Genomic DNA, 144,179 nt, shown 5'->3' with positions numbered 1-144,179 from the left:
AAAATGTGAATCTCCAGGTAACAATGAAGAGCACCAGTACTCATAACTATTTAGGTAAAAATAAATAAATATATATTTGTCTCTCAAGTTCTTTAAAAGGAAATTGAATGTTAAAAGGAAAATAATAGCATTATATTGGGTTTATAATATATATATATATATATATATGAAAGTAGAAAATATAGCAATAATAGTATAATTAAAAGGGTGGTTAGGTGGAATTATGTTATAATGTTTAACACAAAATAGTATAATATTAATTCTAAATAAATTGTGATTATCTATAGAGGCATTCTGTAGTCTCTCAAGCAACCATTAAAACTAATACAAAGGAAGGTTAGAAATTAAAAGTGTAAAAAATACCTAAAAAAAAAATAAAATGCTATCAAAGATTCATTCTTGAATATGCACATACTTAAATGTGTGTGTATCTCATAACAGAGCTTCAAAGCACATAAAGCAAAAAGTGAGAGTATTAAAGGGAAAAAATACAAAACTACAGTCATATTTGGAAATTTTAAAAGCCATTTCTCATAAATTGATAAAACAAGCAGAAGAAAATTAGCAATGTTAAAAAAACTTGGAACAACACTACCAACCAGCTTATACCCAACTGGCATTTACAGGGAACTATTGACTCCAACTACCACACACATATCCTTTTTTTGTTTGTTAAAGTTTTTTTAAAAAATTACTTATTTGAGTTAGAAAGAGAGAAAGAGCATGAGCAGGGGGAAAGAGAGAGGGAAATGGAGAAGCAGACTCTCTGCTGAGTGGGCTCAGTTCCAGGACCCTGAGATAATGACCCCAGCTGAAGGCAGACATTTAACCAACTGAGCCACCCAGGTGTCCCAAGCACACAAATCCCTTGCAAATGTGCATGGAGGTTCACCAAAATACACTACATACACAGCCATGAATAAGTCTCAGTACATTTCGAAAGACTGAAATCTTACAAAATTTTTTTTTTATAAAAATGGAATTAATTTTTTTTAAAGATTTTGTTTATTGAGAGAGAGCGAGAGAGCGAGAGAGAGCCTGCCAGTGGGGAGATGGGCAGAGGGAGAGAGAGAATCTCAAGTAGAGTCCACGCTGAGTGCAGAGCTAACCAGGGGCTCGATTTCAAGACCCTGAGATCATGACCTGAGTTAAAATCAAGAGTTGGACTCTTAACTGACTGAACCACCCAGATGCCCCCCACAAATAGAATTAATCTAAAAAAAAAAAAAACAAAAAAATCAATAGAGTATCTAGAATATCCTCAAATGTTTCCACATTTCAACAAAACAAATGAGTAAACAAACAAAAAGCAAGAAACAAAACCACAAACAACCCCTCCCCTTTGCCCCCTCCCCCTACATACACTTCTAAATAACCAGTGAGTTAGGGAAGACACAGTGGGTGAATTTGAAGTCATTTCAGAACAAATGATGATAAAAATTCAGTGAGGGGGTAAAAAGTCTTCAGACAGACCCTGCAGGTTCAGCTCCCAGCACTGCAACTTTCTGACTATATAACCTTTGTCAACTTCCTTAATATTTTTGTAATTTAGTTTCTTTTATTTGTAAGGTAGAGATTATATGATGACACTTTTCTGCTTTGATATTTGACTGTCATATGTGTTATTTAAAGTTTACTTCTTCAAATGCATAGTTTGATTTTTGTTATTTTTTTGTTACAGATTTCTAATTTACAGTTTAGACAAATAATATGTCCTATAAATGTTTTCTTAGAAATATGTTGAAATTTGCTTTTTTATATGTGTGACCAATCCTGTAGACGTCTCATGCGGGCTTGAGAAGTATATGTATTCTCCAATTATGGGGACATAATTCTGCATATTTTCATTGTGTTCAAACCAACTATATATATCCTATTTTTTTTTTTCGTCTGCTAAATCAACAAAGTAATTGATTTTGGGCTTTTGGATTTTTGAGACTAGTTTTGCTGGACTTTCCTTTTAATATTGCTTTTTGGTTTTTCTATTTTAAGATCCTACAATTCTATGCATAAAATTCAGATAAAAATCATCTTGATAAGTTAAACTTTTTGTAGTATATGTTGGCCTTACATTCCAAATAGTGCTTTTTGGCCTTACTTCCTATTTTGTCTGATAATAATACAGATGGACCATCTTTATGTTAGTAGTTCTTCATTTATATTTTTTTCATTTCCTTTTGATTTCTTTTACATTCTGTACTTTTAGATCTGCCATTTGTGAATAGCATGTTGAGTTTTTGCTATTTTATATACTACCTGAAAATCTGACCTCCAAGCATAGAATTTGGTCTACCAACATTTATTAGTCACCAGTGTATTTGAACATATCTCTTTCATTCTTATTTTTTGTTTTTTATATGCTCTGCTTCATTTATGCATTTTTTTAAAAAAACTCATTTCCTGCCTTCTATTACTGTGGTTGGTTTTTTAATCATTCTCCAAACATATTTATAATTTTAGAAGCTATACATTTTATTATTTTGTTTACCTGAATGATTTAATGTGCATGTTTAACTTAAGTCTTATCTAAACAGATTTCTTAGTATTATTTTTGTTGAGCAAGTGAATCATCCTCCTTCTGAACAATGTAAGATTACAGAATGCTTGAAGTACATACAGGCACCTTATCTGTCTTACCTATTACATATATGTAATATTTCAGTTCTGTCTCAAATTTTTTTTTAAAGATTTTATTTATTTATTTGACAGAGAGAGAGAGATCACAAGTAGGTATAGAGGCAGGCAGAGAGAGAGGGGGAAGCAGGCTCCCTGCTGAGCAAAGAGCCCGGGATAGGGGGCTCGATCCCAGGACCCTGAGATTGTGACCCGAGCCAAAGACAAAGGCTTTAACCCACTGAGTCACCCAGGTGCCCCTCTGTCTCAATTTTTAAAAAGATTTTATTTATTTATTTAAGTGAGAGAGAGCGCAAGCACCAGTAGAGGGAGGGATGGAAAGAGAAGCAGACTCCTCACCTAGAGGGGAATCCTCCTGGGGCTCCATCCCAGGACTGTGAAATCATGATCTGAGCTGAAGTCAGATGCTAATGGACCAAGCCACCCAGGCATCGTCCCTCTGTCTCAACTTTTTAATTCCTGTATTAGACTTAGTTTTGTTTTATGCAGTGTTCATTTAGATTTATTTATGTTTACCAGTTTCTTCACTAGCTATTAATTTTTAATATTTTGAACATTCCTATTGAGATTCATTTGCCTTCATCTTGATAGTATATTTTCCATGCTATTTGGACAATAATCTCTCAGTTCCTTTTTTTTTTTTTTTTTAATGCAAAAGCAATGACTTAGTTGGTATACAATGTTAGATTTATGGATATTTTGTTGTCACTGAAAATTCTGCATTTTAATTTCTTTTTTAATAACAAGGAATCACCTTTGTTTTTCTGGTTGCTTTAAAAACAAAGGTTTTAAAAAACCATTTTAAAAAAACATTTAAAAACGTTCTTTGAGGGGCACTTGGGTGGCGCAGAGGGTTAAGCCTTTGCCTTCCACTCAGGGTCCTGGGATGGAGCACTGCATGAGGCTTTCTGCTCAGCAGGAAGCCTGCTTCCTTCTTTCTCTCTCTGCCTGCTTCTCTGCTTACTTGTGATCTCTCTCTGTTGAATAAATAAATGAAATCCTTAAAACAAAACAAAACAAAAAACGGTTTTTGAGGTTGCATGAGTGGCTCAGTCAGTTAAGCATCTGCCTTCTGCCCGGGTCACCATCCCAGGGTCCTGGGATCCAGCCCTGCATTGTGCTCTTTGCTTTTTAGGGAGCCTGCTTCCCACTCTGCGTGCTGTTCCCTCTGCTTGCACATTCTCTCTCTGTGACAAAGAAATAAATAAAATCTTTAAAAAATATTTTTTAAAAAATAATTTCTTTATTCACGGCATTAAACAAACTTATTAAGAGGAGTTGAGGAGCTGATTTGTATTTATTTTTTCTGATGGGTGTTTTTTGTGCATCCCTGTTCTGATTTTCTAAATCATCTTCTTAAATTTTAATTTAATTTAAATTAATTTGATCTTTAATTTTAATTTATTAATTCTTAAAATTTCTCATCTGTGGTCCCTCTGGATATTATCTCTCTCATTCTTTCTATTCTGTCCTTTTGGAATTTCAATTGAATGCATGTCGGTTTTTCAATTATTCTTTCCTCTATCATTCTTTGTCTCTCCTCCACATATTTCATATCTCTACCTTTCCACATTGCATTCTCCAGTTCTCTAGTTTCTTTAGATGTGTCTTTCACTTCAGTAGTTCCTCAGCTATGTCAAAGCTTTTATTTAAGGTCTATATTAAGATTTAACTACAGTGTTGACATCTGTGATTTTTAGAAAAGTTATTTTTAAAATATGCCTTGTTATATTTTTACTCTTTTGTTTCTTACTCATATTTTGAATTCCATCTGTTATTTCTTTAAACATTTTAAGGGTGGTTGCTTATATTCTGGATCTGATAATTATACTATTTGGAATCCCAAGGGTCTATTTTCATGATTTGTTTTTCTACTCATGGTAACTTCTTTTCTTACGAATCTTTAAGTTTTAGGTTTTAAGTTTTAAGTTAATACATATCTGTGTGAATTGAATCCATAGAATCCTGTTTGGGTCTAGATTAAGGACAAACTCTTTCACTGAGAATGTGTACTTCTCTGTGGCTAGCAACTGGAGGTGTCTCTATGAAGTCATTTCTTGACATGGTTTTCTAGATCAAACCGTAGTGTAATAGTATTTGAGAGTGGATCTATGATTTTTAATTTTCCTTCCAGTGTCATTTTTTTAAACTTTCTTATGTCAAAGCCAATATAAAGAAGTGTGTTTGTCATTTCCTTTGTCAGTAGTACTCTTAGAAGTTCCAGACTGGTAAGGAGAGCTCCATTCTTTGACTTTTAATTTTTTATTTTTTATAAACATATATTTTTATCCCCAGGGGTACAGGTCTGTGAATCACCAGGTTTACACACTTCACAGCACTCACCAAAGCACATACCCTCCCCAATGTCCATAATCCCACCCCCTTCTCCCAAACCCCCTCCCCCCAGCAACCCTCAGTTTGTTTTGTGAGATTAAGAGTCACTTATGGTTTGTCTCCCTCCCAATCCCATCTTGTTTCATTTATTCTTCTCCCACCCACTTAAGCCCCCATGTTGCATCACCACTTCCTCATATCAGGGAGATCATATGATAGTTGTCTTTCGCTGCTTGACTTATTTCGCTAAGCATGATACACTCTAGTTCCATCCATGTTGTCGCAAATGGCAAGATTTCATTTCTTTTGATGGCTGCATAGAGCTCCATTCTAACTCTACTTTGCCAGGGTCAAAGTGCTCTCACAAGACATCAAACCACTAGGCTCTAGGATTCTGGAATCAGCCAGTACATCATGGTGGAATGTTGGTTACATCCTTCCTGTGCCATTCTTATCTCACTTTGTGGCTGTTTTTGATGCCTAGTCATTTCCTCAACTCTAACTCATTATGACTTTATTGTATGAGGTGTCTTCAAGGTAAGTCTGCCCCATATTCATTTTTAAGAAATAAATATTTGTATTTAATATAATTTTAAATGTTATCTTTTTTTATTATTTCCTTGTTTCACTTGATAATAGTATTTAAGCACTCTTCTAAGGACTGTGGAGGCTTTAAAGAAAAACATGGAGACCTTGTCCTTGAACAATGTATTGGAAGAATCCCAATGCACGGTAATGCAAAGTCGAAATCAAGTACCATGAAAGGAGTCCAAATGAAGTGGGAACAAGGGGACATGCCACTTGAGAAACGGGTCATGCAGAATTAGAAAAACTGTCACTACTTCCCTTAGAACCCTTAGAACAGTGAAACCTCTGCCCATGACATCTGCTCTCTTTTCATGGATGGTTGCTCCCTCTATTCCTTACCTAATTAAAACCATTCTGCCATCGGATCTTGGCTCCATCTTCACTTCCAAATGGAAGCCTTTTGTGACATCCTTGGAAGGTCCAAGTTTTTGTTGTACACTCCTAACACTATGTGTTTCTCACTCACAGACCCTAACAGAGTTATAATTTTCGATTCATTTACGTGGTTAATTTTGATTTCTCCTCTGCAGTGTGCATTCTAAGAGGGCAGTGATAAGATCTGATCTTTGCTCCTCATTGAGTCCCTAGCATATGGCATAAGCTTGGACAATATTCTCAATATGTATTTTTTGAGCGAGTGATTGAATCCCTTCTATTTTATGTCATTTGCTGATTATGTAGGCATTTTGCTTATGGCTTTATCTGATTCATTGCTTAACGTATTTATGAGCCAAGCATATAGCCTACTGGACAAAAGACAGCTTCAATGGTCACATTTCTGGTAGCTGTGGCAACTGAGTGATCCAAGTTCACGCAACCTTGTAGGTTGTAGAATTTATGGGGTTGGAATAGTCTAGGGCTTTCTCTCCTCCCTGGCTTGTACTAACCCAGCAATTCTTAGCTTCTGTGTCAGTTGAACTTAAGGATTAATAAAAACCATAGAAAATAATGCATACATTTTAGAGTTGAACTAGTGAGAGATTTAAAACGCTATTAACTTGTTCTGGAATACAAGGACCTCTTAGAAGTGCTCAGAAAATGAAATAATTTCTGGATTCTACTGTAAAGACATTATATCCGATTTCATTATATTTATACATTCCTTAGCTGTGGATATAGATGCTTGTGAGACAAAATGGGAAGTAAAAAACTAAAATAGATCAAGATTTAGAAATGAAGATAAGACTGTAAAAGTATGTTGTAAGATGGTAGACCAGAGATGACGTGGACTGGGTTAATTTTTATAGTTTCTCCAGACAAGTATATAAAAGGGGAACAATATTATCATGGGGAGAAGAGAAATAGTTTTTCTTAGGCTTGTGAGGCCCCTTAGTTAGGATATGCAGAATGAGAGTCAGCAAGGCTGGCCACAGGGCATAATCTGGCCATCAAGAGGATAGTGTCCAATCTGTGGCAGCATTCAGAGGTCTCCATTGAGTGTAAGACGAAACAGGGGAGCAAGTGGGGGGCTGTAACCATTGAAGCGATATGTTAAAAATGGCAGCCAGGAGAGCAATTCTAGAAGTATTAGGCTGAGCTTTTATCTCCAGGATAAGGGTCTTCCTGATTCTACTGGATCATTCACAAAGCCTTCTATTGACTTCCCACTGCTGCCGAGGCCATTGAAGACTGTGTCTGGGGAAGGAGGCTGAATACCAGGCACTTAGACAAACACTGAACTCTCCCTCCTGATGAGGCTGACTGTGCCAGGCTCTCAGAGGACATAACGTGCTTGTTAAGGTTTGGTGAATAGCACCAGTCTCCACGGAGGACGATTTCGGTTCCCATAGAGAAGTCATCAACACAGGGTAAGAATTCAGCCAATTATGCCTCACCTCATCAGTCCTATTTAGATGGTAACCCCATGGGGCATGGACCATGTCTTTCCCTGTGTATTGTACAGTGTTGAGGAAACATTTGGCACTCAATAAATACCAGTAGAGAGCTTGTTTCTTGTCCCCCTCAGCCTCCCACTGAGCTGATCTGAGGAAGGAATTCCCTTTGAAGTCCCTTGTCCCCATGCTTTTTTGATAAACAACAGAGAGGCACAGAGAGAGATGAGGCAACCAGACAGTGCTGGAGCTGTTTTGGTATCCATAGATGACAAATTCTATCTCTGTAGTGATACGGCTGGGGGGGGGAGGGGGGAGGGACGTATTTAGTGGGACCATACAGTGAAAGAAGCCCATCTTCCATAAACATTTTCTTGTTTCTAGTTTCTCACAGATTCATGATTCGTGCTTTTCAGCCTCTATTAACAACATCCCCGAGCTCTCTTGCTGAGCTGAGAGGTAGAGCCTTTATAGGTTTTTAGTTTACTTTAATTGTTCAGGAATTTTACCATATATAGAGAGAAAAGCAAGACATACGTGAGTAAGAAATTAGAAGAGAAAATAAGAAACAAATATTATAAGAATAAGAATTGATTTTTCAAAAAAGATAACCTGTAATAACTTGAATAAGCTTTGCCGAGGAGTTGCCTATGGCATTGATGTGTCTCCATTAAAAAATGGCTTTGTTTTTTGATATAACTTATATCAGGGGAAAATATTTAAAAATCATATATATATATATATATATTTTTTTTTTGGGTCAGGAAAGAAAGCACAGAACATAATACGTTATAAGTGAAATAAGGCATCTGAATTAACATGTGCATGTAATGTGCATATAAATGATCAAAGGAATGTACAATTTTCTTTACATATGGGAAAATCTCTCAAAGTGTTGTCTTAAACTACTAAGGTCAAGACATGTAATGTCATGAAAGGCAGGCCTAATGAGGTTAAATAATTCCTAGAAGATGAGGCCATGGGGTAGAATGATGACAGCTCTAACTTTTTCATATATTCATCGTTCCAGACCTCCCTCTCTCTCTCTCTTTGTCTTTCCTCCCCCTCTTCCCTTCCCTTCCTTTTTCCTTTCTCCCTCCATCTGAGTATTTTAATTATAAAAACTATCCTATCCAAAAACGTACAAAGATGAAGTGTTATCTTAGACTTTGATTTAGGAGGACAGTGTCTCTTATCTTGAATAATAAACAGAATGAGAATAAGGCGTGATGCCGCCAGGATTTCAAAAAGTGTCATGCCTACCCATGTATCCTATGAAGATAAAGCAAAACAGCTAAATTATGCCCTAAAAGGGGTTACAGGTCTAAAAAGGATGATAAAAATTAGGAACATCTTGACCTAAAGGTAATAGAGATTGGGAGATTTTCTTTACGAAAATTTCTCATTTTGTTTTTCGTTCCTTAATCCACCCCTAAAATGAGCCCAAAAGGTAGGCACTAAGAGGATTCACTTAGTGCACTGGGTATTTTGTCACCTTTGGACATGATAAAGAGTTCTGAGATTGAAGTCGTTTTGTGGTGCCTCGAATGAGGATGAGATTAGCCCTTTTCTGAGTGAGAGAATTATATCGTAGTCAGAGTACTGTTTTCAGTGTTCGATGCCATTAGATCTCAAGACAGTGACTGGCATGTAGAAAAGATTGAAGTCTAACATGTTATTCAGAGGTTGGAGAAGCTATGAAATCTTTATTTAGAACAGAGAAGTTTGAGAAAGTAAGTGTGTTGGAAAAATGGTATCCATTAAGTCATCTTAAGTTTTAAAACACATTTTTAAAACAACCACTTGGGTCCGGGGTGAGGTGGTGGTTATTTTTGGGGGTGATAATCTTTTCTGCTGTCACTGTTAATGTTTCGGTGATGACCGTGAACAGGATGTTCACATGCGAATGTCATTCTTTAGCTCAAGACCAAAGAGCCCTTAACGCCCCAAATCAGATCCATTCATTCACTTAGTTTTTCATTAAATAATTATTGATGTCATGTACTGGGTAAGACACTAAATAGCTGCTAGGAAACTGGGGGTTGAATGAAAATGGTATGCTACCTGAACCTATGGATTTTAATTTCTAGAAAGACAACTTAATCAATCAACTACAACTTTGGCACTTAACTATATTGTGGTGAGCACTAAGACAACTACACAATGCTAAGAGAGCATGTGACAGAGGGGATCTCAGCTTCCCTGGTGGTGGGTGGGGTGGTCATGAAAGTCTTCACAGAAGAAATGGTATTATTCTAAGATGTTACTGTAAGGAGAGCAAAGCAGAGAATGAGCCAGGTAGGCAGAAGAGCAAGTGTGAATAAGAACATGGGAAGAAGGTCCTAGCTGACAATTAAATGTTGTGTATATTTGGAGCACCTAGGTGGCTCAGTAGCTTAACCATTTGTCTTCAGCTCAGGTCATGATCCCAGGGTTCTGGGATAGAGCCCTGCATCAGACTCCCTGCTGTGGGGAATTTGCTTCTCCCTCGCTCTCTGACCCTACCCCCAGCTTATGCTTTCTCTCTCTCTCTTTCTCTCAAATTAAAAAAGAAAAATCTTTAAACATTGTGTATATTAAAGGTGTACAACTTGATGACTCGATATATGAATATATTGTTAAATATCACTGCAGTCAAGGTAATTAACATACCCATCACTTTACATAGTTACCATTATTTTGGAGGGGGGTGTGAGAACACTTCAGATTTACTCTCCTAGCAAATTTTAACTATATAATATAATATAATATTGTTAAGTATAGTTATATTGTTGCATATTAGTTCTCTAGAACTTATTTATCTTGCATAAGTGAAACTTTGTGCCCTTGATCAACATCTCCCCATTTCCTCCTCCCCACATCCCCTAATAACTACCACTCTGCTGTCCTTCTAGAAGTTGATTATTTTAGGCTCTACATGTAAGTGAGACCATGCATTATTTGCCTTTCTCTGGATGGCTTATTTCACCTAGTGAAGTGTACTCTAATTTCACCCATGTTATCACAAATGGCAGGATTTCCTTTTTTCCCTTTACGGCTGCATAATATTCTATTATAACAAATATAATATATAAAATAAGTATTATTATTGTATATAACTAATAAATATAAATAATACATTTCTCACCATTTTATTTTAGCTATTCATTCATTGATGGATATTTAGACTTTTTCCATAACATGGCTATTGTGAATAATACTGAAATGGAAATGGGAGTATAGATATCTCTTCCAGAGACTGATTTCACTTCCTTTGGATATATACCCAGAAGTGGGATTGCTGGATCAAATGGTAGATCTCTTTTCAGTTGAGGAACCTCCATATTGTTTTCTATAATGTCTGTACTAATTTCCACTTCTGCCAACAATGTACAAAAGTTCCATTTTCTCCACATCCTCACCAATATTTGCTATCCCTTGTCTTTTTTTAATAGCCATTCTCACGGATCTGGGGTGACACATCATTGTGGTCTCAATTTGCATTTCCTTGATACTACTGAAGTTGAGCACAGTTTCATATAGCTATTGTTTCTTTGTATACCTTCTTTTGAAAAATGTTTATTCAGATTCTTTGTCCATTTTTTAAGGAGGTTGTGTCTTTGTTTTTGCTTTTGAGTTGTATGAGTTCCTTATATATTTTGGAAATTAACTTTAGTTCTACTTATTCATTAATTAACAAAATATTACTATCAACTATATATTGTGTGTGTATCTGTGTGTGTGTGTAATGGGTGGTGGTAAAGAAAATGAACATCATTTCTGCCTGCATGAAATTTACTGGCATTAAACAGGTGTATGTTATCATTTAATGAATATTGTCTACCAACTATGTATGAACACTACATTAGGGACTGCATGTATAGGGCTAAACTACATTATCTCTGCCCTTGTGGAATTTGTGTAGACCAGTGGCAGAGAGAGATGATAAACAGTTAAGCAAACAAAAATATAAGTACAAGTTCAATTAATGCTTGGAGAGAATTTCATGGACCACGAGAGAGAATAATAAAGATTGGTGATTAAAGAAACCCGTTTGAGAAATGATGCTTAGTTGAGAGTTGAATAGTCAAAAGGGATTAGCCAGGCTCTATATTGACTATTTTATATTCACTCTACTACTTTATGTTTGCCTTTTAAGGTGTTCAAAGCACTTATGAGAATTTTACATTTTTGACTTGGATGAATATACCTGATGTGAATGTTGGGGGATATTTAACTCATTAAGTTATAGCATATAGTTTTGAGTTATGTAATAAGTGTTACTATTAAGAGAAATAGTAACCAGGGCACCTGGGTGGCTCAGTGGGTTGGGGCCTCTGCCTTCGGCTCAGGTCATGATCTCAGGGTCCTGGAATTGGGCCCCACATGGGGCTCTCTGTTCAACAGGGAGCCTGCTACCTCTCTCTCTGCCTGCTTCTCTGCCTACTTGTGATCTCTCTCTCTGCCAAATAAGTAAATAAAATCTTTTAAAAAAAGAGAAATAGTAACCATACAATAATAATAAACTGAACTTAGGAAAGAATAATAACTATTGCTCTTTACACCCTGAAGTCTCTTAGCACTCAAGTGAGAGTCATCTCCAAAAAGTTAACTAACAGAGTTTTTCCTCCTAGGAGCATGTTTTCTTTTCACGTGCCTACATTTAATAGTAAATACTGTCTTGTGTAGTTGTGCAATGAAGTATATCTATTAATTCATTACTCCCTTTTATGCATTCGTCCATTCATTCAACTCATTCATATATTCATTAAGCATTCACTGAGTGCTTACTTTTAAGCTAGGTACAATCATGGCACTGGGTATAGAAAATCAGTTAAGACAGGAGCCTTGCTATCAAGGAGCATTCAGACTAGAGGAACCCAGAGATAAAGTAATTTGTTATCACAGAAAGTGCAGCAACTTCTGTAACAGAGCTAACCTTGAAGGACACAGGAGCACAGTGGAGGGGTGCTTAGCCAAGAGGAAGAGGAAAGGCCTTCTGGAGGAGGGTGTGCTTGAATTGAATTTGTCCTTAAGAAAAACATTACTGAGTGAGGCAAAGGCATAGCCAAAAACCACGAACAGCATTGGCACAGATGATTCATGAAGTTACAAATAGGTTCGTTTTATTGGAGCAAAGGATTTATTCATTCCAAGTCATCAGCACCATCAGTTACGGTGGGCAATATCTTCTGGTAGGCATTGAAGGATACAGTGTGCACAAGAAAAACATTGACCCTGTTCTCTTGGAGTTACAGAGTTTTAGGGAATGGCAAAGATGAATTAGAAAATCAGGCAGGGATTAAATTATGAAGGACCTTATGTATTAAGCTGAAATATCTACATTTTATCCTATCTAAGTAAGAATATTACAAGGTCAGTTAAGTTTAATTTAAGAAAGATAAACCTGGTTGTAATATAGAAAATGGATTGGGGGAGGTGAAGGTATTAGAGATTTCACATGGAAAGACTACATAAGTAGTTGAGTCAAGAATGATTCAAAGAAGTAAAGCAAGAACTGATGGATTCCTGGTATGGTAGGAGGATATTGTGGAAGAGATTATTTTAGAGATATTAAGGAGGTAGGCTCTATAGCTAGTCAGGGGGAGTAAAAGAGATAAAGGAGTCAAGGGCGACTCCTGTTATTCTGCCTTGGGATGCTCTATGAATATTGTTATAATTCCTTAAGGCTTGGACTGCTAGAGCACAAGTGTTGGAATGAATCCATAAGGTTATATATTTGGGTATGTAAATTTGTTATCATGAAATTAGGAGCCCCTTGAAGATAGGAAGCTTTTCTTAGACCTTCCTTATAACTTTACTTCTTCCCACACTATACATCTTCCTATCCTTATGAGAAACTCTGATCATTTAATCAGTGAAGAATTAGATTTGTTCCCCTATAGAGAAGAACTTACATGTTCTTTTATACACTTTGAGTGAAGAAGGTGGTAAATTTTGGCAAGTGAAGACTTACCTTTTTCCAAGAAGAGGAAATCTAGAATATAAACTAGAAGCAGATAAAGTTCTTTATCTCTAAATTATGAATCATAGAAACGTATAAAAGAACCTTTCCTATCTCTATATAAATACTGCTTTATATGTTTTCTGAAGTACAAGTCTCAAAAGGTTCCTAATTAATTAATAAAAATAATGATATTCTATATCACAATCCATAATCTGCCCCTATTTTTAATGATCCACGAACTAGGCAGGCAATTCTTCACAACCACACAGACTTTCCTCTCAGGAAGTCACCTCTCAATAAAAGAAGAGAAGGTATGCCTCTGTCAGGTTGATGCAGTATCTAAGTAATCCATGGGAAATGCTATTGTGAATGTTGTACAGGAAACCATCAACAGAGATTATAAGAAGCTCTCTGATGGAAAGTCAAGGTGAGCAATGAATGCTTCACTCATGTCCAGTGTCCTTGATGGATTGCTTATGCTGAGTCCCCCACCTCCTCAAGACACACCCTCATTTGATTGAACTTATTCATCTTCCTCCAATACTCTTCCTCCATCTGGGAAAATAGAGGAGACACACACTCAAGTTGGAAGAACTGTAGTATGCTCAGCAGCAAACTAATGGAAGAACAAACTCTCAGGAAGCTTGAGGCTAAAGGGGAGTCATATCAACTAACTAGTATTCATTGAATATTAAATCTGAGTAGGCTATGCATTTGTGAAGATGAAGAAAACAGATATGAGACAGAGAAATTACCTTCAAGGCACTGACAGTCTACATGCTGAGCCCAAACAAATAAAAGGATAGTGAAATGTAGTTTTGGAATCATTCTTATGAAACCATGATATAGTAAACTTCTCTTGCACAGAGTTAAGATGCCTGCCCCAAAGGTGATGATTATTTTTATTTCTATTATATTTATTTCTGTAAAAGTTGGGAGGGAAAAGTCTAAGGAAATATAATCTCTAAACTATACTAAAGACACTGAAATCGGATTTCTTAAAGCTTTCATGTAGCATGACATCACAATGGTATAGCTTATACCACAGCCCATTTGATGTCACAGGGGAACTAAATTTGCTTTTTTTTTTTTTTTAACCATCTAGAAATGAGCGTCATGGCAACTACTACAATTGCAAGGATGCTTTTCTCTGAGAGGCTATTTTGCAGAGACAGCCACAGCTTGATTTGGGGGCTCCCAGGCAAGAGAAGATATCAGAAGGTCCCAAATCTGAATGTAGCTGGACACTTCCGCTGCTCTGCTCTGAGAGTTGACGATGCCTGCGGAAGTGCTCCAAGGGCGTTTCTGCACACAAGTCCAGCCTTTCCCCATTGAAGGTTTATGGGGCTTGTAATGTCAAGATTCATGAATTTCAGGGACTGTACTTGTCCTTGGATCAGATTTGGAAGCGGCTTTTGATCAGTGAAGTGAAACAATTAATTATAATAAATAATGCTACTAGGAGTCCTCACACAGTCAGCTGAAGGAAGAGGAGCCAGAGAAATAAAGCTCGTTTCTGGCAGAACCTCATCGTCTGGCTGTCTGGATCAGATCCTGTTTGGCTATGGCACCCATAGCTCACTGGCTGTTGGTGAAAGGCACAGTTGCTCTATCTTCTCAGCCAGTGGGTAATATCAGTTTCTGGTGGGTAGTGGGGGTAGTTAAAGGAGGTTAAAAGAAAATCAGAGATGAATGCAAAATTTCTTTGTATTCATCTCTATTTGATTGCTTTGTGCCCTGAAGCACATGATTTAATTATTTTCATCATTGCCTTGGCCTCCTCAGCTTCAATCTCATTGAAGGCAATAAAATTATTCAGCCTTTACAAAAAATGCAGCCATAATAATTTTTGACTCGATGAATAGTTAAGGCTATAAAATCAGCTCCTTGGAAGAACATGTCCAATTGAAAACACCAACCTAGGGTTTTCTCAACAGTTAAAGGAAAACATAAACTTATGTGAGACAGAAGTACTCTGCTTACGATTTTCGTAGTAGATGCTTGTCATTCATTGCCTACAACTTGTATTCAGCATCTCTAATCCACACAAGACTCCTCTGCAGGCATTCTTTTCTGCAGCCTAAAAATGAGGAAAGTAATGCTCAGACCTTGACATCAGTTGGCTTCCCCCAAGGAAATTTGGGAAAACCCTGAATTCTTTTGCTGAGCTGACACTGTAAGGTGTGGGGAAGGGGCAGGAGTGGAACTGGAGGGAGGCCGGAAATGAGTGCTTGAGGTCTAACAAGATCAAAGGATAAAGCAGGAGCAGGAAATGCTACCAATGCAGGGGAATGGGGGCTTCTACGCTTAGGCCAAAAACCATGAAGGCAAGGTGCGAGAGCTATCAGAAATGAACTGGAGGACCCTGGGCTTCCTCTCAAAGTGTAATTTCCATGGAAGGCCACAGCAGGAGATGCTGATTCTGTCTGGTACCCTGAGAGCCTTCCCTCTGGTTTGCATGTGCTTTTTAATATGTGGGTGTGTATACCTGTGCTTGTGTATGTTTGTGATTTCTTTATTCAAAGGGCTTACAAGATTCAAATCTTGGCTCATCGTAAACTTAACCAAGTTAGTTCAAAGGCTCACTTTTCTCATCTTAAACTGAGAACAATAAAAATACAATTCCACAGAGATGTTGCATGGAATAAATGGACATGCAGCACTTAACAAAATGCCTGTGTAAAGTAAGTATGTAGTAATTGTCAGTAGTTGCTTATTTGGTACTTTGCCTAGCCTCTTTCTCTTACACTTGCTCACTTATCTCCTTCCTTAACCTCACCATATTGCAAGGCTTTAGATGATGTGTCATTCTGTGTTACACAGGAACCATAATGTGGAAAAATTTGTCTTAGAGAAATAGAGAAAGGACAGTGTGTGTGTGTGTGTGTGTGTGTGTGTGTGTGTGTAGTGTGGGGCAAGTCTCATTAAAGATATGCTTACCGTATAGCAGCAAAGCTGTTCTAAAAAATGTAGTGTATATCTAGTGACATTTTACGACCCACATGAGGTGTATGAAGGTATATAGAGTGCTGGGTGGGTCACCAGCAAAAACTTAAAGGAATTAGTGTCCTTGTCCAAACTATGAAGGAGTTGATGTGGGGCTGCCTGGTTTTGCCCAAAGTCGCGGATGGACTAGGTTTTCCGTTAAACATCTGGCCAAAGGGGCATATTATACTTATTTGTGAAACTGGTAGCTGAGAGATTTTCAGTTCCTTTTGGAATTGTATGTTATTAGTACTTCCCAAGTGCTTATTTGCTTTAGTAGAAAATGCGTTCACATAACCCATCATGAAAGTGCTAACAATGGTTACCCCTATGGTTTCCCTGTCTTTCAGAGTTTGCAGAGTCTTGCTGGGAGGCACATCAATTCCTCAGTGTTGTTTGGCTGCTGACAGGGACTGATAAAGAGGACAGAGGTTTTCATGCTGGATAGTGTGGCTCTCAATCTTAATTTAACTACTCACCAGTTGTGTGACCTTGGGCAAATGACTTGATCTCACTGAGTCTGAGTTTCCTTATCTTATGAAATTAATACCTGTCTCCCAGAGGTGCCGTGAAGATTAAATGGGGTGAAGCACATTAAATGTCCATGACAGTATCTAGACCTGACTAACTGCATCATCACTGTGAACCCAATTGCCAAGTCCCTTGAGATACTAAGGGCAAATTCAAGCCTCAGTGAGGGGGGTTGGATCAAATGATCTTTAAGTAACTGTCCAACACTAAGATTTGTGACCCTAGGGTTACAAACCACACCGAGAAATAATGTCTTCAGTTGAGGTATGCTGACTCTCCCTGTCTTCTCCTGTAAATCATTGCATGGCTGGGAGGGCCAGTTACCTGACCTCTTAGGGCTTGACATTTTTCAAGTGTTAATGGGATATTCCCATTTATATGATAACAGTGAGAAATGGTTGCTTATATTTTAAAATAAAAGGTACTATATGTTCATAAGCAATTAGTCAGGATGTCTTTGCCACATGAGAATGCATTGAAACTATAGTTGGAAGATAGAATTCAGGACCCGAATGTTCAAATTCCAGTTCCTCCAAGGGGCCAGTGACAAAGAGTTTTAACTTATGCTTCTTTTATTAGTAAAATGGGGATGATAATCTCTACCCACTGGATCTTATGAGGATTAATTGAAATACAGCACATAAAATACCTCCAATGAAAAGATATATAATAAAAATAAAGAAAAGGAAAATAAAACATACAATGTTTCTGCCAATGAAAATGATTATGATACTAAAAGAATGGATTAATAAAATAATTGCTGTTAGTAGGCATAACATAACCACATTAGACACTGGAATTTCTCCTTCTGGGAAGTTTTCTAAAAATATCAGGATGGAAAGTACTCAATGTAAAATTTTGCTAATGTTTAAGTGTATTTCCTTCCTTTCCTTTTCTTTAGAGTAGGATTTCACAAACTTTGTCTATAAAGGGCCAAATAGTAAATATTTTAGGTTTTGCTGGCCATATGGTCTCTGTCCAAAATGCTGAGTTCTGTTGTTGTGTGAAAATAGCCATAACAATAGGTAATGAATGGGTGTGTCTGTCTGCCAATAAAACTATTCACAAAAGCAGACAACAGGCTGGATTTGGCTTGTGGGCGGTAGTTTGCCAATCCATACTTTAGAACACGGATTTAGCCAACAATATTTATTAAACAACTGCATTGTTTAAAATCCTGTCTTTGAATTGTTCAAGGTGCAAAGACAAGTCAGTATCTTACATATGTCTTACAAAACACAAATTTCAAATCAAATCCAAGAATTTTTATTACTAGAAAGTAACTGGTCAGAGTAGAGTTCTCCAACTCTCCCTGGTCTATCTTCATAAATTCCACTCATCTTTAAAGATTGTGAGTACACATCTCTTTCTTTGGGACAATTTCCTCACCTTCAGAATTGTTATAAAATGTTATCTATACCTGTATCATTTGACTCAATTTCCTGTCTCTTTTTAGGTATCATGATCCTGAGCTTCCCTTTGCAGAATTCGTTCCTGCCTTCTATAACTCTCTTACCACATTTTGTTCACTAGCATAGGGTAGCACACAGTTCTCAGCAGATGACTGCTCTGTTGAGGTCCAACTCTGTAAGACGTGTTGCATCAGTGTAGTCCTACTCTGTCACAATAATCTTTTGCCTATCAACTTCACAGTCTCTGTTGATACTGGTCTGTAATGGATGTTAGGATACAATTGATGGATGGTAATGTTCTTAATATATATCTGGGCTTCTTGTCAATAATACAAATTTATCAAATTAACCCTAAGTGTTTTACTCCCTATAATGAAGTTCTGTAACTTGTCTGCTCCTTATTTTGGTCAGCCTTTCAATTCTGCTACCTAAAACAAACACTGGTTTGCCTCCTCAGGCTCACTTATAATTGGAAACAAACTTTACTACCTCATTGCTATTAGGTTGAACCATAAAATTTTCCATTTTTTTTTGTAGGCCAATGATTGAATATTAATAATTTCACATGGATCAACCTTAGGCTGTTGTTGTCATTATTATTATATAGTGATAGCACTTTAAAAAATTACTTTAAAAAATATTTTATTTCTTTAGTTAGTTAGAGAGATCATAAAAGTGAAGAGGGGCAGGGGGAGAGAGAGAATCTCAAGCAAATGCCACACTCAACAGGGCTTGATCTCACAAGCTCAGATCATGAACTGAGCCAAAATCAAGAGTCAGAGGCTTAACCAACTGAGTCACCCAGGTGCCCTGTTATAGCACTTTTTATTAAAGTTTAAGCTGGAAATGAATTTCCATCATTGGGTAGAAAGGTTGATGGTACCATTCATTTTGTGTATCGCAATTAAGTATCTATCTTTTTGAGCTCTAGTTGCAACAACTTAATCACTGTTTCATCATTTACACTCAGTAATACATAGGTACTTTAAATACAACTATAATTAGTGTATTAATTTAACAGATACAGTATAATATCTATCATACACCTTCATGCATTAATGCCAAGCTAAACAAAGGAATATTATGTGTTCTTGGAAACACATAGTTGGTTAAAAAATATGGAAGGAGGGAGAGCAGGGGTAAATTCTATGAGAGCATATAGATTTAAGTCCACTAACTCATTCTAAAACAGTAAGGGTGCATTTTAACAGATTGATTACATAAATAGCTCTAACTTCTCACTCATTGGGGTCTTCATCCTTTGTGATATGACTTTGTAATTGCACCCAGCAAGGGGTGGAGTCTGTTCACCCCTTGATTTGGGGCTGGTCTTATAACGTGTTTTGGTCAAATGAAGGCAGCAGAAGTCATGTTGTGTCAGCTTTGGATCCAGGCTCTGAGTGGTCTTTCCCACGTCTACTTGGTTTTGTTGGGGCTCTGTACACACTGCCCCAAATTATGGCACCTTGGCGTATTGAATATTTCAAGCCAAAGACGTTTGAGAAAATGGCAGAAGCAAAAATCACAGGTCTAATTATTTCTTTGAGTCTTCATTTACTTATGAAGGCTCCTGTTCGATAAAAAACTAATATTAAATTAATCTCTAAGTTTTTTTTTTTCCTGTTAATTTGCCTTTGTCAATTTAATTGTCAGGCCTAGCCAAGGACCCTAAGAGTGTGGAGGAAAATGTTTTCCTCCCGACAATTTTACAGACTCTTGCTCAATTTCCCTTACAGCTCAGCCTGGCCTGCTGGAAGGTGAGAAATGACGAGGGGAGTGTAACTAAGCATCCCAGACCAGCTGCTTCCCACTGATCTGGTCTCACAGTCAACTGCAGACAGAATAATCCAGTCATCCAGGTTAGCCTCCCTTAAACTGCTGATCCACGGACCCTGAGCCCAATGGGCACTGAAGTTTTGGAGCAATTTGTTAAACAGAAGATCATTATTGAGTTACAGATTTCACAGAGGAAGTTAGATTTCAGCACATTCTTGAAGTCAAAAAAGAGATTGCCAGATTTAAGAAAAGGGGAAGAGAGAATATCACATTTAAAGCAGGGTAAACATTATACAGACAGGCTTAAACTCAAAAGGCTTCTTTTTTCTAAGGAAGTGAGAAATCCAGTAAATCAAGATCATACTGGTGATATAGAGTATAGAAGGTATGTGAATGTCAATGTGTGTGTGTGTGTACACACATACGCAAGCGTGGTTATACATGTTTGGGAAGTTGGTAGGGTTTGATGAGAAATGAATCTGGAAAAGCAGGTTGGGACAACTGGAAAACAACAACAACCACAACAACAAACCCTTGTAGAACAACTTTATGAAATGGGTTTTATCCCAAATGTTGTCCCTGCTTACACTTTGATGTGGGCTGGGGAAGAATTGTAGAATTAAGAGAGAGAGCTACTGGCAATTGGGAGACTCTGCATGCCAAATACTAGGATGGTAGACACTTTATATACCTGTCCTGTCCTAAAGCTTTCCCATCACTTTTAGGAGTGTTAGGCTAATTTATGGAAAGGGAAGACTTACAGGTCATGAGACCACATGCCCTGGATAGTCCTAATTTATACCTGGTGTTTCAGTGGACAACAGTGTCTCTTTCACTGTCAGAAAGTTGGCCTTTGGATGACATGTTATATTGTCCTACTTAGAGGGTTTATAAATTGCCTGGTTTTGCACAGTTGAGTAAGTGGTAGACCTAATGTTTTGAATCTGCAAGGTATAATAATGTTAATTTTTAAACTGACAATATTTGGTGCATCCAGGGTGTGTTAAATATTGGCTTAAAATTTTGTTTTTAATGTAAATTTGGCGATAAGTATTTTTATCCCGTGGGAAGTACCTCTGGCACAATAATTTGAGCTGGGAGAAAACTTGCCCTGATTTATAGATAATCAAATGGCTGTAAGAATGTATCTTTATTGGGCATGTGAGTGGCTCAGTCAGTTAAGTGACTAAGTCTTGATTTTGGCTCAGGCCATGATTTCGGGATCATGAGATTTTGGCTCAGGCCATGATTTCGGGATCATGAGATTGAGTTCCTCATTGGGCTCCATGCTGAGTGCAGAGCCTGCTTAAGATTCTCATTCCCTGGGGCGCCTGGGTGGCTCAGTGGGTTAAAGCCTCTGACTTCGGCTCAGGTCATGATCTCAGGGTCCTGGGATCGAGCCCCGCATTGGGCTCTCTGCTCAGCGGGGGACCTGCTCCCCCCAACCCCCGCTGCCACTTCTCTGCATACTTATGATCTCTCTCTCTCTGTCAAATAAATAAATAAAATCTTAAAAAAAAAAAAGATTCTCTTTCCCTCTCCCTCTGCCCTGCCCCCTGCTCATGCATGCAAGCACTCTCTCTTGCTCTGAAATTATATATATATATATATAAACAATATATATATCTTTTATACAAACTTATATTCATCTATATTGACAAAAAAGAGACTTTTAGAAATTATAGTACATGGAACATGACACTTCTATACAGGTAGTTGTGTTGTATGGGTAAAAGGGTTGAAAGGTCAACCATTTTCACCCATTCACATTTGAAGCCTTATGTTAAATCAGTAGATTTGGCATTATCCTTTTTTGAACAGGTATCATTATCATGTTTGCCTTTCTTTGCCAACCAGCATAATTACCAATCATATACAGTTTAGCTAAGTCAATCAAAGCACAATTCTGAGTCAGAGATTTAGAGAAGTGTCATGGTACCTGACTTAAGTTTTGAAAATAGATCATATTCTTTTTCCCCAGTTGGGCCCCATGTATACCTCTCAGCAAACTTGATGTTAATTGCTTTGTTGTAGTGTAGGTCAAGAGTGCTGTCAGTTCTTTCTGATTATATTTTTCCTGGAGCTTTTTAGTATCCAAACTTGTCTTGCTCTATCACACACAATTGATGTTAAACATGATCAGCAAATTAACATACTGCCCAAACAATTTCCTGTGGCTGTTAGGCAGTCTGATCAGAAGCTGTTCTGAGCTTCACCACAAATGAGTAAGTCTAATTTGGGAAGAAAAAAAAAAAAGTAGCAAAGCTTTCAGTTCTACGGTGTAGAATATAATGGTCCCTTTATCGTGAGGATATGTTGGACATGGCACAGGTGTATTTACACAAAGGATTGTGATTCTGGGGCTGTGACCCTTAATCACGTGTGTTCTAAAGGATTTGTACATAGAAGGGCTTCTGGATTGGGCTTACCAAATATCCACTGAGAATCTGCTGGAATGTCCATGCTGCAGGATGGATAAGAATCAGAAACGACTCTCATCTATATGCCAGTGAAAGCAGAACCAAATCCAAACTAATCTGGGTTCAAATCCTCTATTCCAAACTTTTCAAGGACAATTGACTGGTTATTGAAGAATAAATTTTTGTTTTTCGGATTATAAAAGAAAGACATTTAGAAACTTGAAAAATTTGGGGCATTGGGGTGGCTTAGTCTGTTAAGTGTCCGAGTCTTGATTTCAACTGAAGTCATGATCTCAAGGCCCTGGGATTGAGCCTTGCATGGGGCTGTGTGCTCAGTGGGGAGTCTGCTTGAGATTCTCTCTCTCCCTCTCCCTCTGCCCCTTTCCCCGCTTGCATCTGCATGTGTGCACTCTCTTTCTAAAATAAAAATAAATAAATCTTTAAAGAATTTTGAAAAATTTGCAATATTCAGAAAAGAATACAGAAAAAAATCAACTTGACAACCATTAATATGATAGCTATTCCCTTTCAATGTTTTCTTTGCACACATATGTATAATTATATCATATTTGTGTTTCCAGTAGATCTATATCATTTATGCCTTGCTTTTTACCCCATGGCATTAACAAACTATGTGAATTTTCGAAGCTATTAATGTTCTTGAAAACATTTTACTGGCTTCATGGTTTTCAAAGTTATGTATGTGCCCCCATGTATTTAATCCTTCTTTTATTTATGTGCATTTAGATTGTTTCCAATCTTTCTTGATTATTATTAACTCTCTGAGGAGCATCTTAATGCATTTGTGTTTGTCTGCATCTCTGATTATTTCTTTTGTCTAGGTCACAGAATTGCTACTTCTGGTTTTAAAGTTATGAACCTAAGTTCTTTTATATTTACATAGTATTACCTGTTCATGACTTAAATTTCAGTAAATCTGATGGCTTTGTGATTAAAATATTATTAGACTTTTTTAAAACCAGAAAGGAACCTGGCTTTCTTCTTCTTAGAGGGAGTAACTTTCAAAAGTTTTGTTGTTTCTTACAGTATTTAACACCCTATTATCTAATAACAAGTGTAGATTGCTGTGTCCTAACTTTTCAGAATTAGACATCATTTATTGTCCTTCAGCTGTGAAAGACATACATTTAGTTTTCTTAAATCGCTTTCCTTTCTCCTTACCATTTTCTCAAACACTTCTTTTCTTTTACTCACCCAATATAATTATGACAAATATTGGTTAATTACATCAGTATTCAGTGTTTATGGCATTATGATTGTGTAAATATTATTCTCAGGTGAGCCTAAGTATATATGCTGGAATTTATTTCTTGTGAAACTTAATTCTTCCTGGGGCTCATAATTGCCTTTACTTTTTATTGGTGGTTTTTCTATATACCTATTACCAATTCGTCTCCACATTCTTTAAGAAAATTATAGTAGCCAAGTATATCGACAAATATAAAAGAAAATCTGTAGCTTTTATATTTTATATCTGTATCCCTCCGGGAGTTCTCTGACAACCTATTTTAAATAGGTTGTTCCAAGGCAACTCCAGTTCCTGGCAACCACTAATCTTTTCTTCTCCATTTCAAGAATGCTATATAAGTAGAATCATACAATATATAACCTTTCCATTGTTTCTTTTTTCAATCAGAAGAATCCCCTTAAAACTATCTAAGTTGTGTGTGGATCCATACTTTGTTCCTTTTTATTAGTGAGTAGTATTCCGTGGTATGGATACACCACAGTTTATTAGACCATCTGCCCACGGAAGGACATGTGGGTTTTCTATTTTCAGCTAAGGGTCATTTATTTTCCACAAAATTTGGCTTGATTTTTATCTCCAAAAACAGTATCATAGTTAAATATGTGCCTCCTCCCTCACTTAAGAGTGGCTTTTATAACCTATGAATGTCTGTGTCCTAGGACTTTGCATAGTTCTGCCTTATGATAAATTCTAAGAATAAATTTGATTTCTGAACAACTGAGATTTGAGTAACAGAAGAACGAGTAACGACTGTAGGATTCTAGAGATCACTGGGTTTAGAAACTCTCTCCTGGCTTCACAGAATAAAAAGGACTTCTGATAATACTGTCTATTGAAGATCAGTATGATATTGTCAAGCAGCAGCATGCCATGGAAAAGTTGCCCCATTGCTTAATAAAAGCTGCCAGCAAAGAAAGTATATTAAAACAACTGAACGGATTGAGTTGGATGGAGTTGAGTTTGTGCAGACGAGTCAAGGGAAATAGGATGGAAGGGTACCTTGAGACCAGACTGAGCATGACCTGAATATCCAGCTAAAGATTTAGACTTTTTCTCACAGAGTTTCAAAGGCCACATCAGGCTTATGTTTATAGAAGGACTGATGAAAACTGCATTTTAGTAAGTGATTGGTGGCATTCGTCACAATACTGTGGTTATTTATGTTCAGATGATATGTATATCCTTCCCTGGGGTTGGATAGATCTCAAGTGCTATCCCATTTTTGAATAAGCAGTCACATGAAAGGTTTCTCTTACCAGTTAGGGGGAGGAGTGTTTACAAAGGGGGAGGAGTTCTAAAGGCAGTCATCAGAACGCTTATCAGACCGGGAAGAATAGGGACTGAGACATTTCAGTTCCCGAAACCTGTAGCCATTTTTGCCTTGCTTCCTGTCCTCACCGTCAAAGCCTCATAATGACAGTAAAGTATGTAGACCCCATGACTTTGGCTCCTTGCATGTAATTTACATATAATCTATCATTTAATCCTCACTGCAAATTTGTGTGGAAGGTATTTTTACTTACATTATAGAGATGAAGTACCTTGGTCCTATGGATATGTCTTGTGAGGCTACAAATAGGCCAAGAGTATACTACCTTTCCGAGGAAAAGTAGAAGAAAGAGAGCATGCCCATGAAAGAGTTTCGAGGATCTTCAAAAACCAAACTAGAGGACTTCTGGTACCATCATTAAATCAAAATGGGAGCAGTGATACTATGTGTGGAAGAAAACCAACTGGGCAGAGCACACAGAGAAAGGAAATTGGAGTGAAATAGAAGCAGATGACCCAGACAGTCCTGGGTAGGGACCCCTGAAAGCACTGCAGGGATGATGATTATATGCCTTATTGACTCCTGATATATGAGTCCTTTAGGGCAACTTAAAGAAATAGGATATATCGTATTTGTATTAATATTGATAGCAATATGGAGATTGAGAGAGATGTTATTTTAAGGAATTGCCACCTGCAATTGTAGGTGCTGGCCAATCTGAAATCTGCAAAGCAAGGCAGAAGGCTGGTGACTCAGAGAAGAGTTGATTTTGCAACCTTAAGACTGGAGGCCAGCCGGAGGACATCCAGAGGCTGTCCAGAGGCCATACAGAGGCAGTCTGGAGGCTGTCTGCAGGCCATATAGAGGCAAAATTCCTTCTTTATTGGGGAACCTCAGTCTGTTCTCTTAAGACTGTCAACTTCTCTTAAGACTGTCAACTGATTAAATGAAGTCCATTCACATCGTGGTGGATAATTTGCTTTACTTAAAGTCTACCCATTTCCCTTAGGCGTTCTGGGCCTGGAAAAGTCAACATCTTTCAGATGGTTGGTGAGAAAAGGGTATTTAAATTCATCTTTGTCCATATGCTGCCTCCACGGGAACAAGGCTCTCTAAAAACCTGGCCTTGCCCACTCCATTCTTTTGTCTTGTGTCCATTGTTAAAAGACACATTGGGAGTTTATTTGAAATCAGGCAGTGCCCCACCAGAAGGGGTTAGCAGCTTTCTACCAACAGAAGCTAGGGAGAGACTTTTCAGGAGAAAAGGCAGAGAAAAGTAAGGAAATTATTGATTGGCTGTAGCTTAATGCCTCGTTGGCTGCTAGGCTGATTGGTTGTCCCTAGTGTTTTGACTTCACACCCTTGAGGCAATTTGTAGGCTTAGATTTTGGTTTCTTACATAGGCAGCCAGGACATTAGTGCCACATCAGTACAATGGCTTCCTTGTTTAATGAATTTGACACCGCCTCTAACCACATACACTGACCACCCTGAGCTTTTCCTCTTCCTAATCACATTAAGATTCTTTGTAATCCTGACCTTCAATCTATATTATGTCTCCTTCCCAAGATACTCTCCTCCTAAGCATCTACTTCGGTAACTTCTGCTGATCCTTTCTGTGTAGATGAAGAGTTTCTCTTCCTATGAAATAACTTTTCTGACCTGTATTACTAGAGAGCTAACCGTTTGTACTGTGCATTAAATACGTGCTCTATCAGAGTGTCTGTTGACACAGGTCTGTTTGCCTATCCCGGTACCCAAACTCTTAAAGACAGGAAGTGTGTTATTTATTGTAGTATCCCCATGTTTGACATCTAGAAGGGACCCAAAATGCATTTGTTGAGTAAACAAGTGAATGAGTCTTTATTACTTGAAGGTAATATTTTAATATGCTAGAGCAATTATTTTTTCCCAGATGTGTTATTCTCCCTAATGAAGTAATTAGTCTCTCACCAATTTGTATAAGTTTTCTTTTAAATAGCAGATTTATGCAAATTAATTTTAGCACACAGTACTATGATTTTTAAAAAACGAAGCCAATGTTTATTTAGGAAACTCAAAAGAAAAGCTAAAGACTCAGTGAAATATAAAGATTTGCCAGAATAGTGGTACCTACCTCTGGGTTATTTTTTTCACAAGGGAAAACCAAAACCAAAAATGAAACAAAAAACAAACCATTTTTCACGAGGCATTGAAATTTGATCACCAGGCAAAGGAATAATTAACAAGAAAATAATGTAGAATTTGTTTTATAGATTGTGAGTAATTAAAAAGGTATTCATTAGATAAACAACAATACAAATTGCAAAAATGTTAGATAAACAAAAATATAATTAATGCTATGTATATTGAATAATAAAATATTGTTTTTGGAAGCCTAGTTATTTTGGTACTATTTAAAACACTACCATTAGCTAACTGTAAGTCTATGGGAAGTATCCTTCTACTCTCTCACTTCAGTTTCTCTACCCACAAAATCGTTCCAAAAATGCTCTAAATTCTGAACTCTAAAATGTCTTAAGATTTAACTTCACCTGTTTCTATGATAAAAAACAAAATAAAACAAAACAAAACAAAAAACTAAGATGTGATACCCAAAATATTCACTAGATGGCAGGGTTCCCATTTCAAAGGAAGAGCTACTTTTGTTGTTCCAAAGTGAGAGTCTGCAACAAACAGAATTTGAAATGTGTTTATTCGTACGGCTATAAAAATGGCACAACTGATCCACTTTTCCACTGGGTTCCATGTTTTTCAGTGATTTGCAGCCAGTTTTTTTTTTTTAAGGCAGATTGAGGAAGTTATTTGATATGCAGTCAAATTATTTCCAAATAATCACAGTTAATCCCTAGTTCTTCTTTTTAATCAGACATTACATGTCCACAGTGTCATTAGCTGATTTGAAAAAAAAAAAAAAAAAAATGGAACAATTCATTAAGTAGTTTGTGATTTCTGAGCACAGTTCCACAGAGCCCTCAGCAAGTGTAAGTGTGAACATCTCTGGAATTTCTTTTCAGTTACAGAAAGCCTAAACAACACCTGCTAAATTTCATTGAATTCCTGACAGGATGTTCATTGCAATTTAAAAACTATTCGTACCCTCGTCAGTTAGGACTGGCTGAGACCGAATACTGCAAAGGTAAATGGAACTGAATTTCTAGACAAGTAAAGGTGCTTTGATCAACTAAGTAAATGTATGTGGGTAATCTTTGCAAAAGAAATGGCATGCATACAAACAAAGATATGTTTACTATTACCAATTATTATGATTATTATTGTTGCTGACTTGTTTCTTCTAAAACCTTCCCAGCAGTGTTTACCAAGAAACTTAAGGAAAAGATATACATTTCTTCCAAGTCTCACATAGCAGACCAACTGTGTCTCAAACAAAATACATTTTTTCCACTTGCAAAGTTCATACTGAGTAACACTTTATTAAAAGAAAAAAAGGAATCATCAAGACTTCTCTCAACATTCCAGATTTTCTCATTCCCAATATTTTCCAGAAATTGCTAGACTCTCTAGTTTAAACAGATGAAAATTATCCCAAGGCAGAGTTATCTGAAGCATTTCTATTTGCCTTTCTATTTGCAAAACAACATAACACATTAAAAAGAATCCCTCTTAACATAAAACAAAGTGATATATTGTGTGGTCTTGAGGGTAAAATATGAAACAAATACACAAAAGAGCTACCTCCATCCATTTAAAAACAACAACAACAAAACCAAGTTATTCTTGATCATCCCCTCCTCCCCTTGTGATGGACAATAGGGTCTTTAAATCCTTCTCTGGCTCTGGGCAGTGTTTAGACACAAAGTATTTTCATATATCATGAGATCTCTGTCTTCCTGCCTAATCCTACTGTATCATAATGCCTCATAGCACAATGGAGGTGCATGCATGCCTAATTTCCATAAATTACACAGCCCGACGTTTTCATAAAGACAAATTCCAATTGTAAACTATTAAACCCAATTCAGCGTCCTTTGATGTCTCTGAGAAAAACGGGAAGTTTAAACATTCCCACATGGGAATGTGTCCCCTGGAGTAGGTGAATGCAAAGGAGGGAGGTGATATTTGCCCCTCGTCTCTCTTCATTGACGTGGGTGTGTTTCCCTCTAGAGAAACTTTTAAAAAATAAATCCTAAATGCTGGGGGCAAACTAACATATTATCACTTCTCCCAAAAGTTAATCTCTAGATCTGAATCCATAGAAAGTCTGTTTCTCTCTGACCCTCTGACTTGATTTCTCCCTCTCAGGTGGAAAGCCAGTCCAGCTTCCCCTAAGCAATAGTCTTACTTGTTAGATGATTTGGTGTTAATTATTTTTCTTTGTTTCTAGACTCTGTCCTTCCAAGCTCCTTTGTAACTGGGTCCTGAGATCAAAGCCAACACCAGCCAGGACTTTGTGTTCAGGTACCGTCAGTTTTCATCATTTAGTTGTGGAATTTCCTCGACAGAGCTTGTTCTCAGCACCCTGTTGACATGATTCCGCATGCAGGTTGTAAAGAATTCTGTGAACCTTCTCCCTTCCTGTTTACTTTCACTCCTCAATGGAACCTAGTGCTCAGAAGCGGCTCTTTTAAATCTGAAAGCTGGATCACCTCCCCCAAAGCAGGAAAGGTGTGAAAAGCAAACAGAGGAAAGCAAATACAGTGGCTTTCAACAGTTCCTCAGTGCTTGCTTTGGTCTGAGAGGTGATTCAGGGAGTGAGAATTCTGAGCAGGAGGCAGGATGGGGACCATGGATACATTTCTGGGTCCCGCTGAGTTAGTCCTTCACAGGGTGGCTTTGTTATGAGATGTGAAGTGTTATGAATTCCTGGCACCCCACACTGCACACTGGTGTGCAATATGCAAATGTAAGGGTTTTTAAACACAAGAGAGAGGTCACCAACTAGAACTGGTGAGCTGGAAGCTTCCTTCATCCTGTAATTACTCCTGATGGGATAATACCCGCGTACCTCTGAGAAGAGGCTCTTTTTCCCCCAACTGTGTTGTCAACACTGGCTGGAAACCATGAGGGCCGGGCCAGCGGTGTCCATGTGGGTAATGTCAGGTCCAAATAGGTTGAAATGTCATAACAGAGAAATAGCGCCAGAAGGTCCTTTAACAGCAACTTGAACTTTGGAAGCGCAATACAAAGCAGCTGTTGATAGCTCCAGGCTTGTGGAATGTGGTGGGTGTGAGCCTGAGGTGTTGGTGGGTAGATGGGTGTGGGTCCACTGCCAGGGTGGCACGGGGAGGCAGGCAGCCAAGAGACCAGGAGAGGAGGGGATCCTCTAGGCGCATGGCTGCAAGAGAAAGGTCACAATTTTAGAGTAGATAGGGCGACCCTATCAGTTCCTGGTGCACCATGAAGATTTCCTTAAGTCCGTTTTTGACAGGCTTGCAGCAAAAATGTAGGCATCTGAACCAAGAGAGGGCAGGGATGAGTCAGTACCCAGGGTGGATTTGGGGCGTCTGAAAAGGAGCTTACACAAACTGAGGTTTCATCAATTCAATTTGCGACTTCTTTATAAATTCCTTTTGTTTTTTACAATTAACTCTTGGGTGACATTTTTCTGAAATGATCAGCATCAAGTAAAACACGCTATGCAGACACTCTTCCAAGAAAACGGAAACTTTAATGTGGTTTGATTCTGCTACTTTCCACCAAATCTCAATTTTTGTTTTCATAATCTGGGACTTAAATTCCAGTCTGATAATAAGTGTGTATTTTCTTAATTGATTATAATGTTATGAACACTGTAAGTATATAAATATTTATATATTATTTTAATAGATATATTTATAATAGTTTGTGAAAAGTATTTTCTCATTTGCCTTAGGTATATAAACTTTAACAATAATAACAATAAGTTCAGACTAACTCTACATGTAATTTTATTTCTCATTACCAGTTGGTTATAATACCAGGATACCCCCATATCTTTATGCTTCTACTTTTATTCTTTACTCAGTCAAATGCCACAGAAATTTCATTTATGCTTTATTGAGCACCTACTATGTACCAGCCTCTCCTAGGTGCTGCAGAGAAGTGAAGCAAGACTACAAAGTCTTTGACATTTTTGAATTTGCCTTTATTGGAGGTTAAAAGACATCTTCTACTTCCTTTCTTCCTCTAGACCTTCTTTCTCTTCCTCTTATTTTGAGTACATGCAAATAAACGTTTTTCTCCTTTACTGTTGAAATTGAAAAATGTTTGAGTATAATACTGTGATGTGTAAAATGAGAGGATAAAATGAGACTGTGTCTCTTTTTACTAATTTTTCCTAGTCTTTGGAGTACCTTTCAAAATATGAATTAGTATGTTAAACATGCTTGCATCCTCTTTTTTTTTTTTTTTTTTTTTAAGATCTTATTTAATTATTTGAGAGAGAGTGAGCACAAACAGGGAGGAGTGGCAGAGGGAGAGGGAGAAGCAGTCTTCCCGCTGAGCAGGGAGCCCAGGACTTGATCTCTAGACCCTGAGATCATGACCTGAGCCAAAGGCAGATGCTTAACCAACTGAGCCACCCAGGTGCCCCACATCTTCATGTTTTATTTTAATCTTTTCTATTACTGTTTTTGTCTCCTTATCTTTTTATTCTGACATCTAGTATCATTTGTTAGGTTGGTTCTCTTCACTAATTTGTTCTTTGTATTCAGTTACAATCCACATTACAGTTTTTAGCTGAGCAATTATACATTTAATCTCTGAGTGTCCTTTCCTGATCTTATACCATGCCCTCTTCAGGACAGCCTGTTCTAGTGGTTTTGCTTCTTTGTGTAACTTCTCTAACTGAAGACCAAAATCCAGGTGTATTTCTTGCGGCAACTCTGTTCCACTGACATGAGTTTGCTTCTTCCTCAGACTGTTCTCCTTCTTTTGAACCATGGTCTCTTTTCTCTGTCTGAACGTTCCTTTTTGCTCTTCTTTTTGGAGAGAGGGCCCTGCTGGTTTTGTATGGATGGTGTAGGTTGAAATGCGTCCTGTCAGTGAGGTTTTCTGTTTGATTCTTACAGATCCAAAAGGAGGGATAAAGGAAAAGTTTATTTGATTCTATGTCCTCCTAACCATTGCTGAGATCTAGCAATGAGAAACAGCAGGTGGGTGGTGGGGATTAAAAAGGGAGCTAATGCCATGACTTTCACTGGGCCAAGTAATGCCATTTGGTCAAGACTTTCCAGGGGCCCTCCTACATGGTTCTCTTTTCCTGTCACCCCCAGATGCTATGATGGACTCTCTGGTCTCTGTGAGCTCTGGCATCAGAAGTGCTAGTACCCTTCCTGGGGGTCCTTGAGAGTTGTGCAATCCATTCCACCTTTTCTATTAGACCTGTTCCATTTTTTATCCTCTAGAAAACAATGCTACTCCTTCATACAAAAGGAATTTCTATCCACTTTTACATTAATTTGATGCTGTTCAAACTATTTTTGGCCCAGACTATCAGCTCTTCCCCCTCCAAAACTTCCTTCCTTTTTTTCTTCTATAGAGTTAGATGCTTTGGCTGGTTTCTTGGCTGATCAGCTAAAGATCATCTAACCAGCCTTTCTCCCAGTTGTTTTTGATCATGTGATTGAATCATGTGACTGGATAGGGGGCTTGATTTCAGACATGTGGCATGCCTTTTAAAGGAAAGGAACTCATGTTTTCCTTTTTCTTTCCTGTTCAGTGGAATGTGCATGTGGTGGAAGGAGCTAGAACAGTCACCTTAGGCCCGAGATACGAACTGCATATTAGGGACAACAGAACAACTAGATCGAATAAGCCTGGGTTCCAGAAAAACAAAACTGTGTATCACACCTGGAATATGTATACTGGGACTGTCATGCAAGTGAGAAATAAACCTCTCCATCATTTTAGTACTGTTATACTGGCCTCTGTCACATGTAATAGAAATCTCTCTGTACCACACTGTCTTGGTTTCTAGCAGCAAGGTAAGCTTTTCCTTATTTTCTTCTTATGTCAATCATTTTTGTGGAATCTGGGAGGAAGAGACGTTACCACCTGCTCCCATTCCTGAAATGATCTCGAAGACTGGTGGAATTCTATATTACAACAATATCTCTTGAGCTGTGATTGGTTTTTCCCTTCCCTACCTGCTTTTTGCCGTGCTGCTATTATAACGCCAAGAGGTCATGCTTTTACTCATAGATGAAACACTTTCATTTAGAACCTACTACTATCCAGCTCCACTAAGTACGAGAGATACTTTAGGACTTTTCCAGGACCTATCATGTAATAGAGAGAGATAGAAATGAAAAAAGTAAACACACTAAAGCTCATAGGGAAGAATGTACAGGGGACAACAAAAGCATGGAGGACTGGGTAGAAGATGACCTTTGACCCAACAGGGTCTCTGCCCCTCCCATTTATAGGCTTTTAAAGGATTTTTATCCCTTTAATATTTCATTTCTGTGAGACTCCCAGTCACATATACTGATTTATTTTTCTTTCTTTGTTGTGAAGAATGAGTGGTAATTAGTTAATGAGCTCGAGATAATTGTTAATTAAGTTGTAAACACTTGTGGTAGTACTAAGAAGTGACTTTATTATAGAATTCCAGAAATATTTAAGTATTAACATTATAGAATTCCCACCCTTCTACCTCCTAGAGCAGACATTTTCCTTGTGATAAAATTTGCTATAAATTATATGCTTAAGATAAGCATAGACCTTTCAGTGCTAAGCAAATTGTCAGACAAGAAATACGACCAGTGACCATTTGTTGAGGGAGGGCAGGAAAAAAAGAAAGAAGGAAGGATTAAATGAATACATTATGGCATAGCCTGTCTTGCTGACTAGATTATAAGAAACCACAACTTCTATTTATTATGCATGAGGCTTGTTAAATATGTCTGATGCATTATTTAAATTGTTATTATCAAAGAAAAAGTAACATTGGGAAAACATAGGTAGTCGGGTCATTCGTGTTGGTGTCAAGAGACTAAAGTTAACCTTGAAGCTTGACAACTTACTAACTTGGTTGTCCTTGGCACAGTAATTAACCTCTGTAATCTCAAGTTCCTCATCTGTTACTTGGGCATTTTATCTATTCTGTACTCCTTTAGTGTCAATGAGATGGGATAGCTACAAAGCCTATGTAGTAAAGATCCAAGGACATAGTAAATACCTAGTAAATGTTAATATAATGTGCATGTTAATAATAGTACTATTTTTTATTTGCAATGTTTAAAATAAACAGAAAAGTTTTATTCTATTTTATTTTTAAAATATTTTATTTATTTGAGAATAAGAGTGAGAGTGAGCGAGAGCAAGAGAGAGAGCATGAGCTGGGGGTGGGAGGCAGAGGGAGAGGGAGAACCAGGCTCCTCACTGAGCGGGGAGACAGATTTGGACTGGATCCCAGGACCCTGGGATCATAACCTGAGCTGAAGGCAGATGCTGAACCAACTAAACCACCAGGCACTCCCAAAAGTTTATATTTTAAATAATAAATATCCATTTTTATAAAGATATGCAAAAACTATCTGATTGGAAATAGGCATTTTTTTATCTCTTTGAAATTATTTTCCCATTACAATTTACCCATATATTATTCCAGTGTACTTTTATTTTGAAAGACTTTTATTGATTCACCATCTTGCATTGCTGTAACAAAAATATGTAAAAAAATTAGAAATTAAAATTATTTTTTGTGACCATAAAGCTCTAAGTATTTTGTAGTTTCTTCTGGATGAGATTCTCAATTAAAAAATTGATATGTAAAAGAACTTAGCAAACTCAACACCCAAAGAACAAATAATCCAATCAAGAAATGGGCAGAAGACATGAACAGACATTTCTGCAAAGAAGACATCCGGATGGCCAACTGACACATGAAAAAGTGCTCCATATCACTCGGCATCAGGGAAATACAAACCAAAACCACAATGAGATATCACCTCACACCAGTCAGAAAGGCTAAAATTAACAAGTCAGGAAATGACAGATGCTGGCGAGGATGTGGAGAAAGGGGAACCCTCCTACACTGTTGGTGGGAATGCAAGCTGGTGCAACCACTCTGGAAAAAAACATGGAGGTTCCTCAAAATGTTGAAAATAGAACTACCCTATGACCCAGCAATAGCACTACTGGGTATTTACCCTAAAGATACAAACGTAGTGATCCGAAGAGCACATGGACCCGAATGTTTATAGCAGCAATGTCTACAATAGCCAAACTATGGAAAGAACCTAGATGTCCATCAACAGATGAATGGATAAAGAAGACGTGGTATATATAGACAATGGAATACTATGCAGCCATCAAAAGAAATGAAATCTTGCCATTTGCGACAACGCGGATGGAACTAGAGGGTATCATGCTTACCGAAATAAGTCAAGCAGAGAAAGACAACTATCATGTGATCTCCCTGATATGAGGAAGTGGAGATGCAACATGGAGGGTTAAGAGGGTAGGAGAAGAATAAATGAAACAAGATGGGATTGGGAGGGAGACAAACTATAAGTGACTCTTAATCTCACAAAACAAACTGAGGGTTGCTGGGGGGAGGGGGGTTGGGAGAAGGGGGGTGGGGTTATGGACACTGGGGAGGGTATGTGCTATGGGGAATGCTGTGAAGTGTGAAAACCTGGCGATTCATAGACCTGTACCCCTGGGGATAAAAATATATTATATATTTATTTTAAAAAATTAAAAAATTTAAAAAAATTTGATATGTAATTGGCAAAAACAATATGAATATATCAAGATGTTGCTAATATTAGTTATTAAATGTAAAAGGTAAAATTTTGTTGGAAATTCACTTCTTGTTGAGATGGGTGGGACTGAATTTCAAGTTTTGACTAAGGAGGCTTCACTGACGTCCCTGTTTGAACTGTCCTGTTGTTAAGTAAATCAGAGGTTTCCCTTTAAAGCAACTCACCATAGTTACTTACATTAGGCATGAGGGTCTCTTCTTAGTTTTAAAGAAATCTAGGCTAAGTGGTTGTGAAACTAGAAGTGAAGAAAGAGAGCCGACCAGTTACTTTCTCAGCTAGTTTAACACCAGGAATTCTGACATATATTGAACATATGGAAAATGATTCCCAAAAAATGAACTGTGCAGATTTAACCTCGAGGTGGAGGCAGTTGCGAAGAGAAGCAAAGATAAGTGAGACAAATGGGAGTTAAAGTACACCACATTGCCTTGTATATTTTAAAAATACTTTTTGTTCCTTTCTCTAAGTATAAAACATGCTAGTGGTGGAAATTTCTACCATATAATAAATTTTAACGAACAATGAAGCTACAATCATTTACATAAAAAATCAAGGTTCTCTGTTAAACACTACGAGAAACACTATACTTTGAGTAGAACACTTTTTAAGGTATTTCTATGAATTTATTTGCATTTTAGGCATTTTTTACCATTTAATTTTATTTCTTTTCAGTGTTCCAGCGTTCATTGTTTATGCACCACACCAAAATACCCACCACCAAGCTCGCCCAACCCCCCACCTGTCCCCTCCAAAACCATCAGTTTGTTTCTCAGAGTCTACAGTCTCTCATAGTTTCTCTCGCTCTCTGATTTTCCCCCACTCACTTTTCTCCATCTCCCCATGTCCTCCGTGTTATTCCTTATGCTCCACAAGTAAGTGAAACCATATGACAATTGACTCTCTCTGCTTGACTTATTTCACTCAGCATAATTTCTTCCAGTCCTGTCCATGTTGATACAAAATTTGGGTCTTCATCCTTTCTGATGGAGGCATAATACTCCATTGTATATATGGACCATATCTTCTTTATCCATTCATCTGTTGAAGGGCATCTTGGTTCTTTGCACAGTTTGGTGACTGTGGCCATTGCTGCTATGAACATTGGGGTACAGATGGCCCTTCTTTTCACTACATCAGTATCTTTGGGGTAAATACCCAGTAGTGCAATTGCAGGGTCATAGGGAAGCTCTATTTTTAATTTCTTAAGGAATGTCCACACTGTTTTCCGAAGTAGCTGCACAAACTTGCATTCCCACCAACAGTGTAAGAGAGTTACCCTTTCTCCACAACCTCTCCAACATGTGGTGTTTACTATCTTGTTGACTTTGGCCATTCTAACTGGTGTAAGGTGGTATCTCAATGTGGTTTTGATTTGAATCTCCCTGGTGGCTAATGATGATGAACATTTTTTCATGTGTCTGTTAGCCATTGGTATATCTTCTTTGGAGAGGTGTCTGTTCATGTCTTCTGCCCATTTTTTGATGTGATTATCTGTTTTGTGTGGGTTGAGTTTGAGGAGTTCTTTATAAGTCTTGGCTATTAGCACTTTGTCTGTAGTGTCATTTGTGAATATCTTCTTTCATACTGTGGGTTCCCTCTTTGTTTTGTTGACTGTTTCCTTTCTGCTGTGCAGAAGCTTTTGATCTTGATGAAGTCCTAAAAGTTCATTTTGCTTTTGTTTCCTTTGCCTTTCAAAGAAGTTACTGTGGCCAGTGTCAAAGAGATTACTGCCCATGTTCTCCTCTAGGATTTTGATAGATTCCTGCCTCATGTTGAGGGTCTTTTATCAATTTTGAGTTTATCATTGTGTGTGGTATAAGAGAAAGGTCAAGTTTAATTCTTCTAGATGTAGCTGTCCAATTTCCCCAGCACCATTTATTGAAGAGACTCTTTTTTTCCACTGTGCATTTTTTCCTGCTTCATCAAAGATTATTTGACCATAGAGATGCAGGTCCATATCTGGGCTCTCTACTCTGTTCTGCTGGTCTATGTGTCTGTTTTTGTGCCAGTACCATGCTGTCTTGGTGATCACAGCTTTGTAGTAAAGCTTGAAATCAGGCAACGTGATGCCCCCACTTATGTTTTTCTTTTTCAACATTTCCTTAGCAATGTGGGGTCTCTTCTGGTTCCATGTAAATTTTAGGACCGTTTGTTCCAGCTCTTTGAAAAATGCTGAGCAATTTGGTCAGGATGGCATTGAAAGTATAGATTGCTCTAGGCACTATAGACATTTTAACAATGTTTATTCTTCCAATCCATGAGCATGAAATGGTCTTCCATCTTTTTGTGTCTTCTTCAATTTCTTTCCTAAGTGTTCTGTAGTTCCTCAAGTACAGATCCTTTACCCTTTTAGTTAGGTTTATTCCCAGGTATCTTATGGTTCTTGGTGCTCTAGTAAATGGAATCGATTCTCTAATTTCCCTTTCTATATTTTCATTGTTAGTGTATAAGAAAGCAACTGATTTCTGTACATTGATTTTGTATCCTGCCACATTAATGAATTGCTGTATGAGTTCTAGTAGTTTGCGGGTGGAGTCTTTTGGGTTTTCCATATAAAGTATCATGTCATCTGTGAAGAGAGAGTGTTTGACTTGTCCTTTGCCAATTTGAATACCTTTGATTTCTTTTTGTTGTCTGATTGCTGTTGCTAGGACTTCTAGTACTGTCGAGCAACAGTGGTGAGATAGAGCATTTTGTCTTGTTCCTGATCTCAAAGGGTAGACTGTCAGCTTTTCCCCATTGAGAATGATATTTGCTATGGGTTTTTCATAGGTAGATTTTATGAAGTTGAGGAATGTTCCCTGTATTCCTGTATTTTGAAGCATTTTAATCAGGAGCGGTTGCTGTATCTTGTCAAATGCTTTTTCTGCATCAATTGAGAGGACCATGTAGTTCTTCTCTCTTCTCTTACTGATTTGTTCTTTCACACTGATTGATTTGTGAATGTTGAGTCACCCTTGCATCCCAGGATAAATCCCATCTGGTCATGGTGGGTAATTTTTTTAATGTACTGTTGGATCCTACTAGCTAGGATCTTATTGAAAATGTTGGCATCCATATTCATCAGGAATATTGGTCTGAAATTCTCCTTTTTGGTTGGGTCTTTACCTGGTTTGGGGATCAGGGTAATGCTGGCTTCATAGAAAGTGGCTGGAAGTTTTCCTTCTGTTTCTATTTTTTGAAACAGCTTCAGGAGAATATGTTTTATTTCTTCTTTGAATGTTTGGTAGAATTCCCCAGGGAATTCATCAGGTCCTGGGCTCTTGTTTTTTGTTGATCACTGCTTCAATCTCGTTACTAGATATTGTTCTATTCAGGTTGTCAATTTCTTCCTGATTCGGTCTTGGAAGTTTATATGTTTCCAGGAATGCATCCATTTCTTTTAGGTTGCTTAACTTATTGGCATATAACTCTTGATAATAATTTTTGATGATTGTTTCTATTTCCTTGATGTTTGTCATGATCTCTCCCCTTTCACTCATAATTTTATTAATTTGAGTCCTCTCTGTTTTCTTTTGGATTAATTGGCCAGCGTTTTATCGATCTTATTGATTCTTTCAAAGAACCAGCATCTAGTTTTGTTGATGCGTCCTACTGTATCTCTAGTTTCTATCTCATTTATCTCTGCTCTAATCTTGATTATTTCCCTTCTTGTGCATGGGGTTGGTTTAATTTGTTGTGATTTTCCAGTTCTTTAAGGTGTAAAGAGAGCTGGTGTATTTTGGATTATTCAATTTTTTTGAGGGATGCTTGGATGGTTATTTATTTCTCTCTTAGGACCCCCTTTGGTATATCCCATAGGTTTTGGACCAAAGTGTCTTCATTCTCATTGGTTTCAATGATTGTTTAAGTTCTTTGATTTCCTGGTTGATCCAAATATTCTTAAACAAGGTGTTCTTTAGCTTCCAAGTGTTTGAATTCCTTCCAAGGTTTTTCTTGTGGTTGAGTTCCAGTTTCTAAGCATTGTGGTCTGAGAATATGTAGGGAATTATCTCAATCTTTTGATATTGGTTGAACCCTGATTTGTTGACCCAGTATGTGGTTATTCTGGAGAAAGTTCCATATGTGCTTGAGAAGAATGAGTATTCTGTTGTTTTAGGGTGGAATGTTCTGTATATATATATGAGATATATATATATATATATGTGTGTGTGTGTGTGTGTGTATACATGCATACAAATATATACATATATATGTGTATATATACATATATATCTGCATATGTACATACATATACATACATGTATGTGTGTGTGCATGTATATTTATATTATATATATATATGGATATATCCGTAGATAGCTGTGTGTATATATATACATGTATATGATATATCTGAATATGTATATACATATCATACATGTACACATATACATATGTGTACATACATGTATGTATATGTAGACATATATGCATATGTATACACAAATTTGTGTATACATATGCAGATATAGATATAGATATATCTATATATACATATATATGTATATATATACATATCTACAGATGCATATATCTTTAGATATCTATATATCTGTAGATATCTATATATATCATATATATCTGTAGATATCTTTATATAGGTACATGATATGTATATGTATATCTATATATCAGATATATATACATCTGTATATATATACATCGAATGTGTCATTCGATGCTCTTGTTTCTTTTTTGATTTTCTGCTTGGATGATCTGTCTATTATTAAGAGTGGCATGTTAAGATCCCCTACTATTAATGTATTCATATCAATATAATCATTTTTCTTGATTAATAATTGTCTTATATAGTTGGCTGCTCCCATATTGGGGGCATAAATATTTACAATTGTTAGATCTTCTTGGTGGATAGACCCTTTAAATACGATGTAATGTCCTTCTTTATCTCTGACTACAGTATTTAGTTTAAAATCTTACTTGTCCAATATGAGAATTGCTACCAGCTTTCTTTTGAGGCCCATTGGCATGAAAGATGCTTCTCTATCCCTTCACTTTCAGTCTGGATGTATCTTTAAGTTCCAAATGTGTCTCTTTTAGACAGCATATGGATGGGTCCTGTCGTTTTATCCAATCTGCTACCCTGTGCCATTTTATGAGAGTGTTTAGGCCATTTACATTGAGAGTGATTACTGAAAGATACATTTTTATTGACATCATGTTGCCTGTGAAGTCCTTGTTTCTATAGATTTTCTCTGTAAATTTCTGTTCTATGACTCTCTTGGGTTCTTTCTTCTTTTATGAACCCTCCCTTAATATTTCTTGTAGTGCCGGCTTGGTGGTCACATACTCTTATACCTTGCTTGTCTTGGAAGCTCTTTATCTCTCCATGCATTTTGGATGTCAGCCTTGCTGGATAAAGTATTCTTGGCTGCATGTTCTTCTCATTTAGTGCCCTGAATATGTCTTGCCTTGCCTTTCTGGTTTTCCAGGTTTCTGTGGACAGGTCTGATGGACTTCTTCTGTATGTAAGGAATCTCTTGCCCCTAGCTGTCATCAGGAGCTCCTGTATAAAATTATGATTCATCAGTTTCACAGTGAGGTGTCTCAAGGTCTTTCTAGATTCTATGATCTTGGGGGGGGGGCAGATCTTTCTGCCTCTAGGACAGGAACGCTTGTTCCATTCCCCAGATTGGGAAAATTTTCATGGAGATTTTGTTGAACTATATCTTCTAGTCTTCTTTCTTTCTCCTCCCCCTCAGGGATCCCAATAATTCTGACGTTGGAATGTTTCATGGCGTTATTTATTTCCCTAATTCTGTTTTCTTTTTTTTTTTTTTATTTTTTTTAAAGATTTTATTTATTTATTTGACAGAGAGAGAGATCACAAATAGGCAGAGAGACAGACAGAGAGAGAGATGAGGAGAAGCAGGCTCCCTGCTCCCTGCTGAGCAGAGAGCCCTATGCGGGACTGGATCCCAGGCCCCTGGGATCATGACCTGAGCTGAAGGTAGAGGCTTAACCCATTGAGCCACCCAGGCGCCCCTCCCTAATTCTGTTTTCATAGTTTGTATGCTGTTTGTTCCAGGTCTCCTCCCGATCCTTTTTCTCTATCATTTTGTCCTCTAGATCACTAATACTATCTTCTGCCTCAGTTACCCTAGCTTTTAGAGGTTTAGATTAGATTGGATCTCACTCATAGCATTTTTAACTTCCTCCTGGGTGACTTTCACTTCTGCCCTAATAAATTCCATGTTGTCATTAATGGTTTTCTCCAACTTAACCATTGCCTGGAAAATTGTTACTCTGAATTCCTTTCCAACATACTGTTTACGTCCATATCCAATAGCTCTGATGGAGAGGGCACAGTCTCTGAATTTTTCCTCTTTTGGGCATTCCTCCTCGTAGTCATTTTGGTGAGATGTGGTTGAGGGAATGTGTAGCTGAATATATTAACTGTGATCCAAGCAAGGTACACCCTGGAATACTTCTGAGCAACAGGAAGTCACCACCAAAAAGAAAGAAAAAAGAAAAAAAAGAGAGAGATTGAGAAGAGACAGGGGAAAAAAAAAAAAGAGAGAGAGAGAGAGAAGACTCAGCCAGAATGGGCCCTGAAGGTAAGGTTTATAAGGTATATGAACAGAAACGGACAAATGAAAAGACCTACAAAAGTAAATGACAAGAAAAAAAGAGCCCATCCAAAATAAAGCCCAAGTATAAGATTTATATAATCCCAGAACAAAAACAAATACACAGAAACACTGACAGAAGAAAAGATGGGAGGGCGGTTATGAATCCTCCTCAGTGTGGGCGAGGAAAGTTGTTTTGATTCTTCCTGAGTGATCTTGATATCTTTGTTAAAGGACTCAACTTTCCAGAGATAAAGGGAGATTAAAACTGGTTTATATATAGGGGTAGTATTGATTAGGGAAGGAGGATTACCTTGAAGCTTTTATCTATAGGTATATTAAAAAAATAGAAAAGCAAAAGAAAAACACAGATATATGTATGAAGAAAGTTCAAGTTAAAAGGTTATTATGGAATTTGTTGTATTGAACCTCTTGTTGTAATGGTAAATAGGTTAAAAAATTTAAAAAGAATGAGAATAGTGAAAATGAATTTAAAAATAAAAGTTGTATCTATGAAATATACAGGTTTTCGGGCAGTACCGGGAGCTTAATATCTTCTTTTCCCCTGATATTGGGGTTTTATAGTTTTATGGGGATCCTGTGGTAGTTGTCCTCTCTTTTTTTCAAGGGGCTTTCTGGGGGAGGGGCCTGCTGAGTTATTCTTCTGTCAGTCTTGCTTGGGTTGAGTCCTCCTGCTCCCTATCAAAGGGCTGGGCTCTGTTGAAACCAGTTTTTCAGGCTTTTGTTCTCTGGAGGTTTTTGTTCTTTGGCATTTTTTTGTGGCTTTTTGGAAGTTTAGTGGAAAGGGAACTGCACCCAGACCTCTGTCTCAGAGAGAAGCCTCAGTCTACTCCCCTCTGGATGGTCCCAAAAATCCCCTCTGCAAAATCTACTGAGCTGTCAACCTCCCACTGGCAGTGCGCACCCCCCAGTCACTGTCTCAGGAGTCACAGAAATCGCCCCTGCTTGTCTCTGTACCCCTGCTACTAAAACCGAGAGCGATATTGGTCCACGGAGCCCACTTCCAGTGGCTGCCTTTGCCGGGACTTCTGTAGACCAGAGACAGAACGCTAAGATTTTCAAGCCCGAGCTGGGAGTGTTCACTCTTGGCGGTTCTAGCACCCACAGGCTAGTGCCCCACACAGAGCACGCTCAGGCATGGGCGAGGAACACACTTCAGTTCAATTGTGCAGTGCGCATGAAGAGTGAAAAAGGCTCTGGTTCCAGAGAGCCCTGGCTGGCGCACTCATCAGACTCCCTCACACGCAGAGGGTGTCTGGCCCATCGCTGAAAAGCCCTCAGCTCAGGGGCAGGGCCTGGAGGCTTTGCTGCACTCTCTCTGGCAGGGGTGGTCTCCAGCAGTGGCTGTCCTGGGTCCACGTGCTTTGGTCTGTGCCTGTGACTGCCCTAGTCTACCAGTTGCCCCTTAAGACATTTTGCTCTTTTTGAGTGCTTTTAACCAGACTCCAAGTTAATGCTGGTCCCCAATCACAGGGCACTCTCGTATAACAGGTTGCTTCTGGTGGCTCCCTCCCCCTTCTGTTTATTCTCCGATATCAGTCGATTCCCACTCGCTTTACCTCTCCACTGGTATCTTCTGCCCCTGTAGAGATCCAGAAGTGTATAATCCTACATCTCAGGCTAACTCCATGGGTGTTCAGAGTGTTCTGGTAGATAATTAGCTCACTTTGGGGGCCAGTTGGAACAGGGTCTCTTACTTCTCCACCATCTTGCCCCGCGCCATTTTAAGCATTTTTTATTATGTACTGTATATTTGTCAACAGATCTTTCTTCCCAAGCTAAGCCTTTAAATTTCTATATTTCTGTCAAAGAACAAAAATTTATGTTTTTATTCATTATAATTCAGTTTAAAATGTAATCTAATTCCTTGTGTGATTTATTTGACCCATGAAATTTGTACAAATAGGTTATTTTATTTCCAAGTAAGTTAGGTTTCTTCTTAGTCAGCCCTTGGTATCTTTTTGTCTTCTCTCAAAACAGCAACCCGAATGATGCTATTAATATGTAAGTCGGATTACGAGTCCTCAAAGTTAAGTCAACATCGATTTTTACAAGACTCCATTATTTTATGTATGATTAAGTTGGAAAAAATTTACCACATAATACAGCACTGATTGCAAGACAAATCTTTACTGTATCTCTTGTTCAGTAAAATGTTAAAATGTGAAAAATGTGAAAAATAAAATGAAACCTATGCCTTAGAATTGATGAAATGGATTATTGTCTCCTCAACTCAAAACTCAGAACTTTGAACCTCTTAGCAGAATCCATAGTAATTACCACAGTCTACAGCACCCTCCTGTAATCTTCCAGTTCCCCTCCCTGCCTGCCTGCCGCTCTCTCCCACATCCTGCTACTTGTACCCCAGCTTATATACCACTGGTCACTCCAGCCTTTGTGAACTTTCTGTGCTCAGACTCCAGACATACTCCTGCCTCAGGGCCTTTCAAATATCCTATCTTTTTTGCTGCTTAATGTCAATTCCCTGCCTGTCAAATTATCACCTGGTTTATTCTCCCTTCTCTCAGGTGTCCACTCTCCCCTTCTCAGGGAAGGTAACCTTCCTCAGCCACCTGATTCAAATTTGGCAATACCCGTTTCCTCTACCATGTCCTCTGATCCTCCTGACCCTTTTTCTTTCTGTCCACCGCACTTATCAGAATTTAACCTGTTGCAGAAAAATCCTCACAATATCTCCCAGTTAATATTTTCTCAATGGAATGCCTCTTGGTTATTAAGGCCCAGACTTCCCAGGGTATTTTTGGATGCAACATTGTTTGGTCAGTGTTTAAAAAGGAAAAGAAAAAAAAAATGATGCCCACAGGTCTAAATACAAGTCTAAATTCAAAAACAAAAACAATGCACATTAAAAATCTTAACTTGTATTCCAAATACAATTGGTAGAGCATTAAAATTTTAGCACATGACAGTTGCATCATCAACTAAGGAGATGTCCAACCTGACACCACAGAGCCAGAAGCTATTTGTAAACAATATCTGTTGTTTGGTGAACAAAGACAGTGTTTTAGTATTTTACATCCTGAGGTAAAGATTTGTCATTAATATTTAGGTATTTGATTGTATTTTTTTTAATTCATTAAAAATGAATCTTTAAGAATTTATTTATTTATTTGTCAGAGAGAGCAAGAGAGCAAGAGGGGGAGAAGCAGCAGGCAGAGAGAGAAGCAGGTTCCCTGCTGAGCAGGGAGCCTGATGTGGGTCTGGATCCCTAGGACCCTGGGATTATGACCTGGGCTGAAGGCAGATGCTTAACAGACTAAGCCACCCAGGTGTCCCTGATTGTCCCTGACTTTAATTATGTTATAGTCTATTGGTTGGATTTGGGGGTTAACTATTTTCCTGATTTAAAGTCATAGGGATATAAAATCAGAATTTCCATGCAAACATACCTTGTTTTAAGGAATGGATGAGATGATTAGTGCTGTTACTTGTAAGTTTCTTGTATGTATTTTACTTATCGTTTTAGGATTGTTATTGCTAGTATCAGTACATTTTTCCTCCAACAAAAGCCCCATAGTGGAAGGTGTTTTGTTTTGTTTGTTTGTTTTTGTTTTTTGATCTGTTTTATTCACTGCTGTATTATTAGAGCTAGAATAGAGCCTGACACATGGTAAGAGTTTAAAAAAAATATTTACTGAGTAAATGATTATTTCTGGCCTTTTTGATTATTCTTGCTTTTTTATATTGCTTTGCAGATAGTCAACTTACTGAATTTTTTATTGCTTCTAAGAATTTTTCAGGTGATGCTTACATATTTTCTCAGTAGAATATAGAATTCTTTAGGAGTGATAATTTTGTTTTCCCTTTTCTTATTTCATTGCCTACAACTTTGAGAAGACATGCAATTTTGGTTTTTAGAGTGGGCTTAACAGCCTTAGTCTTAATTCTCATGGGTTATGTTTTAATGTCTCTGTTGGGGCATCTGGATTGCTCAGTTAGGAATCCAACTCTTGATTTCAGCGCAGGTCTTGATCTCAGGGTGGTGAGATCAAGCCCCACAACAGGCTCCATGCTGAGTTTGGAGCCTGCTTAAGATTCTCTCTCTTCCTCTTCCCCTCCTCCACCCTTCTCTCACATGCCTGCTCTCTTTCAAAGACAAAAACAAAAAGCCCAACCTCTTATCTTTAATATACAGAGAAGTTTATGTTTTTAATTGGCATGAGAAAGTTTTACTGGAATGCTTGCATAGTTTTAGTTTTGCTTCTGTGATGTTAAGATATTATACTTCTTGATATTGATGCACCCTTTCTTTCCTTGGCTAATTGGATTTCACATACTATTTTTTAAATATTCTGTGGATATTGATTGGTATATCTGTCATATAAGCTAGATTATTTCATGATTAAGAACAATCTCAAGGGGTACCTGGATGGTTCAGTTGGTTAAGTATCTGCCTTTGGCTCAGGTCGTGATCTCAGGGTCCTTGGACCTAGCCCTGAATAGGGTTCCCTGCTTCGTGGTAAATCTGCTTCTCCCTCTTCCTCTGTGAGCTCTCTTACTCTCACTCTCTCTCAAATAAATAGTCTTAAAAAAAATCTCAAAAGTCAGTGACTTAAAACAATAAAAACTAGTTCTTAGACTCACAACGTCTGTTTGGGTATGTATAAGTCTCTGGAGCAACTATTCTGCAAATGTTAGCATTACTTTATCTATGTCTGAATGCAACTCCCTCAGTCTCCAGTGCAGGGGAAGAGAGAGGTGAAGAATTGGGCACTGATCATTCAGTGATAGTACCCCCAAATTATATTAATTTCTCTTTTTTTTAAAAAAAGGTTTATTTATTTGAGAGAGAGAGAAAGAGAAAGAGCATGCACAAACTGTGGGGAGGGGCAGTGGGAGAGGAAGAGAGGCAATCCTGAGCAGGCTGCCTGCAGGGCATGGAGGCAGATACATGGCTGGATCTCACAACTCTGAAATCAGTACCTGAGCCAAAATCAGAGAGTCTGATGCTTAACCGACTGAGCCACCCAGGTGCCCCCAAATCATATTAATTTCTGCTCACATTTAATTGGCTATAGATACTCACATGGCCTTTTCTATATTCAAGAAGACGTGGAAGTAAAATCCTTCCATGTGCCAAGAAAGAGGGGAAAAAGAACATTGGTGAACAGTAGGAAATCTGCCACAGTAGGCTAGTATTTTATTGATGGTGTTTATGTGTGCATTCTTAAGTACAATTTTTATGTAACTTTATTTCTTTTGTCATCTTTGTAAAATTTAATTATTGGGGCTATGTTGGGATTCTAAAATGTGTCAGTGCCAGGCAGTGGTATTTGGATGGGGCCTTTGGGAGAGAGTTTGGTTTAGATGAGGTGAGGAGGGTGGGGCCTCATGATGGGATTAGAGTCTTTAGAAGAAGAGATGTCAGAGGGCTTGCTATCTTTCTCTCTCTCTTTCTGTGCTGTCTTCAAGATGGGAAGCGGGCTTGCCCCTGAACTCAATCATGCTTGGCACTCTGATCTCAGCTTTCCAGCCTTCAGAACTGAGAGACAATACAGCTTTAAGCTTCTAGGTTTTTAATACTTTGTTATGGCTACCCTAGGAAACTAAGACAGCATCCCTTTCCAAAAACTAAGGAGAAGCAGCATCTAGTATGCTTCTTTAGATATAAGTCTGCGTAGGTCGCTGTAAACAAAATATTATAGACTGGGCAGTTCAAACAATAGAAATTTCTCTCTCAACAGTTCTGGAGGCTGGATGTCTCAGATCAAGCTGCTGGCAAGGTGGATATCATTCTAAGGCTTCTTCTCTTGGCTTGTAGGTGCTGGCAGCTCACTGTGTGCTTACATGACTTATCTTTCCATATAATGCTATCACACTAAGATGTGGAGCACTACACATTTCATATCTATGAATATTGTTCCAGCCGTATGCTGAATGACACAGATACATTGTGTCACAGCTCTACTGGATGACAGTATACTAAATGACACAAACTTTGAGTGAGGCCTGGAGCAGGAAAGGGCCCTGTAGCAAATCTAGGCCAAAAGACAATCAGCTCTCCTGTTGAGTCATATGACCTTGCAGGCTTGGTGGTATTGGAGTTGTTTGTAGTGGGCAAGGATGCAGTGTGAAATTTTTGACAAGCTCAGTATGAGAATCAAAACTCACACCTCTGGGATTCTAGAATGAGGCTGTACCATTTACCACAGACAACTGTGCATCATTTGAGAGTTTGTGGTATGTTACTGGGTCTTACTAGAGATGGAGCATTTGACTGTTAGATACCAAATGACCCTACAGCCAGGGCTTCTCACTCTGATCTAGGTTCTGTCATAGCCACCAAGCCATAAAGTGGGACAAATCTAGCAGCTGTCCATCCTAAGGTGGAAGTAGTACATCCGGGTTGGACTATTAGAAGGACTGGAGGACATGTGTATGCCCATGTCACCCACCACAATTGCACAGCGCTCACTCCCTGGCCTTCACATATACCTGTTAAGGGGGTTCTATGCAAACATTTGAAGGAGCGGGATAGATAAGCTTGGTTTATGACTGGATTGGCTTGTGCATCAGTGAAAAAAGGTGTGAAGGGGCAGATATATGAGGCACCCAGGTGATTGACTTGGCTGCCTCCTGGTCACCCTTGTCCCATTGCGTGAGTGGATGTGTGCACCAATGGTGGTCTGAGAAGGCTGCGAACATTTGTGTATTAAGGTCTGGCCCACGCTGTCAGAGTAAATCGCCGAAATGTGCCAAGATGATAGCAGAGGGTAAGGGGAATTTAGGATGCCTGGTGGAAATGGGGGAAGTTGAGTGCGGTTGTGCTCCGAGATCAGCTGTGGCCCCGCGCAGGCTATAGTAGTTCCTGGAACTTTTTCCAAGTTCTCGCTTGGGCAGATGCTTCCCAGAGGCTGTAACAGGAGCTTCTCATGGGGTAAGTTACTGTCATTTCCAATCTGAGCTGTTCTTTCCAGAAGAGCCTTCTTCCAGAAGTTTACATTTTGTGGGAAAGGATAACTAATCTTTACTACCCAGTCTGTTGCAACGTCTGAATAGCACTTTCACGGTTACAGTCATGTAAGCATATTTAACCACGATGGGAAGTAGGTGGTAATAATAACTGTCTGTGAGACGGAGGACATGTGTGTGCATGAGTGTATGTGTGTGTACGTGTGTGTGTGTGCATGTGTGTTGGAGGCTGACAAAGGAAACAGAACTAACTCGTCATCTTCCATGGAGGAGTCTAGTAGTTTCCCACTGAAAGCCAAGAGGCAAGTAATAGTGGTAAAAGGCCAGTGAGAAGAAGTGAGTAAGACTATCACCTCAAAGAACGGAGAGTGGTTGCTCTGAGGAGAGGGAAATAGGTAAAGGTTGCTCTTTGTTTTAAAAGGGGAGATATCTGCTTTCTTAAATAGGTGCATTCTTATTTATGACCGAAAACAACAACAAAAAAGAGAAACGTCTGTTTGTCTACTGAGCAGTGTAAATACTTTCAGGGTGATTTTAGTTCTTAATTCCTCACCCCACTTCCTCTTTATAAAGAACAATTTAGGATTTTCTATTCAGTACTTTTAGTGTTAGTTAGTGTTAAGTTATACATTGTAATATCACTTATCTTCTGCTTCACCTTAAACTTTGTGAAGATTTTATATTTAATGATGTTTTAGATGTAGATTTCTGTTATTTCTCTCCTTTCTTCCTTCCCTCCCTTCTCCCCTTCTTTTTTTTTTTTTTTAAGATTTTTTTCATCTATTTGACAGAGAGACATCGAGAGAGAGAGAGAGAGAGAGAGCGCACAAGCAGGGGGAGGAGCAGAAGGAGAGACACAAGCAGGATTTGGGGTTCAATCCCAACTGAGCCAACTCAGCGCCCCTCCTCCCCTTTTCCTAAACTTAATTTTTCTATTCGTGGTTCTTTACTTTGGATTATCTCTATGTAAACCTTTGGATATTTTTGATAACACATTCGGGGAAACAGATGGACATGTGCATCCTGGGATAAAATTCCAGAGAGCACCCGACAAGGATGTTACAAGTGTTCAGGTGTTACAAGATGTTCAAGTGATAATGATGTGCTCTGAAACTTGTGTTCTGTGGTGATGTGGCTCTGATGTTGAATATGTATCTGAACAGTTAGAAAAGATAGATTCACAAAGTATGACTTGAAAAAGCAGTATTTTAGGGGAGCCTGGGTAACTCAGTTAAACGTCCGACTCTTGATTTCAGGTCAGGTCATGATCTCAGGGTCATGAGATTGAGCCCCATGTAGGCTCCATGCTTGGCATGAAGCCTACTTCTTCTTTCTTTTTTTAAATGAAGATTGCTTCTTAACATTCTCCTTCTCCCTCTCCCTCTGCCCTTCCTGCCCCCCGACCCCCACCCCCTGCCCTGGGACTCACTCTCTCTTTCAAAAAGAAAAGAGAAGAAAAGAAAAGAAAAGAAAAGAAAAGAAAAGAAAAGAAAAGAAAAGCAGTGGTTTTTATTTTATTATTTTATTTTTTATTATTTTTTATTTTTTCAGTATTCCAACATTTGTTGTTTATGTGCCACACCCAGTGCTCCATACAATACGTGCCCTCCTTAATACCCACCACCAGGCTCACCCAACCCCCACTTCCTCCCCTCCCAAATCCCCAGTTTGTATCTCAGAGTCCACAGTTTCTCATGGTTTGTCTCCACCTCTGATTTCCCCCAATTCACTTCTCCTCCCCATCTCCCAATGTCTTCCATGTTATCCCTTATGCTCCACAAGTAAATGAAACCATATGATAATTGACTCTCTCTGCTTGACTTATTTTACTCAGCATAATTTCTTCCAGTCCTGTCCATGTTGATACAAAAGTTGGGTCTTCATTCTTTCTGATGGAGGCATAATACTCCATTGTATATGGAATATCTTCTTTATCCATTCATCTGTTGAAGGGCATCTTGGTTCTTTGTGCAGTTTGGTGACTGTGGCCATTGCTTCTATGAACACTGAGCCATCTGTATGGCTCTTCTGTTCACTACATCTGTATCTTTGTGGTAAATAACCAATAGTGAAATTGCAAGGTCATAGGGAAGCTCTATTTTTAATTTTTTAAGGAATGTCCACACTGTTTTCCAAAGTGGCTGCACAAACTTGCATTCCCACCAACAGTGTAAGAGCATTCCCCTTTTTTTTTTTTTTTTAATATTTTATTTATTTATTTGACAGTGAGAGATCACAAGTAGGCAGAGAGGCGGGCAGAGAGAGAGGAAGGGAAGCAGGCTACCTGCTGAGCAGAAAGCCCGATGTGGGGCTTGATCCCAGGACCCTGAGATCATGACCTGAACCGAAGGCAGCGGCTTAACCCACTGAGCCACCCAGGCGCCCCGAGCATTCCCCTTTCTCCACATCCTTTCCAACTCTTGGTGTTTACTATCTTGTTGACTTTGGCCATTCTAACTGGTGTAAGGTGATATCTCAATGGGGTTTTGATTTGAATCTCCCTGATGGCTAATGATGATGATTATTTTTTCATGTGTCTGTTAGCCTTTGTATATCTTCTTTGGAGAAGTATCTATTGATACCTTCTGCCCATTTTTTGATGTGATTATCTGTTTTGTGTGTGTTGAGTTTGAGAAGTTCTTTATGGGTCTTGGCTATCAGTGCTTTGTCTGTAGTGTCATTTGTGAATATCTTCTCCCATACTGTGGGTTGCCTCTTTGTTTCATTGACTGTTTCCTTTCTGCTGTGCAGAAGCTTTTGATCTTGATGAAGTCCTAAAAGTTCATTTTACTTTTGTTTTCTTTGCCTTTGGAGACATGTCTTGAAAGAAGTTGCTGTGGCCTATATTCTTCTCTAGGATTTTGATAGATTCCTGCCTCATGTTGAGGGTCTTTTATCCATTGAGTTTATCTTTGTATACAGTGTAAGGGAATGGTCAGGTTTCATTCTTCTATACATAGCTGTCCAATTTTCCCAGCACCATTTATTGAAGAGACAAAAAGCAGTATTTTAAATTCAGACATTATTTACATAAAACATTATTTTATGTGAGTGCATAATATATAACTTAATTATTGGTATTGTGTATTTTAAGTATTTTAAGCATATCCATAAAAGTGTAAAAATATCAGGTTTGCCAAAATTTACCTTTAGATATTCTCTTTGAAGAAAATGTTCTCAGTCTTTATTTAGAGATACATGGTATTGAATACTCAACCTTCAAATAACCCATTGAGTTACAGTCTTTACTACCCAGATGAACAAATGGAAGCTCAAAAGTTAAATTTGTGCTCCATGTCACACAGTTAGTAGAGTGGAGAGATGGGATTTGAATCAGTCAAGAAACTCTTTAGACATCTTAGTATTGGGGCACCTGGGTGGCTCAGTTGGTTAAGCGACTGCCTTCGGCTCAGGTCATTATCCCAGAGTCCTGGGATCGAGTCCCACATCAGGTTCTCAGCTCCTTGGGGTGTCTGCTTCTCCCTCTGAACTCCCCTCTCATGTTCTCTCACTCTGTCTCTTTATCTCAAATAAATACATACAATAAAAAAAAAAAATATCGTAGTATTTTTTGTACCAATTCCTTTGTTTAGAGAAACCCATGTTGAAATTGGAGCTGAGGATGGGAAAGTCTGGGCAGTCAGGATTTCATGTACAGGACAGTCTTGGATGGAGGTTATAGAAGGGGATCTGGGAAAAAAGAGCATTATGCTGAGGAGGACAGCACTCAAGGGAGAAGGGCATATGATAGAATGCAAGATACCTGTGGACAGATGGCACTTAGCTTATCGTTTTCTCATAAAGCAGTCCTTGCCAGGGTTTTCACCTGTACGGTACCCCATCTTCTCTGTAACTGCCTAGAAGTTTCCTGCCCTTCCACAAAAGCCTTCTAAAGTTTCTGCTGTGCTGGAGTGCCTTCTCTGACCTACGTACCCCTTTCTTCTGAGCTCCCTTGTGCATACATCTGCCATCATTATTATCATCATCATCCAGTAACTTAATATGGTAATTATTTATTTGCATGTCTAGCTCCACATTGGATTGTAAGCTCCTTGAGGCAGTGTTTAAGTTCTTTGCATAGCTGAATATCTGTAACATAGCACGTGACTAGTAGTGGAGCTGGGGTTTGAACCCAGATGTGTTTGTTATCAGAAAGAACAAATGAATAATAAACAGGTTCCCTTGCATGTCTGTGTGGGCAGTGGAGTTTGGGAGTACATTTGAAATTACTTTTTCCTTGTTTTTGATATTTGATCCTGGAGGAAAAAAAAAAATGTACTCTTTCACAGAATGGTAGATTACGTTTCAAATCCCAGCATAATTTAATGCATGATCATCTATCATTCTGTAACTTGTTTCCAAAGCTAGTTATGTTTTTATCATTTTGAATATTTGGATGTTACTCTGAGAACATGAGGTACTGAGATATTAGGTTTGGCTATAAAGGAAGAGCAGCATATGGTCACGTGGGAGGGAGGGAGCACTCCTTCCTGTTACTCTCCCCATAAGACACAGAAATTTCTCCCATTCTTAATTTGTAAGCTTTTAAACTTACAGAACCAACTTTCCTATGAGACACCTTGACATAATTGAGTGAAAAAGAAGTAATTTAATTAAACTGATAGTAGAAAATGAGCCCCAGTCAATGACTCTATAGAGGAGCATATTTTGAATTGTCAAGAAGTCATAGTGCAACTAATAGTTCTTTGATCAATCAGTCTGAAAGAGAAGACACAAGGTTTACTTTGGAGACTGTTTCTTTCAGAAGAACTGACTGCTTAGTTGTTTGAGAACCAATGGAAGGGTAAGTTGTCGTCCCCTCCCACCCCCCACAGGATGTGCTGTTTGTCCCATGGGCAGCCATTTCTATTTATGTTACAGTTACAAAACCACTGACTGAAGAGTTTGTTCTAGGAAGTTAGTCCATTCTGTAGCAAACCAACATTTCTACGCTGTCCTGTAGAGACATCACAAATGTGCTTTACATCCCTCACACCTAATTTATACAAAGGATCTCCTGCCCTGGGGGCTGTTCTGTTCACTTTGATGACAAGTAAATGTGGCAGGTGTTTCAGGAAGCACACATAACAGTTCATCCAGGGATAGTTTAACTTTAAAATTCTTTTACATGTGTAATATCTCTGAGTCCAACATTTTGGTTGACATGTTTTGTTTCCTTTTTCATCTCTTTGCATCTGAGACATAGTCTTGCTAACTTATTGTGGACCTCATTGCTGGGCTGGAGGTGAGGAAAACTTCAGATTGCCTCTGCCAAAAAAATAGCCACTCGACCTGCTTATGTCACTGAGTAAACCCTGTACTCCAGATTTAAAATGTATAAAATGGGTTGGTAGCAGTGGGGAGGGAGGGTTGGGTGAGATGGTCTCTCCATGGCTTCAAATGTCTAAGGATTTAGACATTTGTGTGCTAATGTGTGTACAGACTTCTGTGCTAAGGATTTACACATTTAGATCTTCAGCCCAGTTTTTGAATCATAGATGGACATCTTCAATCAGATATTCCCAAACACCTCAAGGCCATGGGGCAAAAAAACAAAAAACAAAATCTAAACCAAACATCTTAGTGATTGTCCTGTTGTCCTCTGTGTTTGTGAATTTTGTCATTATCCCTTCAGTACCCAGAAAAGCAGTGACACATCATCCTTGACATTACAACTACATTATCTACCCACTGCAAGTCTGCATGAATGTTTGCTCTAAATTTCTCCTCATTCATGCCTCCTGTATGAGACTGGAGTTGATGAACCTGAATTTGAATCACTTTTCAATAAAAATATCTTTATAATACTTATAGCACAGATATATCTCCCCTCTGATATATCCCCTCAGATATATTTCCCCTTGCTGTTGAGATGAAATCATGAGACAGATATAAGACATGAGAGAGACATGAGGTTAGGAAACGGAAGAGAGAAATGGAGACAAAGAAGCTCTCTTGTGGGTTGGGTTTCAGAAAGAAAAAGGGGAATTGAAGGGCAAAAGGTGGGATGTCCATGTACTGCTCACCCCCTTTCAGAGGAGCATTATCCTCCAGTCTTTATGATACAGCCTAGAGAAATTCCAGCCCTTCATTTAGCAAGACATCAGTGTATTCTGATGCTGGGAAGTAGTTTACATATGACAAGAAGACATCTAAAGAGGTTTAATGGTATCCCAGCTAAGAGGAGGGCTGGAGTTGGGATGAAGTGGTCACAGGGACAGGGACTTTGGGACCCAAGCCTAGAAATTACAGCACAGATGCCAACAGTAAGTAGGATATAAACACAGGCAGAGGTCTCTTGTCTCATTTGCTTATTACTATTTGTCCTATTTCAATAAAATATTTATTAAATAAATAGGTATGACAAGATACCTAAAAGAATTAGATGTGATCTGCTAGACTTCTGTAGGCATTTTCACAGGATATCCAGAGACCAAGCAGGGTGATGGACACCTTTGGGTTATGGTAGAAGCCAATGATGCCAACACATGGGTCCAAAGCTGATGCCAGGTTGGTATATAAATTCCCTATTCCCACCTCAAAACTAGTTTTTATGTTAAGGGCAGAGGAAAGGGCAACAAACCCTGAATTTTTTGTGCTTATACTGATTAAAAAAAAAGATTAAAAAAAATAGAAGGACATGTATTGTTCTTAATTAACTATTTTAATATTTTGCTTCTATCTGTTGAGAGAACATGAAAATTTGTTATAGAGGAGTTAGTTGTAAGGTGTGACTTGGCCCTCACTGCAGATGCTGTCATTTCCTGCCATCCCTCTGCTGCCAGTTTTGTTCCTTTGCAAAACTCTTTAATGGCTACATAACACAGGAGAAAGCTGAGCATTCAGACTCTACGTGGCTTCACCATGTCTTCCATCTTATCTCCTCTGCTCTGTGTCTCTTCTGCATTCTGTGTTTCAACGCCACCACATTAGGGAGCTGGCGAGGGGAGAGTGAATGCAAATACTGGGTCCAGTCAGGGGCACTCTTTTCTGATTCACCTCAAGGTGCCATAATGGACTAGTGATGGGGAGTCTTCTGTTGCAGCACCTACCTGGAAACACATGCGCTCTCCCTCTCTCTCTCTCTGAGTTCACACCCACACTAAATCCCAGGTCATGTGGAACTATTTGTAGTTCCCTCCAAGGCCACCAAACCTGTAGTTATACCAGATTTCCACCCACCCACCACCTCTTCACTCCTCCCTTTCACTTTAATGAACATGTACACATTAAAAAAGTTGTAACTAAAATGTTAGCTTCCTCTGTGAATTCCTGTGCCCACTGGCAAAATTAGGTATTCTGCCCTTAGTATCTATTTCTACCTTGCACATAATTCTACCCCAGCACCACCATAAAACTTTGTTTTCTTTTGTTGTACAAATAATTAGCACTGCAATCCGTTATTTAGAGCCATAGGTCCTGCTTTCTTTGTCTTTGTAGCTCTAGGACCTAGCATGATCCCTGGTCCATAATTGGACAAAATAATGTTTCTTCAATGAATGTTTTCTTCAGTTTGTTTCAACTCTAAGGAGCTGAGATTAAATGAAAAATGGATTTCAAGATTAGAAACCCAATTGGATTGAGTTTCTAAAGAATCCCTTTGGACCTCAGTTTTACCTGATACTGATGAAACGTCTCTTAACATTTTCTAAGCCTGAAATAAGTCAACTTAAGTTCCAGTATAAAGAAGTGATACAATGGGCTGGGCATGACTAGATTTGAATTTTGGCTCTCATTTCAGGCACACTATAGCTATGCAACCTTGGGAAAGTCACCAGACATATCTGACTTCAATTTCTTCCTTCATTTAAGGAAAATGAAGAGCTGTCTTCAGATGGTGGTTATACCTTAAAAACTGTGCTAACGTACATGGCTGCTCTTAGGAGATTGTAAAGCTATATAGTTTCTCAGGATAATACCTTTCAGGAAGTTTTTTTGTCCCCTTTTCCCTCCTTCTTCAAATCAGAAGCAGGAAAGCAAGTCCTAGAATAGGAGTTGGAGGGTATTGATTGGGAGAATAAAATAAGAAACATTTTTATAATAACTAGTGCTGCAATCATTGCTAAGATTGGCTCTCATTTTATAATGAAACATGATTCTGTGAAATAGTAGTTAGCTAAATGTCAAATGAAGGTTATTCCATTAAAATGCTGTTTTAGTCCAATCAAGCAAAGACATGCTTCTATTACTATTACAGAGTATAGCTATTAGCGTTTTTTTGTGTTTATGCAATTTTCTTTGGCTGAAGGAGTTTCTGCTATTCTGTATTCAGCATTCCTGCAGTAGAACAATTTGGCTGGGAATCTTTGTGTTAATGAAAAATTACACATTTCAATATATAATATTTATTAAAATAACTGTAGTGTGCTATGTGTTTGTGCATATGTATGTGTCTATAATTCTAATCTGCTATTTCAAAGTGGGACTGTGTGTTAAGGAATAAAAACCTATGCAGTGCTTTGTCTTGATACTAAGTTTGGTGAAATGCAGCATGCACTACTGCAAGAAGAAACTAGCTTTAAAACCAGAAGCTATCAGTCTTTGGTACTACATTAATAAATGAGTCTGAGAAATAATGTAAACTTTCAGAGCCTCAGTTGCCTATCCATAAAATTAAAAATAGTGATAATGCCTCAACCTTATTATCTCTTACTTGTAAGGTGGAAAGGAATTGAGTAAGTTAAAAAAAGCATTTTAAAATTGAAATGTATAGTAGTTAGATGAAATAAAAGGTATTATGATGAAGCCAAGAGCAAAGACTTTGGGGCAGACATGTCAGGCTCATATTGTGTCTCTACCAATTATTAACTGGATGAACTTAGAACAGTCTTTTGTGGCCCCATTTGTTAAAATGAGAAAAAGGGTGTGTCTTATAAAGTTGTTATGAAGAATCCATTGGGTGCCATTTGTGAAAGGTCTTGCATATGATAGACTGATAGACATGCAAATATTTGCAATCCCAGGATTCTCTCCTTCAACTGTGACTCTAAATCCAAAGAAATCAAGGTTTTTTAGTTTTTTGGAAAAACTTGTTGAATTCATTCTCACTCGTAATGCTTAAAACCTGTTTCTGATCATAGCTGTGGGATTTCTTTTGTTTTTTATTATTTTTTGTTTGTTTGTTTTCTTTTTGAGAAATGAGGTACCTTTGCTCGAATCTTGATAATTTGTGAACTGCCTCTCCCACTCATTCTTTTGCCACATCGACTTGACAAATGAGTCAGTGCAGGTGAGTCAAGGCTCTCTTGAAGTCTCATGCTAGTGTACTTTCCCAGCATAGGCCTTTATGAAAAGTGAGGAAAAGGTCACTTTTACATCTTATTATTTATTTATTTATTTATTTTTAAAAAGATTTTATTTATTCATTTGACAGAGAGAGACACAGTGAGAAAGAGAACACAAGCGGGGGGGTGGGAGAGGGAGAAGCAGGCTTCCCACCGAGCAGGAAGCCCAATGCGGGGCTTGATCCTGGGACCCTGGGATCATGACCTGAAATGGAAGGGAGATGCTTAAAAGCTGAGCCACCCAGATGCCCCTTATTTTGTTTTATTTAGGAAGAATTTAGGGGCTAGAAGAACTCTGATAAAGTATATGAACAGTATACAAAACCTGTTCATTGCTAATCCATTAGATTTTAGCTCTGTTCTTTAGCTCTGTTCTCCTCTCCAGAACAATGGCTTCACCAATAATGATAAATATCTTAAAAGGGGCCAATTCCTTTGTATTTTCAGCACATAAAGGGAAAACCTGTTTTATTTCAACTGAATGGAGTTGGCTTCATTTCTACCACATCTCTTTGTTTTCTTTCTCATTTTTTTTTTGTTCCTTTAAAACTTCTATTTCTTGAATATTTCATAATACACATATATAAAAGTATGTATCCATATGCATATTTAAATATATTGAGTATATATGTGTGTGCATACATGAAATACACAAGTAGTTGTATACATGTGTATTACATATATGTGTATATACATGTATTACATATATGTGTATATACATGTGTATATACATGTGTATATACATGTGTATATATATATATACATATATATATACATATACACATGTGTAGATATTTGTGTGTGTATATACACACACATGTACATATTATATATATATACACATACATATTCATATGTATGGAGATTTCTATGTGTGTATCTCCTGAGAACCAATGCTCAATATAATTTAGGGTTTTTTACACACACACAATACTAGAATTTTAGACTTGGCAGAGAATATTGGTAGGTGATGTTTTCTTCTTTCATAAATATCTTTTCCAGAATTTTCTCTAATCCAGCCCACTGGTAGGTGTGAACTCTGCTTAATAACCAGCTACCATGGTGGATGACTGTTAATGTTGTGCCATGGAATTTCCTTCTTAATTTCTTCTTGTTTGAAGAAAAAATATATATTGTGTCCCCACTATCCATGGAAGGATGCAAGATAGACCTAGACACTTCCAGAGCCAGAGGAACATTTAGAGGATTTCTGTTTAACTTCACTTAAGAGTTCAGAGGAGGAAATAAAGGCACTGGAGACTTCTGTGGGTTTGAGCAATGTACAAGATGCTGTATCCCAGAGCTCCAGCCAGTGCTGCCAGCAACAATTACTTTTTATTTTATTTATTTATTTTTTTGTGTGTTTATTTTTTATTTTTATTTTTTTTTCAACTTTAAATTTTTTATTTTTTATAAACATATATTTTTATCCCCAGGGGTACAGGTCTGTGAATCACCAGGTTTACAGACTTCACAGCACTCACCAAAGCACATACCCTCCCCAATGTCCATAAACCCACCCCCTTCTCCGAAACCCCCTCCCCCAGCAACCCTCAGTTTGTTTTGTGAGATTAAGAGTCACTTATGGTTTGTCTCCCTCCCAATCCCATCTTGTTTCATTTATTCTTCTCCCACCCACTTAAGCCCCCATGTTGCGTCACCACTTCCTCATATCAGGGAGATCATATGATAGTTGTCTTTCTCCGCTTGACTTATTTCGCTAAGCATGATACGCTCTAGTTCCATCCATGTTGTCGCAAATGGCAAGATTTCATTTCTTTTGATGGCTGCATAGTATTCCATTGTGTATATATACCACATCTTCTTGATCCATTCATCTGTTGATGGACATCTAGGTTCTTTCCATAGTTTGGCTATTGTGGACATTGCTGCTATAAACATTCGGGTGCATGTGCCCCTTTGGATCACTACGTTTGTATCTTTAGGGTAAATACCCAATAGTGCAATTGCTGGGTCATAGGGCAGTTCTATTTTCAACATTTTGAGGAACCTCCATGCTGTTTTCCAGAGTGGCTGCACCAGCTTGCATTCCCACCAACAGTGTAGGAGGGTTCCCCTTTCTCCGCATCCTCGCCAGCATCTGTCATTTCCTGACTTGTTGATTTTAGCCATTCTGACTGGTGTGAGGTGATATCTCATTGTGGTTTTGATTTGTATTTCCCTGATGCCCAGTGATATGGAGCACTTTTTCATGTGTCTGTTGGCCATCTGGATGTCTTCTTTGCAGAAATGTCTGTTCATGTCCTCTGCCCATTTCTTGATTGGATTATTTGTTCTTTGGGTGTTGAGTTTGCTAAGTTCTTTATAGATTCTGGACACTAGTCCTTTATCTGATATGTCATTTGCAAATATTTTCTCCCATTCTGTCAGTTGTCTTTTGATTTTGTGAACTGTTTCCTTTGCTGTGCAAAAGCTTTTGATCTTGATGAAATCCCAATAGTTCATTTTTGCCCTTGCTTCCCTTGCCTTTGGCGTTGTTCCTAGGAAGATGTTGCTGCGGCTGAGGTCAAAGAGGTTGCTGCCTGTGTTCTCCTCAAGGATTTTGATGGATTCCTTTCACACATTGAGGTCCTTCATCCATTTTGAGTCTATTTTTGTGTGTGGTGTAAGGAAATGGTCCAAGACTCCACTCCAAAACTGCTAGAACTTATACAGGAATTCAGTAAAGTGTCAGGATATAAAATCAGTGCACAGAAATCAGTTGCATTTCTCTACACCAACAACAAGACAGAAGAAAGAGAAATTAAGGAGTCAATCCCATTTACAATTGCACCCCAAACCATAAGATACCTAGGAATAAACCTAACCAAAGAGGCACAGAATCTATACTCAGAAAACTATAAAGTACTCATGAAAGAAATTGAGGAAGACACAAAGAAATGGAAAAATGTTCCATGCTCCTGGATTGGAAGAATAAATATTGTGAAAATGTCTATGCTACCTAAAGCAATTTACACATTTAATGCAATTCCTATCAAAGTACCATCCATCTTTTTCAAAGAAATGGAATGAATAATTCTAAAATTTATATGGAACCAGAAAAGACCTCGAATAGCCAAAGGGATATTGAAAAAGAAAGCCAACGTTGGTGGCATCACAATTCCGGACTTCAAGCTCTATTACAAAGCTGTCATCATCAAGACAGTATGGTACTGGCACAAAAACAGACACATAGATCAATGGAACAGAATAGAGAGCCCAGAAATAGACCCTCAACTCTATGGTCAACTAATCTTCGACAAAGCAGGAAAGAATGTCCAATGGAAAAAAGACAGCCTTTCAATAAATGATGTTGCGAAAATTGGACAGCCACATGCAGAAAAATGAAATTGGACCATTTACTTTTTATTTTCAAAGCTTTTTTTTCTGTAATTTTGCTCATATTAGAAATTAAGAATATTTTCTAGAGTGAAAATATTTGTAGCTGATGACAACTGCTGATATGGATATTTTAATCATTCTCCTCCTAAATGTCATAAGACATTTGCCCTGTAGAAAGGAGATTAGTTTATTAGTCATGTGAGCCTGTGACCATCCATTCATCCATCCGACCACCTTCTAATAAACTTACCGAACATTTGTCGTGAGTTCAAATCTGTGCTAGGTTTGAGAATGAATAGAATGAAGACCTAGCCCATGCCCTGAAGGTGTTGACAACTTCCTGGAGGCTTAAGGACAATCTCAGAATGGGTAGTTCAGGATAAAATCCAGTTAGTGTCTTGAGAGTGGCATGGCAAATTACCATTTGGGTTGGAGAAGAAAATGTTACTTCTAGCTGGGGTTCAGCCTCAAGCGAGAAGTATGCCTTGAAACAAATAGGGAAAATAGTTAATTCTGAGAACAAACTGGATAAACATACAGAGATGGGACAAATAATGCAGAGTTAGGTGTGCTGAAGGGTTTCATGCACGAAGGAGATAGTGGGATGTAAAGCTAGAGAATTAGTATGGGATATGATCTTGCAGGGCATTGAATGCCAGGGCATAGAGTTTGATTATTAAGCAGCGGGGCATCATGGAATGTTCCATGCATAATGGCTTGGGAGAAAATGAGTCATTGAAACTACTGTCCAGAGGGGAAAAGTGTCATCATATATGAGCTGAGGGAGTAGAATTTTAAATAAAATGTAGTCGGCAAACCTTACAAATAAAACTGGCAGGGTGAACACACACACAGAAACATTGGAGTAAGTGACTAGAATGTAACATTTGTGAATGTAGTTAACTGAAGGGGTTTTGGTAGAAGCCACATTGAAATAAGTCAGGTTGTGTGAAACAGTGACTAAATGGTCCGTAAGTAGTTCATAAAGAAATTTTGAGAAATATTTTGAGAAATTTGCCAGTGTCTACCATGGTGACTACCATGTTGTAAGACTTCAGTCAATATTTGTGGAATGAACCAATAAAAAATAGATAAATCTTGATAAGCCACACATTTTCTCTTTGTGGAATTAGCTACAGCTACCTTTACCACATACATAAAACCAGCCATCTGGTTCATTAAGAACAACGCATCAGCATGTCTGACAATTTCAAAATGTGTATCTAAATTTGAAAATATGTATAGAAATTACAGAAAAATTAATGTAGTAAGGAGAAAAGTCAGGCTATCCGAGTTTCAATATTTGTTCTCTTTTAGGCAAGTTTTTTAAACCTCTCTGCCTCAGTATCCTCCATCGTATAGAATGGAGATAGTAAAGTAGAGAGGTCATATCAATGTAATGAAGATAATGCATTAAATACATATAAAGTGCTTAGAAGCAACTCTGACACAAGACACAGGTGGTATTAGCTTTTAAACATTATTATTATTACTCAAGAATGGACTTTTGAGAATTTGCACCCTTGCATCATCCCTTGCATTATACCTTAAAATTTACCAACTGTTTACATTCAATATCTCAATTTATTCCTTCATCCCACTTCCATCATTTTCACACTGATGGTGAGGAAATTTAGAATCTGTCTGGTCAGTTGACCTGCCTAGGATGCAGGTCTCAAACCTAACCTAGACCATTAATTTCTCAATGGTCCTTGTGTACCAGGAATTGTTTTGAGAACTTTGTCAAAATAATTTCATTTACTCATTATTAAGCAAGAGTAGGAGAGGACCAGAGAGGTAGAAGAAAGGCATCTCTAAGTGTGCTCAGTGGGTTAAGTCTTCTCAGCTTCTCTAGGATCTTGGTTCAGGATTCCTGCTGGTGCTGCTGCCTTCTCTAAGTTCTGACATGCCAGAGCTAAGTTCTTTCTTCACTTTCATTTCTGGGACCCATTGCTTTGACACCTCAGGCCCTGCTGTACCTGGGCTCTGAGTAAACAACCACAACCATAAACCCTTCATGTAGGTGCAGAGAAGAACTGTTTTTCATCAGGTTAGTGTGGGCAGCATGGGCTGCCAACTTCCCATCAAAGCCTCATAAACCCTTTTATGAGGCCCATAAAATGCTCCCTACTCCTGCTAGGGGAGAAGAGGACAGCCATCAGACCCAAATCATGCTGGTTTCAATTGCTTCATTTCCATACATCAGACTCTTTGGAAAACCAAATGCCAGCCATGGCCAAATAATAAAGTGGTCTTTGTGTTCCTGTAGTGTTCCTTTACTAGGCCTCCCTGTCCTGTGGTACACAGTAGTGTCTGATGACCCTAGAGAGCAGTTCTGGGTGGTGGGGTAAGTAGCAGGGATTGCAGGGAACCACATCTCCCATTCAGAACTGAACAAGCATGGACTGCCAAGTGGGTTCTGTTCTCTCTGCATGGACATTTGGAGGGAACACTAACTGACCTTCTCTCATGGCTTCTCCCTTGCAGTTGGATCCAGAATCTGCCCTTATTTGTATACGTGCTTCTGGCATGGTTTGTGGTTGCCAAAAGAAAAGATAACCACCTTGTTAATTAGGTTCATCGAATTGCCCAGCTTCCAAGATTTTCTTATCTAACTGCCTCACATAATGCTTCATCTCTTCTGCTTTGAAATAGAGAACCCTCCAATTTTAAAATGTAGCAATGGGAATATAGTCAGAAGGTAATTTTTAGTTTAGTTTTTTTTTTGTTTTGTTTTTAAGATTTTATTTATTTAACAGGCAGAGATCACAAGTAGGGAGAGAGGCAGGCAGAGAGAGAGAGGAAAGGAAGCAGGCTCCCTGCTGAGCAGAGAGCCTGCTGTGGGGCTTGATTCCAGGACCCTGGGATCATGACCTGAGCCAAAGGCAGAGGCTTTAACCCACTAAGCCACCCAGGTACCCCAATTTTCAGGTTATCTAATTTTCTAGTTAGTAGGTATTTTAATCTCACTATACTGTAAGCTCCCTTAGGGACAGGCATACTTCTATTTCCTTATTTTTCAGTATCTGTTCTCTTTTTTTTTTTTAAGATTTTATTTATGCATTTGAGAGAGCGGGCAAGCATGAGTGGGGAGGGGAGGGACAAAGGAAGAGGGAGAAGCAGATTCTCCACTGAGTCCCCAATATGGGGCTCTATCCCAGCACTCTGAGCTCCTGACCTGAGCTGAAGATAGCTGTTTAACCAGCTGAGCCACTCAGGCACTCAAAGTTTCTACTCTTCTGCCTGGCATATATAGAGAGTACAAGTGCAAAACTGTCAATAAATGAATAACTATTTCTACGTATATCAGTTAGTATATGCAGAGTAATGCTGTGGTAACAAACAAAGTTGGAGGTTTATTTCTCATTCTTTTTTTAAGATTTTATTTATTTGAGACAGAGAGTGTGGTCAGGAGGAAGGAAAGAGGGAGAGGAAGAAGAGGACTCCCCATTGACCAGGGAGCCCGACTTGGGGCTCTATCCCAGGACCCTGGGGTTATGATCTGAGCTGAAGGCAGACATTTAACTGAGCCACCCAGGCACCCCTTTATTTCTCATTCTTGCCATAAGTTTGTCTCAAGATGGTTTTTCTATACTATCCTTACACTGAGATTCATACAATCGGAGCAGTTCCTATCTGGAATGTTCCTGATCTCTTGGCAGAGGGAAAAGAGGTCAGTGATATGAACCACATGTTGGCTTGAAAATTTCTGCTTGAGGTACATCTGGGTGACTAAGTTGGTTAAGCGACTGCCTTCGGCTCAGGTCATGATCCCAGGGTCCTGGTATTGAATCCCATATCAGGCTCCAGGCCCAGTGGGGAGCCTGCTTCTCCCTCTGCCTGCTGCTCTTCCTGCTTATGCTCAATCACTCTTTCTCTCTCTCACACTAATAAATAATTAAAAATTAAAAAAAAAAAAAGAAAGAAAAAGAAAATTTCTGCTTGAGAGTAAGATACCTTACTTCCCTCAAATTTCACTGACCAGTTCAAATGAAGACCAAGTCTAACTGCAAGGGGCTGGGAAATTAAAATTTTCTCACACTCAGTCCCTTAATCATTTTTTATGTCTTGTCAGAGTTTAATATTTACTTGTAAAAGCTGATTACTCTAAATTGTAGTTTAGGGCACATAGTATTTCATTGTAATTTTAAACAGCACAATTAATTTGAAACCTACAATAGCAGATACATTTCTGACACTTGAGGATAAAGCCAGTGACAAGACAACAAACCAATATTGATGATTTGGAGTGGAAAAGTTTCATACATTTGTGCTCAGCACCCCAATCTTCTACATCTACAGTCCTGTATTAGAAAGATCAATGCCCAGAACAACAATGCTTCTAGCGTTAGAATGATCTTCAGTCATTAAAGACAACTTCTGTTATTGCCATCAGCTTATAGTTACTATGGCAAAGCAAAAACTTGATACATCTTAGGAAGGTTTTCAACAAAAAATAATTTGAAATAAACACAAAAAGGTTTTCTGTTGAAGTCACTTTTCAATTCCTACAGGAATATGGGGAGGCACAAGAACATAACATTCAGGAGTGGTTTTATTCTAGTTTTTATATTATTCTGTGCAAGAAACCATTCCTTCAAGTAAATGACTTGCAGTAAGATTATAACTGAGGTTGAAAGAGCTGGCTAGTAGACTAGAAAGTGGAAGATAAAAATGAAATTAAAAATGAAGTCCTTAGCAATAAAATTAAAAAAAAAAACCAAGGTATTCTGAGAAAGACTGCACTCTAAGTCATTTTTGAGGATTGTGGAGAAAAGAGAGAAATTAATGTTGACTACGATTTAGTGTCTGCACAACATAGTACTGCATGCTTTTTCACGTATGGGATTTGTCATAACTCCATCTAAGAGTTGCCTTCTATGAGAAAGCTCTCCCTTTACCCTTCATAGTCAGGTAAAAATTAAATATAGTAATAGCTAATATGTGTTGGAAATTTACTATGTTGTAGATCAGTGGTTCTTAATCACCTGTGTGTGCTCCTTTTGCTATGTCTAGAGACATTTTTGGTTGTCACAACTGGTGGGGGGGGGTGGGGGCGCTGTGCTAGTGGCATCTATTGGGTTGAGGCCAGGGCTCCTTGAAACATCTGACAGTGTAAAGGACAGTCCCCACTACAAAGACTCCTTTGCCCATGGTGTCAACAGTGCTGAGATTAAGAAATCCTGTGCTAAAGTTCTAAGTATTTGCATTAATAAATATTAGATAGCTAATTTTGTTAACTAATTTAATCTTCACAATGGTCTTATGAACATATAGTATTGTTTTTTTACCTGTTACAGGTAAGAAAACTGAGGTAAAATGTATTAAGTAACTTCCCAAGATTATACAGGGGCCTATATTTGAAGATAGGTAACCAGGCTCCAGATTCTTAACCACTGTCCTGAGTCTTTCCACTAACATGAGTTTTGTGAGAGTAGGATTTCTGTATATTTGCTAATAATATTTGCTGCTGTTTTCTATCAGCCTTTAGCTCAGTGTCCATAGTTGTGGGGTAAATGAATGACTAAGGAGTTCATTCTCATTGTTTACCAGGTGGGTGCTAGTTGGTTAAGATAATTGCTCCCACTTTTCAGTCTTAATTAAAGAATCTTTTATTAAGTATCTTTTATAGATACTAAGAAAATTTTTGTCCAAAAACAATACATAATTTATTTGGTAATAAATTTATTTTCAATCAGTGTGAGCCTGTGGTCAACATGAGGTGAAGTTATGGTTCATTCATGATATTTACTGAGTTTTCATTATGTGGCACACAGAGTTTCTAACCTTGCCTACACCCTTCATCCCTAGTCAAAGACTCCATGCCCTAATCACTGGTAGTTGTGAATATGATGAGATGTCACTCCCATGATTATGTTACCCTATAGGGCGCAGGTTGACCTTAAAATAGGGAGGTTATTTTGGTGGGCTCAGTGTAGTCACGTGAGTTTTTAAAAGCAGAGAGCTTTCTCTGTTGGTGGATGAAGAAGTCTGAGAGATTCAAAGCATGAGGAGGATTTGATACATTATTGCTGGCTTGAAGAAAAGGGGCTCCCAGGGAAAGAATGCAGATGGTCCTGAGGAGCTGAAATAGGCCCTGGTTGTCAGCCAGCAATGAAGAGACCTCCGTCTTAAAATCACGAAGAACTAAATTCTGCCAGTAATAGGAGTGAGGAAGAATAAGCCCAGAAGTAGAATCTTTCACAGTCTCCAGATAACAGTGGAGTCCAGCTGACATTTTGATGGCAGTCTTGTGATGCTCTGAACATAGATCTCAGTGGATTATGACCTATGAAACCATGAGCTAATTTATGTTATTATAAGCCACTAAATTTATTCATTCTATATTTTGGAGCTTAGATTATAATGGAGACATGGTGCATAGTAGTTGCCACATGAATATTTTTTGAACAAGTATGTAGATGAATGTTCCACTATTAACTATTACAAATAACACCTAATTTTGACTATGCACTGGTACTGTTAATAAGTGCTTTACTTGTACATAATGATTTAATCTTCCCACAACCCTATGTAGTGGGTTACTACTATTATCTCCATTTTACAGATGAGGGCACAGCATAGAAAAGTAAACAACTTATCAGAGCTTGCAGAACTAATAATTTTAGAGCTGAGATTTAATCCTAGGTGGTCTTGCATTAGAGTCTGGGATATTAACAACTACTCTAAGTGGCTTATCAACTGTGATAAGTGACATAAAGGAAAAATAATGGGGTGGGGGGGGAGGAGAGTAGGGTGGGGAGTTGACCTAGCCTGGGGTGTTGGGCAATGCCTTTTTTTGGTAGAGTTTTAAGCTAAATTTTGAAGGGTCAATAGAAATTAGGAAAAAGTATGAAAAAATATTTCAGAAGGAAAAATTTGGGGACATTCCAGTCAAAAGCATAAAAGACTACCATTTGAATTAGTCTTGCATGCTAGATAAATGGATTATTTTCATCAGACTTTAATAATGGGAAGAATTTAAGGACATCCAAAAATATAGTTTTCTCAGATTAAGAACCACTGAATGATAACAATATATAGCTCTGCTGGTTTGATAGGTGTGTAGGGAAAGAGAAAACAAAATAAAACAAATCAAAACACCTTTTTATTCTCCTAGAACCAAGGCTGAAAACTATAATTCACAGGTCAAATCTGGCCTACTCACTTTTTGTAAATAAAGTTTTATTGGAACACAGCCACACTCTTTTGTTTACATATTGTCTGTGGCTGCTTCCACTCTATAAGAGCAGAGTGGAGTACTTGTGACAGAGACCATATGGAATGGAAGACCTAAAGATTTACTATCTGGACATTTTCAAAGAATATTGCCGACTTCTGTAACAGAAAAATGCTGCCAGTACTTGAAAAATAATATTTTTGTGTCAATTACATGGTCCAGTATTAATTTTTTTCCAGGAGGAATATCCAAACCTATTCTGTTGGCTTTGGAAAGTATAAAGAATCTGGCAGTTGGGCTTTTGTTTGCATAGAGATTATCTGAATGACTGTGGCTGTGGCCTGTTAAATCGGTGCACCTGCTCTACTGGATAAGTGGATGGCTTTTGGAAGCTCAATAATATGGCTGTATACTTTTATCCATAAATGAAAGTGCTTAAAAAAATTCTAGGAGGTTTAATTTCTGCCAGACATCCCATGAAAAATAAGCCAACATTTTTAAAAGCAGCATGAAAACAAGCCTAAAGGAGATCTATAATTAGTTGTTAGTGCACATGGATTTCAGCAGAAATGAGATAAAATAATATCAAGATGACCAGAGTTCATTGCTAGTGTTTGTCTCTAAAACACATGTTTTCGTTCATAAGTTTTTATATAATCTTTAAACCTTTTCATATTATTTAGATCCTCCTAATGACTAGTTCTTTAAAATATAAATTGTGTGATTTTGCCACAATGGGTTTTTCCATAGTATTGAATATAGAAAACAAATAGACATAGAGGCCATTTTTACAACTTTGTTTTGAAGTACAGCATATGTTCAGAAAAATGCACCAATCATATGTCCAGTTCTTGAAGTCTTGAAAAGTGAACACATCTGTGTAAAAAGCACTGAGATCAAGGAGCAAAAAGGCACCTGAAGCCTTATTTCACCCATTTTAAGTCAAAATCCAAAGAGTGATAACCCTTGTCTTCACTTCTAATGCAGCATGTTACTTCTGCCTGCTTGTGTTTACTCGTCTTTTGCTCAACCTCTTGTTTGTGAGATTCATCCACATTATTACATATACCGCTAATATCTTTGTTGTTATGACTATAAAGTATTCCATTGGGAGAACATATAATTTTTATTTATTCTATTGTTCAGGTGCATTTGGGTAGTTTCCAGACTGACACTATTATGAATAGTATTCCAGTGAACATTCTATTAATGCCTTTTGTTGAACATGTATATACATTTCATCCTTTTTACACTGTGGAAGTATCTTATATGTATACATGTATATACATATTTTATATGTATGTATATATATTTGTTGAACCTGGGTAAAATGAATTATCTCTAATATTTTATTTCTTGCCCAAAATGAAATAGACTGGCTTTTGAAATTATTCTTTTTTTTTTCAGTCCACAGTATACTGACAATAGAAAAAATTATATTTTATAAGATCAGAGCTATTACAATTCTATTTAATTTTATAAGTCCCAAAAGATGCCTCAAATTTATTGTATACTTTATTTATTTAGTGTTTTTTTTTTAATGTATCTAATTATTTAGTATTATTTAAGGAGTAATTGATAATGAATTTAAAAATCCGTTGTCATGGAATCATTAAATCTCATACTTGGAAGAACTTCAGAGGTCACCTTCAGGTCATCTCCAGGATTAATTTGATTGATGTGTCACTTCTCTTGCTATTATCAACAAATAAGCAATTAGCTTCAGTTTATGTACCTTTAGGTAGAAGAAACTCACTTCCTAAGAAGAAGCTACATCAATTTTCATAAAGCTTAAATATTTAGGAAGTTTGTCCTCATACTGAGCTGATATACAGATTAGGATATCTCTTTCTTTTTTAGGGTATCTTTTTATATTTTTCTACTTTCAAAAGTCATTTGGATTTGACCTTAATTTATCTTTTGCATAGTGATTTTGTAGATATTGAAAGATAGTCATTGTGTTATGTAAAAATGTCATTTTGTCCTCTTTCTACATTGATAATTTTTTCTAGATTCTTCACCATCACGTAAACATTAGATTGACAAGGTCTAGTCTGTCACCATCTCTTTTATTTTTTTTTATTTTTATTTATTTATTTGACAAGAGAGAAATCACAAGTAGATGGAGAGGCAGGCAGAGAGAGAGAGAGAGGGAAGCAGGCTCCCTGCCGAGCAGAGAGCCCGATGCGGGACTCGATCCCAGGACCCTGAGATCATGACCTGAGCCGAAGGCAGCGGCTTAACCCACTGAGCCACCCAGGCGCCATTAAGTTAGGCATTGCCATACCTCTTTTTTTTTTTTTTTTTAAGATTTTATTTATTTATTTGACAGAGAGAGATCACAAGTAGGCAGAGAGGCAGACAGAGAGAGAGAGGAGGAAGCAGGCTCCCTGCCGAGCAGAGAGCCCGATGCGGGACTCGATCCCAGGACCCTGAGATCATGACCTGAGCCGAAGGCAGCGGCTTAACCCACTGAGCCACCCAGGCGCCCTTGTCACCATCTCTTTTAAATATTGATGCTCATTAAAAAAAAAAAAAAGAGAGGGAGGAGGATTGGAAAACAGATGAAAAACAATCAACAGATGTTATTTTTGGATACCAGGAAAACATAATTTAAATAATTTTTGATGTATGTTTTTTATAGTTCTAAGATGAAGTTAAAAATAAAAAAAGTCATAAATAGTATGATGTTCCAAACAGCAAAAATCCCCTACAACATCACTGACCCTGTGCAGAACAGAAAACCACTATTTTCTCTTTTATACTGAACATGATCTTTCTATAAATACAGTTTAATTATGTTGTTTTTGACAAACATAATTATCATATGTGGAAGATGTGGTTAATGAAAGTCTTGTGATAACTTCCACTTATTCACTCAACAGTTATTTGTTCACATCTATTGACCAAATAACATGAGTTATTCAAGTCTCTCCTCTTATGGAGCTTGTAGCTGGTGAGAGAAGGTAGACCTGTAAATCTCCCAGTACAAAACATATACTAATAGCTGCAACACAGGTGCCCACCAAGTAGCACATAAAAGGAACACCTGGCTATTTCAGAGACTTGTTTCATGGACTACTGAGTCCTTGGGTGAAATTGCCCCAGGGTTCTAGAGTATGTGGACAGTATAGTCACAACATGCCCAGAGGGGAGAGAGTGGGTATAATGGGATCCAGGATGAGGATTAGGCACATGAGGTGCATGGATTAGGCAGCATGGTGAAAGGTCAACCAGAGACCATATTCTTTTTTTTTTCCCCCAAAGATTTATTTATTTTAGAGAGAAAACATGCACATGAGTAAAAGGGTCAGAAAGAGAGGGTGAGAGAATCTCAAGCAGATTTCACACTGAAGGCAGAGTCCAGTGTGGGGCTCCATCTCATGACCTTGAGACTACGACCTGAACTGAGGTAAACAGTCAGATGCTTAACCGACTACACCACCCAGGCACACAGAGACCAGATTCTTAAAGGCCTTCTGAAAGGTACCTTGACTTCACTGGGGCTTCAGTAAAACATTTATGCAGGGAAGTGACATGCATGTATCCATGTGTGTATCCATGGGTGTATCCAAACACCCATTATGGCTGTGTACCACTCACCGTACAGTCAGTTTTACTTGCTTATATATTTATTCTTGCTAATTTCATTTTAGATGGAAGTTTCATCATTGAATAAATAGCATTTCTGTAGGCAATATATAGTTAACTTTAAATGGTCAGGGAGAAACTAAGGAAAAGACTTTTTCCTAAATCAGATTTGAAATTTTCATTTTTCCTGGCTCTTTCATAGATGTTAACTTCAGACTTCAAATATTTATTTAATTTTACTGGTGTTGGTGGATTTACTATCTTTGAAAACCAAGTGTGACATAACTTATTTCATATTAATAATGCTGTCTGAGCTTGGTTTCTATGACTTTTGGATACTATTTGGAATATAAAGACGATCTTCTGGAAGTGGAATAAGACCTTTGCAGCTGTGCTTGTGTTAAGCGGATTCAGTCCAAAAATAATCATGCTCTTGTATTACCATAGGGCACTGGGCTTTCTTTTGTGTTCAACATTGATTTGGATCTGTAAAATTTAGTATGCCAAGTTTGTCATCAAATCCTTGGAACTCAGGCGAGAGAATGGAGTTTGAGGTTAGTTTTGCAGAAACAGAGCTTTTTATTAATATTGGAAAATAGCCACATTGATTCAAGGAAGGGTGGAAAAGCAGTACTGTGTCTCTTTCAGTTTGAAACAACATGCAATCTCTTGCTAAGTGCTTTATTCCAAAGCTCTGAAAACGTATAGTGTTGGGCTGCCTGAAAATCAAAGCTGGAGGGAGGAGAAATAATTGAATGATGTCTTCCCTCCAAAAAAATGTCAAGCTCTTTCTTTGCCTGAGCAGGCTCATTTGTCCACTGCTCTTTGGCATCTATCAAATCCAGCTCTTTAACATCAGTCAGATTGTCCAGGTGATAAGCATAGAATTTGTTCTAGCCAATGGGTCTGTGCCTGCATTTTCACATTTGGCTTGCTTGGCCTGGGTTCCCTCAGCAGGCTGTGTCATTGGAGTGAGTAAAGGGAGAGATTGTGTCCTCACAGAACCTTGTGTTAAAAATTACCTTCAACTTTAAAACTGCTTCAACCCACCTTTAGGCTAGGCTGTTGGTGCCTGAAATAAGAAAACCTTGGATTGCTGAGTCCCTCCCTGAAAAAATCCCTGCCTGGTTGGTGCCTTTCTTTTACTGATTTTGTAACTCTATGTTATGGGTTGAATTGTGTCCCCACAAAAGATACTGAAGGCTTAACCCTCACTACTTCTGTGCAGACTCCTAACTCCCACCACCTCAGAATATGACCCGATTTGGAAATAGGGCTGTCGCCAATGTAAGTAGTTAAGATGAGGTCATCCTTGAGTAGAGTGCACCCATAATCCAGTATGACTGTTTCCTTATATGAAGAGGCAGTTTGGATGGAGACACACACAGAGAAAACATCATGCTAAGATTCGAGGGATGCTGCCCCAAGGCACAGGACTTCTAGGAGCTAGGAGAGAGGCCTGGAACAGACACTTTCCTAGTGCTTTCAGAGGGAGCTTGGTCCCGCTGACACCTTGATCTTGAACTTCTAGCCTCCAGAACTGTGACACGGTATATTTCTGTTGTTTAGACCAATAATATTGATAGTACTTTGTTAAGGCAGCCCTGGCAAACTAAAACATTCTCTGTATGTAACAAATAATCTGTCTTACAAACAAACAAATAAACAATCAAACTCCTTAGTTTCATAAGCATATCTACTGAGCTAAAGTTAGATTTCACCTCTTGATACCCTGGCCTGAAGAGCAGTCTGGGCTTCCTCTAGATATTGTTCTGTCTTGAATTGTTCTAACATAATTGCTGTATTTAATAAAATCTAAGACTAACACCCAGACTCATTATCAATCAGCTAAGTAGCAGCCTTGCCCAATTTGTCCTAGATGCCCTGAAGAAATGATTATATAGCCTGCAAAATCTAGTGGTAGGCAACAGTGGCAGACTTTCCCCATGCCAGGCTAGATGGACCATATTAAAAAGACTTTTGGCATTGCCCCAAAATTACTTCCACTGGCCAAACTAGTGCCATAACTCATTTTTGATACATAGGTCCTTTATTCTGTCCTTAACTCTGGAAATAAAATTTGCCAATTTGGAATGTTAAAATTATTTTAGAAGTGGCTTTACAACTATAAAGGTAATTTAAGATGAGGTTAACCATATTTCTATTTGGAGGAAGTCAGTAACCAAACTTGAAATCTTCAAAAATTCTTTCTGTGGTATATCCAACAGACATGTTTGAATATTAACCAGTGCATTGTGTAGAAGGTACAAAAGTGACTGTGCATTGTGTAGAAGGTACAAAAGTGACTGTTTAAATAGAGAGCTTCTCAATAAGTCTAACTTAATAAATATTAAGTGAGAATAAATTAAGTCATTCAGTGATAAATTATTTGGAACTCACCATGTGCCTGGCGCTATGCTGTGCCTCGTAGATGCAGTATTAGGTAAGATAAAATGGGCTTCTAGGAACTTTTCATTGTAAGACAGCAAGGAATATGCACTCTAGAAGGGAGATGAGATAAATGCAAAGGTGACTACATTGAAATCAGATGTGAATAAAATGACTTGAATGCTTTCCTCTCCCTAATGCCTTCCTTCTCCCTTTATTTCACCTTTGAAATCTCAGAAACATACTCCTTACCCAAGATAACTGGTAAATTTATAATGGCAATATACAGACAATAAACAGAACATTATTAGAAAATTTCTGAGCTCATTAGCATAAGAAACAATTACACTTTTTACTACACAGTGGAGAGGGTGAGTGGGTCAACACGGGCACGTGAATTTCTTCTTACCAATGGTCAGTGCAAGTGAAGAGAAAGTTAATTTATTCTAGGGAATCAGCTCCAAACTGCTATACCATTATGTGCTCTTATAATTAAAATTGCTAGTCTTAGTATCTGTAGAAACAGGATCAATTTGAGAAAAATAATGTTCTAAAATAGAAAAAAATTATATTTTTTCAAGATTTTTATTTCTCAGGGGGTACCTGGGTGGCTCAGTCGGTTAAGCGGTTGCCTTTAGCTCAGATCATGATCCCATTGTCCTGGGATTGAGGCACACATTAGGCTCCCTGCTTGGCAGAGAGCCTGCTTCTCCTTTTCCCTCTGCCTGCTGCTCTGCATACTTGTGCTCTCTCTCTGTCAAATAAATAAATAAAATCTTTTAAAAAAAGATGTTAATTTCTCTGTATACCAGTGGAGATAATTGCCAGTAACAATTCATCTAACATGTAATCATATGCAGTGGTAAGAAGTTAATGGGGAGCATGAAGTCCTGGGTTCTAATTTTTGTTGTGCTACCAACTTCTATGCAGTTATGGTAAAACATATTCTCCCTCTGAGGACTATTTTTTATTATCTGTAGAATCAGGTGAATTGGCCTACATGATCATTAAATTTTTTTCCTTTCATTGTTGAGATTCAACTTTACCAAATTAGCTCAATTAGAGCAAGAGGCCCATGAGGTACATATTTTGGTTTCTCTCTAGCTGGATGCTGGCCAACTGCTCTTGCCTGCTTAAAGCTTAGCCATCTTCAGGATTGTAGGCTATTGAGGAAATAGCTAGTAGTAATAGGGAACATTTGCACTAGACACTATGCCAAGGGTCTTACTGTCTCTAATGTGTTATTTTTTGTCACAGACCAAGACATCAGTGCTAATACTATCCACATTTTATAGATGAGGTAAGTGTTCTGAGTCATGCAGTTGGGAATTGTAGACTAGATTTGTACCCAGGTACACCTGACTCCACAGAGTCTAGGCTCTTGGAGCTCCAGGCTTCTTGAGAGGGTTGAGTGGTCACCCTCCAAAAGATACATCCCACACTTGGAACCTATGAATATGACCTTATTCAGAAAAAGGCTCCTTGTGAATGAAATTAAGAACCACAAGATGAGATCATCCTTGTTTTAGGGTAGACCCTACCTCTAATCATACATGTCCTTCTAAGAGACAGAAACAGGGACACAGCACAGAGACATGCCAGGGAGGAGGCAATGGAAAAGCCAAGGAAGAGACTGAATGATGAGACTCCAAGTCAGGCAGCATCTGGAGCCACTCAAAACTTGAAGAGGCAAGGGAAGATTCTCCCCTGGAGCTTTGAGAGGGAATATGGCACTAATGACATCTTGATTTTGGACTTCTGGCCTCTAGAACTGTGGGAAAATAGATTTCTGTTCTTTATTTCAGCAAATTTTGATCATTTTTTATGGAGGCCCTAGGAAACTAACATAGTTTCCAATCCGATAGATCTTTAAAATCATAGGAAGCTCTTCTTAAATGCAGATAGGAGTGCTTGGGCCAGATAAACTGAATGAAGATGATATTTGGATACTAGGCATTTAGTTGCCACCAACCCACAGAAAACTGTAGTCTGGGAATGGCACCCTCCCCTCGTCATCCCCTCCTTGCCCCTCCCCAACCTGATGTATAGCACCATGACTCACCTGTGTCAAGTTGTCTGCAGTTAGCATGCACTGGACAAATGCTTCTCTAAGTGATCTAAAATTTCACACCAAAAGTTCCCTGAACTTTCCTCAGGCTTCTTGTTGCTTAGAAATCACTGAACAGGGGCACCTGGGTGGCTCAGTTGGTTAAGCTTCTGACTCTCAGGTCATGATCTCATGGGTTGTGAGATCCAGCCCTGCCTCAGGCTCCATGCTCAGCATAGAGTCTGCTGGAAGATTCTCTTCCTCTGCCCCTTACCCTGCTTGAATGTATGCATACTCTCTCTCTCTTTCTCAGATTAATAAATAACTCTCTGAAAAAGGAAAGAAGTCACTGACAAAATTGGGGTGGTTCAGTACAATATTTATTTGAACTTAAAATATCAACAAAACCCAAAATTGAGTATCAACCAAATTCAAAATTAAAGGATTGGTCACAGTGTTCTTGTCACTGCTCATTTCCCTTGTCATCTGAAAGGTGAGATCATAATTCTTTAGCAGGATAGTGTAAGAGTTATGTTGTAACTCAGGTGAACTTTCAGTTTCAAATCTCAGAATGTTCATGTATTTATTGTTTGGCTTTCTTGTACATATTTGTTTCACTGTGGAATAATCCTTTGTAGAAATGCAATCTTGGCTAAAAAGCAGACTTATTATCTCTGTAAAATTAGAAGCTACTAGTTTTTGGTAAAGCTAAAATGACACCTAACTTGCAGGGATCTTTGCAAGATGGCTTTGAGAGTAAGAAGGTCCCTAATACAGTGAGGGCTTGGCACTGGTAGGGGTGGCCCATATTTTTATTTTTGCTAGTATCTTTTAACAAACTTGAGATTGATTTTTTTCTTTCAATCTCATTTGCTTTATGTTTTCCTAAGTGTATGTTTTTCATAAATAACTTTTTAGCAAAAAATTCTTCTAGAGTCTTCTTTATTAATACATGCTTGGGAATTTTTGTTAGGTGTTTATTTAGAAAAGATGTACAGTCATTGTTTAATGGAATAGTCATAAAGGCTAGTCTCTAAATAAGGAAAGATAATGTCCTATGGTTAAGAAATAATTTTATTTCCCTATATGCTTGATTGAATCAAGAATACTTTTCCTGGGGGGTGGGTGTGCCTGGGTGGCTCAGTTGGTTAAGCATCCATGATCTCAGGGTTGTGGAATCAAGCCCCAGAACTGGGTTCCCTGCTCAGCGTGGAGTTTGCTAGAGATTCTCTCCCGCTCCCTCTGTACCTCTTCCTACACCCTCCCCTTGCATGCAAGTGTGCTCACTTTAAAATAAATAAATAGATCTTTTAAAAAAAGAGGAATACTTTTATTTGGTTCTATGCAGAAGAGAAAGAGAAAAAATCCCAAGAATTACAAGCAACTGAATATTATTCTTGACTTTCTAATTTTGCTAATTATACTCCTCAGCAGAGTCTGTTTTGTTTGGATTTGAGAAAAGGAGTTGTTCCCAAAGAAAGAAAGATATTTTTGACTTATTTTGTCTTGATTTTGTGGTAAAAGTAACATTTAATTAGTTAAGGATTTGCAAAACCAGCTTTTTTTCTCCCTTTACCCTATGGCTTCCTTCTCTTTTAACTACCACTGAAAGTCATTTTGATAATTCAGCAGAGTCTATTAATCACAGATTCCTGAAAAATTATTAGATTTACCTATTTCACTAGAAAATAGTAAGTAATGTTCGAGAAATTGTATCAGCACAATGTCATTTCTGTCTACAGCCTTAGGCTGTGTATTGGTATAAATTGGTTTAATAGATAACTGGAATTCCTTAATAATTTTATAATAATATGAGTAAAGGAGAACCTGGGTGGCTTAGTCAGTTAAGCATCCGACTCTTGATTTAGGCTCAGATAATGATCTCAGGGTCATCTGATTGAGCCCCATGCCAAGCTCTGTGGTGGATATGGAGCTACTTAAGATTCTCTCTCTCCCTCTGCCCCTCCCACTTACACACACACTTTCCCTCAAAACAAACAAACAAATAAGAAAACAACCATATGAGAGTGTATTTATTAAATGCTTTCTGTAGTCTGGGAATTGTACTGGTATTTTGTACACATTTTCTCATGTCATCCTTTATCTATGTCCAGTTAAAATTTGAGGAGATTGAAGCTCAGAGAAATTATATAATTTGCCTAAGCCTTAGCAGTTATAGGTATTGATTATTAATAATAGCTACTAACAATATTGTAGTAGTGCTATACAAACTTTTAGCATAGCATTATATCTATTATTGACTCAAAGGGCCAAGATAATAGATATTTTATTATTATCACTATGTGCTCAATCAAAGAATATTTCACACTAAATTGCATGGCAGTTTTCCCCATGCGTGTTTTAGTTAAGCATGTTTGTTTAAGCTGAATGTTTTGGTTAAGTTTCATTGACACAGATTTATAGCAATATAATCATTTAAAATAAAACATTAAGCATTAAATTGAGAGCTGACAGAGGAAATGGGCAAACCTTTATATTAGTTATCTATTTCTGCATTAAAATGAAAACATAGGGAGCTACAATAACAAACATTTATCTTCTCACAGTATTTGTAGGTCAGTAATTTAAGCACAGCTTTCTTGGATCCTTTGCTTTAGGATCTCTCATGAGGCATTGTTCAAGGTGTCAGCAGGTTTGGGGTATTATATGAAAACTCTACTGGGGAAGGATCTGCTTTCAAGCTCACTTATGCAGCTGTTGGCAAAATTTTGATCCTTTTGGGCTATTGGACTGGGGATCAGAGTTTCTAGTTGATTTTTTATTTTTTTTTTTTTTTTTTTTTTTTTTTTTTTTTTCAGTAACCAGCAGAGTATTTCAGAGTTTGTCAATGTTATTTCCATGATTACATTATAAAATTCTGACTTCCACTTTGGTAGCAGACTCTTTCCCTTACCTAATGAAACAAGTTGCCATATTGGGAAGGCCCATGTGGAAAGGAACTAAGGATAGTCAACTAGATGTCTAGTTGATTTTTGACAGAAGACTATCCTTAGTTCCTTTCCACATGGGCCTTCCCAATATGGCAACTTGTTTCATTAGGTAAGGGAAAGAGTCTGCTACCAAAGTGGAAGTCAGAATTTTATAATGTAATCATGGAAATAACATTGACAAACTCTGAAATACTCTGCTGGTTACTGAAGGTAGGGAATTATGAAAGACTGTAGATGTCCAGTGGCAGGAACCATGAGCGCCATCTTAGAAGTAACTTATTCTATATTCTTCCTCCTTTTTTTTTCCCCCTGTCATTTTGCTGTGTTGGGATTCTATACTGTAGTATTCTTGATGCTTTCAAGGAATAAGTAAAGAGGATGCACAGTTTAAATTGGGTTCCCTCTCCATGAAGTCTCCTTTCTGGTGCCTGTGATATAATTTGTCCAGCTCTCTACCTTTTTGGATTCTACGACTGCCTATGTATTCATTGGCTATAAGACAGTGCCTCCTATTGTCACATCAAAGTGTGTATTTTGTTTTTTTTAATAATTTTTTTTTCCTAGAACAGTATTGGGTTCACAGAAGAAAATGAGCAGAAAATACAAAGTTTCTATATACCCTCTGACTTCTCACCACTCCCCACAGCTTCTGCCACTATCAATATCCCACACCTCTGTTACAAATGATGGACCTACATTGATGCATCATCATCACCCTGGATTGAGAGCATTGGAAAAGAAGCCAATTATTCTGTAATAAGGAGCTAGGAAATAAGATTAAGAGATTATATAGTGGAAAGAGAGACAGAATCCTGAAGGTCATGTCCAGAGAGAAGGGGTGATGAGAACAGGCTTTTATTTTGGTATTAGTTGTTTGATATGCAACAGAAACTGTTCCTCATTTATCACAAGCTTTTTCAGTAAACTCCAGCAAATCTGCATTGCTCATGAGTAGTTTGATAAAAGGATATGCTTTTAGGGAAGAACATGCAGGACTGAATCTTTTTTGAAAAGACTGGTTTGGTATGAAAACAAAGGCTCCCGTTAAAAAACAGGCATATATTAACAAGTCACTGAACTTCTCTAGTATACTTGCTAATGTGCTTCCTGCTAAGGATACAGAACCGAGTGTGGTGTGGACCCTGCCTTCACAGGAGCCACAGTTTTCATGACAGCATGTCTTATAAATCTCATAGTGGGCTAATTGACAACCTGTTTAAAGAGATACTGATAAATGTGCCTTCAAAAAAAGATTCCTTGGTTAAAGAGGTTTGGAAAATGCCATATGCCATAACTTCTTTTGGAGATTCCCAAAGCTCTTTAGTACTTTAAAGATTGAGAAGTCTGTAATTCAGTGTACTCACAGTCACATGGAGTTATTTAAGTTTATGTAAGCCAGTCTTTTCCAAATGTATTTGCTTCTGGAACTCATTTTTTTTTAAAGAACATCCTTATTACCTCCTCTTGGACGATGTTCCCTGAGAAAATCTTATTTAGAAAATACAACTTTAGCAGGAAATATGAAGTACAAAATGCTATTTATTTTATAAGGGGCATGAATTTGTTAACATTACAGCATATTGGAAAAAGCTATCCTCTTTGAAGTTTTTTGAGAATTCTAAGCGTTAGATCACTGTATCAGTTAGGGTAAGGAACAAGAGCTGCTGTGACAAACGCTTTCTAAATTTCAGTGACTCCGTGTGATAAAGGTTTATTTCTTGCTAATGCCACAGTTACAATGTTGGTTGAGGAGGAGCATTGCTCTGTGGAGTCATTTGGTAAGTCAGGCTTCCTCCAGAGTGTGGTTCCTCCATTTAGTCATTCAATGAGTTGGGCTTTATGATATTCTGATGATATTCTGAAGCATCAGAGCCCTTCACTTGATCCCATGTACCCAGTTGGCATATGAGGAAAAGAGATTCCTCACAAAGAATCAGATAGACAGTTTTGGGGGCCAGGCCTAGAAACAGCAGACATCACTTCTGTCCACATTTCATTGTCCGGAACTTGGTCATGTGGCTTTATATCTCTTACTGTGCCATGCAAGAAGAAGAGAGCACAGATACAGGTGAGTGTTTGCAATTCCCATAACAAATTTGGAAAGTGTGTAGAATTTTACTAGTGGGAAAGAGTAGGTAAGGGTATTTTAGGCACAAGGAGCCATTTGAATAAAGAGCATAGATTCATAAAATGGAAGGAGATCTTAAAGAACTGTAAAAAGTCCAAGTGGCAGATGAGGCTAAAGGGACAGTTTTGGAAAAGAATATAAAGAATTTTAAGATCTGGAGCACCTGGGTGGTTCAGTTGGTTAAGCATCTGCCTTCGGTCAGATCATGATCCCAGGGTCCTGGGACCTCTGTGTCTGCATTGGGCTCTGCATTGGGCTCCCTGCAGGGACACTGCTTCTCCCTCACTCTCTCCCTCTGCCTGCTGCTCCCCTTCTTGTGCTCTCTGTCAAATAAATAAATAAAATCTTAAAAAAAAAAAAAAGAATTTTAAGACCTATAAGGATTTTGGACTTTATATTGCAAATGATTGGGGATCAATGGAGATTTTCAAGGTGAGTGGATAAATGTATTTATTCATAAAAGCAGCTCTGATAAGTGTGTACAAGATGAACTAGAGAGAGGGGAGACTTGTAGAAACAGGGGACATTAGACAAGAAACTGTTGTACTTGCCTGGAAGAGAGGGTTCAGATTCATGATGGAGATTGCATTAGAGATAAAGAAGACAAGCTAAATTGGACAGATAATTTCTTGGAAAAATCAGTAAGATTTGATAAAGTGGTTATTGTGGTGGAGGACTGGAAGAGAGAAATGCTTTTAAAATATCTGAGTTTTGACCTTGATGGGATAGTATTATAATTTACCACATATCATTTTGGAGCTGAACCAGATTTGGGGGTAAAGGTAGTCATATTTTTTTCACATTGCATTTAATGTGATTATTTGAGGTATGTGGCTGGAGTTTGAAAGAGAATAAACTATTGCTTGACAAAAATAAGCACATAGACTCAAGTTAAATCTTTAGAATCAATGAAGTCACCCATCAATCACAATTAAGAAAAAAAAAAAAAAAAAAAAAAGGAAAGGGAGCCAAACAGAGAGAACTCTGGACAAGTCTGAGAGTTAAATGATGGATAGAGAAGGAAGACACTGTGAAGTTGCCTTAGTGATCAAAAATGAAAGTTTATCCAGAGCAGCATGGTGTCCAGTAGGGGAAAAATGTCCTTGCATAAAATATGATGTCCAGGAACTCTCCTTTCTTGAGGAGCACAGACATTTTTGTCAATGTCAAATAGAAAAATAAAATGCATTGCTATTGGGAATAAAAAAACAAACCTCTGTGACCATTACTTAAAACATGTTTCTGAACTTGTTGCTTGACTAATAGAAAGCATTTGTGTTGAAAACATGGCAGCTGATATCATTTTTCTCCACCGAATCAATATTTGGTAAATGCTGAATTTCATTGGAAAAATAAGGGAAAGCAATTTTAGTCTCCATAATGCATGTTATGGAATAAGTGACAGTATGGAAAGTCAGTATTCTCCAATACTATCTGACCACTGATGCTTGCATGCTGACTTTGTGGGAAGATGGAAATGATCGTCACAGTTTTATTTACTTAGAGGAAGAAGTAAGAAATGAGTTCCATGACAAATGCATATCTAAGAGATATTTCTGTGCAGGAGAAAAGAAATGGCTGCTAAGTGGATCCTGATTTGGGTTATAATCAAAGCTTGACAATTTTTATATTTATTTATTTGTGAATGTTTCCTTTGTGGACTTTTAAATGGACATTTATAAAAGGTTTAGTATTTTTGGCAGGGGAAATGCATAAAGAACATGTTGTCATCTTGGAATGTGAATAAGGAAACAAGAAATACATTAGTCTATCCATTTTCTTACTTTGTTTAAAGAAAGAGAAGGATATTGAGCATTAGCTATATTATTAAATTAGGGCTCCCTATGGATCTGTGTATTATCCAAGCAGATGTATGTGCTGTGTGTGCCTCTTTGCTCTAAATATTATTGTCTTTCTCTTACTGTCTCCCTTGCTTTGAGACAAAGTGAATCAGCAGTGCTCCAGATAGATTGAGAATGGTATGGAATAAGGGAAAAATAGAGAGTTTTATCTGTTCTCTGCACAACACAGACAAACTTCAAAAATTTGCTATAGTTGCAGCTCATTTCAGTTCCTTCTGGCTTAGGCACTTTCCTACTCCTGCATTCCATTGAAACACCTCTGCAGGGCTGTCAGTGATCTGTGCAGTGGACTGCTACAAGGGGCTTTGTGCATCCACCCATTGGACAGCTCTCTTGTTTTGCTGCTTTAGCTTCCAAGAAACCATCCACTGCTAGTTCTTTTCTTACTCTGTGACCCATTAATTAATAATTAAATTATTAATAATTATGATACAGCTCAAACATATATCATGATACAAGAAAAATCCACAGTCATTGCACTAATTGAATGGGCTTCTTCCACATGGGGTAGGTAAGGTTGTCTGGTTGTAATATTCTCACTGACTAACCAGATAAACGTCTAACACATTCAGCAACGGCCTAGTCATTCATTCTTTGTCACTGGCCCAACATGAGAATAGACTTGTACATATAGTATATCATACATACCTCACTCTCCAAAATATCACACAGTCCATTCAGATCAGTGTTCTGCCTCTTACCATACTCCACTGCAGCCAAGTAGGTTTTATACAGAGATGAGAGTACAGCAGACCTGTCGAGAAGGTTTAGGGGTTCATGTATCTCATGGTACTCCCTGCTTGATTGTCATGCTGGTAACATTTTCAGCAGGCAGGGACCTACACATCCTTCTAAGGGCAGTGACTCCTGAAGATTATTTCTCTCTATCTAGTTTTTCATCCACATCCATTCTGTAATAGTTTTGCATCCACATCAGGCAAAGGTTGGGTCCTTAACTTTTACCACTCCCCGACATATACCCATCTGTGTTCCTGATTCAGTTTGTAGCATCATAACCCAGCTGAGTGTGTGCTGAGAAATCAGGTTGTCAGTTTAATCCTTTCTTTTAGCTTTTAATAACCTCTGTTTTTTACTCCCCTCTTTTTATCCTGCTCGCCCTCTGCCTAGTCACATACCAGTTAATAGGTCTTATCAGTTATGCCCTATAAATAATGCCTAATTCAGTGCCCTGGTTTCTGTATTCAGCATATACAGGTAACTGACAAAGTCAGTAGTATTTTATGACAGAGGTAAGATTATATCCATGAGCTTCCCTACATTTCCCATCCTCCTTGTGGTTCAATTCGAGGCACAGAATGGCCAGTGGGCTTTGAGTGGAAGTGATATATATGTCTCCTAACCTAAGAAATTTAAAAATAGAAATGATTTCTCCACACTCATTTTTCTCTTGCTCTGGCAACCTTTGAAGTCAAGTGTCTCAGGTGCTATGTCTTCAAGATGGCTGAGGAGTAGCCACAGATCAGAGTTGAGAAGGAACAAGCCCTGAAATTCCAGAGCTTGTTATATGGCATAGCCCAGTACATCCTGACAAATATGCTTTGTGACTATTCTTTTGCCAGTGGTTTGCCTTTCTGGTCCACTCTCTGCACTATTACCAGCTATCTTTCTAAATGTACCATGCTCCCTGCTCATTTTAGGATTGACTGATCCCTGGTGTCTATAAAGCGTGCAGGTTTTGATTGCATATGGAAAGTCCTTCAGGATTCGGCCATGATTACCAGAAGGCTCTGGTCTTCTACAAGCTCTTCATACACATCCTTTCCACTTACATCAGTACATTGGAGCTCAGCTATTTCTTTTTCTTTTTTCTTTTTTTTTGGGGGAGCATATGCTATTTCTATTTATGCAAGTAATAGATAAATATATACTCACTGTAACAAGTCAAACAGTATAGGAGTATAAAAAGCAAAATGTAAAACTTTTCTTTTCTCTTCTTTTTACATTCATTTCCATCCTCAGAATTAGAAACCGTGGTCTATCAACCTGTGGGGCTGCATTCTTTTAGTCTGCTGTCCATGCCCTTACTTATGTAAATGTACTGACTCAGGTGTATGTCTTTCTGAAAATAAATGGTACTCAATTTATATACCTTCTGCAGTTAAATTCTTACTGCCTCTCTGTTATATATATATATATATATATATATATATATATATATATATATATATATATGTTATTTCCACAGCTTCGAAACTCCTGTCCTTATTCTGTGGACTATGCACTTGGCTTTCAAGATGCAGCTCAAACATCAACTTTCGGGCAAAGTCTTCCTCTAAACCTCTGACCTGTAGGATAGGTTCTGTCCCACCTTATTATTCCATATTCCTTCATCAGAGCTCTTATTGGATGAGAGTGTAATTATGGCTATAAATACTTTGAATCATTTTGTAATTTTTCATGCATCACCAAATACCTACATGAATGATGTTTTTTATACATTCAATGAACCTTCTAAAATCTTTGCTTTTACTTAACACCATGTCTAGTGTTAGGGGGGATTGGAATTCTCTTAAAGTTGAGCTTAAAATCAACACAGATTTGAATAGCTTGGAATAGAATGTGGAAATTCAAAGGAGAAAAAATTGGAATTCAATAACTGGTGTAACAGTTTTTTTTTCTTTCTCTCTTTATACTCTTCACAGTGTTTCCTTCCTAGTTGGAGCTGTAGTCTTCAGTGGACCTCTGTTCTCAGGCAGACTCCAAATTCTTTTGGAGTTTTATAATCTAGTGTCTTTCTGTATTTATCTCTTATAGTTCTATAGTACCTTGAAACTTACACTTACTTTGGCATTGGACACACTTCACTGAAATTATCTACTTACCTGTCTTGTGCACTGGAATATGGATACCATCTAGAATAGGATACCATCTTGCCCATTAATATAGCCCAAGAACCTAGAGAGAACATAATAAATATGTAAAATAGTTTTTTGGTGACTTAAAATATACCTTTACTCTACTTTATTAAATAGCTGATGATTTGTTGAATGCTTCTTGTGTGCCAGATAAAGAACTAAGTCCTTTACAATTATAATCTTATTTAATTCTCATACCGATTCTGTGATGAAGACATTGTCCATTTAACTGATGATGAAATTGAGCCTTACTGAGGTCAAATAAATTGGTTAGCCATACATAGCTCATAAGTATAAAACCAGGCCTGCCTGAACTCTCAATCTTTTTGCCCCTGCACTGGACTTGGTGGTGACCTATATGATTTGTTCTGCTCTCTTTTCTACTTTGAAAAGATTGTTTCTCAAATGTATTGTTATGACCTGAATATTTGTGTCTTCCCACCCACCTCCCCAGTTCATAAATTGAAACTGCTCCCTAATGCAATGATATTAAGAGGTAGGGCCTTTGGGACATAATTAGGATGAGATGAGATCATGGGGTGGGGCCTTCATGAATGGGATCAGTTCCCTTATAAGAGTCATGAGACATCTTTCTTCCCCTCTTTGCTCGTGGCTATGTGAGACTCTAAGGAGAAATTAGCAGTCTGAAACCCAGAAGAGGGTCCTCTTCAGAATCCATCTATGCTGGCACATTAATCACAGAATTTCAGACCCCAGTACGGTGAAAAATAGAAAGTAGATTCTGTTGTTTATAAGCTACTCAATCTAACTCTCATACCAATTCTGTGATAATGACACTATGCCCATTTAGCAGATGATGAAATTGAGCCTTACTGAGGTCAAATAAATTGGTTAGCTGTACATAGCTCATAAATAAAAACTAGGCCCACCTGACTCTAAACCTTATTTCCCTGGCACTGCACTTGGTGGTGACCTATAATTAGTTCTGCTGTCTTTTCTATTTTGTATAAAACCATGATTCCAAGAGGACCTCATGCTTTTATTGTCTAGATCTGAAATTTTAGGGAGAGATAATCCATGGCCATTTTCGTGTACCTTCAAGGCTCTTTTACAATGACTAAGTCTAAACACATTCATTTATCTTCTTTTCTTCTTTTGAAGCATCCCAGAAATCCAGGCAGCTCTCCTTTCTCTTGGATTCTGCCACCACTCACTATATTCTTTGGATTTCCACTCCCCCACCCGACATATGGACATGTCTGGTTGCATTTCTTTATTTTTAATTTTTTTAATTTAAATTTTATTTTATTTTTTTCATGTTTCAAGATTCATTATTTATACACCACATAAACTGCTCCATGCACCTGTCCACCTTAATACCCATCACCAGGCCTTCACAACACCCCACCCCCTACCCCTCCAAAACCCTTAGTTTGTTACTCAGAGTCCACAGTCTCTCATGGTTTGTCTTCCCCTCAAATTTCCTCCAACTCACTTGTCCTCTCCAGCTCCCCATGTCCTCCATGTTATTCCTTACGCTCCACAATTAAGTGAAACCATATGATACTTGACTGTCTTTGCTTGACTTATTATAGTCAGCATAATCTCTTCCAGTCCCATCCCGTCTTCATCCTTTCGGATGGAGGTATAATACTCCATTGTGTATATGGGCTATATCTTCTTTTTCCATTTGTCCATTGAAGGGCATCTTGGTTCTTTGCACAGTTTGGCGACTGTGGCCATTGCTGCTATGAACATTGGGGTACAGATGGCCCTTCTTTTCACTACATCAGTATCTTTCAGGATAAATACCCAATAGTGCAATTGCAGGGTCATAGGGTAGCTCTATTTTTAATTTCTTAAGGAATCTCTGCTTTCCAGAGTGGCTTTCCAAAGTGGCTGTTTTCCAAAGTGGCTGCACAAACTTGCATTCCCAACAGTGTAAGAGGGTTCCCCTTTGTCCACATCCTCTCCAGCACTTGGTGTTTACTGTCCTGTTAATTCTGAGCATTCTAACTGATGTAAGGTGGTATCTCAATGTGGTTTTGACTTGAATCTCCCTGATGGTGAATGATGATGAACATTTTTTCATGTGTTTGTTAGCCATTTGTATGCCTTCATTGGAGAGGTGTCTGTTCATGTCTTCTGCCCATTTTTTGATGTGATTATCTGTTTTGTGTGTGTCGAGTTTGAGGAGCTCTTTATAGATCTTGGCTATCAGCCCTTTGTCTGTAGTGTCATTTACTAATATCTTCTTTCATACTGTGGATTGCCTCTTTGATTTGATGACTATTTCCTTTGCTATGCAGAAGCTTTTGATCTTGATGAAGTCACAGAAGTTGATTTTTGCTTTTGTTTCCTTTGCCTTTGGAGACAAATCTTGAAAGAAGTTTCTGTGGCTGATGTCGAAGAGGTTACTTCTTACGTTCTCTTTTAGGAATTTGACAGATTCCTGCTTCATGTTGAGGTCTTTTATCCATTTTGAGTTTATCTTTGTGTAGGTGTAAGAGAATGATTGAGTTTCATTCTTCTACATGTAGCTGTCCAATTTCCCCAGCACTATTTATTGAAGAGACTCTCTTTTTTCCACTGTATATTTTTTCCTGCTTCGTCGAAGATTATTTGACCATAGAGGTGCAGGTCCATATCTGGGTTCTCTACTCTGTTCTGCTGGTCTATGCGTCTGTTTTTGTACGAGTACCATGCTATTTTGGTGATTACAGCTTTGTAGTAAAGCTTGAAATCAGGCAACGTGATGCCCCCACTTATGTTTTTCTTTTTCAACATTTCCTTAGCAATGTGGGGTCTCTTCTGGTTCCATGTAAATTTTAGGACTGTTTGTTTCAGCTCGTTGAAAAATGCTGAGCAATTTGTTAACATGTCATTGAAAGTATAGACTGCTCTAGGCAGTATAGACAGACATTGTAACAGTGTTTATTCTTCCAATCCATGAGCATGAAATGGTCTTCCATCTTTTTGTGTCTTCTTCAATTTCTTTCCTAAGTGTTCTGTAGTTCCTCAAGTACAGATCCTTTACCTCTTTAGTTAGGTTTATTCCCAGGCATCTTACAGTTCTTGGTGCTATATAAAATGGTATTGATTCTTGAATTTCCCTTTCTATATTTTCATTGTTAGTGTATAAGAAAGCAACTGATTGCTGTACATTGATTTTGTATCCTCCAACATTAATGAATTGCTGTATGAGTTCTAGTAGTTTGGGGGTGGAATCTTTTGGGTTTTCCATATAAAGTATCATGTCATCTGTGAAGAGAGAGTGTTTGACTTGTTCTTTGCCAATTTGAATACCTTTGATTTCTTTTTGTTGTCTGATTGCTGTTGCTAGGACTTGTAGTACTATGTTGAACAACAGTGGCGAGAGCGGGCATCCTTGTCATGTTCCTGATCTCAAAGGGTAGACTGTCAGCTTTTCCCCATTGAGAATGATATTCGCTGTGGGTTTTTTCATAGATAGATTTTGTGAAGTTGAGGAATGTTCCCTGTATCCCTACACTTTGAAGCATTTTAATCAGGAGTGGTTGCTGTATCTTGTCAAATGCTTTTTCTGCATCAATTGAGAGGACCATGTGGTTCTTCTCTCTTCTCTTACTGATTTGTTCTATCACATTGATTGATTTGTGAATGTTGAGTCACCCTTGCATCCCAGGATAAATCCCATCTGGTCATGGTGGGTAATTTTTTTAATGTACTGTTGGATCCTACTAGCTAGGATCTTATTGAGAATCTTGGCATCCATATTCATCAGGAATATTGGTCTGAAATTCTCCTTTTTGGTGGGGTCTTTGCCTGGTTTGGGGATCAGGGTAATGCTGGCTTCATAGAACGTGGCTGGAAGTTTTCCTTCTGTTTCTATTTTTTGAAACAGCTTCAGGAGAATATGTTTTATTTCTTCTTGAATGTTTGGTAGAATTCCCCAGGGAATCCATCAGGTCCTGGGCTCTTGTTTTTTGTTGATCACTGCTTCAATCTCGTTACTAGATATTGTTCTATTCAGGTTGTCAATTTCTTCCTGATTCGGTCTTGGAAGTTTATATGTTTCCAGGAATGCATCCATTTCTTTTAGGTTACTTAACTTATTGGCATATAACTCTTGATAATAATTTTTGATGATTGTTTCTATTTCCTTGATGTTTGTCATGATCTCTCCCCTTTCATTCATAATTTTATTAATTTGAGTCCTCTCTGTTTTCTTTTGGATTAATTGGCCAGTGTTTTATCGATCTTATTGATTCTTTCAAAGAACCAGCTTCTAGTTTTGTTGATGCGTCCTACTGTATCTCTAGTTTCTATCTCATTTATCTCTGCTCTAATCTTGATTATTTCCCTTCTTGTGCATGGGGTTGGCTTAATTTGTTGTGATTTTCCAGTTCTTTAAGGTGTAAAGAGAGCTGGTGTATTCTGGATTATCAATTTTTTTGAGGGATGCTTGGATGGCTACACATTTCTCCCTTAGGACTGCCTTTGGTGTATCCCATAGGATTTGGACCAAACTGTCTTCATTCTCATTGGTTTCCATGAATTGTTTGAGTTCTTCTTTGATTTCCTGGTTGATCCAAATATTCTTAAACAAGGTGTTCTTTAGCTTCCAAGTGTTTGAATTCCTTCCAAGGTTTTTCTTGTGGTTGAGTTCCAGTTTCAAAGCATTGTGGTCTGAGAATATTCAGGGAATAGTCTCAATTTTTTGGTATCAGTTTAGCCCTGATTTATGACCCAGTATGTTGTCTATTCTGGAGAAGGTTCCATATGCTCTTGAAAAGAATGAGTATTCTGTTGTTTTAGGGTGGAGTGTTCTGTATATATCTATGAGATCCATTTGGTCCAATGTATCATTAAAGCTCTTGTTTATTGATTTTCTAATTTGTTGATCTATTACAGAAATCAGTGTGTTAAGATCCCCTACTGTTAATGTATTCATACCAATATGACTTTTTATTTATTTATTTATTTATTTTTATAAGATTTTTATTTATTTATTTGACAGACAGAGATCACAAGTAGGCAGAGAGACAGGCAGAGAGAAAGGGGGAAGCAGACTCCCTGCTGAGCAGAGAGCCCAATGAGGGGCTTGATCCCAGGACTCTGGGATCATGACCTGAGCTGAAGGCAGAGGCTTTAACCACAGAGCCACCCAGGCTCCCCAATATGACTTTTTATTTTGATTGCTGCTCCCATATTGGGGGCATAAATATTTTCACTTGTTAGATCTTCCTGGTGTATAGACACTTTAAGAATGATGTAGTGTTCTTCTTTATTTCTGACTACAGTCTTTAGTTTAAAATCTAACTTATCTGTCATGAGAATTGTTAACCCAGCTTTCTTTTGAGGCCTGTTGGCATGAAAGAGAGTTCTCCATCCCTTCACTTTCAGTCTGGCTGTATCTTTAAGTTCCAAATGTGTCTCTTTTAGACAGCATATGGATGGGTCCTGTCATTTTATCCAATCTGCAACCCTGTGCCATTTTATGGCATTTATGGGAGCCTTTATGCTGTTCATGTTGAGCGATTACTGAAAGAAACATTTTTATTGACATCATGTTGCCTGTGAAATCCTTGTTTCTAAAGGTCTTCTCTGTAAATTTCTGTTCTATGGCTCTCTTGGGTTCTTTCTTCTTTTATAGAACCCCCTTTAATATTTCTTGTAGTGTTGGCCGGCAGTCACATATCCTTTTAAACCTTACCTGTCTTGAAAGTTCTTTATCTCTCCATCCATTTTGAATGTCAACCTTGCTGTATATAGTATTCTTGATTGCATGTTCTTCTCATTTAGTGCCCTGAATATGTCTTGCCAACCTTTTCTGGTTTGCCAGGTTTTTGTGGACAAGTCTGACGTTATTCTGATGGACCTTGTTCTGTATGTAAGGAATCTCTTCCCCCTAGCTGCCCTCAGAAGCTCTTTTCTAAAATTGTGATTTGTGAATTGCACAATTAAGTGCCTTGAGGTCGTCCTAGATTTGTTGATCTTGGTGGGTGTTCTTTATGCCTCTGGGATATGAATGCTTGATCCGTTCCCCCAATTGGGAAAATTCTCATGGAGAATTTGTTCAACTATATCTTCTAGTTGTCTTTTTCCAGCCCATCAGGGATCCCAATAATTCTGACCTTGGACCAGTTCATGGCATCATTCAATTCCCTAATTCTTTTTTCATGGCTTCTAAGCTTTTTTTTCCAGGCCTCCTCATGATCGTTTTTCTCTATCATTTGTCCTCTAGATCATCAATTCTATCTTCTGCCTTGGTTACCTTAGCTGTTAGAGTATTTAGATTACATGTGATCTCATTGATAGCATTTTTAACTTCTGCCCGAGTGGCTCTCACTTCCACTCTTAGAGATTCTATGTTGTCACTAGTGGTTTTCTCCAACCTAGCCATTGCCTGGATAATTGTTACCCTGAATTCCCTTTCAGATATATTGTTTATGTCCATATCCAATAGTTCTGATGGAGAGGGTGCAGTCTCTGAATTTTTCTTCTGTTGGTTTTTCCTCCTGCTAGTCATTTTGGTGAGAGGTGTTTGAGGGGATGTATAGCTGAATATGTCAACCATGATCCAGGAAAGCTGCACCCTGGAAAGTTTTGGAGCAATTAGAAATCACCACCAAAAAGAAAGAAAAAAGAAAAAAAAAAAAAAAGGAGAGAGAGAGAGAAAAAAAGAGAAAACTCAGCCAGAATGAACCCCAAGAATAAGATTTATAAGGTATGTCAACAAAAATGGACAAACAAAAAGACCAACAAAAGTAAATGACAAGAAAAAAAAAAAAAAAAAAAAAGAGCCCAGGGCAAATGAACCCCAAGGATAAGACTTATCTAATACCAGAAGAAAAACAAATACACAGAAACATTCACAGAAGAATAAGATGGGAGGGTGTTCATAAATCCTCGATGTGGGTGAGGAAGGTTATCACTTCCTCCTGGGTGTATTTTGTTATCTTTGTTAAAGGACTCAACTTTCCAGAGATACAGGGAAATTAAGACTGGTTTATATTTAGGGGTAGTATTGAATAGGGACAAAGGATGATCTTGAAGTTTATATCTATATGGACATTAAAAAAAAAAAAAGAAAGAAAAGAAAAAGAAACACTGGTACATGTATGAAAAATTTCAAGTTACTAAGTTATTATGGAATATGTTGTATTAAACCTCTAGTTGTAGTGGTAAGTAGGTTAAAAAAGTTAAAAGAACAAGAATCGTGAGAAAGAACTAAAAAAGAAGTAATTATTAACTATACAGGTTTTGGGGCAATACCAAGAGCTTAATAAATTATTTTCTCCTGATGTTGGCATTTTATAGTTTTATGGGGACCCTGTGGTGGTTGTCCTCTTGTTCTTTTGGCTTGTCTGCTGGAGGAGGGGTCTGCTGCATTGTTTTCCAGTCAGTCTTGCCTGGATTGAGTTGCCCTGCACCCTATCAAGGGGCTGGGCTCTGTGGAAACTGTTTTTTCAGGCTTTTGTTCTCTGGAGGTTTTTGTTCTTTGGCTGCTTTTGCAGCTCTCCAGAGAGTCAGAGCAAAAATTCTGTCTGCTCCCAGACCTCTGTCTCAGAGAGAAGCCTCAGACTGTTCGCTCTAGGTGGTCCAGAACACACAGACTTTCCCTCTGCAAACTTCATAGAATACCACAACCTTCCACAGGCAGGGCACAACCCCAGCCATGTCTTAGTGGTTGCCCAAGGACCCTGCTTGTCTCTGCACCCCATGCCACTAAAGCTGTGACTGATATTGGTCCAGGGGGCCCACTTCCAGTGACTGCCTTTGCTGGGACTGCTGTCTGGAGTACAGGCCCATGCCAGGGGCTCAGACCCCATGGCTGTGCCTGTCGTGGAAGTCTGTGGTCCCAACTGGAGTTCACGCTGGGCTCTCCCAGGTGCAGGCTGGAGTGCTCCCAGCCCTAGCAGTGGTGCAAACAGCAAAAAGCTGTGGGCTCAGGGACCAGAGACTGGAGGCCCCACCAGACTCTCTCTGGCATGAGTGATTGCTGGCAGTGACCATCCTGGGACTGTGGGCTTAGGCCCATGCCAGTGACTGCCCGATTCCATCAGCTGCCTCTTAAGATCTTTTGCTCTTTTTGAGTGATTTTAACCAGACTCTAAGTTAATGCTCGTCCCCAATCACAGGGCACTTTTGTATTGGGGCATTACTTTCCAATGTGTCACTTCTGGTGGCTTCCTCCCCCTCTGTTTATCCTCTGATATCAGTCTGAGCACTCCCAGGCCACTTTACCTCTCTATTGATGCTCTCCTGCCCTTGTAGAGATCCAGAAGTATATAACCTTACATCTCAGGCTGATTTCATGGGTGTTCAGAGTGTTCTGGTAGGTATTTAGCTCACTTGCAGGGGCAGGTTGAAACAGGGTGTCCTACTTCTCCACCATCTTGCCCCTCTCCTCTAAGGCAACCTAAGTCTTGACAATATGAGGAAGTGCAACCACCCTCCCCCCATACAGGTGACCTAGTGTGAGGAGGTGGTGCTATTAGGGTCTAAGAACCAAGGATACACGCTGGGATCCTAGACATCAGTGGGAGTGGCCTGGAGAAGGCTGGTACCATAGCAGAGATAAAGCCATACCAGACACAAGATATAGACAGTGAAGTAGTCTAAGTTCTACCTCCCTCCCGCTTTTAATCTCTGTCAGTGCCCCCCACACTGCACATGCTCAGAAGCCTATTGGCAAGACAGCTTGGGAAGGTTTGCAGGGTCAGCCCACTGTGACCAGGGAATGGATCTGAAAGAAAATCAGTAAATGTCTGGTACAGACACTATGGTAGCAGGGAAATAACAATCTCTACTTAAATACAACTCTTCGTAAATCTATAGGGAAAGAAATACATGTAGTAGAGCATGTATTCAGAAGTAGATTTAGGTACTAGCTCCTCCATTTATCAGTGTAGTGCTTCTAACAAGGCACATAAACTCCATGAGCCTCAGCTTCTTAATTAAAAAAATGGAGACATTAAAATCTCACTTTCCTCAAGGGGTATCTATGAATGTTTAGGAGATTATATATGGAAAACCAACTATATATACATACATTATAAAGGATGTTTTTGAAGATGATTTATTAAACACCTAATATGTGCCAGGTACTGACTGTGCTTTACCTACTTCATCTCATTTAACCTTCATATGAGTATTTATAGGTAGGAATAAATAGAGCCATTAATACTTGAAGTTAAAGAGCGTGGTAAGAATTGAGCCTAGAGAGGTTGATGGGGACTCAATTTGAAAAAGCATTTTAAATATTGTTACAGAGAGCTGATTGTTTTTAATGTTATAGGGAGTCTTGGTAGTTTTTGAAACAAATGAGAGACAAATTTGATCACAAATGAGATCTAAATTTTAGAAATACCAACTTGGATGTCAGGGAGCAAGTTTGATTAGGGGTGGGAGGAGGTGGTGGAATGGAAGACAGCAAGATCAATAATACAACACTTGCTTAGTTCTTTTTCATATCCACTTTAATCCTGTATTTCAAATTATTATTATCATCTAAGAAGAAAACATGCTATATACAGATTTTGAAATCATGTTTCCTGAGAAGATTTACTAAACCTTGATCAAAATTGATATCCAAGGAAGGATTAAGGTTAGAATTATCTTAGAACTTCTGCTGATTTGTTTTTGCTGGTTAAGCCCTAATGCCTTTATGCTGCTAAAAGGTGTGGATTTGACTTAGAGCCTTGTTTATCCTGATCAGTACAGAGCTTGTGATTGGAATCAATGTTGGGTATGATGTGTGTCTGCCTGCTTCTGGGCTTGTTATGTTTTCCTGCCTGGTCCCCTGCACCTGTTTCCACGTGTCTCATTTTGTGTATACAATGAATACATTCTCAGAAGATATTGCAGAGGGAAAAAGGAGCATCTGTTATCCCTGGAAAATTGTGCATCTGCTTTAGAGGAGTCAAACATTGATCTTTTTAGAATCAAAATTCTGAACAGATCTTACTTTTATTATTTTATTTGAAAATATTACTTGATGTAAGCCAATGTTTAGTCTCCTCTGCTGGGAATACCACACATGCTGGGTTATGTGATGGTCCTCAGCACCATTCCCATTGTCCTTCTTGTGCTCTCCTCAGAGCCTCCAGGGCCAGAACACTAGAAACTACATTTCCCAGCATTTTTTAGTATGTCTTTCTGGTTTGCTTTCCTCTAATAAATGACACTGTATTCATGTTGGAAGGTAGAAGGGAACAGAAGCCATGATACTTCTTTGTCAATGACAGGTACCACCTGGGCTTCAGCTGATAATGATGTTCAGCATCAACTGTGGCTTTTGGGGACACCTGGAAGATCATCTGCCTCACCATTCTAAGCACCAGTGACCATTAGACAGTGGTTTCCTGGAGTTCCTGACCTGGCTGAAATTTGATTCTCAGAAGGCTGGTCAGGGGAACCCTAGAGCTAGTTAGTCAGCCCAACAGCTAGTTAGTCAGTGCCAGTGTTACTGGCACTAAATTCTAGGTATTAAATCCTTTCCTGCTCAAAATACCTAGGGCAGCTCCTGTTTTATTTTTCCAAACCTGACCAACATACCCCATGGATATTGGTGCCTCAAGTGACTTAGAAACCTAAGGATAATTTTTTTTTTTTTAATAGCTCATTACTCATATCAGGACTCATGGTAAATTGAAGGACAATTTTGAGCAACAAAATCAGGTACATATACTGAGACATCCTGCCTATCCAACATGACACTACATTTCATGAGCCAGACCTTTGAAAATTGAGGATCTCTTAAGGTATGCCTTCCATATTTCAGAGGTCATCTTTTTTCCTTATAGAAAAAGACTTCTTACAGGCCTTGTCTGTAAGAATTCCTCTGGACAAATAGGTAAGAATTCTAGGTTGAAAACAATGACAATGTCACCTGAGACTTATCTTACAGATGTAGGAACATTATATTAAAGAAGTACAACTCAGGGCTTCATTAGACATAACCATATGTTGGTCTTCCTCCATACTTTTACTTAATCTTAGATAAAACAGTCCGATAGTCAACTTAAAAAATAAATACTACTTAATTCAGAAATTTGGTGTCTAGTGTAGATAATTAAAACTCTGAGCATGATTTAATGTCAGTCTTCTCCCTTCCTTAAGCTCTAGCTTGCTTTAGGGTATTTAAGTCCATAATTGGTTGTCTTCCATCTTATCGCTCTGCCTGTTTCTCTTCCTTCACTCTCATTTGTTTGCTTCCCAGATTCTGAGAGCTTCAAGTTGAAAGGAAGTGGTAGGATAAAAAGGACATAACTTTAATCTTTTCTCATGTAACTGGCTTGATGTTCTCTGGTCCTATCTTATTTTTATTTTATTTTATTTTATTTTAGATTATCATTATTATTAGAGAGCGAGAGCATGAGCAGGGAGGAGGGGCAGAGGGAGACGGAGAAGCAGACTCCATGCTGAGAAAGGAGCCTGACTTAGGGTTTGATCCCAGGATCCTGAGATCATGCCCTGAGTGGAAGGCAGACGCTTAACTGATGCAGCCACCCACACACCCATGTTCTGTCTTATGTTTAAAGGTCTTTCTTGGGGTGTCTGGGTGGATCAGTGGGGTTAAGCCTCTACCTTCAGCTTAGGTTATGATCTCAGGGTCCTGGGATCAAGCCCTGCATTGGGCTCTCTGCCAGCAGGGAACCTGCTCCCTCCTCTCTTTCTGCCTGCCTCTCTGTCTACTTGTGATCTCTCTCTCTGTTAAATAAATAAATAAAATCTTAAAAAAAAAAAAAAAAAAAAAAAAAAAAAGCTAGGTCTTTCTTTATCATAGGGTGACCGTTTTGGCCTTTTTTTAAAGATCCCTATTAGACTCTTCTAATTGTAGTCCCCTTGTCCTAGGTGCAGATGCATCTCTAGTCCAGCTTTTTGCCATAGACTCCTAGAAAAACCAGTGTTTATATAACATCTAGCTTTTGGATACTGGGTTCCCTCTGCTCCTATAAACTGAATTATTGAAAAGGTACCAAAATGATTACAAGTCAGCTCTCTCTCTCCCTTGATTTTCCCACATCAGGTCCATGGGAAATACCCATGAATCCTTTTCACTGACAAACTCAGGGCCCACAGCTATCCACCCCTCTTCCTTCTCATTTTTCCTGATACATGTGATCTTCACTGCCCTTCCTTTCCACAAACATCTTTGATCATTTTTTCTTTATTTCTTCAGTTGAGTCTTTATATTGAAATGCCTTTGTTCAATTATATTGAATGTGAGCATTGTTTTCTATTCCCCTGTAGGAATTTTTAAATTTTATTTTATAATCTTTTTCCAATTTCTAGAACCTCATTGTCACCCTCTTCCATAGTAGAATTGTTAGATATTGATTTGTGGAGCCAGAGCAGTCTTTCTCTGCACTTCACCAGCTATATGACCTTGGGCCAGTCATTTAACCTCCCTGTACCTTACTTTCCTCATCTGTACCATGGGGATAGGAATCGTATCCAAAACATAGTTTCTTGTGAAAAATAAATGGTATGACCTGTGTGAAGTCTTTATTTAATACAGTGCCTTGTGCTCAATAAATGTTGACTATTTTGCTATCATGATCTATTTCTAGTCACACTTTTACTTCCCGTGATGACATCTCTTATCAGTTACCTTCTCAAAGTAACAATTGCAGTGGAGTAATCTAATCCCCTTCTACTATTAGGGGGTCATTGGAAGGTCAGGAGCATGCTAGCATGAACTTGCCTGGAGGGAGGACATGTCGAAAACACGAATATGAAGAGGGTAATGCACAGAACCTACAGTAAGCCTTGGAGTTGAGTGGAGAAGAAGGAACTAGCAAGGTAAACAAACAAATAAGCAAGTGAACTGTTGTTAATGTCACATAAGAAATAGAAAAACTCAGTATGCAAATTGTGAATTGAGAGTTGTGCTCAAAAGAAAAGATGTCCATATTATCATTGTAGTAGAAAGGTTAAGGAAATCAACTACCTCAGTAAGAATTTCAACTATGTTAAAGGAAGAGGTGTCTGCCATGCACCATGCCCTGCCCTGCAGTGGCTTCAAGACAAACCTAGTAGACCCAAGCCATTTCCTCAGATTTATGACCAAGAAAATAATTTCTTTAAGATCTAAAAAAGAAAACTATTTGTATCCTGCGTGAACAGTGGTTCTTAACCTAGGGAACTTAAAAAAAAATACCTGTACCTGGGTTTCACCCCCCCACCCCAAGATTCTTATTTAATTGGTCTGAGTAGTCTGATATGTTAGAAAACTTCCATGTTAGTTCTAATTTTTAGTCAAGGATGAGAATCATGTTCTAGAGAGTGGTTCTCAAAATATGGCTTGGACCAGCATAATCATAATCAGCATCACCTATGAATTTTTTGAAAATGTGAATCCTTTGGCCATTCCCCGAACACATTGAATTAGAAATACTGTGAGTGGGCCTAACATTTCATCCAAACTCTCCAGATGATTCTGATACACACTAAAATTTGAGAACCATCACATTAGTATAGAGTTTCAGTGGTGTATTTGGGGGAAGGAAGGCTAGATTGTCAACTTTGCATAGAAGGTGTGTGACAAGAAAATGAAAGTGGAGATGAATACCTCCACAGTTCAGCGAAAGAGGGTGGTTGAACTGATCCTCTCATCCCCTCCTTTGCCTTCTGTGTCTGCTTCCATTTTGTCTTTGTCTGCTCCTGGTTTATACGGATTTGTTCTCTTTATTCAGTTATTAACCTTGTATTCCTTAGACACTGGAGATAAGCTGAACTGCCATACACACCTGATTCCTGGTTGGAAAATTCGGTGAAATTTGATGTAGAAGCTGGAATGAATTGGAAGGGGAAAGTGAACATGTGTGTCAGTGCTCAGAAAGGTTAAGTAACTTGCCCACTGTATTTCATCTGGTGGGTCACGGAACTGGGATTTAGAATGCAGGGCTATTTCTCTCTAAAATACATGCTTTTTCTCCCCACTATTGCACTAATCCGTCTCTTCTTCCTGGACATACTCCTGGGCTATATAGTCTCTAGGCCTAGGTTCCCTGTCTTTCTTGCTGTGAGATGTGGCCATGCGACTAGTTCTAGTTTATGTAAGCAGAAGTGAGTGCAACACTTTAAGGACTGGCTTATAAAATACCACATATTTTTTATTCTCCATGCTCTTTCTCTTTCTTTAGCTTCATGCAGGTATATCTGATAACCTTGTTTGTAAAGATAGGGTAGCAAATAAGATGGTAGGAGCCTAGGTCCCTGAATCACCTGCTGGGAAAACATGTGATAAGCTTTGGACTTTACGTAAGAGGTAAATTTCATAATAAATATAACTATAAATATATTTATAAATAAATTTCATAATAAATTTCACAATTTACATAAGAAGTAAATTTGAGTGGTTATTAAAAAAGAAGCTGGCACAACCCTAACACACCTCAACTCTGCAATGACTGTCACTCAGAACACTCCTGCATTGGTACTAACCATGTCTTCCTCCTTATCCCTCCTTCTCACTGTCACACTTACTTTCTTTAGAAACTTTCTGGCAGGGCTAAAATAGTATAAGCCTTTGTGCTTCACTTGCTATGGCTGTGACTGATTAATTTCTGCCTATAATTTATTTGCTTTATGGATTTTCTTTGTCTGGAGACTTTTGTCTCCAAAATAGGATTCTGGTAGGATTCAGCATTGCCCTCAGCAGTTAGAACATGGCCAATAACCTAGCAAGTGAGCCAATGTTTGAGCAATCATCTAACTAGGCTCTGTTAGATACCCTCTCTGCTTCTGTACTCCCATTTGCTTCAGATATATTGTTGGACAAACCTTGGAGAGGAAATTAATTCCCAAGACCTTTCTGGAAATCAGCAAAACAGATTTTTGAGCCCATGAATACATTCTTCAACAACATTTATGAGGTTAGCATCATTAGAAAGAAAATTCAGATTATCTGTCTTCCTATGTATTTTTAAATGCACTTTGGCTAAATAGAGTCTGATGCTACAACTGGCTCTCATTATGCACTAATTACTTGCTAAATTTGATTCAGAAGAACAAAGAAATTTTGAGTTATTCAAGGACAAAAAAGTCTCCAATTCTCAAAAATATACATTTTTTGCATTCCTACTACTCAAAAATAGCTAACACATATTTCTTCATGTTTGAGGGGAAAATCTCCCAGGCTAAAGAATTTGTTCCAAGTTTTGTCAAGGAAAGAATTTATGCTTTAATTTGGTGCCTTAAAAATAGAAGAATGTTAGAATAAGGCTATCTCTCCTTAGTTCTAAAGAAGAGAACTTAATAGTATATTTAGTGTAATTTTGACTTTGACTTTTTAGTGTGACTTTGACTTTCCCAAAGTGTTGTGACTCTTAATAATCTATTAACAATGATATTATTTAAGAAAATTCTTGTGAAAAACTTTTCATGCCATGTACCTTCTTTGAAATTTGTAGTGTTACCAGGATATTGAAAGTTCTGGCACGTCTTCTGTAAAGACAGCCCCCTCATCCCCTTGCCAAATGTTTCATGAAAAATTTGCTTCCTAAATATGTTTAACCAATTCTATGTTTTTGTATACTTGCCCCAGAAATTCTTTCTGTAAAAAAACAGTTCTGCTGGTTCTTTGGATAATTTCATGTTTCTCTCAAAATAAGTCCTATAACATCAATATGATTCTAATACATTTAATTCCTGTCATTTATATTGTTTGTTATTCCCTTCATTATGTACCATAATGCTATGCTAGGCACTGAATACATATTTCTTTAAAACATGACTGCAGAAGAAAACCAGGTGATAGAAATGTCTAAAAATTCTGCTTCACTTCCCTACATAAAATGTGACTTTTCTCAAGTTGCTTTGGATTTTTCTGTTGACGTTCGGCCTGTTTGGATGAAGCTAGAATGTAGTCAGTCTGGGGCATCAACATATAATTGGGAAAAATATGTTATTGACAATGATGTGTTCTTCAAGGTCCAAAGGACCTAGTTCTGACCTAGAAATGCTTTCATAAAAGAACTCCATTATAATTACATATTTGTTTGTTTTCCCTGCTGGAAAGTAGATCCTTGAGAGCAAGAGCTTTGTTGCTTCTTTATGTCCACATTCTCTCAGCCTAGTGCTGACTGGCAGAAATATTCAGTGAATACTTAGATAACATGTGATTGCATTTACTATTTTCATACAGGAAGAAGCTCTCTTTCTAGTTCTGACTCGTCTAGTGCATCTATGCAATCAAGTGCTGTGACGTGGATTGAAGTCATACCCTCAACTCATGATCTGACTGGGAATTTTCCATATTTATAATGTCCATTATCAATATAATTTGGAAAAATTAATTCTCCTAAGACTCCTTATATTATGGATGGTTTCTCTCACAGGGTCTATCATTTGTACTTACTACTGCAACTTTGGAAAGTTTGAGAATGAACTGTCATTCTTTCTCTCATTAATCAGACCCAGAGATAATTTTATTGCTTTTGTCTTCCAAAATTAACTGTGGAACTATTATACTTGTGTTTAAGAAATGTGAATCTGAAGTTGTTTCATGAAAGACTCAGGAAGATGTTGTTCATAATTTGAAGCTGCTGATTTTCCTGAAAAGTTATGGTTCTCCCATAATGGAAGTAAACGCTACAAGTAGAGCAGTCTATAAATCAACTAAGGCATATAACAAAAAAAAGAGAAAAAATATATCTAAAAGTGATTCAAAAATATAATTTAGTAGAAATTATTTCTATACTCGATATTAATAGTAATACAAACAGTTAATTGATTGGTTAATATTATTAATGAAGAAATATTCATGACATTTGTTGGCAGAAAGACAGTCTTTATTCAGAACCGTCATGATAGTTGTATGGACAATTGCAGTGAGGGAGAAAGATTAAGTTCAACTCCCAAATACAGCAAGGAAAAGTAGGAATTTATATATAAGGAAATAGGCTGGGATTTAGTGGATGGAAAATTACTAAGAGGAAACATCAGGAATAAGGGGTATTTCACCTAGACCAATCTAACCATAGTTATTGCTGAAACCAGATCAGAGATGGTGGCAGGATAAGAAACTCTTGTTAGATATGGAGGATGGGATATTCTGTTCAAATGACTTAGCAGGAATCTTGGTAAAATTGAACAATGCAAAGACAAAGGAAGTCCAAGTGTCAAAGCCTAGTTGGAAAGAGGATTTAGAAGACTAGAGTCTGGTGAAGGAGAGACTCTTTTTAATATATATACAGTCTATTGTTTCACCAAAAACACACTGGAATAGACACGAAGCTGGTTAATGATAAATAAAAATTCATTTGCAAACTTTTATTTAGTGGGGAAAACTGATAGTATTTTACTCAAATACTAATTTCAGTACTTTTTAAAATTTATTTTTAATTAAAAGCTTAAACATTATATTTGAAAACTATAATAGGGTAGGTCACTCTATCATATTAAATAGCACCATGATAAGCATTATTCAGCTTCCAAATTTCTGCTGAAGTGAACAACTAATGAGGTAACAACAGTGACAATCACAAACTTGCGGATACTGAGTCAATGCATTAAAAAACATTACCATTCAGAAGCATTGTAGGAATTCCAATACTTTCACCAATTCGTCTTTTTAAAAAAAAAAAAACCACTTTAATAATCTGGCAGGAATGAGGCTAATATTACATTTTATGTTTATAAAGCCATGCTCTGTTCAGTCCCTAAAATGGTGGCACTTGGCCTAATTCTGTATTTTGGTCTTGACTCAGAGCTGTCAAATACTTAAGGGGATCATATACTTTAAGGCCTGTTTGAAAATTTCCTTTCTTTCCTATGCTCCTACATGTCCAGATTTCTAAGACTTGCTTTCTTCCATCTCTCTTCCATAGCATTCTCTCATGAAATTCATTCACATTGCCTGTGGCCTGAAAAGAGGGTAACCCTCCTCAGAGATCAGGAAAGAAAGAGAACTTTTTTGAGGAGAACAGGGAAAAGGCTGTGGCCCCTGGTGTTATCAATGACTTTCCACATCGTATAAGTTTCTTCTATTTATTCCTATGATGTTTCCAGAGGGGAGAAAAATATTTTGGTTTCCCTGCTGGTTCTGCTAATCTGTGTGTTGTTCCGATCAGGTACATGCAAACTGTGAGTTTGTAGCTTGGAATGAAGCAGATGGAGCATCAGTAGACATACTCCATTGACACACCCTTTTTACCAATGAACCATTCTAAAATCATCATTTTAGTTTATAATTTTTATAATATATTTAATATAATATAAATAATATAATAATATAATATATAATAATATAATAGTATAAAATATAATATAATTTTTGTAATAACAAAATTTGGGAAATTCTTTCTGGAAAACTATAGGAATTTTGAGAATATTTTTGCCAATATTTTTATTTTCTGTAAATTCCCAGCATGTTCATTTCATATTTCATATAAAAGTGGAATTTTAGTACTGTGGTACATTAAGGTCAAGAATCACTGGCTTTCCTGGTTCCTGAGATCTCACAAAGAGGCTTGACTCCCACATTGATGCCCAAGGTGGACACATCAGTAACAAAGATAGGGGAAAAGAGATGACATGTGAGGGGATATTAAAACATTTGCTTTTTTGACCTCTGAAAGGGTGGGAAAAACATGGACGTTGAAGATAGGCATGTTGGTTGGAAAAAAAGTGCTCCGTTGTTTTCCTTTTTAAAGCTGAGAATAATGTTACTATTCTTTAAGGTGGAAAAGAACTTAAGGGTGCCTCATACTCCTTAGGCATGCTGTAGATTGGAACTGTTATTTTACAGCGATATATGGGAAATCCATTTCTTAGCTTAGACAGTATAGACCTTATTTTCCCCACATTAAATGTAGCCTTTTAATGTGCACCATTCACAATCCCATAGAACATGCAGTCTTTAATTTCTGCTTTTCAACTCCCTTTTCCACCATCATTTCTGTAATTGGAACCATAAGAGAATTTATGTATTGGGTTAATTACACTCCCAAGGTTAAGATACAGGAACTAAATAAAAAAATTCTTGGTAAAACTTTTGAGGCTGACGTTTTCATCTGATATTTTGATTCTGTGATCTTGGTGCAAATTGGGAGAATGTGCTAAGTGACTTTTGTAATCAGGAGAATAACTATTCCACATTTTGAACGAACCAGAATACAAACTGCCTGGGGGAAAGAATTACCACTGGACTATACACCTGGTTGTTTTTAACGTTGGATGGCAATTGATAGGATTTCTCATCTGTGAATATTAGTCAATAATATCTACAGTATTAGATGTGATTATTCTTCCTTTAATCATCTGTAAAGTGAAGATAACACTGACATCAGTGGTTAAGAGTGTGGGCTTTGGGTACTATGATTAGCTATGTTTGAGGATTAAGGGAGGCTAAATAACATAATAGAGGAGATAGAAATTAAAATTGCAAGATGCATATAAATGAAAGTCATTGTTACATAAAAAGATGTAAGGGGGAGGAGTCAAGATGGCGGAGAAGTAGCAGGCCGAGACTACTTCAGCTAGCTGGAGATCAGCTAGATAGCTTATCTAAAGATTGCAAACACCTGAAAATCCATCGGCAGATCGAAGAGAAGAAGAACAGCAATTCTGGAAACAGAAAACAACCACTTTCTGAAAGGTGTTTTCTTTTTTTTAAAATTCTTTTCTTTTTTTTTTCTTTCTTTCTTTTTTTTTTTTTTCTTTTTTTTTTCTTTTTTTTCTTTCTTCCTTTTTGAACCTCTTTTTATCCCCTTTCTCCCCCCTCACGATTTGGGATCTCTGCTAATTTGGTTAAAGCATATTTTCCTGGGGTTGTTGCCACCCTTTTAGTATTTTACTTGCCCCCTCATATACTCTTCTCTGGACAAAATGACAAGACGGAAAAATTCAAAACAAAAAAAAGAACAAGAGGCAGTACCGAAGGCTAGGGACCTAATCAATACAGACATTGGTAATATGTCAGATCTAGACTTCAGAATGACAATTCTCAAGGTTCTAGCCGGGCTCGAAAAAGGCATGGAAGATATTAGAGAAACCCTCTCGAGAGATATAAAAGCCCTTTCTGGAGAAATAAAAGAACTAAAATCTAACCAAGTTGAAATCAAAAAAGCTATTAATGAGGTGCAATAAAAAATGGAGGCTCTCACTGTTAGGATAAATGAGGCAGAAGAAAGAATTAGTGATATAGAAGACCAAATGACAGAGAATAAAGAAGCTGAGCAAAAGAGGGACAAACAGATACTGGACCACGAGGGGAGAATTCGAGAGATAAGTGACACCATAAGACGAAACAACATTAGAATAATTGGGATTCCAGAAGAAGAAGAAAGAGAGAGGGGAGCAGAGGGTATACTAGAGAGAATTATTGGGGAGAATTTCCCCAATATGGCAAAGGGAATGAGCATCAAAATTCAGGAGGTTCAGAGAACACCCCTCAAAATCAATAAGAATAGGCCCACACCCCGTCACCTAATAGTAAAATTTACAAGTCTCAGTGACAAAGAGAAAATCCTGAAAGCAGCCCGGGAAAAGAAGTCTGTAACATACAATGGTAAAAATATTAGATTGGCAGCTGACTTATCCACAGAGACCTGGCAGGCCAGAAAGAGCTGGCATGATATTTTCAGAGCACTAAATGAGAAAAACATGCAGCCCAGAATACTATATCCAGCTAGGCTATCATTGAAAATAGAAGGAGAGATTAAAAGCTTTCAGGACAAACAACAACTGAAAGAATTTGCAAACACCAAACCAGCTCTACAGGAAATCTTGAAAGGGGTCCTCTAAGCAAAGAGAGAGCCTACAAGTGGTAGATCAGAAAGGAACAGAGACCATATACAGTAACAGTCACCTTACAGGCAAAACAATGGCACTAAATTCATATCTCTCAATAGTTACCCTGAATGTGAATGGGCTAAATGCCCCTGTCAAAAGACACAGGGTATCAGAATGGATAAAAAAACAAAACCCATCTATATGTTGCCTCCAAGAAACTCATTTTAAACCCGAAGACACCTCCAGATTTAAAGTGAGGGGGTGGAAAAGAATTTACCATGCTAATGGACATCAGAAGAAAGCAGGAGTGGCAATCCTTATATCAGATCAATTAGATTTTAAGCCAAAGACTATAATAAGAGATGAGGAAGGACACTATATCATACTCAAAGGGTCTGTCCAACAAGAAGATTTAACAATTTTAAATATCTATGCCCCCAACGTGGGAGCAGCCAACTATATAAACCAATTAATAACAAAATCAAAGAAACACATCAACAATAATACAATAATAGTAGGGGACTTTAACACTCCCCTCACTGAAATGGACAGATCATCCAAGCAAAAGATCAGCAAGGAAATAAAGGCCTTAAACGACACACTGGACCAGATGGACATTACAGATATATTCAGAACATTTCATCCCAAAGCAACAGAATACACATTCTTCTCTAGTGCACATGGAACATTCTCCAGAATAGATCACATCCTGGGTCCTAAATCAGGACTCAACCGGTATCAAAAGATTGGGATCATTCCCTGCATATTTTCAGACCACAATGCTCTAAAGCTAGAACTCAACCACAAAAGGAAGTTTGAAAAGAACCAAAATACATGGAGACTAAACAGTATCCTTCTAAAGAATGAATGGGTCAACCGGGAAATTAAAGAAGAATTGAAAAAAATCATGGAAACAAATGATAATGAAAATACAACGGTTCAAAATCTGTGGGACACAACAAAGGCAGTCCTGAGAGGAAAATATATAGCGGTACAAGCTTTTCTCAAGAAACAAGAAAGGTCTCAGGTACACAATCTAACCCTACACCTTAAGGAGCTGGAGAAAGAACAAGAAAGAAACCCTAAGCCTAGCAGGAGAAGAGAAATCATAAAGATCAGAGCAGAAATCAATGAAATAGAAACCAAAAAAACAATAGAACAAATCAACGAAAGTAGGAGCTGGTTCTTTGAAAGAATTAATAAAATTGATAAACCCCTGGCCAGACTTATCAAAAAGAAAAGAGAAAGGACTCAAACAAAAAAAAAGCCCAGGGCCAGATGACTTCCCAGGGGAAGTCTACCAAACATTTAAAGAAGAACTAATTCCTATTCTCCTAAAACTGGTCCAAAAAATAGAAATGGAAGGAAAACTTCCAAACTCATTTTATGAGGCCAGCATCACCTTGATCCCAAAACCAGACAAGGATCCCACCAAAAAAGAGAGCTATAGACCAATATCCTTGATGAACACAAATGCGAAAATACTCAACAAAATACTAGCCAATAGGATTCAACAGTACATTAAAAAGATTATTCACCACGACCAAGTGGGATTTATTCCAGGGCTGCAAGGTTGGTTCAACATCCGCAAATCAGTCAATGTGATACAACACATCAATAAAAGAAAGAACAAGAACCATATGATACTCTCAATAGATGCTGAAAAAGCATTTGACAAAGTACAGCATCCCTTCCTGATCAAAACTCTTCAAAGTGTAGGGACAGAGGGCACATACCTCAATATCATCAAAGCCATCTATGAAAAACCCACCGCAAATATCATTCTCAATGGAGAGAAACTGAAAGCTTTTCCGCTAAGGTCAGGAACACGGCAGGGATGTACATTATCACCACTGCTATTCAACATAGTACTAGAGGTCCTAGCCTCAGCAATCAGACAACAAAAGGAAATTAAAGGCATCCAAATCGGCAAAGAAGAAGTCAAATTATCACTCTTCGCAGATGATATGATACTATATGTGGAAAACCCAAAAGACTCCACTCCAAAACTGCTAGAACTTATACAGGAATTCAGTAAAGTGTCAGGATATAAAATCAATGCACAGAACTCAGTTGCATTTCTCTACACCAACAGCAAGACAAAAGAAAGGGAAATTAAGGAGTCAATCCCATTTACAATTGCACCCAAAACCATAAGATACCTAGGAATAAACCTAACCAAAGAGACACAGAATCTATACTCAGAAAACTATAAAATACTCATGAAAGAAATTGAGGAAGACACAAAGAAATGGAAAAATGTTCCATGCTCCCGGATTGGAAGAATAAATATTGTGAAAATGTCTATGCTACCTAAAGCAATCTACACATTTAATGCAATTCCTATCAAAGTACCATCCATCTTTTTCAAAGAAATGGAACAAATAATTCTAAAATTTATATGGAACCAGAAAAGACCTCGAATAGCTAAAGGGATATTGAAAAAGAAAGCCAACGTTGGTGGCATCACAATCCCGGACTTCAAGCGCTATTACAAAGCTGTCATCATCAAGACAGCATGGTATTGGCACAAAAACAGACCCATAGATCAATGGAACAGAATAGAGAGCCCAGAAATAGACTCTCAACTCTATGGTCAACTAATCTTCGACAAAGCAGGAAAGAATGTCCAATGGAAAAAAGACCACCTCTTCAATAAATGGTGCTGGGAAAATTGGAAAGCCACATGCAGAAAAATGAAATTGGACCATTTCCTTACAACACACACAAAAATAGACTCAAATGGATGAAGGACCTCAATGTGCAAAAGGAATCCATCAAAATCCTTGAGGAGAACACAGGCAGCAACCTCTTCGACCTCAGCCGCAGCAACATCTTCATAGGAACAACGCCAAAGGCAAGGGAAGCAAGGGCAAAAATGAACTATTGGGATTTCATCAAGATCAAAAGCTTTTGCACAGCAAAGGAAACAGTTCACAAAATCAAAAGACAACTGACAGAATGGGAGAAGATATTTGCAAACGACATATCAGATAAAGGACTAGTGTCCAGAATCTATAAAGAACTTAGCAAACTCAACACCCAAAGAACAAATAATCCAATCAAGAAATGGGCAGAGGACATGAACAGACATTTCTGCAAAGAAGACATCCAGATGGCCAACAGACACATGAAAAAGTGCTCCATATTACTCGGCATCAGGGAAATACAAATCAAAACCACAATGCGATATCACCTCACACCAGTCAGAATGGCTAAAATCAACAAGTCAGGAAATGACAGATGCTGGCGAGGATGCGGAGAAAGGGGAACCCTCCTACACTGTTGGTGGGAATGCAAGCTGGTGCAACCTCTCTGGAAAACAGCATGGAGGTTCCTCAAAATGTTGAAAATAGAACTGCCCTATGACCCAGCAATTGCACTATTGGGCATTTACCCTAAAGATACAAACGTAGTGATCCAAAGGGGCACGTGTACTCGAATGTTTATAGCAGCAATGTCCACAATAGCCAAACTATGGAAAGAACCTAGATGTCCATCAACAGATGAATGGATCAAGAAGATGTGGTATATATACACAATGGAATACTATGCAGCCATCAAAAGAAATGAAATCTTGCCATTTGCGACAACATGGATGGAACTAGAGCGTATCATGCTTAGCGAAATAAGTCAAGCGGAGAAAGACAACTATCATATGATCTCCCTGATATGAGGAAGTGGTGATGCAACATGGGGGCTTAAGTGGGTACGAGAAGAATAAATGAAAGAAGATGGGATTGGGAGGGAGACAAACCATAAGTGACTCTTAATCTCACAAAACAAACTGAGGGTTGTTGGGGGGAGGGGGTTTGGGAGAAGGGGGTGGTATTATGGACATTGGGGAGGGTTTGTGTTTTGGTGAGTGCTGTGAAGTGTGTAAACCTGGTGATTCACAGACCTGTACCCCTGGGGATAAAAATATATGTTTATAAAAAATAAAAAATTATATTAAAAAAAAAAGATGTAAGGGATGTGTGCATGTGTGTGTATGTGCATATGTGACTCTCAGTTAGCTTATATATTATTATATATATTATATTTAATATAAGACTTTATATTAGATTTTACATTAAACTTCCCAAATGCTACTATTAAAAATTATGCCCAAACTAGAAACCCATTCTACTAGACATAATGATTTAATATGCTCTAATGAAGGTATAACACATCCATGGAGAAATGAAAGATTACTTAATAAATTATATTGGCATAATTGGCAAGCTTTTTGAAACAATGGCTGATTTATTTCCTCATCTATAGGAACATTTGTCATTTTTTGGCAACTCAACATCTTTTGTACACCCTTGTTATACTTGGAGAGCTTCCCACATTATAAATTCTACCTTTTCAAAGTTAAAATTTTGAACTATCTCCCAGCCTCCTTCAAAAGTACATCAGAGCATTTGACCTTGGCTTCAAAAATTATGTACTAGCTCATGACTTAGGTAATAAGCTAGTAAGTAAAGAAGTGGTGGTGCTAAGATTTAATCTTTTGACAGAGATGGTGGCAGGGACATCTGACTTTTTCTTTGTAATCATGATCCCTAAACTAATACATCATTTCACCTCATAGACCAAAATAAATTTCCAATGGATTAAAGAGTTGCATTTTAAAATTTAGGTTTTTAAAGCATATATTAAAAAGGTAAAAGTGAATCACTGTCAAATTTAAGAATGAAAATCATTTTAACTTTAAAAGAAATGGAAAAAATCACAAAAGGAAAATAACCATGAGAAATTAAATTATTTTTTTATCTCTATAAATCTTTCAATATATACAACATGCAATAGGTTAATTGCTTTATGATATAACAAACTTCTATAAGACTTATGAGGAAAAAAAATCATTGCTGAAATCTTGAGTTAAATAGTAGAGAAATGAGGAGGGAATTTAAAAAGCAAAAAACAAAACAAAAAAATGGATAATAAATATCTGAGTAAAATGATCAAATTCATTGGAAGTGAAAGAAATTTAAAATCATGATGAAACTATGTAATCAGAATATTTTTCATTTTAATAGAACTCCCTCATGCTGATGACTATATAAAAAAGTGGTATACTCATATAGTAGCAGAGAGAGTTGAAACTGATAAACCTTTTGGGGGAAAACATTTAAGAGGTGTATATCAAAATATTAATGTTTTCTAAACTAGTAGTTTCCTTCTGAGAAATATTTTTTTAAGAAAATAATCTGAAATATTCACAAAGATTTATGCACAGGATACTTATTGAAGCAGTAATTTTTAAAATATAGAAATTAAAATATTTAACTATAAAAACAACTTAAACCTTAAACAGTACAGAAATGGTTAAGTACATTTGAACAATTCATGTAAGTGAATATTACAAAATTATTAAAATTATGTTTCTGAAGAATTTTCAATAACATGAAAAATACACATAATTTAAATGAAAAGGAGGTAACAAAATTATCTCTATAGTCTGTCTTGATGGATGTCAGCAATGAATTCCTCCAGGGGATGATTTGATAATTTGATTTTTTTCCCTTTTTAAACATATTTATACTTCCAAATTAAAAAACCTTTATAATAAAGAAAAAAGTTTCCTAAAATTAATTTTGTCCACAAGAAAAACTAGTTTGACTAAATTTACTTTAAAAATAAAATGTTAAATTAGATTAAACAGCCCTTGTTGAAAACAACTTGTTTGATAGAAAAATTTGTTTTTTTTCCCACTGCCAAGATCATTTATTTCAGACAAAGCTTTTATCTTGTGCCCTGCTTAGAAACCTCTTTGGCTCCCTGTTTCTTATGCCTTCAAGTCTAAATCTCTTTGACGGCTTTTCAAGGCCTTCTATAATATTGTTCCATCAGAAATTATTCCCTGTTACTCTGCCTTCTGCTTGTCTGCATTCCAACTTGTATTAAAATCATCTTTGAAACTCCATACTTGCTCATAAAACACATACACACACACGCACACACACACATACACGCACGCATGCACTCTTAAACTATCTATCAGTCTGAGAGACTCATATTGCTTATTCACTTTTTCAACAAATACCTGAGTCTCTACAATGGACCAGGTCCTGCTGTAGGTCCTGTAGGTTAAAAAGTTTCAGGAGTCTGTTCATATGGAAAATCTTGCCTGGAGGAGACATTATTTAATCCTTAAGAGGCCAAGAGGTACCTGGACACCTCAACAAATTTGAGGTCAAGCCATCGACCTTAACTTTGGCACCAGAATTCTGCATATTGGGTCTACATTATCTTGTACTTTACGGGAATGAAAACCTTCACAAATTTCTATCGTTATTTATCCCCTCTCTCCCAGTTTTTACGAAGAACAACTATGTAAAATGTACTATTGTATGTGCTGTAAAGAAAATGCTGCTGAGGGCATTATTCTTTTATGTCATTCTGTTCCACCTTATAAGGTTTGTGTCCATTTCTCTTTTTACCCTGACTGCCAGGAAGTTTGGTGTCATATTCTTAAATTGCAGTGACATATACAAATATTGGCTTATTTGCCTTAGTATTATTTTCAGATATTGATTTTTTTAATTTCTAAATTTATAGCTTTCTTTTATTGCCCGTAACTTTTTTTTTTTTTAATTTCTTTTCAGCGTAACAGTATCATTGTTTTTGCACCACACCCAGTGCTCCATGCAATCCGTGCCCTCTCTAATACCCACCACCTGGTTCCCCCAACCTCCCACCCACTGCAACTTCTTGCAAGGAGGCCCAAACTCCTTGTGGAAAGGGAAAAGGGAGTCATCCAAATGCTGTCTGCTAGACTGAAGTATTTACTCATTCTCAGCTGTTTGGAGTAATGGTGGCCATTAGCTCTCAGCTGAGACCCTCTTTAGGAATCGCTCTCAGTCAAAAAAAGCCTCTTTCCTGAGGGTTCATCCCTGACCCTTTGGTAGCCCACATCCAATATCTGTTTGACTGAGGCAGGAATGAATAGGCCCCAGTTGCTTTTTCTCAAGGAAGCATAATACTAAAGGGCTATCTTAATTAACTGAGTGGCAGTTCAACTTCTTCCTCAGCCGAGCCTTGCATCTCTCACCTTCAGAAATGTTGTTCTCTAGAGTACTACTCACCAGAACCTCCCCTTCATGCAAATTTTGGTCTCAGTGTCTTTTTCAGGATGTCCTATCTACAATAACTAGATTAGAAAAATGAAAATGTTAATATCCCCACTTAGCTACTTATAGGTACTCTCTGCAGGGTCCGGTCAGTAACTACTCTCAAACCCATACTTCACATTTTATCCATGACACCACCATTGGTCACCGATCTCCCATCTGCCGTGGACTTCTGTGGGTTTTATAGTTAGAGCCACATTTCTTAGCACTTAATGCTTCATTGACTTCTGTTGTTCACTGTTGTTTCAGAATGTTTTAGGCATATGGTTGTCCTTTACACCCTCTCTCACTGATCCTTACCTTTCTGTGGGTGTCTGTAGTAACCTTTCAAGTGCGAGAAACTGGCAGGGACTTTGAAGAGCTTAAATTGCCCTCATAGCTACTGTGCTACTTATTCAATTTTCAGCCTGTTCACTCCATATGCAGGGAATATAATTTAATCGTCTGGATATTGCAATCTTATATTCACAAGAGACAAAGCTCTAGTCCATATGTGGTCATTTGTGGTGCTCCTGGATTATTATTATGATCTGCTTCATACCAAGAATTAAAAACAAGGTTGTTTTAGTTTGCTAAGGCTTCTGAAACAAAGCCACTCACTTTGTGGCTTAAAACAAAAACAAAAATTTACTCTCTCATAGTTCTAAAGGTCAGAAATCCCCAGTAAAGGAGTTGGCAAAGCCATGCTCTTGTCGAAGGTTCTAGGGAAGGATCCTTCCTTTTTTTTTTTTTTGTTATGATTTTATTTATTCATTTGAGGGAGAGAGACAGGGAGAGCACAAACAGGAAGAGAGGCAAGGCAGAGGGAGAAGGAGAAGCACACTTCTCCCTTAGCTGGGAGCCTGACATGGGGCTCCATCTCAGGACCTGGAGATCATGACCTGAGCCGAAGGTAGACCCTTAACCATCCAAGCCACACCTACAACTAGGAAGGATCCTTTTACTGCTTCTGAGCTTCTTCTAGTTGTTGGCTATCCTTTGAGTTCCTTGGCTTGTCAACTCATCACTTTAATCTCTGCCTCCATCTTCATGTGACTTTCTCCATGTGTGTCTCTGTATCCAAATTTCCTTCTTAAAATGACACTAGTCATATTGGATCAGGACCTACCCCAGTTCAGTATGATCTCATCTTAACTTGATCATATTTTCAAAGACATATTTCCAAATAAGGTCATATTCATAAGCACTGGGAGTTAGGACTGGAACATATCTTTTTGAAAGACACAACTCAGCCTATAACAGATATATACTTTGCTGCCCTTAGCTTTCTGATCCAAGACCATTATGACAGATACTATAGTCATACTAAGCATCCTCAGTTGGGGAAAATTGTTTTAATTTATTTGTTGAAATGTGACATCACACAAGAAAAGTTCACAGTTCATTATGTTAAATACTGATAGAGCCCCCAGTAGGCATCAAATGTACTGGTAAGTCTATCTGCTCTTTCTCTACCTGTACCTACCTCTCCTTTACCTGAGGTATGCAGGGTGCAACGTTCAACAGAATTCTGTAATCTCCTAATTGTGCCCTCTGTTTCAAACCTTTTTTTTTTTTTTTTAAATCTTTTGCTCTTTCCTGTCTTGTGTATCAGTCTGCAGATTGTATAAAATGATGGGAACCATTGGATAGCACCTCCTTTTCTAAACTGTATATTAACTTCTGAAATGAAATAAATATAGAACATTAATTCAGGCAGATGAAGAGATATTTTTAAAATTGTGACTAGAAAGTATTCTGTGGACAAATAAATTTAGGAGTTATTGTGTACTAAATTTCTCACAGTTCTGGAGGCCAAAAATTCAAAATCCACATTTACAGATTTGCAAGGTCTTTAGAATATTTAGGCTTGTGAGAATTCCTGTAAGCAAACAAAACCAAACATGTTTAGCTTGGTTTAAGTCAGCCTTTCCCAAATGTATTTAATCATGACACACATTGAGGAGAGCCAAGTTGTAGAACTTTTTCATAGCCTCTGTATGGGAAACAAAATAAAACTGTCATCATCTTGGTATGTCTCTTTACACAGAAGGCTTTTCTAGATTAGTCAATGACCCAAACTGATTGGAGCCATTAATGAGAACCTCAGACAAAGCACTGGTTTCTAAGGGAAAGGCTCATCCCCTTTAGGATGTATTTCAGCATAAATATTAAAAATACAGGCTTCAGAATCACATTGCCTGAGGTTAAAATTACTTCTCCATAACTACAAACTATTTGTCTTTGGCCAAATTATGTAAAATCTCTTAGCTCAGCTTCCTCATTTATAAAATGATTATAATGACAACAATGTGTATTCATGGTGTAATTACAGAGCTAGAATAGTCCATGTGAAATGCCTAGCATAGTCATCAGCACACACTTTGGTCTCAACCTGTGGTCCCCTCCCCCAACCATTCTCTAACACACACAGTATTACTAAATCATATTGAATGGTAGATACCTCCCCCAATGTTCCAGCTTACAGCTTTTTGGGTTTTGGCCTTGGAAAGGACACTATGCTGGGCATTAGGCTATCAGAGCTCTAGCTTCATTTCTGGGACTACCCATTTGAGAGACCCTGGGAGATCGGTTCTCTCCAGCTTTCATGTTATCTGTGAAATGTGCACAAGATGCAAAAGGTCTTCTCTCATCCAAAACTTGGAACATCAACTTAAGAAAATCCAACAGTATAATGGGCATCTTATTGCCATGAATGAACATTTTTATTTCCACATGCTGCACAACCCTTCCCTTTACTGCAGTAGTTCTTACTTTATGCTAGTTGCTGCCACAGCCCCAAACTTGATAGAGAGTCACAGTAAGACGATCTTACAGGATGCCTAAAATATTTCAAGAAAAACATTGCAATATTAGAAATACATCGTCCAATATTAGAAACATCCGTTTCATAGATTCTGCTGTTTTCATGGGGGAATTAGATATCAGACAACCTAGTGTAGGGTTAAGGTCACGGATCTGGAGTCACGAGACTGACATAATTATCTTGGTCCTACCCCGTCTCATTTCCTTAAGTCCTTTGTCTTCAGTTTCCTTGTCTGTAAAATGCTGTCTCTACCTTCATAGAGATATTGTAAGATAACATGTGTTAAGCAGTTAAAAACAATGCCTATTGTAGAATAGGCATTTGCTATACTTGTGCTTTTGTAATTCCTAGGTTATCCAGCATTTTAGTAGATGAGAAAACTGAGACTCAGAGATTAAAATGCCTGAACTGGAAGTCATAGAAAACTAATGACAGAGCAGCAACTGGATTCAGGTTTTGAGCCTGATTATCCCTCCTTTTCCTCAACAATTGCGTTCCAGAGAGAATGGCTGTAAAACTACCTAGTTGCTTTTGTCATTCAGTTTGATTACTCTCAAAAGCCCTAAATCACGTTGGCTTACTTTTCAAATTAAATTTAATTTTTAAACAGAATCCTTTGAGTCAGTGATTTTTCTGGTAGGTGAGGCATAACAGAAGTTTTCTCTGTGAATGAAATAAAAATCAATTTAATTCAATTCTAAAGATATTTATTAATTATTATATAAAGAAAGAAAATCTATATCATTTTACTTTAGGCTCTTTTAGGGGAAAGCCTCCCCACCTTTCCTTCTTGTTTTTCATGAGATTTTATTATTATTTTTTTGGCAGACCTCAACATATAGACATTAATCCATGCAGTGATATTTGCAATGATATTTATTTGAAATCGATTACATTCCAGGTACTGTTCTAGGTGATGAGGAGAGAATAGTAGCAAGGTGGGTAAATTCTACTTTCATGCGGGTGAATGTTCTTAGAAAGGGGTCAGCGAACTATGGCCTCCATCCAAATCTGGCCTGTTTCCTGTTTCTGAAAGTAAGCTGTACTAATTCATTTCTTTCTTTCTTTCTTCTTTTTATTTTTTTTTTTAAGATTTTTATTTATTTATTTGTCAGAGAAAGAGAGCAAGCACAAGTACACAAGCAGGCAGAGGCAGAGAGAGAAGCAGGCTCCCTGCCAAACAAGGAGCCTAATGTGGGACTCAATCCCAGGAGCCTGGGATCATGACCCGAGAGGAAGGCAGTGGCTTAACTGCCTGAGCCACCCAGGTGCCCCACTTCATTTCTATTTGCCTATGACTACTACTGCACTACAATGGTAGAGTTAGAAAGATTTGTAGACCTCAAAGCCTGGCATATTTACTATCTAGCCCTTTACAGAGAATGTGTGTCCATCCCATCCAATAGGATAAAGCTTTCAACGAACAAGTAAACAAATAAAAATATATTAGATACTATGAATAAAATTAAATAGGATTATGTAAAAGAAGTAACATTTTCTTCTGAGGTGGTAACCTTTGAACTGAGACTGGGACACTAAGATGTGTCATGTAAAGAGCCAGGTGGCAAAGTGTTTCTGGAAACACCAACACCAAGTACAAAGAACTGATTAAAGACCATCACTGGTGTTATGTTGTGAGCAAGGGCAAGGTGGAAAAAGAGAAAGAGAATATATAGGGTCTGAATCACAGGGGCCCCTATTTGAGGGAGAGTGGCATTTGACCTGGAAAATTGGGGAAACTTAACATCTGTTAGGTCATCACGCATACCTCCTCTCTCTTCTGTACCTACCACAAGGGTGTAGGGCACAGTCCTCTTTTCCTGTATGGATGAAAATCTTAATATTTCTGTTCTCCTTTGACTTCTCCTCTTGGCATTGTGTGGACAACTCTGGGTTTTGGTTTGAAATCCTAGGTTATGAGAGGAACATAGCATCGTTTTATCATTAATAAAGTTGCACTATATTTTAGTTCTGATTTGGCTTATTTTGGCTGATTTTTTAAAAAAGAGTCCTAATTGACTATAACCCAGAGAGGAAAAAAAAAAAAAAAGAGATTCATTATCAGCCTCATAGGCAGATTTCTTTCAGTTAAGTGTAATGGCTTTGATATCACAACATAGAGTCCAGTGCAAATTTTCACGAATAAAATACAATTTACATACAGAATAAATGAACCATCTAGGCAATACAAAGTCTAACATTGTATTCTAAAATGCAAATGAGATCCTCCTGTGATCTGCATTTTAAACTGTAATTGTCTGTGTAAGTCAGGGACAAATGAGCAAAGAATAATTAAAATGCAGGACACTGTATAGGTAACTATAGCTGTTCTAACTAAAGGGATCTCTGTTAGGAGAACTGGGAAAACCATAGATATAAGATTGACAGAACTGCAAGAACCATCCAAGCTTTTGTCCTAGTAACCCTTAGAGAGTACTCCACTCAACAGAATACGTAGATTGAATTTGCTTTCATCAAAAGCATCCTTAACTTGCTTTACTCATATATTCATTGTGATAACCCTATTAGTAGTAGTGTTTCCTATAATCACTAACATTAATATATTGATATTATTAAATAAATTAAATGATAATGATTAATTATTATTATTAATTCATACAGTTGAATTTAATGGCAGAATTGGGATCCCAACCAAAGCCATCTGATTCCAGAGCCCTTGCTCTTAAGACACAGTTCTCACAGTAATGGTGGTGATTTTTGTGGAGCAGGCTTTTTGATAAGAGTAGAAGGTACATGGGCTTTACAGTCATCTGGATCTAAATTCAAGCCTATTCGCATGGGCTGTATCAATTTGGAAGATCTCATTCATGTAGCTGTTCAATTGGTTTCCTCATCTTGAAGTTGTGGATAAAACACATAGCTCATAGAATTGTTTGGAGGATTAAATGAAGTGAGATGAGGTGAGCATTAAGTACAGAGCCTCCCACACATTAGGCACCTTGTCAGGAAAAGCCATTTTTATAGTTGTTGTATTTACATAGCAAGAGTGAACTCCAGTTCAAAGTAGTAATATGTTAACCAATTGCCTGGTCAAATTTGGGTTGGATATCTGTAATATAACTGATTTTTTAAAAAAATTAAAACTTACATTTATAATTTGTGGACATAGGAGTTGAGAATCCATGCAAATTGGGTTATCACAGCTCTGGTACCCATGTGGACTCACAGCAGGGGCATGAGGTCTTGGGCGAGAGTCACAGATGTGATTGGTGGATGACACAGAGTCACACATCAAAAGACATAGAGAACTCAAACCAGAAACAGGGAGTTCCTCATATAATCATGTTGTAAACAGTTTATCCTATCATATGGAGTCACCTTTTCCTCAGTGAATACTTCTGTAGGTTTTATGTACTGCCAAGTTGGACAAATAAATACAAGCAGTTATGTTTAATACAAGAAACTCACGCTTGTTACATTTAGTTATTTGCTGTCATTTTCTTTGCCTGGAATAAAAAAGTCCAGTGAACAGCATCCCTAGAAACATAGACCAAGGCAAGATACATTTTTACTTCCATGTTTTCCCTTTTATATTGGGGTTCTAGTAAAATCAGGATTAAAATTCATCTCTCCCCCATTATAGAATTTTCTTTTATTATGAACAAATTTTATACCAGCTCTCATTTATATAGCACTTTTGCATGCTAGGTGATCCCACATTCTTTTATTTTTATCTAATTTTTTTATTGAAGTATAGTTGCCACACAATGTTACATTAGTTTCAGGTATATGGCATAGTGAATTGACATTGATTGTACTATGCTCACCCCAAGTGTAGCTACCATGTGTCACCATACATAGTATGGTATGTTATAATACCGTTTATCCCCATTACTTATTCATTCCATAACTGGAAACCTGTACCTCCCACTTTCCTGCATCCCTTTTGCCCATCTCCTCACCCTCTTTCCTCTGGCAAACACCAATTTGCTCTCTATGTTTATGGGCCTGTTTCTGCTTTTTCCTTTATTATATTTGTCTATTCATCTGTTGGTAGGCTTGTGTTGCTTTCATGTCCTGGCTAGTATAAATAATGCTACAATAAACATAGAAGTGCATCTCTCTTTTTGAATTAGTGTTTTCATTTTGTTTGGGTAAATACCCAGTAGTGGAATTACTGGATCATATGGTAATTCTATTTTTAATTTTTGAGGAACCTCCATATAGTTTTCACAGTAGCTGCCCCAATTTGCATTCCCACTAACAGCGCAAGAAGATTCCCTTTTCTCCACATTCTCATCAGCTTGTTATTTCTTGTGTTTTTGATTTTAGCCATTCTGACAGGTATAAGGTGATATCTCATTGTCATTTTGATTGCATTTCCCTGATGAATAGTGATATTGAGCATCTTTTCATATGTCTGCTGTCCATCTCTATGTCTCTATGTCTTCTTTGGAAAAATGTCTATTCAGGTCTCTGGACCATTTTTTAATCAGATTGGTTTTATTTGTTTTGTTTTGATGCTAACTTATGTAAGTTCTTTATGTATTTTGGGATATTAATCCCTTATCAGATATACCATTACCAGATATATCATTTGCAAATATTTTCTCACATTCAGTAGGTTGCCTTTTCATTTTGTTGATAGTTTCCTTCACTGTCTGTGCAAACCTTTTTTTTTTTTTTTTTTTTTTTTTTTGGTGTAGTCCCAGTAGTTTACTTTTGATTCCTTATTCTTTATAGATTTGTTTCTAATCCTTTCAGAAAGTTCTTAGGATACTGTTAGGGAACATAAAGTTTAGGACATTAATTATTTCACAAGGGTTACACAGCTGGCATCAACGTAGCAGAGTTTGGGGTCTAGATTCTCTAGTCCCAAGGTCTGTGCCCTGTTTTCCAAGCCATGCTTCTTTCTCTGTGAAGCTGATGAACAAAAAACACTTGGACCTATCAGTAAGACTTCAAAGTTGTCTAGAGCTTGCCACTTGAGTCCTTTATGAGCTGATCTAGGTTTCTCCTTGTGTTTCTATAGTACATTTGTCATAGGCAGGTAAAATAAATGGAATCAAAATATATGCTACCAATTCTTGTCTTCCTCCCCATACCCCTGCATGGAGGAGAACAAAGAAAACCTAAACAAATCAAACCCTAATGATGGTATCATTGAAGGAGCTAACATTAGAGATTCAAAGACTTTATTAAGTTAAATTTTCTTAGCATCAAATTATGTTATTTGATCAAAACTTTTGCCAATTCACTAGAAAAAATTACCTAAGACAGCTATTTGTCAGTTAATCATCTAAATATTTGTTAACCAGGTGGTGTGTTAGAGGGGGAAAGCTGTAATCACAAAGACTTTTATCTTGTGTCTACACAGATTATTACTTTTTGGTTCTCTACATCAAGGTGAAGGCCTTGACTTGGAAGAAAGATTAGAGCAAAATAAAGGCAAAAATGTTTTATTCTAAAAGCTAATTTCTCTAAGCAAATTCTCTCAAGTGGAAGGAAATCTGTTGAGTGGTCACTGTGGAAATTTATTTAACATGATCTTTTATTTTTGACTTGGCACCTCTGGCATATATTTAGATACCTAGATACCTTTCTTTCTTTCTTTCTTTCTTTCTTTCTTTCTTTCTTTCTTTCTTTTTTTAATTTGGCAAAAGAAAGAAATGGTGAGTAGTTATAAAAAAAAAAGTGGGGGGATAACAGGGGGATGCCTGGGTAGCTCAGTCAGTCAGTTAAGCATCCAACTCTTGGTTTTGGCTCAGGTTCAATCTCATGTTTCAATTGATCCTCAAATTGGGCTCTGTGCTCAGTGGGGTGTCTGCTTAAAGATCCTCTCCCTCCACCCCTCCCACAGCTCTCTGTCTCTCAAATAAATAAATAAGTCTTTAAAAAAGGGGATAACAGAAGAAACACCTGTTCTGTTTAACTTTAAAAAATGATACATTTTTATGTTTATTTTTAAAATCATGCAAATGAAAAAACACATGGCCTAATTTTATTCACTCATTATGGAAATTTTAATGAATAGAGATTCTGTGCATAAAAATATACAATGCTATTCACCTGGACTAAACTGTGGTCTGAATTTGTAAAGAGGATATTCCACACCATCCACCTTGGGCCATATGGAGAATGTGGTTTATGTGCAGAATTCCAACCCACTTCACTGAAGGTTTTGCTTTTAAAACAATGAACACTGTGATGTGTGGTGGGGAGAGGAATTTGAGACTACAAGGGAAAATAAAGCCTTTGATGAAGCCATGAAAGCTGTTAGGGAAGTCCATCTGGGGACTTTTGACTGCCCCCATGCTATTTTCCTTCCTCTGATTTCTCCCTGAGGAACTATCGTTCCCATTCTACGGTCTTACTAGAATCATCAATCAAGATGACACCTTTTCCCCAGTGAATGATGTATATGTGTTCTAAGCTCTGGTTAGCTAGTATAGCTCCCAGAAAAGTTAAGTCCTAAGGGGTGCCTGGGTGGCTCAGTCAGTTAAGTGTCTGTCTTCAGATTAGTCATGGTTCCGGGGTCTAGAGCCCCACATTGGGCTCCTTCCTTAGCAGGGAGTGTGTTTCTCTCTCTCCCTCTTACCACCGCCTCCCCGCCCCGCTTGTACTCTCTATCTTACTCTCTCTGTCAAATAAATAAATAAAATCTTAAAAAAAAAAAAAAAAAAAAGTAGGTCCTAAACCATTTGATCCAAACATATATTCCATAGGCAGTTCACTTAGGAAAATTTCATTATTTCCTACTATGTCCCTTCACCCCCATTACTGCTTGGTTGAGGAATGTTTTTCATCTTTCCCTTTGATTCTGTGAGATACCACAAATTCTCAGGGCACTCTCTTTCGATCTCACACTCTTTCACTTTGGTCAGTTAGATTTAGTCTCTGTCACTTGCAACCAAAGAATCCTAACAAACACAAATTTTAAAAATTTATTTAAATATAAAGGACACATTAAATAAAAAACAAAGCATTGCTATTTTATGTATTTATAACACATAATTGCTATTGAAATAGCGATAATACAATGGTCATATATATTTTTAATGTTCATCCCTTGTCCTTGGGTAGAGTTTGGGATCACTCTCTCGTACCAATTTCAATGAGAGGCTGAAATGTACTAGAGGGAAGTTTGCTAAGCTGCTTTAAAGTATAGATTTGAGAGAACTAGTTATATATACATTTATTTTGTTTCATTGTAGTAAAATGCAAAAAGACCTTTTTTTATATCTGATCCTTCATTAAGTGTTTAACACCTAAAATACTGACTTGACAATTAAATATATTACCATCTTGATTTTTGCTTGTTCTCACAGTTGAGGAAAGGCTATAGAGATATAAATCTCCACCTGGAAGAATTTCATTGAAGTGTAATTTGGGGAGAGAGGTTACTATATATATTTTGGGACTCAAACGCATTTCTGGATAAACTATATAAATTTTTAAAGTCATGTTTAGGGGTCTCTGTTGCTGGGCAAATCATGGAATTGGCTCAGGAAACGTTTTGTCTCCTTCATTTCAGATTTGAGCTGCTTATATTCCTTTCTCACTACAAGAGATCAGAATTCACATGGAACATGGGTTTTCTCTTTTTCAAGGGGAAAGAGACATAACATCGAAGAAATTGCTTTCTCTACCACTAAAGAATCTGTAATGGTATAATTTCAGATATAATGATACCTGTGGAGTCTTTGAATTTTAGAAAACGGAGAGAAATTTACATGTGCTAAGGAACCCCTGAATCTTGATAGCCACAGGGCACTTTGTTTTTGCCAAGCTCCTAATTTTATTCTCACAACAGTCTTGGGAATCAGATTCCTATTTGATTTTTATTTTAGAAATGATGAAACTGAGGCTAAGGATTTAAGTGAGGTCCACTGAATTGCCCCAGATGGGAAATGTAAGAGTTTAGATTATAATCTTGCCCTTTGTCAGAGCCCACATTCTTCGCATTAGAACACAGTGCCTTTCTAAATGCCCTTTAAGCCATGCTGGCTCAGCAAAACCTGTCACAGCATAGTTCCTCATCTCTCCTCCTCATCTCTGTCAGCCAAGCCTATATTCAAAATTCTCAATTCATTTTATAAGAGAAAAAAAAGTAGACTCCTATTTTGCACATTTTTAGCCAAAAGTGCCCTATCCCCTTTTATAAGAGACAAGATGAATACATAAATACTAAGCTTCCAGTCTTCAAATTAACCAAAACCATAGAGGGGATGAGAAATATAAATTCCAAGTTACAATTTCAGTGAACCATAGAATTTCAAGATTGGAAGGAATCTTAAATCATCAGATTCAATCCTGTTGATTTCTGAAGTTACACTGTATAATAGGTGCTTGATTAAGACTAATGTTGTTTCAGAAAATTATTTGCCACATAATCACAGTGGAGATTTTAGTCAGTGTTGTCCATTTGTGCCAAATAGTGTTATAAGTATATTACCCATATAGTTCTATATATAATCATAGCCCATTGTATACTTGTGTATAGGACTCTCAGCCTATATTAATCCATAAAAAACCCACATAAAAACTATGTAGTCTTCACAATATCTCAGTGAAGTATTTTTTAAAATATGCCACTTTAGAAATGAGGAAACAAGCGTAGGCTTATTTATTTATTATTCTTTTAAAGATTTATTTATCTGAGACAGACAGCACACAACGCGGGGCGGGGGTGGCAGAAGGAAAGAATCTCAAGCAGACTCCCTGCTGAGCACAGATCCTGATCCCACAACCCTGAGGTCAAGACCTGTGTGGAAATCAACAGACACTTAATGTCCTGAGCCACCGAGGCTCCTGGGATAGGCTAATTTAATTTCCTTAATGTCACACAGCTCTAAGCAGCAGCTGGAATTTGGATGCAGAGGTGTGGTTCCAGTACGGTTGCCTTACACTTTCTCACTGAATTGGGGAATAGCTTGCCTTTTGCAGGGATCCAGCACTGTTCCTGCACCGGAAAAATGATGATTTTGTGAATGATGTTTTCATTATCTCTTCTAAGTTGCTTTTCCTGTTCTAAAGGAAAGCTATTGATTTTTATATATTTACTTTGCTATTGGGTAACTTACTGACCTTAATTATTAGTTGTAATAGCTTTTCAGTGATACCTGATGAGTTTTCTAGGTATACAATCATAGCATCTACAAATAAGCACACTTTTTCTTCTTTCATTCCATTGTTACACTCCATATTGGTTTCTTGCTTTAATAGATTGGGTATAATGTAGGTCTTTGTACAAATTAGTTGGAATGATGAAAATGCTGTGGAATTTTAGAGACTCGATAAGCAGCTAAGAAGCTTTTCAGGTATAATGTAATAATAATGGTCTGGCCTAAATAATGGCATGGTAAAATCAATATCTATTAGAGAGGAATTTTATATTAAAAATTGACTAAATTTAGGGATATGGCCTGGGAAACACTAAAAAGTTTTTTAACCTGAAGCATACAAGTCTAATTGATAATGATCAGGAAATTGACTTTATTTTTTTTTTAAGTTTTTTTTTTTTTTTTAAAGATTTTATTTATTTATTTGACAGAGAGAGATCACAGTAGACAGAGAGGCAGGCAGAGAGAGAGAGGAGGAAGCAGGCTCCCTGCCGAGCAGAGAGCCCGATGCGGGACTCGATCCCAGGACCCCGAGATCATGACCTGAGCCGAAGGCAGCGGCTTAACCCACTGAGCCACCCAGGCGCCCATGAAATTGACTTTATTTTAATAGCTGCTGAATTCCAGTAATCTATTCATCTGAAATAAAGCAACTAGAAAAAATAATCAGAATTTTCAGTTTATAAACAGTTCTAGGAATGTGTCTTTAAGAGAAATTAACATATATATTGCTTTTATTTTATAGCCTCTCCGTAGTCGGATATGTGCTCTAACTACCCAGAAAATATATTGTACAAAGTTAACATAATACTTATCTAATTTATAAATTAACCTGAAAAACAATTTATTGATTCATTTAGCCTTTTAAGACCCTGAGATGAATTGTATACTGGTTTTTCAGATTTAGTCCACTTCAGAATCTTTAGGATAGCTCTTAAGAAAGGTTGTTACCAGGAGATTTGTGATTTTATTAGTTGGGGGCAAAGCCCAGAAATCTACACTTTTATCTATCAGTCCAGGCACTTCTGATACTTTCAGAAACCCCTGATCTTGGGCAGTTTGTACCTGCACTTTGAATCTGTGCGCTGTATTTGGTACACATGTCCCTGTCATTCACACACCACATTTCAACACCATCTCGTGTTTCTTTGAACATGGTCTGTTAAATTTTTCTATATCCTTGTCTATATGGTCTGACTTCTGAGCGTGTCCTGATTTTCTTAACAGAAGAACAGCCAAATTACCCTTCTCAACTCTACTTAGACTCAGGGAAGTCTTGATTTTCTTTCTCAGGGTGGTGAGATCGAGTCTGCATGCTCCTCACCAGTGGAGGAGGCAACCAAGTGTTTCTTTTTCTAGTGGGACTGAGCAGAAGCATAGGTGATGCCCAGTCCTTGCACTTCTAAGGAATCCTCTAGGGCTGTCCTCAGCCTACGCAAAAATTGTAGCCATTAGGGAGCTTGTTGTCACAACCAAATGAGAATTAAACAAAAGCAAAGTTTTTAAAAAGCACTTTTATTACTCCTACCTATTTTGCTTAGCTTCAAGGAGGAGGTAGAACAATATTTCATATGGCCTACTCTGTAAAAATAAAAGAAGAAGCTATATACATGTAAGAATAAGGAAATTTAAAAAATCTGAATGCACAGTGCTTTTATCTACCTGAAGTAATTACATACAAGGCCAAAAATACACTACCACTAAAATTTAGGATTTCCGTTAACTGCAAGAGCAACAGAGATGGATTAAAAACAGAATAGTAAACCAGAAATACAAACTATCAAACACCCTGGGCCTATTTACTTGAAGATAGGTAGAAATATCCTGCCTGTTTCTTGTTCAAAACCTAGGTTTGATCTAACTGGCGGGCAGGGGGTGGGGGGTTGGTTACTGATGAGCCAGCACTCTGAGATACTTGTGAAGGAAGGAAGGTTGGTGCTGTGTGGCAGGAACTGTATATCCCACAAAGAAACTTCTGGAGTTGGGATGGAAAGACAAAAAGAAGATCCCACTGGTGATTGGTGAGTTGAGGTGACTTACTGCCTCTGATCACATGAGTGCTGGACTGTTACCGATTGGTTCTAGAAGAGCCCCCCTCAGAACAGATTCTCAGAATTCAGCCATGGGCTTTGTATTGCACCTCACTGTAATGGCTTATTTATTTAAGAATAAAACTAACACAGTATATATCCCTACCACACAAACCCACCCCCATGCCAAAATACGCAGAGGAAGAGAGAAGATCATAGCATCCTGAAGACAGTCCTTAAAGAAGGTATCCCAAGCTGCATCAGTCAGGGGCAGCATCTCTGGGATAAGTTTATCCTTCCATGACCGAGGCAGCGCTCATTTGAATGGAAAGTTTCCAAAATATCCGTATAGGAACAGTTTCAGTATATTAGATTTACATAATTTGCAAGATTTTTTGCATTCTTTTTTTTTCTGTTGAAAGAAAGGGGGAGCCCCATCTCTTCTGATTCCTCCTAGGTGGTCCTGTTGTTCCATCCTGGGAGCAAAAAGGGCATATTTTTTTTTCTTCTTTTAAAGATCGTAAGTGGAGGTTATTGCTCCGCCTGTATTGTCTGTTGCATTCCCAGGACTGCCGCTTCTACTAGTTTGTGTAAGAGCCCAGCAGGGGTCTTTCATTATCTTTTTTTCTAAGTGTGGTCTTCCTTGCTTTCTCCCCTTGTTTCCTTTCTTTCGGCAGGTATCTTCATTTTCATTTCACTGGGATGTTTCTTTGAAAGAAGAGAAAGTAGTGTGCTCCTTTAGAAGTATTTCTCATTCAAAACAGAGAGAGATTAATAAATTGAGAAGAAGGAGATGAATTGAGAAAGTTACAACTTGAAACGCTGCAATTGTGGGAGAGAGAAAGAGGGTAAGAATAGTAGATAGTGTGAAACAATCTGAGGCAGAACGCTGAAAACCGCTATTCAGAAATGCCACAAATCGGACATTCCCTTTAGTCTGTCAATCTCCTATTCTCAATTCTTATATACCATCTCTTTCTCCTGATGCTCAGTCTAAAGTATTTCCTCTCATGAAAAGAATAGAGTTTTTCAAACTCAAGAGCCTAATTAGGAACAAGGTTTTCCATCCTTTCAGGATTGCCTTGTACGTTCAGCTTCTCTTTCCTGCACTATTTACAATGGAGGCCTTTATAATAAAGGGTGTCACAGTAGGATACTGCCGTCATTGGTAATATCGAAATGAGAACCGTGGAGAGCAAATAGACGTAAGTTCAAGTACTGCAGTGTCCATTCTTTATGAGTGCTTCTGTCTGAAGCGCTCACAAGTAGGCCCATACCATATTGGAGTGACACCAAGCGGATGGGGAGGTGCCTCTGCACCGTCATCACGTTGCCACAGCCATATGGAATGAGCCTCACAGTTAGTACTGGGAAAAGGTTGCTCACTTCCAAATTCTGATACCACGCTTACAGGCTGCTTTCACTTAGCCTTCAGGCAGGAGTGCCATGAAAATGGAGATGTCAGAGACAGCTGAGAGGAAGGAGGATTTTTCTTGGGAGGGATGTGCCGGATCTTGGTTTTAATCACAGGCAACAGTGTTTCTCAGACTCCCAGAATGTGTGAGAATCAACCAGAGAGCAAGATTCCTAGACATTGCCACTAGATGTTCTGTGGAGGAGCCCAGTGATTTTTCATTTCCGGTATACTCCTTGTTGATGCTATAGCTTCCGGTAATTTCCTGGACCAGAGTTAGAGCAGCAGGGATGTCAGGCACAATGTTCCGGGGGTGGTGGTGGGGATCCAAATAGGAGATCTCTGAAATTTTGAAATTATCCTTGACTCCTTCTCTCACACGTTTCCTACTCCCCTGAGCTCTCTCTCCCTCTGCCACAATTTCCAGTCATCGGTCTAATAACTTCCACCCTCAAATTATCACTTTAGTGCACCCCCACATCTCCACTTCCCACTTTAATTCAAACCCAAATTGTTTTTCGCCCAAGTCTTCAGTAGTATCTTGAATGACTCCCAGCCTCTACTCTAGTCTTGTCTCAATTTAGTCTAGCCTCCATGTAACTTTCTTTTTAAAATAAAATCTGATCAAACTGTTCCTCTGATTAAAATCCAATGAAGGCCTCCAATTCTGTACAGAGTGAAGTCCAAGCTTCTTAGCATTGCGTATTAGTCCTTCCTCATTTCTCCCTCATCCATCTGTCCAGTTTTCTCTACAGCAGTTCTCCATCCCATCCCCTCAAGCAATGCTTTATTTATCTGACAGCCCTGTTGAGCTACTTGTAGATTCCTGAACAAAGCTATAATCTCTCCCTCTGAAATGTCTTTCATTTTCAGTTGGGGGGAATTTCCATTTGTCATTCAAAATTCAACTTAGACATAACTCCTCTGTGAAATTTTACTTGATCCTTCAGAGCCAGCTGCATAAACCCCTCCTTTACATGGTCACTTATCAACTGGTAGTAATAATTTGCTTATTTTCTTCTTCTCCTAAGTAGTATGATTTCCTTAAAAGCAGGGTGTAAAATGTTACTTATACAGCATCTCTTACAATGGTGTTTACTCAATTAAGTTTGATTTTAAGATAGACCAAGTCACATTTGAGGTTTTCCATTCTTCAGATAGAGAAGAGAGTAAAGGTAAAGGAATTGTGTGGTAGCCTCTGAAATAGGGCTACAGAGTGATGTGATGTCTTTGCTGAAACGAAGACAGTTCAGATAGGATTTCTGTCTTATTAAGAGGCTTATGCAGGGGCACCTGGGTGACTCAGTGGGTTAAGCCTCTGCCTTCAGCTTGGGTCATGATCTTGGAATCCTGGGATCGAGCCCCGCATCCAGCTCTTTGCTCAGCAGGGAGCCTGCTTCTCCCTCTCTCTCTGCCTGACTCTCTGTCTACTTGTGATCTCTCTCTGTCAAATAAATAAATAAAATCTTAAACAAAAATACTTAGAAAGCAGTGAGTGTGTCTATCTTTATTTCAAACCTTATGCTTTAAGTGCATTGTTTAAATACTCAGTAGAAATATCACCAATTGTATATAGAGCATGCAAATTGTTAATACTTGGGTTATTTTATTCCAGCTGTGCTATACTTTGAAAAACCATTGAATATCCTTTTCCTCATTAAACATGAAGCCTATAGCTAGTCTGAAGATTAACAGAGTATCTATTTTCCTATTAACCAAGAGGAAAAAACCTTTATACAGTAAATCACAACAGAACACTCTCCTGCTCCCTCCTCTCACATTCTCTGTTTATATCCACTAGCCAGAGTTAAGGAAACTCGGGTTACCAACAAGTTTTATTACATTTTTACATTTCTCTAAGGCCTGGGACAACTCTTATTAAAGATTTCAATGTTAAGAGGGAATACAAATTATAAAACCAAACCCTTCTGGCCCTAAGCATCACGTAAATGGGCCAAGGAAAATTCATTGGGAGTGGGTAGCCTAGAATTATGCTGGCAGTGGTAGGAGAGCAATAGACCAGGAGACCTAAGACGGGGGGACTTTGAAGAGTGCTAGTTCCTGAGAGGTGAGACCTGGAGTTGTTCTCTGTGTGGCTCCAAGACCATCTATAGAAGGGAAGTCTCCTAGTGGACATGTACTATTTCTTTGTTTTTCATAGCCTAAATTCTCATAGACCAGTGACTCACATATATGACTCACTCTCCAGCTGGATTCAGTCTATTAAACCACTTTGGTTTCAACATAAGCTCTGGTCTGACAGGAAGAGAAAGAAGAGGGCATTGTTGAGCTGATTCTGGGCTCTGATTTTATGTGGGGCTCAGGTATGGGCTAGCCAGGATGCCAATGCACAGTGTAATTGGGGGAGCATCCTGTTTCCTTTGGTTCCTTTGACCTAGATCCTCTTTCTAAATTGCCCTCTAAACGATCTAAGCAATCCGTACTATCATATAATGCAGGAACAAATTTGCATTTACATTTTGATCCAGAAGAGTCCTCAAGGTAGCCCTGATGTTCCCACTGGAGAATACACAAACGATTATAACCTTTGAGAGTATGCTGTGCTCATGGTTGCCAAGGAAATCAAAAGAACAGAGCATGACTGTTACAATTTTATTGTCTGTTTCAGGAACTATAGCCTCCAGATGGAAGAGATAAAATACAGCCTGTGGGTCATTTTCATGATAGTTTTATTCTCTCCCTCCAGATTCTCACCTCTATGCTTGAATCTTGTCTACATCATCCTTGGGAAAGGGCCATACATTCTAAGCATAAACAACCCTAGTGATGGAGGAATTCACTACTTTTAAAGAGCCTATTTATAGACTCTGATTTTTAATTCTTAGAACAAATGTAATTGACGTTCAGACTAAAGGTCATTTAGTATTGGAAAACATTACCAATGCTCCTACTTCCTTTTTGACATTCTTTGTGTTTAACCTCTTGGTTACTCTCCTTTGAATAGTTCCTAAATTTTAAATTTTATTACATTTTATAAAATTTATATAAATTTCTATGTGATTTAACTCTTAATGATTGTTTTATTATATGTTAATTGGTAAAAAATAGAAAATTTTATAGTTTTAAAAACATTTGAAGTTTTCCAAACAGAAGAAGGTTTTAAATTCTTAGTGTATATATGTAAAAAAATACAAGTATATTTATAGATTATGCTCTGAATGGAAGAGAGACATATTTTGAGGACCTTATAGCAAGATTGTCAGTTTTCATATTTCATTTTTTCATACTTTAATGCAGTATAAACTATCAAAGCCTTCCATTGGACTTGTTGGTTTATTTTTCCTTAAGTTGGAGTTTATAAATTTTTTTTTAAAGATTTTATTTATTTATTTGACAGAGAGAGACACAGCAAGTGAGGGCTCAGGCAGGGGAATGGGAAAGGGACATGCATGCTTCTTGCTGAGCAGGGAGCCTGATGCGGGGACTCTATCTCAAAACCCTGGGATTATGACCTGAGCGGAAGGTAGCAGCTTAACGACTGAGCCACCCAGGTGCCCCATAAATATTTTTGTATATTAGGTTTATCATGCAAGGAATGACCCCAAAGTTGTTTATTTTCTTTAAAAAAAAAAAATATATATATATATATATATATATATTCTTATACTTGTATGTTTTGACCCTAGTAATTAATATTTTACATAATCTGTATCCATCCCCTTAGTGTTGTTATAAATCTGACTACTTGTCATTAGCATACTGGTGACCTTGAACTCAATTGTTTTGTTCCAGCTGCTAATTTAAAGGTGGAACAGAACAGGCTACCCTGTAGTAAATCTTCCTAGATGAGAATTTAATTTTCACAAATGAAATATATGTAAGTATAATATATGTATGTGTGTGTGAGTATCTCTCATGACAAAGTGAAGTTTATCCTATGAATGTGATGATTGTTCAGCATTTGAAAATTAATAGGTATAAATTATCACATCAAAAGTCTAAAGAAGAAAAATCATTTGATCTTCCAGAAGATATAGAAAATGACTTTATCAAAATTCTGTATCCATTCATGATAAAAACTCATAGCAAATTAGAAACAGAAGGAAACTTGCTCAACATGATAGACAGCATCTATAGAAAAAGATGCATTTCTTTAATGGTGGAAAACTCAATGATTGTTTGTTAAAGAACAAGATATGTTTCACCATTATTACAACTTTTATGAATATCACACTCTAGGTTCTAGTTGGTGAACTGAGCTAAGAAAAAAAATTAATTCATGATAATGGAAAAGAAAGAAATAAAACAATCTTTATTTTCAGACAATATAATTATCTATTTAGAAAATACCAAAGAATTTACAGAAAAAAGCAACTGGAACTAAAAAGTGAGTTTAGCATGATTGCAAGATATAAAATCAATGTGAAAAACTAATAACATTTCTATATATTAAATAAATAAAATTATTTATTTTTAAATTTAAAAAACATAGCATAGAATAGAATTTTTCAGAAATTTTTGGAGTACTTGAACTACCCAATTTTAAGACTTATTATACCTACAGTATTCAAAGCAGTGTGATGTTGGTAAAATTACTGATACATAGATCAAAGGGACACAGCAGAGTCCAGAAGTAGACCCAGTGTATAGGATCAATGGAATTTTAACAAAGGGGAAAGGGCAAATCATAGTTGAAATGACCATTTCTCAACCAATGATCCTAGAACAATTGGACATCCATATACCAAAAGCAAAACAAAAACTTTGATCCTTGAACTCAGAATGGGTCATATACCTAAAAAAAAAATCTAAAAATGTAAAATTTTTAGAAAATAACATAGGAGAAAAATGATCCGGTATAGGCAAAGTTTTCTTTGGTTAGACCACAAGAACACAATAAAAAAAAAAAAAAGAAAAAAAATGATATATTGGAATTTATCAACATAGAGAACTTCAAAACTGCTACTTTTCAAAAGATACTCTTAAGAAAATAAAAATACAAGCCAGAGGGGTGGCTGGGTACAGTGTCCAACTCATGGTTTCAGCTCAGGTTGTGATCTCAGGGTTGCAAGATCGAGCCTTGCATCAGGCTCCACACTCCACACAGAATCATTGTAAGACTCTCCCCACTCTCACCCTCTCTCTCTGCCCCCCAAATAAATAAGTCTTTGAAAAAAATACAAGTCATAGACTGAAAGAAAATATTTTTTATCACATATATGGAAGGAATTTGTATCCAGGATAAATAAAGAACACCTAGAACTCAATGGGAAGAAAAAAAAAAATGGAAATAAATTTTTGAAAAAATTTTTAAACTGGTACTATACCAAAAATGATATACAGATGGCACATATACACATACAAGAATGCTAAACATCATTATTCATGAGAGAACTATAAATTAAAAGCATGGTGAGATACTACTATTAACACTGCAAAGATTTTAGTACCTGGTGATACATGGTGACGATGCAGAGCCATTGGAAGGTTTGTAATTGGCTGTTGAAAGCGCAAAATTGTACATTAACTGTGGAAAACAGGTTGGTAATATCTTATAAAGTTAAATATCCATTTACCATCCCTTTCTGGAAATTCGCCAGAAACAAACATTTTTTTAATATACAAATCATGTGCAAACATCTGTGTTAACTTTATTCATAATTGGCAAAAACTGAAGATAACTGCTATCCATTAACAGGTGAATAGATAAACAAACTCTGGCATATCACACTTTGAAATACTACTCAGCAAAGTAAAGGAACCAACTACTGATACTTGTATAATGTGGGTGAACGTCAACTGTGTTATAGTAAGTGAAAGAAGCCAGCTCCCAAAGGCTATATACTATATGATTCCATGTCTGTGACATCCTGGAAAATACCAACCTATAAGCCCCCCAAAATGGATCAATTATTGTCAGAGGCTGGGTGGAATAAGAGGGAAGGATGACGATCTGGGAATGGGGGAGTTTTGTTTTGTTTTGTTTTATCTTTTCATTAATGGAATTTTTCTATATTTTGATTTTGGTGATTTAGTATGACTATGCATTTGCAAAACTCAGAGAATCTGCTATATACAAAAAAGTATGAATTGTACTCTATTATACCTTAATAAAAGATAATTAATATAAAGAGGATTTAACAAAGAAACAAGGGGGGGTGACACATGGGTGGCTCAGTTGGTTAAGTGTCTGACTCTTAATTGCAGCTCAGGTCATGATCTCAGGGTTATGGGATCAAGCCCTGCATCAGGCTCTGTGCTCAATGCAGGAGTGTGCTTCTCTGCCTCTTTCTCTCTCCCACAGCATCTCCCCCAACTCCAATGTACTTTCTCTCTCTAAAATAAATAAACAAATCTTTAAAAAAAATTTTTAAAAATAAAGAAATAATACAAGTCACATAGGATTAAGTTTGAGCCCAGATGATATAGATTGTAAATGTAACAGGATTTTAAAGGAGTGAATCGCTGGAGTGATCAACTGAAAGATCAGACAATTCTGATAAAGGAGGATATAGTATTTTATTCAGATCTTGAAAAAGTCTCTTCGTGAAGGAGGGAAAAAGTGCTAGTTCAAAATGGTCAGAGGAAGTGTTTGTGAACAAAATTGTTGTCACTTTGGGCCATGATTATTTATTTTTCATTTTGTCTAAAGACTTGGAAAAGACAATCAAGTATAACAAAAAAATTAAGTTCCTGCTTTATTATGAATCAGTTATAGGATTTTGGGTAAGTTAGTCAAAATATTTGATTTTCTATTTTGATATCATTAGAAGTAACAAAAATAATAATTCCCAAGATTCAACCAACCAACCAACCAACCAGCCAGCCAAACAACAATTTGCTTAACTCCTAAATAATTCCAGACATGGCTATGACAACTTCTAAGTGAGGGACCAGGTGTAATATACTTAAACTTTCTGAACTTCCTTTCTGTTCTCTAAAGGGAGAATGGTAATGATCCTTAACATGCTAGGGTTGTTGAGATAATGTGGTCAGTGGTACTCAGCTTGTTTGTACTTGTTTTATTTTTAAAAAGGATTTATTTATTAGAGAAAGCATGTGCACATGTGTACATGCATGGTCGGGGAGTGGAAAGGGCCAGAAGGAGAAGAGAATCTTAAGCAGACTTTGGGCTGAGTATGCAGCTGGATGCGGGACTTGATCTCATGACCCTAAGATCGTGACCCTAAAACCATTACCTGAGCCAAAACTGAGAGTTGGTCACTTAACCAATTGTGCCACCCAGGCTCCCCTGTATTTTTTTTTTTTTTTTTTTTAGATCAAATATATACTCAAGTGGTCACAGCCTGGGCAGGGAAAACATAATATTCAAAGCCAAGAAATGAAGAGAAAATCTGATGTATTCAGGAAACTGAAATAGCTGGATGTAGCTGATAAACAGGCTTGAAGGAGGAGGAATGGTGAGAGAAAAGATGAGCAGTAGCTAAATCACAAAGAGCATGTGTTTTGGCCTTTCTGTTTTCCTAATTATCAGAATAGCAATGGAGAAGTGTTGACTTATTTGAGAAGTATTTGGGAGGCAGAGTTTACAGTATTTAGTGACAAATTGGGATGGGAAGGGAGGGACAAAAATAAATGTAGGAGAACTCATCCATTTCTGGCATAAGTGACCAAGATGTTTGTTGTGTTAGCTCCTACCTAGGAAATGAAGTTCCAAAAACAGGTGTTCATGTGTGCATGTGTCTGTATATATGTGTGTGTGTGGGGGGGTGTATATTGGATTAGAGGGTGAGAATGAAGAGTTTGATTTTAGAAATGTTGGGTTTGATGAGGTAATGGGTAACAAGTAGAAATTTTCAATAAGCAGCTATGTATTTGGATCTGCAGTTTAGAAGAGAAGTATGAGCCTGAATTTGTGAATTTTAAGAACATAGGTGATAGTTATAGGTATGGAAATGAAAGAAATAAAATACATTGCATATATACATTACCTGGAGAAGAGAGCCAAATACATAACTCCAGGAAATACAACTATTTCATGTATAGGATGAGGGATTTCATTCAAAGTGGAGACTCAGAGGAATAGACCGGATGATTCTGACAATAAAAATAGTAAAAGCTAGTTAACATTGAGTGTTTATTACATAATAGGCTCTGTGTCAAATGATATGCTATTATGTCTCCTTTCATAAATGGGGAAATGAAAGCTTAGTGAGAATAAGTGATTTCCCAAGGCACACAGCTATACGCAATGGATGTGGCTTTGAAGCTTAGGAAGTCTGACTGCAGAGCTCAAGTTCTTATAAAGTAAATCCAACTTGGAGAGTTGTTAGAAAAGTGGGAAGAGAGGAACACAAGAAGAAAGAGTTCAGCTGTGTTAAAGCAAAATTTGTACATTTTGCATTGCATTTAATAACTAGGAAGAAACGCCATAACTGGCCTTGAAAAGAGATATTCCATATATATGGCAGGAGGTGAAGCCAGATTATAGAACATTGAGCAGATACAGCAAGGACAATAGTAAATATAATCCTAGATGTGATGCCAAGGTCACATTTTCAGTCATCATAGCACTTTGGGTTTACAGAATAACTTTAAGAAGATGAAGAACTGACCAGTTGGTAGAAAATGTAAAGATTTTTTTTTTAAATTTAATTTTATTTTTTCAGTGTTCCAAGATTCATTGTTGATGCACCACACCAAGTGCTCCGTGCATATGTGCCCTCCTTAATACCCACCACGAGGCTCACCCATCTCCCCACCCCCTCCCTCCCAAAACCCTAGGTTGTTTCTCAGAGTCCACAGTCTCTCATGGTTCCTCTCCCCCTCTGATTTACCCCAATTCATTTTTCCTTTCCTTCTTCTAATGTCCTCCATGTTATTCCTTAATGCTCCTCAAGCAGGTGAAACCATATGATAATTGATTTTCTCTGCTTGACTTATTTCACTCAGCCTAATCTCCTCCAGTCCCATCCATGTTGATAAAAAAAAAAACTGGGTATTCATCCTTTCTTATGGAGGCATAATACTCCATAGTATATATGGACCATATCTTCTTTATCCATTCATCTGTTGAAGGGCATCTTGGCTCTTTCCACAGTTAAGATTTTTAACAATTTAAAATTAAGATTTTTAGCAAGTATGTATGTACCACATGAAGGCTGTGAGGGAAGTGAAACAACTATGTTAAATAAATAAGACTTCCTTTTTAGCAACAACACCCCCTACTGTCCATTCAAACCCCATTTTTGGGACTGGTTCTTGTGTCCACCTGAATAAAAATGTTCTTGTGTTCACCTGGACTCACGAATCTTCTGCTCACTCTCAGATAATGGAAAGTTCTTTGTAACTTCTTCCCACAAAAGCGTATCAATCCAGTTATTAATTTGTCCAGTAGAGCATAATAATCAAAATCTTAATACTTTGTTTGCAGGCCAGCTTTCCCATTCTCTATCTTAGCTAGAGCCTGATTCAGTCTGATTGTGTGCAGGAACAGGGGCAGGGCTCCACAGAGAGACTCTTTTTATGCTACTAGAAGTTTTGTTCTTCCAGAGATTTCTGACCAGTGAAACTTGGGAAATTTCAGCAATAGAGGAGTGTCTCTATTTAAGGAAGAGGAAAATTCCTTCATTCCAAATAGTTATGTGAATGAGCTGGGTTTGGTGCTCCCTGGGTCTAGGAGCTGTTTGAAAAGTTGATTCATTCACTCATTGAGAAGTTTCCTGGGTTCTTTTGAGACCCTTTTCTCCTCATAGGAACTCTCTTATCTAATTCTCTAAATGCACAAGTGCATTGGGTTATCACTTGTCAATTATGATTTTTTCCTAAGCTTTAGTGGCAGAGTATACAATTCTTGTTTTCAGGGGATCTTCCAAGGTCTCTTGCCTGTACACCTGTGGGAGAAGGAAACTCACCCTACGTCACATCTGCTTTGGGAACCAGCTACATCAGGCTCATCTTCTTAGGCAATGCAATTGATTCCCAAACTGCTGTTTCCATGGTGCTGTTTCAATGGTTTCTTCGGTCAGCTTGTCCCTCTTTATATTTATCAGGCAAGAGACATAAGCAAGTCCACTCTGTTTCCCAAGTTGCCAGAACATAGCATAATGCTGATATGATATCAATATCACAATACTTCAAAAACACCCTGAATGTTCATTGGAAACCCCTTTCCCTAGTTTTGAGGCAAAGTACAGAAACTCCTAACCCTGACCTCTCAGGGATAGTAGGACTTAGAGCATCAGAATGGCTTTCCTAAAGCTCCTTAATCTCCTAACTCCTAAACATTTAATACTTTCTATATGGAAGAAGTGTTGAGACTATGATTTAGTTTTGTTATAAAATCTTGTGTAGTCTTGAACCTCAATGTGGAATGTGGCTAATTTCTTTAGGTCTTTGCCTCAGTTAATTCTAAAATAATTTATTTAAATTGATTATGACTTCAAACCAAGAGGATTTTTGTTCTCATTTGCATGAAGTCCTCTCTTAAAAGAAAAGCATGTTGAAGAAAGAGTTCAAAGGACTGACCCATGCCTGGAGATGCTGGCATGGGTCTCTGAATGAGTAAATTCAGTTGAGCATTAATTAAAATGGCAACAGAGTGAATTAGCACACTTTCTCATGCAACATAATGATCAATAAAGGAACAACACAGGTGCCTTGGAGAAAAATTTAACCCAAGTGCAAATCTTTTATTTATAAGTTTCAAATTAAATCTGCTTGACTTTTGAAAGCTCCATTCAAACATTAATAAATGTTTTCATATCAAAGGGCTAAAGTGCTACGCTTTTTTTGTAAACTAAAATGCATATGATTTTACATGTTCCCAGATGAAAAACATGAGTCGAGCACAATATATAAATGAGAAAAATATTTAAATGAGTTTATTGTAAGCAGAATCTCCAATACAAGTTATGTCCACAATTGTAAATTGTGGTTCTGAACGGTAATCTGGTCACACATTTATGTTGTCAAATAAAGAATATTCTTGATTAAATAATCCAATTCATGTTAGAGCGACAAATTCAAGTATTTTACAATCATAACTGCTAAGCAGGTCTCTCTGTAAAGGCCATTGACATTAAAGCAAGATTAACATTGGGGAAAAAATAAAAGACTAGGCATTCTTTTTGTGAACATTGATGCTTATAAGGTTGACCTGAGGATGGTCTAAAGAGACCCAGCAAGGCCCCTACTTCTAGTGGTACATTCACACATGTTTTCATAGTTTAAAGCATTATGTTTTACAAAAAGATAAAATGGAAACCTGACTTGGAATGGCTGATTTTATTCTGTGAAGGCAATGAACTCTGGTTAAGACCATACTCAAAATATATGCAGTGTATTCTATGAGGACTTCTCACTGAAGAATAAACACAGAGCACTTAAGAAACAAGAATAAAATTACCAAAGATAGCTCCAGCTTGCGAACAAATATAAATTCTGGTTCTCACTTTGGATTATTTTAGAGATGTGCAGATTAATTTCATGGACTTCTTGTGAGTCAGCAATATTTTCTTAAGTTAAAATCATGTTAGCATTATCATGAGATAAAATCAGAAAATAAAATGAAATGAAATAAAGTCCCTAATGATTTACAGAATCCTCCCCTTTCCCAACTATCTCAGGAGTATGGTAATGATATAAGAGTATTCATAATAGATCTGATTGTGAGCTGACAATATGATGGCTAATGTGAATTTGGGGAGTCACATGACCAGAGTTCTAATTCTGGGTTTACAGCTTTTGTATTTATCTATAGGCTAAAAATGAATAAAGGTGGTGGAAAGTTATCTTTGCATGAGGAATGCTTCAAAGAAACCCAAAGATGAGAGGGCAGGTAGTGTAGCTGAAATCTTAAAGTTGTTTCCTGACACATTCCCCCGTTTGGCTTCCATCTTGTCAGATTATACATCCCAAAATGTTACTTTAATCATCTCATGTTCTTGTCAGGAAATTCTATTTCACTGCTATTCCTCCAAAGCCCCATCTCCCTCCCCACCAAAATTCTAGTCTCTTCAACAAAAGACCTTCAGTATCATACACCTATCTACTTTTCCAGGTCTTTTACTATTTTATATTCTACATAATGTTTTCTGCCCATCAAACAAAGTGCTTAACTTTCCTTTGGAAAATCTTATACATTCTTCCTTTCACTGTTTTTATTTGTCCCTATTTGTAATGTTGCCCCTGCCCCACTCCACCTCCCTTAAATACCAGCTCACATCCCAAAATCTCACCTCCTTTACAAAGCTGTCTATGACGGTTTCAAGATGAAATGAACTCTTCTTTTTTAAAATGTTGACAGTTCATCCTGGATACTTTTCAATGTACTTATATATCTACCTCTAGTACCCTAGAAGTGCTGGACTTAGAAGAGCAAACAGAAATCAGTTTACTTCTTTCCTTGTCCCTCACTTTGCTGCATCATCCCTCCTCTTCCTCACCCAATACAGATCTTCCTTGACTTAAAATGGTGTTACCTTTCAATAAACCCATCATTAATTGAAAATATCATTAGTAGAAAATTCACAAATTATACCTAACCTACCAAACATACTTCAGTCTAGTCTACATTAAATGTGGTCAGCACACCTACGTTAGTCTATAGTTGGGCAACAGTATCTAAAAACACAAAACCTATTTAGTAATAGTGCTCAATGTCTTATGTAATTTATTGACTACTGTACTGAAAGTGAAAAACACTGTGGTTGTATGGGAACATAATGGTTGTCAGTGTGTTGGTTGCTTGCCCTCATGATTGCTGGCTGACTGGGAGCTGTGGATCACTGTCCCTGCCCAGCATCACAAGAGCGTATGTACTGCATATAGCTAGCCTGGGAAGAGATCAAAGATCAAAATTTGAAGTATGCTTTCTACTATCATAAATTCAAAAAAACTTAAGTTAAACCATTGTAAATTGGGCATCTGTTTCTGAACTGATCTATAGCTTTTTCAGCCATTTTCATATATAAACAAAGTTTTATTTCTAGATATTTTTAAAAGTCCAGTCAGGCCTATATATAAGATTTCACTGTCTTTACTCTTTGCACTGCAGTTCTAAGCAGCTCCCACCAGGTTTAGATGCAAACTTTCCAAAGAGAGTGTCTGACCCCAAATCCCTTTGCCTTACCAAAGATGCCAGTCAAATTTTGCAAAAACAAAACAAAACAAAAAAACAAAACAAAACAAAACTCCAAAACCATTCAATATGTTCTGACCCAGTAACAGAATAAGATGGGTCTTTGAAATTCTATAGTTTACCAAATTAAAGCCCGATGTCAGTATCCCTTCTGACAAGCACACCAGTCTCCCAGTGGAGTACCTTTCTGGCTTTCTACATTTGAGTTTGGGTTGGGGAAACCTAATAAGTAGTTTTGGAGGGGAAAACTAATACAGCACCCATTTCCCAGCTCCTTCCTTTGGACAGAAAGAAAAGAGTGGAATCTATCAATATAATATACCATGTTTACTTAGGGAAGGGGGAAAAAAACCCAAACTCCCGTGTGATCATCTCATTTGATGCAGAAAAAGCATTTGGTGAAAGTCAATACCTTTAAAAAAACTCAACAAATTAAGCATAGAAGGAAACTACCTCAAAAGAATAAAGGCCATTTATGAGAACTCAAAACTAACATCATATTCAGTGGTGAAAGACTAAAAAGCTCTTCCTCTAAGATCAGGAAAAGACAAGGATGTCTGCCATTGCCACTTCTCTTCAACATGGTACTGGATATCCTAAAAGGAGCAATTAGGGAAAACAAAGAAATAAAAATGAATCCAAATTGTAATGGAAAAGGTAATAGTATTTATGGTTGCAGCAACATTATCTTATATGTTGAAATCCCTAGAGATTCCACACATACAAAAACAAAGGAAAACAAAACAACATTTTAGAACTAATAAAAGAATTCAGCAAAGTTGTAGGATAAAAATACCAATACACAAAATCAGTTGCATTTATTTATACTATATACCATACTATACACTAACAGTAAACAATCTGAAAGGAAATTAAAAAAAAAAGAATCACTTACAAATCACCAAAAGGAAAGAATACCTAGGAGTAAACTTAACCATCAAGGCAAAAGGTACATATACAGAAAACTACAAAATATTAAACAAATTAAAGAAGACACAATTAAATGGAAAAACATCCTGTGCTGATGGATTGGGAGACTTAATATTGTTAAGGTATCTGTAGCACCAAAAACAATTTGCAGTTTTAATGTAATC

The sequence above is a fragment of the Mustela lutreola genome, chromosome 1, assembly GCF_030435805.1.
Source record: "Mustela lutreola isolate mMusLut2 chromosome 1, mMusLut2.pri, whole genome shotgun sequence".
Taxonomy (NCBI): Eukaryota; Metazoa; Chordata; class Mammalia; order Carnivora; family Mustelidae; genus Mustela; species Mustela lutreola.
Note: the sequence above shows the minus strand (reverse complement) of the source record.